Here is a 144,179-nt window from a genome sequence, read left to right on the forward strand (position 1 = left end):
GTCACGCAGCGGCACTTCAATCCCCACAATACCACGCTGTTCAGTCACGATGCGTTCATGGACCCTCGGAATGTTTCAGTCACCCAAAAAATGTTATTTAAGGTTATAAAATCTTATTGACCATATGTAATGGATCTTTTAAGTGTTTTTTTAAGATCAGCAGGAAAATGTATTTTTGAATAAACAACGTTCAAGGAAATTATCATTTGCATTGAACTTCGCATTTTAATTTGTTCTTCCTGACCAAAACTAACAAACAAAACACATGTACAATATTGAATTACAACAAAGATTCATTTTATATTACATGTAAAAATGTCAGAAGCAAGAAATAAACACAGTCTTGTTTCTGAGTAAACATGTAATGAAAAATGACTTTTTTAAACTGTAAACACACTCACAACACTGATAATATTTTATTTAAAAAAAAGCTAACACAAGATTTCTGTGAGTTAGGTGATGTTCAATTGTCAAAATTTGAATGCCATTATGACACATCTTATATATTGAGGCAAATGTATTTAAAGTATCAGACCTTGCTAGACCTGTTTTTGAATTTAATAAAACGTGTTCACTAATGAATGTTTAACTGCACACATTGCAATAAGGTTGTGACTGCACAGCAGTTAATGCGAGGTTGCTGGTTTTGTTTCCTTCTAATTCTCAGTGTGAAGTGTGTATGTTCTTCCTGTGCTTGCTTTACTCTGGTTTCCTCCCAAGAGTGTGAACTCAATCTGTGTCTGTGAATGGTTGTGTTTCTGTGTGCCCTGCTGGCCACCTGTTCAGGGTGTCCCCTGCCTCTTGCCCTATGCAGCTGGGATAGGCTGTTAAGTCAATCAGCTGTAGAACTTGAATGAATAACACTAGTTTTTTGTACAATACGTACAATACTGGAATGTGACTAACATAACATTTGTTTATGCAGTACTGTCTTGGGTAGGAGTGTCAATCTCCATCAAACAAAGTTTCTACATTTTAAATTTACTCCAAGTCTCGTCTATCAAAGCCTGTCTTAGGAGTAAAATAAGTTGCAAAAACTCTATCCTTAATGAGAATCATGTGTCTACATTTTCTAGATAAAAAATAGGTTTAGTGTCACTAGAACAACATCTTGTTCTCAGTGTATGTTAAACTAGGAATGAATTGATTTACTTGTGGGCATTAAAATTATATAATTATATAATGAAACTTGACTTTGTACATATTTTTTTGGAACCTACTTAGATCAATTATGGACATAAAAATCTCACAATTTCAACATGAAATAATTTAGTTTAATGTTGTGAGTAAATGTATTCGCCATTTTGTAAACGTTTATCAGTGTAATATTGACCTGAGCATGTCTGCTTCATGCATCCTCAATAACATGCATTACGATATAGACGCTTGTCTTTTTATTGTTATTTTGATGAAATGCCACATTTACTCTATCGTGTTAATTAAAATAAATCTATATATTTTATAAAGAACACAAGCAACTAAATAATAATCGTTGGATTTTTCTTCTACCAACACGACTACAGGCGATTGCTGCAGGGTGTTGCTTTTTCCTACAGTCCGTGAACGCGGCTCGTCCCCGCACCACTAGCAGCAGCAGCAGCGTCTTCTTCTCTGTGGAAGCTAAACAATGAGTCCCGCTACACACCGGAGCTCTGGACGCCACTAGAATGCGTTACGGCGTCAACAAGACCTGCTTTCCGCTTCTATTCCCACCTCTCGCCTAAATGAGCCGACGGTAAACATGTGGATACCCACGGAGCATGAGAAATACGGCGTCGGTAAGTTCATCAACCTGATTTATTTTTCCTCCTCCTCCGCCTGTAGCCGCGCGTAGAGGTGAACCGCATCTGTGGAGGTCCGATGTTGTCTTCTGGATCTCATCCCAGCTCGGTTTTGTGCTCCATCTTATTGTGCCGAGGGGTTCTGCCACATCGCTACAGCGCAGGGTCGTCTCTGTGACCCCCCATGGATCCCTAAATGAGCTGGCACGTTTACATCCCCTCGTCACGCTGTCACTGGAGGAGACACAACTCTCACCCCTTATTTATTCTTTCATGATCTTCCTTTGTTATTCCTAGTTTGGTAAATAACTACGTGAAAACCCTGTACAATCATGTATTTGTGGAGTATTTATGTTATTTTTGGAGATATGAACATCCTATTGTTCCCCTGCAGAAGACAAACAAAGCTACATGTTTAAAAAATAATACACACAGACTTGTCCTGTTGATGGAATTTCTTGGTTTGACCAACAAAAAAAACAGAAGGGGTTGTTCACTGAGATGCGGATTAAATGTCTCATAACAATATTCCTTGGAGGTCTGCTGTGGTCCCAGGGATGGACATGATCAGTGATCACATTTGAAGGATGTCGTTTATAAAAAATGATGGTTGTGAGATAGAAATGTGATTCGTGGAAGTTAGTTTCTACCTTTGGGGTGTTTCTGAAAGTTTATGGCGAATAACTCAGATTTATCTCTGACGTGAAGTTTTGCTGGTGTGAGTTTGTTTTTTAAATGATTCATTTATTGTCAAATTACCTGACAAACCACTGTCATTTAACAGGCTTGAGGATATAAACAAGCTTTCAGGGTATGAATTCGACATTCGATGCTATAAACTGTGAAGAAGGCTGGATTCTTATCCCAGCTCTTCGGGGCGTGATGCGTGAGACATGCCTGATAGATTTCCATTCCCTCACAGGAAGGATCACTTGTGTCTATGCTGTGACTTAGAGACATAAAGGACATTACTGGAATACATAAAGGCACCGTTTTTGTCAAAACAATGCCATAGATATTGATGTACAAACAAATATCAGCTCTTAAAGGAAACTTTAATGATATAATTTTCTTTCTTTGGTTATATTTGTCCATGATATTTTGTTCTGTTATTTTGTACCCAAAGCTTGTGACAGGTGAGAGGACCAATGTATTTTGACTTGTAAAGGTAAGGTAAGGTAAAACTAATAAATGGAGAGCTTTGTTTTTAGTTCACCCCTCAGATGGATTGATAACTAGTCCTGACACTGAAGACTTCACCGAAGACTTTTGAAACTCAGAAGTCCTGACACACTGAAGACACTTTCTCTCTACTCATGTTTGCTATTGTGGCTGTCAATAGAAAAGCTTACTTTGAACAAACAAGAAAGTCAGGTGAAAACATGATGTTCTTCTTTTGGAACTATATTGTTTGAACTTGACTTGAATTCACTTCTGAAGTGAACTGTTTCCAGATCAGAAATGGTTCAATTGAGGTGCACAGCTTCCACAAGTGTATGACCCATGACCTCCAGAGGACACATTTCTTCTAATTTTTTTTCAAAACTATGTTCTTAGTGTTGAAGCAAGTACTGGAAACCTAATGGAAACAATTTCTTATAGAACCCGAGTCTCCATGGGCCGTTTCTAAATATTAAACAATATGTGAAATAGTCGATGTTTCAACTAGCAAATATTTGGTCAAGGCTACAATATTACTGCCTTGTTTTACAACTCATCTTAAAATGTAATTGATTGCCTCTCACTTGCTATTCAGAATTCATTGGGTTGCTTCAGAAAACCCACGCGAGAGTAGGAAGTGGCCCCAAGCCTCTCCTTGTCCATATAATCTGGTCAGCCTTCCCTTGATATTGTTTCCTGTCGTCATTATTGTGGTGCGTCGAGGATCTGAGTTATCTTCCACCGCAGGACAGAAAACATCCTCAGACATTTCATTAGAATATTTCCTCCAGTCAGAGTTCACTTGTGGCGACACAAGGATATTTATTCTGTGGGTTTAATACTTGTTACAGTTCCCAACCCGCTTGAAGGGGTCCTGCTAATTGGATTAGGACTCTTGATCCAGCCCCTCCTCCCATAGCCATTCTCCAGCAGCATTAAGACTCATTTAATTGGCCGTGATTTAGTTTTTAAGATGTGTTTTGGCAGCCTTACGCTTCTTTTGTGGCATGTTCTCTCTGAGGAAGGAACTGCAGTGTTTGTTTCCTGTTGGGAAATTTGTGTTACATGACACACAGGCAGAGATGTGGAGGAACTGCTCGGGGTTTTTGTCGACCAGTTGGGCTGAGGGATCTTGTATTCCTCATCATGCTTTTGTACATTTCTTGCCGTGGGTGTTAAGGAAAGAAAAGGCAAGAAAGATGGAGAAATTAGTTCACCATCAGTTTCCTATTTTATCATCAACGGTACTTTCACCAACGAATCACATCATGCATGGAGCAAGTAGCTGTAATTGGTCTTCTTAAGTGGACATCTGATGTCTTTCTCATAGAATTATCCCTCACACTGAGAGTAGAATTCAGACTGGTTGTCATGGCTGCGGTGTTTTTTTAAGGATGACATCTGGTTCCAGAGCCTGTCATTGGTTATCTGTAAGATGTGTGTGTGTAATGTAGGATGAACGGATGTATTGCTCTAGGATTGTCTGTCGTGGTGAAGGAAGTGCCAAAAGACAAGGCAAGAAACTAGCTTACTCAACTTGAAGAGTCAATGTAGAACATCACTATACCTCCTAGCAAAGATTTCCATCCTCAGCTAAGTGAAAGAAGATGGATGATTAAGCAAGCTTGTAGTTAAAATCTTTGCCTGATTTTCGGTCCACTACCGGAAAGAACCCGTTTCCTCTCCTGTCATAACCTAACTGATCATCCTCAAATGTCTCCTCTCCTCAGAGAACAATGTGAATCTTCTCAATTATTCATTCACGAGAGAATTGTGTGTCATCCTGACGACAAGAAGAATTCGAATAAAATGTGATTCTCCTCTTACTTATTTGATCAAGCACAGTCACCACAGAGTGATATCTAAATATTCCTCCGCCATCCAGGTGTTTTTGGAAAACATTTCCACGCACAGGAGTACCATTTGATCTCCTGACTGGAGCGAGTGGGTCTCCAGGTTTAATTGGAAGTTTGGGATGTTTGATGTTGATTCATCTTACCCCATGAATCGCCTCTTGATGAAATATGAATGGACCAGTGGAGAGTCTGTCACTCTGCCCATTAGTCCACCAGTCGGCAGTTTTAACACAGAGCAAGACTTCGTAAGATTGATGAGATCATGTTAATGTCTGATTTCTTAATGGACTCACTAAGCCTTAGATTTGGAGACATGGAGAGTGTGTACAACTCCTGTTTCTGAACATTCCAAGTAAAGATTTATTCAATTATTTTATTTATGAGCCTAAATGACATTCATATAGCCACAGGGGGTCGAGGCGGCTGCACGGTTGGGGTATCATTTGAGTGCAGATTGATGCTTTTAAATATTACTGCCTTCTAAAAGTGTGTGACTTGCTGATTTCTAGTATGTTTTCAAATTTTACTGGTATGGGGAGCTGATGCACTGTTTATAAATGTAGCTACACAGTTGTTTGCGGAAATATAAGAGTATAATTTGGAATACGGACACACAGTTTTGGTCTTAATAAAGATGATTATAGTTAAGAGAACTGTTAACTATTGGCATCTCTCTCTGCTAAGTGGCACTGGTGTTGTTTAAAGTTAAATCATAGGGATTCAACAAATGCATGGTTTAAGCTGATATAAATTCCCTGTTTGTTTCTTAGACTCCAAAAGGCTGATACAGGACAGTTTTTGTTGATTTCTTCCCGGAATCTAAAATGCACCAAAAGTGAACCTGTTTTTAAATAAACACATCTTACTGTGACCAGTGGCTTTAAGAAAAAAAACGTCTTAGTTTTGTCATATGCATTAGCTGATGGCGACAATAACATAATCATTGTATGAGGGAAAAAATGAACAGAATTGATGAAAAAACATAAATAAAAAAAAAGCGTGATCATCCAAGTAAGACTTCTCCAAGTAAGATCCTGATAAACGAAAAAAAAGTTTGTTGTTTCTTTTGTTTGTTTTAGAATCGTTTTTTTCGTTTCTGCCTGGAACAGAATTGTGTGAGTTGTGGCAGTCTGAACATCCTTATTCTTCTTTTATCTGCTTTCTTTCCATTCCAGTTATTTACTCTGCACAATCATCCATGAGGAGTCCAGCTCATTAAAATACTTTAATTATTCGTCTTCTGTGATGAGCAATGTCACGCATGATTGGTTGATTCAATCGACGCTAATTAAAATGATGTGGCATCATGACACAGTGACACACAACCTCCAGTCACGCGTCTCCTGACATTTGAAGCCGATTCTTAGTTGGCTATCAGAGATCGTAATGACAAGCTTAGAAGTGTTGTATAATTTCTAAAGGTTCTTTTTATGTCCCCCTTTTCCCTGATGTTTGTTTGCCCGACGGTAGTAAATGTTTGATTTACGTCAAGGTGGGAAGGTTGTTAGCCAATTAGAGATGAACAGGTTTCCCTTGGGGTTCAGCTGAGTTGGTATCAAGTATTCCTGGATGCGTTTCAAGTAATTTAACATGTTCTGGAGGGACAACTCTCGTTTCTTCTTGCCTCATCTGAAAAACGAGTTGATGTTTTCACTGTAGCCACCAACACTGTAGTACCTGTTTAATCTTCATCATCCCATGTGTTGTGTTTTAGTCTCCTGTGATGGATCAGTTGAAAATGGCATCATGTTTAAACAAGAACTGATGCCTAAAGATCTTGCCCTGTTCCGATTGACTGCCCGGGCCCCTCCCTTGGGGGATGTTGCCTTGCTTCATTGAGGGGTGAGGGGTGGGTAATGCTGCTGGCGCGTGTCAGGGGATGGACTTATTGTCAGTATGTACACCATCTCCGTTACCCCCAAACTATCCCAGCACGCCCCTCTCCATGGGGGATTAGCAGGTTGTTTTTGAGAGCTCCCCTCCCATAAGGCTCATTCCACCATTATACCCATGATTCCCTAATGCTGATAGCCCTCGGCCATGCGATGCCTGCGGTGGGGGTTCTGTGGGTGAAGCCGGCTTGTAATTGCTTAGTCTGCAGCGATAGCGGTCCCCTTTTTTTTTTGTCGGCACACACATTTGCACAAACAAGTAGTCCAATGCCATCGCTCAACACGATGAGGCTCCCTGGCGTGTTCGGAAGATGCAGAAAAATAAATGGCAAATGGAGCACAAGCCAGCCTGAACAGAAGCTGTGGTGGTGTTGAATAGATCCAGACATCTGACATCAGATCAGCATGTCGACCATTGCAAGCTCTGGAGTAATGCTAGCAAACACTTGCTAAATAATCAGCAGTTTCAAGTCAAGATATTCAGACTAGTTTTCTTTATGAAGTTCCATCCACACTATTTTTCAAAACTCAATTTAATGTAGTGCTGATGTAAACTAATATTGTCTTTGATCTTCATTGTTGCTTTGGATTCTTAAAGATTGTAAGATGCTAGATAACCTGCTGGTGGAATCAAGACCCAACACGTACGCACACACGGGAAATATATTTGTGGTGTTCAATTAAAACGTGCTTGGGTTGTTGCTCAGCTCTAATAACAGACAACAGAAAATGATTAATTCTGTGTGTTCTTGTCTTGTTGTGGTTGGCCAACATGGACCTGCAAGTGTGCGCCAGGACCATGTGTAATGATGTGACGGGCAGCCGGGGGAATCTCGACTGTGTTTCCACTCCAGTGGCGTCCCAGTTTGCCCGCTGTGGGGCAATTTACTCGAGTGGTTTTCAGTTTGTCAGATTGCGTACGGCCTTTTAAACATTGACTTGATAGAAATCCTGGCTTCGTCAACACACGAGAATGAAAACACAATATTTCTTTCATCACGTAACCAAACCCTTAAAAGCTGAATTTACTGCCAATATTATTACAAGATAAAACATGGCCAACTAATATTACCTACCTAGGATAATCCATGTACAACTGTGTAACATAGATCTAACATATCATCCAGCCATGTCACTTTATTGATATACTAGGCACTGAGGCAGTCACTGACTTTTTCTGACGCTGGAGTCATAACGGGTTATGATGCTGGAGGTTGTGTTTGTGAACCAGTAGTTCCTGGTCCAGCATTGGATCAGGATCAGTCCTCACCTGTGTTTAACCCTTCTGGATCCAGACGGTGAGGGTTACTGGTGCATCAGAGCAGCCAGGAGTAAGTCCAGAATTGAGGTATACACATCATGAATTATTGGTTATAGGTTTATGCCACACATTTCTTGTGTTACAAAGAATATATCGTGTTGCACAACAATTCAAATGTAGTCCAAAATATTCTCACTTGATTACAAACCATCCACCGTCGAGATTTTCCTTCCTGGAAACCAGTCTGCCATCCCTGTTGAGAGGTTAATGGGATGTGTCCTGTTTGGAATTCAGCAGCTCAACTGATCAGTGCGTTTGTGGTCGTCATGTGTAGGAGGTGAAATGATTGACATGTCGTTTCGGTGACTGGCGTGTCTCCATGGGTGACGATCACTTTGATTGGCGTGTGTTTATGCTGCTAGCATCCCTCATGTCCTTTCCTGCTAGTTTATGGCTGAAAATCTCACCGCCCTTGTTGAATGGGTGTTTTTGTGTGTGTTGCTGTAATTCAGGCTCGCGAGTATTGACCATAAAGGATGTGCACATTGATTTGTGGGAAGGTTTGTGCGGCATGACCCAGAGTTGCCTAACAAGCCCACACTGTCCGTTGTCACACCACTTAAAGCGAGTGTAAAATTCATTATTAATGTGATAATAAAGAAGCTCTGTCGGGTCGTTAATGCATCGTCCATGGATCATAAAGTGTCGGACCAGGCAGATAGCTCGTACCTCTGCTTAAAAATGTAAAAGGCAGTAAATGTTGGAACAGAATTTTTCTCACGTAGACATCTGAGCTGAGGAAGGTCATCATCCCTGTTCACATGTAGCGCTGTCTTTCACAATGTTGATGAAATGTAAAGTTCATTTGGTGTGAAAATGAAACGCAATTTGAAAATGACAGAAAAAAGCTTGACATGACAGCAACATAATCTAGATTAAAAGTATCTGTCTGAAGTTAAAAAAAAAACCTCTTTAATGTGACCTAATGTGGATATTTCTGAGCAAACTAAAGACCTGTTTGAGGTGTTGCACTGTGGGACAGTTCAATTGTCAACGTTCATCAGATCTTGGTGGTTTTATTTTTGTATCTCTAGTGTCTAAATTGTTGATCTGAAATACATTTGTGTATCTGTAATATCATGACACTGCAACATGTGTACTTTCATCTAAACCATGTGATAATCGGTAAAGGTATTGCTCAAAAGAGGGTTCTGAGCTGTTGAGTCATTTTTTATCTTAGGATAAGATAACATATTTCTTAATTCTTTCTATATTGGGGAAATTTGAGATGTGGTTTTGCAATGTTTCACACTTGGTGTTTACCCATCTTTACTGATGATGTTGTGAACCCTTTAACTATTTTTTGTTGTTCCTGCAAAACTGTGGGAAAAATAATTAAGAATATCTTGCCATGATCTATTATGCTATGCCTGTTATGACTATAATCTTCCAAGGAAAAGTGCATTTTTTGGTGATTCATGAAGAGCCTGTCAGACGTGTGAGGTTGTGGTTCAGTTGCTGACACCATGACACTGACGTTGTGACCTAAATGGAGCTGTCACGCTGTGATTTGTGTCACTTGAATGTGTTTAAAAGTGACTTAACTTTGCGACTTATGTAAAATGAGATCAGTCTCTTCTGTAATGACGGATCTGTAACGTCTGTCGTGGTGAAGGAAGAGCTGAGCCAAAAGACGAAGTTCACTGTTTACCATTTATGTTCCAACTCTCATCTATGGTCCCCAGCTGTATGACTCAAAGAACTAGATGATGGACACAAGCGCCCCAAATTGCTTTTTCTGTCTGACCTTTCTATTAGCGATAAGGTGGGGAGCTCAGTCATACATATTGGTTTTGTTTCTGTGGGTGAGGTTTGGACTTGTTGGCCGTGACATTTTAATGCATCTGTTTTTTTTTGGTTCCGATTCCTCCATCGACAAAAATCCTTCCGTCTCAAATTTTGGTGATTCAGCGTCACAGCTGGGGTCAGTGAGGACACTGCTGAGACTTGATCACCGCTAAGGTCGTCTGGATGAATGTCAGCAAGAAAGTGAGACAGGAAGAGAAGTGCCTTTAGACAGAAATATAACGACCTTGACAGACCACTGACCCTCACGGTTCTCCTGCTCTAACAGAACCTTTCTCACCAAATCTCTTCCACCTCTATTCCTGACAGACGAGTGGATTTGCAGACAGCAGGTTGTGACCTTATCACTCTTTATTTCCCTCATCTGATGCTCCCACTATCATCAGTCAGCCTCATCTGTCTTCCTCACATCACTGTTTTCACATGAAGTGTTTGTGTTTATCCAACGACACACACTTCAGCTCATCACTGGCTCCTGCAGGGGAGTGGTGTTGTAATAAAATTGACGTTCTAGCATTATTGCTGCTGTAAAAATGGATTTTAATATCCAACTCTTGTTGCGTCATCCCACTTGGGCTGAGAAGAAAAGTGAAATATATGGATGTGAGTTTCATGCGTGTTCATCTGAGTGTAGATATAAACAGGAGGTAATTCACTCATCAGAAACGATGAGGTATGGTTAGCTGCAGGACTCTGTGGCCCCGCATGCATACGAGCGATCTGTTTCCTGTTTTGCATGCTCTCCCCTGCATGTTGACCCACAGCAGCGTGTGAGGTTGCTGGCATGACGCCCGTCCGGCTCACCTCGCTCTCCTCTGTCAGCTGCCCTCGCTTCCTCTCCAAAAGAAAAGCTCCTTTCATCCCTCGAACGCTGCTCGCTGCTCTCGTCCGCCTCCTGTCAGGCAAGATTTGGGGTGCCAAGGTGTTTGGCCACTAGTTATTTATTTACTTGTGATGTCACGGCCGTGCAAGAGGAGCAGCTTTGGAAAAGAGAATCATTTCAGTCTCACTGGACGACTTTTTGATTTAGTTTTGTTAGATTTTACCATGTTCAATTGAATAAGACGGTCCAAAAATGATGAGTCAGATCAAGTCATTAAGATTATGACTCATCCAATTACTGTGGATTTGTTGTTTTTGATGAACGCCACACAAACTGCATCTTTGTCTGGTAACAAAAAAAAGAACTTTGTGTGTTCACAATCAGAGTTCATTGTGTTTCAGGGCTAGTTTGTGTTGCTAAGGTTGGTGTGTGGGGAACATGCGTCATGGCTGGTTGACTTATCCACAGGTCAAAGAGGTGTGATGAGACATAATGCAGATCGATCGGCAAAAATACAAGCATTATGACATAGTCGTGATTTAACTACAAAACTATCTTTACTACTGCCTTTTTTTTAATGTCATTCCATGCTAAATCTTTTTCAAATTATGACAATTGCAAAGTTTCAAGTTTTCATTCGTTGTTTATTTTCACCTGTATCCTTTTGAAAGTCCCCCTTTTTCTGTAATGGCATTTATTTATTCATTTTTAAATCTAATGAATATAAAGTAGATAGAAATATATTGCATTCAATACATTATTTTCTTTTTAAATCCATAAAAAAAACATCCTGGAGTCATCCTAAAAAGCTCCCCATCTGAGCGAGACAGAGGAATGTCATTTGTGCTTCTTGTATCCATGATTTTGTTCTTTTGTTTATAAAAGTTGATGACCACTGATGGTTAATGGAGACTTTTGTCTTTTGTCTTAGCTCTTTTTTTTTACCACAACAGACGATACAGAGACCTCATGATTGATCCATATCGTGCTCCATTTTTCCTACGACTGAAATCAGCTGCATTATATTCCTTTTTATTAACAAGCAGAAACCAAGACATCCGTTTTTATATCAATCAAAACCCCTAAAGTCTTATCCTTGTGTTGAGTGTCAGTTTTAAAGCAATAATTCACAGCTTATAGTTTGATGAATGCATGAACCAGTAGCCCACCTTTTTTGCCTCCCTGCCCTCCAGGAGAATGGAATCAGGGCTTGACTTGAAGTGTGTTAGCCACAAGCCTAACCCTTCCACATGTCCACCTGGTGTGTGAACCCCTCGGGAAAGGGAGACCCAGGACCTGCAAGTGTGAAGTGTTGATGCTAAAAGCAGCTGAAATGAATCCCCATTGTGCGAACAAAGGCCGGTGAACCCCCTCTCAGCAGTCATCTCTGTACGGCTGGTAAGACCACTTGGTTGGGGTGATAATGGCGGACTCCTCGGGCAGTGGTAGAGCGCCGTGGGAAGCAAGAGTGTGTGATTTGAATTTGGTGTCGACTTTGTACACGACAGCAGTGCTAAGCCTGAATCTGTCTGACTCTCAGGGGATGAATTTCAATTCACAAGAGACTCCAGCTATTCTGACTAACAAGCGCTTTCTCTCTCTCCGGCTGGATTTAGGGACCACGCTGTGTTGTGTAAAATAATGGCTCCGGACAGTGAAGAAAAGGTGCCGTTGCTGCTCAGGTGCTCCGATTGTTTAGTTTTTCAAAAACAATACCACTTCACAGGCAGAGCTGTGAAGAAACGAGTTAATTAAAATGCTACCGTGTGTATAAATAATTAAGATGTGACTGATATTTCCAGGGCTAGGGTGATAATGATAATAATTTCTTAGGTGCTATTTTAATTATTTATTCAATGGAATCACAGCTAATGAAATTTTGCCAATTAGATTCATATTTTAAAACGTAGAAAAAAATTTTTTTTGAGACGTTATACTACTGATACTATTTCTAATGATGATCACTACAATATTATTTTGATATTTAAAGAGAGGAGAAGCCATAACTCTTTTTTTACGTTTGACTGCAAAATAAAATAGCATCTTATGTTTCTATAAATATAAACTGAAGTAAATGATGTAAATTTAAAATAGTAATACTTAAAAAGTGGCCAAAAGGATGTAAAGTAATTTTATTGTTTAAAAACAAATCTAAGAAAGTATGTGGTCTGCCGCCCACTAATCAAGAATATCTGCTGGTATTGGCTCTTGGTAACATAATTCCATCTGCAAAACAACTTTACATGGTATAAAATAACCATCCACCCACAGCTCAATTTCAACCATCTTTCATCCACGTATAACCTCCTTAAAGTTGTGGCAGGTGCAGCTGCTTCAATACGGAATAATTAAAACCCTCCTGCAGGCTGCAGCTGGATTCTGGTCCATGATGTCACACGTGAAGTGAATTCAGGTCGTCGTTGGGTTTTCAGCCACTAATGATCTCATCATTTCATGTTGGCTACTTGTACGCTGTGTCACCGAGAAAAGTACAACTCTGTGGTGCATAAATAAAGCTGAGGAGGATGAAGGTGCTGAAAGTATCTTCTTTGTCTGGGGAGGGAATAACGGGTTATGATGCTGGAGGTTGTGTTTGTGAACCAGTAGTTCCTGGTCCAGCATTGCATCAGGATCAGTCCTCACCTGTGTTTAACCCTTGTGGATCCAGACGGTGAGGGTTACTGGTGCATCAGAGCAGCCAAAGAGGATTAGAGCTTCAGTCCAGATGAGGGGTCGGGGGCGGAGTTATAGCTGCTGTGAACAACAACCAATGTTCTGCCTCTTGACCACCATATGGACCTTTTCACCTCAGAACCAGAGTCGAGTGATCTCAGTCGACTCCACCGCAGAGGAAACATCTGCAGACCTCGTCACACACCACTGGTTCTCCTGCGCTGCTCCAGGGCACTAAGGCAGCCATGATAAAACATATGTGGAGAATCTGCATCGCTGCACCAGACATTGTTCTTTTGCACGAACGTGATGTCAGGCAAAGATCCAGACTGATCCTGGGTCCTTCTGCGACATTACTGGTTATCCATCAATTTATTTTCTGACTTCCTCAGAGTAAAACTCTGTCATCCTTTCACTTTCCCCTCAGTCAATCCATCCATCTATTCTCGGTCAAATGAGTCCATCCATGCATTCTTCCTCCTCTATGTTCATCCACCCGTGCATCGTTTCTCCTGCCCTGGAGAACAGTGCTCCATCCTTCTATCACTTGTCTTCTGTCCGTCCTGGCTTTGTACCAAGTTGATCTAGAAGAGCAGCTGTGAGGCTGAGAGTGGAGCATCAAGGTCAGAGAGAGGAACCACTGACGGGTCACTGCAGTGATGATAGATGGCTGGGGGAGGGCTGATGATGCAATGTGAGATTTCCATTATTGATTGTTAACAGCAGAGATTAGACACCGGGCGGCTATTTTTAAATCACCCTCCTCTGAGAGGAAACAGTGGTATCGGTCCATACATCCGGTTTACTTGTTATCTCCATTAATTATGTCTGTATCGGCTTTCATAATAAAGCAGTCATTATTTGAAGGGTTTTTTGAAGATTACACAGCAGTCGTGCTTGTATCACAAAAGTTATCTGTTGAGCATTATTCATGACTATATTTCACCATCTTTCTTTTTTTCAATCTGTTGTTTTATTTTGCCTCCATCTTTCCTTATGAACTTATCTGCTTCTTTACATCTATCACGCATCCATCCATCCATCCATCCATCCATCCATCCATCCATCCATCCATCCATCCATCCATCCATCCATCCATCCATCCATCCATCCATCCATCCATCCATCCATCCATCCATCCATCCATCCATCCATCCATCCATCCATCCATCCATCCATCCATCCATCCATCCATCCATCCATCCATCCATCCATCCATCCATCCATCCATCCATCCATCCATCCATCCATCCATCCATCCATCCATCCATCCATACATCCATCCATACATCCAACCCTCCATACATCCGCTCATACAACCATCCATACATCCGCTCATACAACCATCCATCCGCTCATACAACCATCCATTCGCTCATACAACCATCCATTCGCTCATACAACCATCCATTCGCTCATACAACCATCCATTCGCTCATACATCCATCTAGCCATCCATCCATTCGCTCATACTACCATCCATTCGCTCATTCAACCATCTAGCCATCCATCCATTCGCTCATACTACCATCCATTCGCTCATACAACCATCTAGCCATCCATCCATTCGCTCATACAACCATCTATCATCCATCCATTCACTCATACAACCATCCATCCGCTCATACAACCATCCATTCGCTCATACAACCATCTAGCCATCCATCCATTCGCTCATACTACCATCCATTCGCTCATACAACCATCTAGCCATCCATCCATTCGCTCATACAACCATCTATCATCCATCCATTCGCTCATACAACCATCTAGCCATCCATCCATTCGCTTATACAACCATCTATCTATCATCCATCCATTCGCTTATACAACCATCTAGCCATCCATAAATCCGTTCATACAACCATCTAAACATCCAAACCTTCTTCTGTTCATAAAACCATCCATCCTTATGTTCATACAACCATATATCCTTTAAAAAAACATCCATACATTATCTTGTCAAATATATAGTTGTTGAAAAAAGTTGTAGCAACTGTCACATGTTTCCTGAAGAAACATCGATGAGGGACTGTGAGTAAAACCATGAGAGAGTTTCAGATGGTAGATTTGTAGTCACTGGAGCGTCCAGGCGAAGTTCCTCTTGTGCTCTGCGCTGTCATGTCTGACGAAACAGCGCCTTTATCTGGTCTGTTTGTCTTTCAGTAAAGTCTCTCTGCTGCTCATTAGAAGCTTCTTTACTTCCCCTCCAGCCCTGCGGGACGTTTGCATCGTGAACGGGCGAGTAAATGAGGTTACCTGTCTACTTTGTAATGCGGCGCTCACCGGCTTCGGTGGGAGGAGAAAAACAAAGATGAAATTAATCACACTCTCATCCCGTCATCTCCACTCCAGCACACTTTTTGGTTTTAATTACAGACGGAACGTTCCCGGGTACAGATGAGCGCTGATGACCTAAATCAGGAAACTGGGGCGTAGTTCTTTTTTACCAACCCCTCCAAGTTTTAACTTCTATTGATTTTGTCTGTGCGGACGCAGGCGTGTGAACGTCAGCCTTTAACTCTGGCTCTCGGTGTCAGGCCGTCTCTCTGGACCCGCCTCTGAATTAGCCCAGTTTAGTCGACTGTGTGAGCTCCCTCCCAGTTAGTCGGGAAGCATTTGTTAGCGACTTGTTAATCAAGTACGTGAGCAGATCCAGAAGAAACGGTTTCCCTTTTCTGTCGTCAATTCTTGATGGCTTTAGGCATTCTACTGGGAATTCTACTCTGTGTTCTGTATTCAGCTGAGTTGAATATAGAATACATCTGGTTCTACGGAGAGTTGTAACATTTGGATCATGTTATATTATATACTAGTCATGAAAAGCTTTACATTTTCCTGTGTATGACGGAGAGATCTAGTGCATGATACCTCCCTGTAGAATTCTACTTTTTTTTTTTTTTACAGAGTTCCAACGAACACTCTTTCCTGACTAAGGTGGAAACACCTAAATATATAAGGCATACTTCTCTATGCTTTTGTCTGTCTAGTAGCAAGTGTTCAGTTAAACCTTTGGTTAAAAATATGCTTTTTTTGGAATGGACTATTTTCCAATGGTGTTTGACAGCCATCCCATCAGTTGTCTGTGTAGCTACCTCCTCTGTCTTGTTCTGGACAACCGTGTGAACCTCAACAGAGCCATATATTTGGGAATGCCTTTTAAATTGGATGAGAGAGGCAACAAACTGAAGAGCTCCCGCTTGCTTCCGAGCACAGAAAAGCGTAGTGGGTAGCTTCCTCCAGCTCTGTTAGCTTCAAAGTCGGCACCAGGGATTTCCTCGCAGCGGTTAATTATGGTGATGGAACCTGGTTCCCTCTCTGTGCTGGCAGACTCCATCATACCGTTTCTCCAGAACCAAAACAATCCTGGCTGATCCTCCAGTGGCATGTTGCACCGGAAAATAGCCCAGACGACAGCTGAGCCCCTTTAGCCTCTGCAGGAATGTCCGATGACACGCACACACGGCCATACATACACTCGGAACAGAACTTTTCATTCTACATATTCCTCTGTCAGGAGCCTGCCGCTCTTGGAACCCAACATGAAAGCAGATTTGGAAACAAGGAATTTTTTTCTTCATCTGTCAGTTACGTAAATGATGGCAGGATGTCAGTCATTTTAATTTTCTGATAAAATAAATTCTGAATCAAACACTAAGCAGGATAAACTGGACCTGGAAGGGTTTGAGATGAGTTCTTCATCCTGGTACTGGTATGAAGTTTTTCTAGTAGATGGCTTAACCCAATATCTGATTCTATGAAATATCCAACATGGAGCAGAGATGTTATGTTGACGGTCAGGCCTGACTCATGGATGAGTTTGACTTCACAGCAGAAACTTAAATTGAAAGTAAAAAGTTTTCCTCAGATTCTTTTCTTTTTCATTTACGAAGCTGCAGCTGTCGTGCTGTGGCCAGGTGATAATAAGGTGTGTGTGTTTGTGTACCCTTGCTGTGCGGTGAGCCTCCTTCTGTCACTTAGTTTTAATTCAAGTGTGTGCTCCTGTCAGGAGTGTCTCGACCTTCCTGCAGAGAGTCACCTGAGCGAGCTCCCACTTTTCTTTCATTAAAAGTTTAGCAGTCAATTAAAAAACCAGCAGAGAGTGACCTATGTGCGCCCTCTGATTTCAAATGTTTTATTAAATAAAATGTTTATGGCTTAATTAAAAATGAATCAAACAAATTAATGTTATAACGTAATCTTATCTTTTATAAGGAATGTGTGTGTGTTATTTTTTTCAAGCATTTTATTTTCCTCAACTTTCAATTCATTTTTCGTGTTGTATTTGTATGTCTTGTGTATATGTCCATGTGTGGGATGTTTTTTCTCATAAAAAAAAGTATATTCCTTTTAACTGACCATTTCTTGTTGTTCATGACCTTTAACGCATTTTATTCACACTACTCCATCCTTCTGTCAAGGTTGCTTTATATTATTTATTCTACTCTGCGCCTCCATACATCGAGCAACGCTTATCATTCTCATCGACCGCCACTTCTCTGTCAAAAACACAACATAAGTAGTAATACATAAATAATATAGTATTTGTTTGCTGTGTTGCTGCTGGGCTTAAGATCAATATAACTATTTCTTTTTTATTCTGACCAGTGAAGGCTGTCTATTCCCTTTAATGGAAACATTGAAACTGCAGGAAAAAATGCTCAACAATTTTGTGTGTGTGTGTGTGTGTGTGTGTGTGTGTGTGTGTGCTTGTACGCGCATTGGTCCGTGCATTTGTTGCAACCCTGCAATTGTGGTGATCTGGTCAGGTTTCTGTGACGACGAGTCAGAGTTCTAAACAGTGCGGGTGAGTATAACGGATGTGTGTTGGAATCACACACACACACACACACACACACACACACACACACACACACACACACACACACACACACACACACACACACACACACACACACACACACACACACACACACACACACACAGGCTGGGGACTAACATTGCTGGAGTGACACAGACAAACGCAGTGTTTGACATGGATGTGCAGAAGACAGACAGAGATGCTTACACATGGAAACACACAAGGACACGAACAGAGACAGCCAGGGATGGACACACTTTGACACAGACGTATACAGACACATAGAAGAATGACACACTGAGACACACAATAACACACTCTGAATAAAGGGACAAAGCAGAAACAAATGTGGATAAAAAAAAGAAAAAAGAAGACACACTGGGATCAACACTGCAGAATCTTGCAAAGGTAGTAGCACAGTTACACAACCACAACATCAGGACGCACAGCAACAAAGACACAGATTTAAAATAGCGACAACATCAGGAGGTGAATGACATGTTAGGATGATAGTCATTCATCCCTTCATCTTCGACTTGTTGAGCTGCAGTTTTAGACGAGAACTGATGATATACAAGCTGAAGCTGTAGTTTCTGAACTGATTTTGACAGAGCAACATTTGGTGGTGTTAATTATTTTTTTGGTTGCGTGGAATATTTGAAATTGCGAAGACGAGTAGTGCTGACTTCCTGTTTCCTACGCCGCCGGTTTAAGATGCCGACGGTTCCTGCCGAGTCGAACACATTGAAGCTGACAGCCACTTATCTCTACTGCCTCTTCCTCTTTGACTCAGGCTTTGGTATTCTGCTCGCTTTTGTTCTTGGGCTCACTGTTCACTGCTCTATCTTTCTGTCAGTTGCCTCACTTCCTGTTTGTCTTTCCATCACCTCCCGACCTCTCATCGCAGCTCAACAATGACTGTCACAGAAAAGATGAACAGCAGCAATAGTCCATGAAGCTTTGCTGCCTGTATCATTCTATACCGAGTGAATTATTCTTCCATACATTTTTCATCTTGATTAAAACCATTTAGTTTTCAATTCAATTTTTTCAACACTTTAACCCTCTCCCTCTGGACTATGTTGGCACTGAGCTATGTGATTGTAATAACTGTTTGTGTGTCCGTCGAGTAGATGTTTGCTGATGACATGTTGGTGAGCTATGATGTAAGATGTTTGTTCAGCCTCAGGTAGAACTTTTCAAGTGACTCTTCTTGTTTTCCCATCGCAGCTATTGGCTCCTAAAATAAGAAAAACAAGCTGTCATCGTGCTCTTGATGAGATTTAGTAATTGAAGTCAGACTATAGATGAGGACCATGTTCTTGAAGCCTCTAGCAGTAGAATTGAAGTTCTACCAGCTAGAACATGCAGTCTCAACACCATATAAGCTTGTCTAGGTCAAAGTAAGGAGCTCTATTTTAATGAAAACAATATTCTACTGATTTATCTCAGCCCAGATGTTCTGTTGGACCACGTGTAGAGTCGAAGCGTTGGACTAGACTACAGCATCATACACTTGCACAGGAAGTGTGTGTGAGTCATAACGGGATTGAGAAAACAGGTTTGCTAACTTTTATCTCTGCTTACCACCATAACGGAAGGAAGTGAATCTTTTGTTTCTGCCTTCTATCTGTCAGGAGAAACAGAAGCCTCCATCAAACACGGGACTCGCCCTCCTCCTCGCTCGCTGCTCTGTGCAGGGTGGGAGGATGTGTAGGCGCTCATGTGGTTCTGGCTAAAAATGGACAATCGCTGCAGCTGCTTTTGTTTGCACAAGTTGTGTCATGAGACCGCTGAGAAAAATCAAAAGAAAGACAATCACATCCATAAACATGTTTCTTCCTACAGGAGCTTGAGGGTTCAAACTGTGCCGTTACACGCACGAGAAGCTGCTCGGAGACACTCGCCGGGTGGTAATATCCAGAGTTCTGGGTATATTAAGCCAAATCCAATTAAAGAGACCTTTTAGTTTGAAATTTCATTGTACCGTTTTTGTATAACTGATGATAGAAATCTTTGAGGACATTCTTAAATGTCCTGTAAAACTTGCAAAGCTTGTTTGTTTGCTAGACTGGAGTTGTGTCTTTCATTTTCCGCCTGGCCTAGCTTCCTATGCATCTTGCATAACTTGTAACAACTTGGACGATCCACTATCCCTCGCAGGACACACACACACACACACACCTACTCGCTCAAGTCATCAACCACTCTGAAAAGCAGCACAGAAAAACAACCAAATTACCTACAAAAAGGAATCATGTTCACTTCAAACAAGCAGTTGCCTGAAGCTACCGTTCTCACAGTGAGGCAGCAGCAGTAACTACTACTTTAAGATGCTGTGGTTGCAGGATAATTCCTCCTGCAGAACTGCAAGATGTCACTCTCATGTTGTCCTCAAGACCAACTATGAAACATGTTGAAAGACCAAACACGATAAATTTGATCACCACATCCACTTGAAAGTCAACGTATGTGTGTATGTTGTAAATATTAGGGGTGTAAGAAAATATCGATACAGCGATATATGGCAACATTATATACAATACTGTATTGATATTCAAGAGCCTATTTTAATTTGTGTTTTTGGCCTTCAAATCAAATGTATATTTATATTTTTAATCATAGTTCTATTAATCAATAAAGTGTGTGGAAAATAAAGCATTTTTTTAAAATTACAATTAACATGCAAATATTCACGGAATTTGTTCCTTATCTTATGTTTTTTTTTATAAAACTTCTGGCCACTAGATTCAAGCAATTACTGAGTATGAGAGGATGCAGTCAACTCCAGCACCTATTAAAGCGATGGTTGGAAATACTTTTGTTTTTTTTAAACAAATTAAAGAAGTTAAGAATTCATCAAAACTCTGGTCTCTAAATTGTGCAACACCAGAGTCAAGTACTCGTTCTTAAAGAATTGCAATATATCGTGACATATCTTGTATCTATATGGTGATAAGCATGGTATTACCAGATTCTTGCCAATATCCACCCCTATTTACTTGTTCCTGTTGAATTGAGCCCAAATATAGATGGTTCTGATATCACAGTATAAGATGACATTATATTGGAAAATAACATGATCTTTGTGGTCGTAATCTCTTACTCCAGGTGCGATAAAAATTCAAGCGGATTAAAATAATCATCTCAATTAAGGAATCAGTGGTAGGAATGCACTTAACCAATGTTTCAGCTCTAGCACGTACATACACACACATACACGCGCACACATACACACATGGTCAGATTACAGCCTGGCTGGATGTTTAGTTTACTGACCTATATTTTCCCCCTAATCCCAGTCGTTTATGTTATTGCTCTTATGTTCATCAGCACCACTGTTTTTCTTTACAGCACTAGAGAGTGATGAACTTTGAACCTAGTGTTGAGTGGAGGGAGGGAGGGTGGGGAACTGCGATCTTTTTTTGGTGTGTCTCCGACTGAAACCTTGTCCCCCTCTGGATTCGGTGTATCTTATGATCCTGACATCAGTGAAAATGTCTGCAGAAAGTCTCTGATGATACAGTCACGGTTAACTCTGTGTGTACAGATTCTCTAAAAGAGAGATCCAACACTCCTTTCAGAGAAAACATATTTATTTTATCCACAAACCTTCTGTGAAACCTTTAGTAAACCAGTTGAACTGTGGGATGGACGACCTCTTGGGTCACTTGTTTAGTTTGACCTTTAAAAAGGGTAGATGTAGTTCTGAAGGATCGGATATGAAGGTTAGAAATTGACCAGCTTTGTCATACAATTGTTTCCGTGAAGAATTATTTGTCAACTTGATCTGGTGGAATGGAATGTTACCGTCACCTGAGTTAATCAAATTTCACATTCTCTCCCACAGTCAACAACGCTGAAGACAATGTCTGGGACACCTTTTGTAGGTTTTTTCTCCTCAGATAAATGAGGAGAAATGGATGGTGTTTGTTTTAAAAGGCCATTAACACAGTCAGATGTCCTGCTGCTTTTCCTCTGCTCTACTCTGCCACTTTGACACATTCCGAAAGCAGACAGATTTTTTTCGAGCGCACTCAGCTGGCTTTAATCCGCCGTCACACTTGGGGCTTCTGAATATTTGTGCCTTCCTAAAAGCATAAACACGTCTTTGTGGTTTGGATTTTATACGGCAAGAGATTCCAGAGTAAGTCCTTAACCACGTTCACTGGCTGGAACCACGAAGATGGTCCTGGATGCGTGCTTGGCACCAGAGAGGAACACGAATACCAGAAAGCGACGCTCGGAGAAAACAAAGTTCGGGTACTTTTGGTTTTCAGCTGAAGTTCATTTTTGGTTTTGGCTCGTGTCTAAATATTTTGTGTTCACTGTTGTCTAACTGGGTGCTGAGATATTTATTTTTAAATCTAAACGACTCCAAACAAAAGAGCAAAAATAAAAGTTAAATTCTAGGTTGAGTGTTTTGAAGACAATTGTTTGACACTAAGCCAAAAAAAAATCTTGTCTAGGTCCGTGGAAAGATGGAAATAATTATAGGAGAAGAGGAAGATGACGAGTGAGGTTCATGGAGGTTGAACGAGGACGTGAAGAGAATAGGTGAGACTTTGGAGGTTGTTTTAGACATGTTAGGATGAAGGGGGTTTACTTGTTGTAGTGACCCCTGATGGGCTGTGCTTCAGTTGTGGCGACACCAGCTGAATTAAAGCCGTCAAGACTTTTCTCATCCAACAGACTTTCTCCATTGTCCGACCTGGGTCTGCCCAAGGGCTCCCCCCTCTGCAGGAAACATCCTGACAAGATGCCTGAACCAGCTTTGCTTGTAGAAACAAGGGATCTACTTTGAGTCTTTCGTGGGCGACCGAGTGTCTCCTCCACAGAGCCAAACCAAATGTATAAATATTGCGGAAGAAAGATTTATCATCATCTGACTGAATATAAAAATACTCGACTACATTAACTGTCGATAACGTAGCGAGCGAGGCGTTCAGGAAATTCCGTTGGTGGGAGTTTGAATAAGATTTATGTTAAATCTGGATCAGAATGCGTGCCTGTTGGTCAAAGTAAATGTTACGTTTTCACTTTTATTGGACATGAATGGAGTGTAAGTATTCAGTTTTCCTAGACAATGGGAGCAAACATTATTTCTCACACTGGTTGACCAGTTGGGCAGTGAAAGAGATGCTGTCCATGTTTCCGCCCTCAACACTGTTAAATATTCATGCTTCCGTAATGCCACCAGTTGCTGCCAGATTAGCATATTAATGAAATAAATGCTGCATAATTAACACGTGGGAGTGGATGATGCCTGCGAGACGCTGTTGAGGGAAGAAAGGGTCGAGCTAATGAGGTTAAAAGGCATGTTAACCGCCACTGCAGAGTGAAATTTAGCATGTAATTTAGTGTAAAACAAACAGATAGCAATTGGTGTCAGAACAGTCTCATTCTGCTATTCCTGCTGAGTGTATGGAACAACTCGCCGCTGTTGGCTTCTCCTGTAACACAAACCAAACGTGACTCAGTTTGACAACTCTTGACTTGACACTGAATAAACACGTGAGCCAAAGCCGAGCGGCTCTGCAGCAATCCACTTCTAACCAACAGCACAACTCCCATCGGATTAAAGCGAGCATCCCAAATTTAACGTGAGGCTGCATTAGTCTGGAAGCAGACGAGCCTCCACGCGAGCATGTTTGCTTAGACTGAGGATTCAGCTTTGACAGAGAAGGACTCAATGGACGGATAGGTCTGTAGGTTTTGGTGTTATTTCTTTCACTATCAGGGGAAAAACGAAGGGTATTCTGGAACAAAAGTTGTGTGGCTGTAATGCACATTTGAAGATGTACTGAAACAGCCTTACTTGTGGCTTTTTGAGGTTCAACCAAATGACACTTTCTGTAGGTTGTTTTCCCCTGAAATTCACAAGACATTTGTAAATAAATTAATATATTTCAGCCAAACATTTTGAAAGCAATATTTTTTTAAATACAAAAAACATATGACCAAAAACAATGCCCATATCCATAAATCATCAAACCACAAAATAAAAATCTACAAAGATGCACAGAACATACCCAACTCTGCGACCCACTAGTTGAGCTCAATGTGTTGGGTAACATTCTGTACCTCATTCTTCAGTGCAACCTTTCTTGGATGTTTACCTTTTTGGTTATACTTCAGCCTGAAGGCCTCCTGAGAAGAACATGAGCACATCGTCCAGAGACGTGGAGTAGATCTGCCGGCTCAAGAGTGGTTTCCGTTGAGAGTTGGATCAGGAGATTCTGTCTGAGAAAACTATTTCAATATTCATGCCCGAGTTGCGTTTGCTCCTTCGTCCGTCAGCCTGTTTATTCTTAGAGTTTTCGTCTACTTGACGCTTGGTTCTCTCTCTGCTGCTACTCGTCTGAATGATGCCGCACATCCGTCATACTGCAAGCGAGAGAATGCGACGAATCGATTCCTTCATGTCTCCAAGATGCCGAGTGATGGACAGATTTCGGTGGTGACGGCAATAATGTACCCGGCCGCAGCTGCGGAAGTCACTTTGTTAATTCATGTGTTGGGACTGTGTCGCCTCGTCTGTGTGTGTGTGTGTGTGTGTGTGTGTGGAGTAATTTATGTGTGTCACCTAATAAATTCACATAAATGGTTTCATGTTTCTTTGAATAAGCAGTCGGTCTTCTGACTTTATTACAAAGTCTGATGTGGACTTGACAAATCCCTCGTCTGGGTCAGGTTTCCTCCAGTGTACTGTGAGCAGAAGATGTAATGCATTCTCTGTTCAGGGCTCCAGGGGGCTGCTGGAGGGTGTACAGCCTGTAGTGTGTTTAACAAATGTGTGCAAAGATACTCAAACATTGTCTGAACATTTCAGCAGATAAACTGGCAACACATTCCTCACTTCCTGTTTTTTATAGACTTTTATAGGTCGGAATGATTTGTTCAGCAGACGTGAACAGAAGAAACTTCTTAAACGTGTTCTGGAAAAACACTTTGACGCAATAATTCAGTCCAGCACCAGCTTTCATCAAAACGGCTGTGATGGTTGTTGTGTGCAGGAGACGCCAGTAGGGTCTGCTCACACTGTAGGACAGCATGGCCAAGATAAAACTGCATAAGAGTTGGTTATTGAATAACGTTCTGCAGTATTTAAAGAGGAAGAACATAAGATGTAATGTATTTGTTTCTGGCTTTCCTCAGTGTTGGAACAGAGTAATTGCAATGTTGAGGAAATTCCACTCATGGCATAGTGCCTCTTGTGTCTTTAAGTTTTATCTTCTTGGGAATTTAAAAATGTCCTGTTAGTATTTATGGAAATGAATCCAATCACTGTCGGCCATAGAGGGGTTTAGTGGCCAGCACCTTTAAAATAATGGCTAGAGAGTGCTACAACAAGGCTCATGACTGTTAATACCATCGTCGGTAAAAAAAAATGGAAGAAAAGTAAGTGCTGCTATAACGCCAAGAGCCCATAAAAAGTCAGATGTTTGATGGTGACCAGGGTCAACTGACTGTTTTGAAACGATTGTTCTTTGAGCTCCTGCCTGAAGACTACTCGTCTTACCCTCCAGAGGAATAAGAGGACACAATGATGAGTCTGTCGTCCTCCTTCCTAACTTGCCCATGAACAAGGCAACATACTTCAACTCCTCATCAACGTAGGGATGGCACTTCACACTTCTCTAACTCACGGTGGATCACAATTGCAAAGTATTTTCTGTAAAGGCACTATTACCTCCAGCATACTGGACCCAAGTCTGCAACCCAAAGGCTCCCATTAGTGGTGGAAGTGAGCGTCTCCACAGCAAACCTCAAGGACCTAGGTCAATATTTTCAGACAACTACATTTTAAAATAAATGTAATTTCTCTGTTGTTACATGTGAGGTTTCGATGTATTGTGGTTTATTTAAATATTTTCCCGCTCCTGGACAATCACCTGAGCATTTCTGCCGTTTACCCTCCTCACAGTGTCTGGCAGCGTCTCCAGGCGTCTTTAAATTGGTCTGGATTAAACATAATCCCCTCGCGGCAGTGGGAATTCTCTGTAACTGGCAGGCGGTAGAAATAAAATTCAGCCCAGTTCCCTCCCGGGCCTTTTGCTGGTTATTGCTTTCCACTTTGACAAGCCCAGCATGTCCAAGTGTGAAGGTGCCAGCTGAAAAAAGGTTGTGGGTTGTTTAGCGGGTTTGTGTGGCAGCAGAGTAGTGTTGGTCTGCTGCTTATAGGACGAGCGTGGTTAAATAAAGAATAATGATTCCACATGTGTGCTGTTTTTTATAATATGCTCTGCTCTTACTTTTGAAAGAAAGCCTCCTGTTGTGTGAATGCCCTGATATCCTGATCGCTTACTTTTCCTCTTTACGTTATCACATTATCATGTATATTCTTAATATACTTGTCCATGACGTCACATATCAACTGCGATATTGTGTCTGAAAATGGTCATAACGCATTTATTTCATCTTAAAATTCGTACAAACTGTTTCACTTGGAAAATTTAACCGATCCAATGAGTCCTACTTCATGTCTGAACAATACAGTCTGCTGTGTATGGACGTGGTTAGCGACAAAAATAGAAGTACAGTGTAAAGCTAGCAAATTTCTACTTTGCTGTAGCGCGATGAGTCTTGACTGCGCCAGAGACGCTTCTATTCTCAGTGGAAACAAGGCGTTACAAGTCCTCTTCGACCCTCCCTCTTGTTCAACTAGGAGGAGGTCCTGGCTAGGGTGTGTATTAGCAGGAATCTGGTGATACGATACATGTCATGATAGAGGGACAGTGATAAGATATTTTAAGATACTGTAGCAACAAGGATATTTGAAGTATTGTCTGAGTACTTGAATCTAGTGTTGCAGAATTTAAATGTCCTCAGTCATCGCCAGGATCTCGCAAAATGTAATTGATCAGCTATGTAGGACACAAATATAGAATTATTTTATTTTAAACATACTTTATTGAACTTCAGCCATTATAAAATCATGGTAAAAGTATAATATGATTTGAAGCACAAAGTGTATTTAAATGTACTTTTTTGAAAAAAGTATCGCTACAGTGCTGTCAAATAGAAATACATTATTGTGGAAAAAGATATTGTGATATATGTCGATATTTTCTAAAAAAACAAGTTAAAAAAAAGTACTCTCAGATAAATCAAATTTTTGTTTTAGCCCTTGGAGCTGTTTTAACTTTGTACCACTTTCTTTCATTCTTCTCAATCACACAGTGGGCCAAAATATTTAAGCATTCTAGGTCGCAGGTTGACCTAGTACTTTGGTCAAACTATCCGGTGGACCACGTAAAATTACTTTGCGGGACCAAATTTCCCACATTTGCCGTAGATAGTTTATTAAGTCAGTAACATTATCCTTTTTAGTAGACGCTAAATTGCTCTCTTCAAACTCACACTGGTGGCAGTAGGCTGTCATGCACTGCGCCATCAGAAGAAATCATGGTGTTTTAACGTCTATCTAGATTTGGGATCAAAATAAAGTTTTCTCTCTTTCTTTTCAGTGCTCGCCAGTTTTCGAGGGACGGTCCAGCATGGACTTCCTTTGGAGATCGGAGACACGGTGCAGATCCTGGAGAAATGTGAAGGTAACGTACAGTCAATAAAGACACTTATTATAATGTAGCCAAATAGATAAAATTATGATCAGGTCTTTTTATGTGACCAAGAAGTTTCCCAGTTGTGTTAACAGTTGACATGAAGAGGTTAAGATAAAGAACGATGATGAAGGTCAAGACTGGGGTGGAAAGTGAAGAAGCTCTGGTGCTTGAGAGAGGTTCTAAATAAATAAAGTGTATTTTCTGGGCTCCTGGATAACTGTAAATATTTCAGTCCAGAAGGTAAAAAAAGATTTAAAAGGCTTTACATATGCTGGTTATTAATCTCAGAAAATATGCATAAAGGAGCCAATCAGATTCATAGGTTTCTCGCTACTTTAAAGCCCCTGCTGGCTCTGATTTCCATTTTAACCCTCACACTAAAAATATGTTCCCTTCTTCTTCCTCATCAACAATGTGAAATAATGATCTCAGTCTGGTACCTGAACACTGCTTCCTGAGTGCAAAAATACAAGGCTTTCGATATGGGATGGTGAAGGACCTGGGGCCGACCCAGGACATTGTCTTAGAGACTATTAGAATGAACTCCAATTGTGTCACTCCAACACCTTCAAAAGAACTAGAGGTTGTTTCTTCTGGGAGTCTGGACCTCTTCACTGCTCCCCCTGTGATCCGGCCTTGGATAAGTAGAAGAAAACTAATGAAGGTGTGTGAGATCAAAAGCTGGTTCCTAAGTAGCCAAAATGGTTTTACGAGAAGACTAAGTACAGTGAAACTCAGTGATTGTTAAAAAACGCTGAGGCAACAGCTTACTGCTTTTCAGTGTCTTCGCTTCAGTAAAGATTAGCTAATGTGCCACATTTGCATCTTATCTGGTAGCTAATGCTGTTATCTGGATCGCAGCACAATAGCAGGCAGATTAGGTCAAAGAGCTTCTTCGGTTTTCGCTTCAGTTTGGGGATTCAGCAGAACAAGCTCATGGGCTCAAAAGCAAAACCATATTAACATGTTTTTTCTTCAGGAGTTTATCGCATCTTCCTGTTTTCGCTGCGCATCGGTGGGGCTGCTTTGTGGAAAGTGGTTGAAATGATAATTTAGGAGCACGACAGCAGCAGCTGCCATAATAATAGTCATTACAATCATGATAGTAATTTCAGACACAGTGATGATGTCACTGAAGGAGAACACAGGTCTGCCACTCCGTCTGACATTGTATTAAGTCGTAACTTTCTTTAATTATCTGAGGCCCTAATGCATGTTGAAATGTGTAAGTACTATTTTTCAAAACAATAAATCACACACGGACAGTAGCCAATTACGTCACAGCACGACGGTTGCAGGTTTGCTTCCAGGTCAGTAGGGAAGCAACTGTGTGGAGTTTGTATGTTCTCCCCATGTTGCACCGGTTTACCCTGGGCACTCCAGTTTCCTCCCACAGTTCAAAAACATACAGAGGTTGATTGGGAATTTTGGGAAACTTTTTGTAGGTCTTTGTGTGTCCTGTCCTGCCAGACTGGTGTTCTGTTCAGGATGTGTCCCCTGCCTCCCGCGGGAAGATACTGGGATAGGCTCCAGCCCCCCTATTTTCCCCATAAGGGAATAAGCAGCAGAAAATTAATGAATGGAAAACGTTACTTTAAAAATGTAATAAATGTTTAAAGTAAAGTAAGTAAGTACAAATGTAAGTAAGTTAGTAATTTTTATTTGTATAGCGCTTTTCTAGACCAGGGTCACAAAGCGCTTAAACAATCAAAACAAAATGTGCTGCTAATGCGTGCTGTTGTAATGCATTGAATTTTAGAGACATAATTATAGGTGTACACGTTATTTAAAAATATCCACACACTCAATTATTAATAAATTAATATTATTTGTACATATTTTACACTCCTGTGTTGTTTGTTCGATGATCTATTACAATAATGAACAATGTAAAATACTAGACTAAAACATAATAATACATGTTTCCTGTTGAGTAAATAATATATATCACATTATAAAAAAGTGCAAGTGTATGCTACTCACACTTTTGTGTTGTGTTAAATCTGACACAACAGCTCACATATTTATACATTAAGTTAAGGTTATTTAAATAACTTATAGCTTCTTTTTGACCTGAACTACAACAAATGTATTTCTTAAAACCTCAAATTCCTTATACTGCTGCACTGGAACGTCTGTTCCTGGATGTAAACTGTAAATACGTGTTGGATTATATTTTGTAATTAAAGATAATTCCTCCTCAGTAATGTCACACAAATGATGTCAAAGTTATGTAAACATTTAATGTCAAATTCTAATTTATGTTCTACTGGCAGGCTGGTTCCGAGGATTCATCCTGAAGAATCCAAATGTCAAGGTGAGTGAGTTAATGTGTTTGTGACTTGTGTACTTTAGATAAAAGTTTTAGTGAGTCACTTCCACAACAGCTCAAATTATGTTGTTTGCACTCTAAGAATCTCTCAACGGAAATGTCCTAATATCTTACAAAAAAAATCTGTCTAGGTTCGGGGTCACCAACCTTTTTGCAGCTGCAAGCTTCTCTGAGGGCACCGCGTGACCCGAAGAGCTACCATCAGTTACCAGTTACCATCAACACTTTTAAAATGTCTTTATATATTATTATACATAATGAATTATATTACTGTTATACACTAATAACTTCAATAAATACTAATGGGGCAAAAATATAGGAAACACAAAATTAAATTTAATAAAATGTATGAAAATATTTTTTGAACAGGCACATGCGCTACTCCTTTGGTGCCTGCGTGCAAAATGTTGGTCACCCATAGTCTAGCAGGTTGAGTCATATGGTTCCATCAGTCTGACTCACTTTCTGTTAAAGTCATAGTTCACCCAAAACTAAAACTTCACTCATTTTCTACTCACCCTCATGTTGACGAAGGGTTGGGTTTATTTTCAGTAAAATGTTCCTTTTTAGAGTTATAGGTAAAACTGTACATCCATTTTAATAAGCAACTGGAGCTTACATCTGCCACAAAAGAGTGTAAAATATATATATATATATTTTTTTGGAACAATTCTTCTCTTCGAGGCTTCAATACAGGATGAACATTACAGATGAGCAGTATGGAGTTATATGGATGTTTTTAAGCATCTTTTTGGAAGAAATTCGTCCCTGAGCGCTTAGTTGCTTCTTTAAAATGGATGTACTTTTTTATGACTCTAAAAAGGAACTGATTATTCTTAAAATAATCCCAAAGTTTGAATATTGGGTGAACTATCGCTTTAGGTAAAATGTTCAACATTCCCCCCATCCCCCCAATGATATCACGTTTTTGATTCATCTTAGTTGTCCTAGAAGTTGTTGTGACTGTTGGCCTATTGACTTTTCGGATAAAAATGTTGTCATGTTAGTAGTTTCAAAGCCATTTTAGAGTAACTCTCTTCATCTGGAGCACAAAAAGTCAAACAATTATATTTTTTATCTTTGTCCAAAAGGGGATTTTTCCATCCAGCTACATCCACTTGAAGAATGCTGACGTCAAGAATAAAGGGTGAGTAAAGTTTTCACTTCCTTTTTTTTTTAAAATTCCTGATGTTTTGTCTCATTTTGGCTTCCTCACTTCCTCTCTCATGATCTGATGATTGATTGATTGATTTCAGGCAATTTGAAACGGTGCTCCCGGTGGAGGATTCAGTTATCACAGAGATGACGTCGACGCTACGAGACTGGGGCGCCATGTGGAAACAACTCTATGTGGTATGAACATTGCTCTCATGCTTTTAAATAGATTGATGCTCGTATACATTAATAATGGTATTAAAAAGTATTTGGTGAACAACAGAACAAAAATATTTCAATGTCTAATAAAGCGTTTGAAAACGTTTTGAAAAAATGATTTCAATGAACATTAAACAATTTGTACTTTGTCGACGTTCAAAAGCCCTTAGCTATAGCTTAAGCTAACACTAGCTAACTACTGTTGAAGTCATGATAAATTATTTATTTGTCATTCTGCGTTTCTTACAGTGATACACTATAAACCATATTTAATATTTAATCATTTCAGTTTCCCTACTAAAATGTCTTCACATCTAGCTTGAGCTAATGTTTAAAGATTAGAAAGGTTTTTTCTAAAGCGTTCCCACTAACCTCTTAAAATCTGTCTATTACTGAGTTGAGATTCAGATCAGTTTTCACTCACAGTAATTTATTCTCAGGTTATTTATTTATCATCTGCTGTTAGCCTTCAGCGACATTCCTCTGGAGTTAGCCTTGTTGTTCAAATGCTTTTCACTGAATGTGAGCTAACATGTGCACTTCGTCTCTACATTTAACAGTTTCATTTCTGTGTCATGAAAACGGATCATTTTAAATATTTGATAAGACTAAACAATCCCTCTCATTTAAAATCATGTTAATGTAAACAGACAGGACTTTCAGGATTATTCTGTGTATTGACCAAGTCATCGTTGCCTCTGATCTGCTCCACTAAAGAGCACAGATTGGTGTTAAATATCAGCAGGACGCTGGCTCAGATCCATTTAAGGCTCCTCTGATGTTCCTCTGATGTTTTCTCCTCGCTCCGGTTCTGAGGGTTCTGGTCCGTCATCCTCATTCTGTCGTCTCTCCTTTTTCTTTCTCTGACTGACGCCGGCAGAAGAATGAGGGCGACTTGTTCCACCGACTCTGGCACGTGATGAATGAGATCCTGGACCTGCGGCGTCAGGTTCTGGTGGGTCACCTGACACATGACCGCATGCGGGATGTCAAGCAGCACATCACAGCCCGGTTGGACTGGGGCAACGAGTGAGTGCAGCACATCCTGACTCTTGTGTTCATGGTGTTGTTCATCCATCCATACTCCCCTGCTGGTCTTCCATTGGTCCTCTTTCTGATGTCATCGAATTGTGTTTCTCAGACAACTGGGGTTGGACCTGGTTCCGAGACAAGATTTCAGCATGGTGGACCCAGATGAGATCAGCGTTACAGAACTGTACAGACTGGTGAGTTCATGGCTACAGCTCAGTGTTACACATACAGATGTTGTTTATTTGAAAATCTTCAAAAACAAAGCAACAAACAGAATTCCATATAAATAATATGTCTTTCCTCTGTTTCCTCCGTGGAATTCCTTCCAGTTTCCAGTTGCCATGGTTACCGTTTCCCTTCCCTGACACAGCGCACACACAGATGCACACGCAGACACACACGACCACTCACACACACACTTTGGGATAATTGAGGATCTTAATCGGTTTATTTTGTTGTGTCTAAAACAAGAAGGAGGGCAAAACGAGACTCACACCTGTATGACACAACACACACAAACATGCACACATAGTCACACACAATGTATTCGCATACATTAGCTGCTGTTAACATCGATGTTTCCAAGACTTTGTTTATGAGATTTTTACCTCCTGGTATTGCGTTTTTTCAGTAGTGTGTGTCTGTGTGTCTGCTCTAGGACTTGCATTTAAATGTATGACTGTCTGGTTTCCCATTTTGTATGGACTGCAGGTGTGTTTTTAGGACACAGACTCTTAAGGCAGGAACTGGAGTACATATGTAGTTTTTATATCTATAACTATAAAGGGCACTTGGGTCAGCTTGGCTACCTTCTCACGGGTCCAACAGAGCTCTTCGTGGGCTCAAAATGACCACTGTGAACTCCTCTGTGTCCGGACTAAGACAGATTTTTCGTTTTCAGCCTTATCCGCCCGCAAAGAACAAACTGGCAGAAAACAGTCGTGCTAACGACTTCCCTATTATTGGTAAATAATAGCTTGAATAGCCTCTTTTTCTTCATTTCATTCCATGGAAGGTTTCAGTAAATATTGCTAAGTCGATCACATATTCTTAATTCTTAAGACATTTTTATTTACGCAGGCTTTTCCCTGATTTCTGGGACTCCTGTGTTTGTCTTATGCGTCTTGGCCCTTTTGAAATATTTATTTTAACTGTGTATTGTTTTTGATTGTTAAAGCGCTTTACACATTTTAAAATTTACTTACTGACTTACTATATTAATCAAATTGCATCCAATGTTTTTGGCCTTCTTTGAGCCCTTAGCAGCTTTCCTCAGCTTTCTCCTCAATTTCCGAAATCAGTCGCAACCAATGTTACCTCTAAACTGCACACGTGCTTAACTGCGCACAGCTGACGGGTCTGAGCGCACCAAAAGATCTTGGTTGCGCTGAAAAAAGAAAGAACCAACTCAGATTTTGGTTTATCTTCATTTTAAGCAGATTACATTTGCATTTTATACATTTAGGGTGCGGGCATCTGGTTGGGCAGCTTTGCGGGGTCTTAGTCGGTTTGAAAACCAGCGCGGGCCAGAGTTGTCGGGATACGCTTTGAGCAAGCTACGTAAGTCGGGTCTTAGCATCTCCAACTATTCATAACACAACGGCGTGATCAAGTCATCGTAACTTAGGTAATTACATTTTATTTGTAACGGACTGTTCTGTTCTGTAAGAATAATGTTGCGGGGCTCGGTCTGAAGTGCTTTCGTTGTTGCTGGATTGTTGAGAGTGTCTGCATGCAAAAGTTGGGAAGAGAAAAAATGGAAACTAAATGGTGTTGACTGCTGCTCGCACCAACGGAATATTGTCTGCTGTTCACTTTTTCTGCCGCTCTATACGAAGGCCGCTCGGTTACATTGGTGGCAGCGGTGGGATATAAAACGCTTTTCACAGACCAGGGACACAAAGCATTTAACAACATTTGAATACAACAGTGTTGACTTCATACTGAGATCTATCTTATAACAGTTCACGTTTGGCCATCCATGCACACAGGAGCCTATGGGCTTATATTTGTGTAAGAATATTTGTAACTTGTGAAAGTGTGATCTGTAAATATTCAATGGTAGATATCCACAAATGCAAAAGTCATATTTGTGACTTGTATAAAAAACAAACATTTTTATTTGTAAATGTATTATTTTAATTTACGAAAAGAAAAAAAACAGATGTGTTAAACTTAAAATTTTGCGTGTGGAACAAAATTTTACATGTGGATCAGCAATTACAAGTATTCTTATTTTCAAGTCTTGCAACTACACAGATCCGCCACTTTCAAGTCTTGTTTATTTTCAGACAATCGTTGCACAAAATCTTCAAAAATCTTGCAACTTATATAACAGCCACTAGATGTTCACAGTCAAGTCATCAGACGCGTAATGACAGAACATTACGGTAGCCGTGAAGAAGAATGAAGAAATGTCCAAGAAAAAAACACTAGTAAAATGAAAGTAAACAAAAGTAAAATGATTGAGTCTTTTATTCAGGTTTCTGCAAACTGCTTTCTTTCTTGTTTACAAAGCCCCCGATATCTTAAAGTTCATCAAGTGTAATCTGCCATGTAATGATACCGGTCTGAAATCTGAAAGTGCCACCACAAGTAACAGTAAAACAAAAAATCTGATCAAAGATATTTGTAAGTTTTGGTGTGTCAACTTTATGTTGTTGGCTAAATAGCTAAATATATAAATAATGCCTCAACACTGCAAAAAAATAAACAAGTGAATGGGTGGCAAGTTTGCTGCTGTAGCTTCAACACAATTTTTTATATATATATATATATATATGTATAAAAAAAGATCAATACCAAAGGCAGTAATTGAACCAGATGCTTCTGGGTCTCAGCCACTGATATTTACCATGCGCCACAGAGACTGGTGTCAAACATTGCAGATTACAGTTCATGAACTTTAAGATATCGGGGGATTTGTAAACAAGAAAGAAAACGTTTAGATTTGTAGAGACCTGAATAAAACATTCATCATTTTACTTTCGTATACTTTCATTTTACTAGAGTGGTTTTCTCTTGGACATTTCTTCATTCTTCTTCGGGTCTGATGGCTTGACTGTGATCGTGCCATCTAGAGGCTGCAAGATTTGCACGTCAGATTTTTGCAGATTTTGTGCTACGATTGTCTGAAAATAAACGAGACTTTCTAAATTCCTCAAAAGTCATTTAGACTTAAGAAATAAACTTAGAGCCGCGCTCCACCTTCCTAATATACTCTGTTTTGTTTAAAATGCACATTTGTTATTCTTTATTTTATTCATTGTTTCTAATTAATTATTTTATTAACCAAAATATCATTTATAACACATTTTAAATAGTCAACCACTAATTAGGTTTAAGATAATTTAAATAGCAAATCTAAGATGTGATAAATCAATATTTTCCATGGGTAACAATCATGGACTGACACTGATCTCTTCTTGAAGATGTGAAATACCGGTTTATAAAATAAATCAATAATTAACCCAAGTTAATATTAAATAGATGTGATACTGACTGATGACCGTACGTCTGATGTTAAAATTAGAGGGAACTTTAGACACACTTTTTAGTCCAATACAACATGTTGAATGGACAATCAAATATTTTTGTATATGACCTTTGCATTTTTATTTCTAAAATGGTTTTTGAAGTAATCTAGAGAAACAAGCGAGTGAGACGGATTTGTCCAGAAATATTATTTATGGCGGAAGAATCTAGCGTGGGATCTTTTATAGACGTAACCTAGAAAGACATCATTAAAAATCTATAGAGACATATCCTGATGTAAATCTTATGCAAAGCGATTTAATTTAAGGGCAATATTCTAGAACATGGAAATCTGCTGAGACATAACTGCATGATTTCACATTGTAGACATAATCTGGACATGACATTTGAGGGATGTGTTATTTTAAGTGCCGATTCACTTCAAAGACATCACCTGACTCTGTTACTCCTCTCCTCTCCAGATGGAGCACCGACATCGGAAGAAGGAGACCTCCACGGCGGCGAGCACGCATCACCTCTTCGTCCATGTCAAGAGTCTGATGAGTGCCAACCTCGGAGAGGAGCTGGAGGTTTTCTTCCACATCTACGACGGGCGAGAAAATCGGCCCCTCAGGTACCGAGACACGTAGATCAGTATATCAATGTCATTTAGAAAGTAGCTCACTGCCTGGGGAACTGGGGATCTAAAGGGTCCTCCAGATCTGATCCCTGCTGAGAAGGTTACTCGCAGGTCTGCGGCGAGGACAGCAGGCACCAGAGTCAGTCCACCAGTCTTGAACTCAAAGTAACCGTGGGTCCAGAGGGACTCTGGTGTCGGCACCAACAACATGCCGGGCCCGGACCCCCATCTGCTCCTCCACACAAACACACACTGGCTCCTTTCCAAATGTGTGTGTGGCAGATGATAATGGAGAGCCGCCACTCACAAGTTTAACTCCAAGACTACAAATAACCGTCCTTCCTGCTTTTCCTGCTTTCTTTCATTTCTTTTTATTTCCTGCTCTTCCTTCATTTCTTACTTTTTTCATATCTTTTACATACTTCCATGTATTATTTATTTACAATCTGTATTTACAATCGCCATCCTTTCTTCTTTCCATTTTCTTCCTTCCTTGTATCGTCATAGATGAACCTCTTTCCTTGCTACCTTTCTTCATCCTCCCTTTTTACCTTAATTTATTTACCTTTCTTACCCTTTCTTTTAATTCCATTCACATTTATCGTTTTTGTCTTTTCCATCCCTAACTTATATTCTTAGTCTTCACTGCCTACTTTCTTTTCCACTCACCATCTCCTTCCCTTCGTTCCCATATTGTCTTTCATCTCATCTCACTATTCCTCTCTACACCCTATGTCTCACTTCCTTAAAGCTACTTTTTTTTCTTTCTTCAGATCCCTTCCTTTATTGTTCTTTCACCTTTCATGTTCTCTCACTTTTCCTTTTTATCCTTCTTCCTCTCCTTCATTTTTTCCTTTCTGCTTTTTTTCTGTTAATGCCTTGATTACTTCCTCATGCTACCTTCATCCCACCTTTCTTCCTCTTCTTTCTCCTCCTAGTTTGTCTCTTTGCCTCCACACATTCTTCACTCGACAACTCTCCCCATCCATTCATATGAGGCATCACTGCTGAGCCATAACATTACGACCACCAACTTTGATCCAGTCCTTTGTTGCCAGACCTGCAGTGGTCAGTAGCTCTCATGGATCACAGGACACCCTCTCGGGATGACACCCTTCTCTACACAAGATAATCTAGAGACTTGGCTCTGCTCTTAGGATCCATGATCCACAGGACCCTTGATCTTCCCCACACTGGGACTAATTATGCCCTGAGCTAGTGTCGGGAACCCTGATGAGGAACAAATGGATTTTGATCCCAACTGGGATGCAAAGAGGAGAAGATGAAGACAAGGACATCTTTTGTCCTCTTGACACTTTATCATGTTTTTTTCTTTCCTGACCCTCATCAATCCTAATTTCCTCTATATTTCACTTGTATCCTTCTGTACTTTTTGTTTCATCCTTCTTTTTTTTAAATTAATTTCCTTCCCCCTTCCTCCTTCCTCCATCCATCCTAATCTCTTTTTATTATGTCCTTTATGTTTCCTGCTTCCTCTGTAATCCCTTTTGTTTCAGCATTCTTTCATTCTTAATTCCATGCGTCACTCTCTTCCTTCCTTTCTTTTTTGCTTTCCTTTCTCTCACCTTGCATTTGTCCTTTCTCCCTCTCTTCCACCTCCAGCCACTTATGTTTCACCGCTTTCTCCCTTCCTCCCTCCTCTTTTCCCTCCCTAGCTTATCTACCATTCTGAGTTGTATGAGCAGAAGTGAAAACTGAGAACATGGACTTTCATCTATGTCTGTTGCTGGTCTCTGCACTTGGCTGGCATGTCAGGGTTCTACTCTCTGCTTATCTCACTGTGAAAGTCACCTAACTGGATTAGTGTGCTGCGGCTCGGCCAGTTGCAGCTGGAACCAGCACGAGCCCCTTCTTCCCCAAACCAACGCTACGACTGATCAGCGTCACCAGAAACAAAGACTCTCTGACCGTAAAGCACTGTTTCACTCCCCACACTTTTTCCTGTGTGAGAGAATGTGGGTGTTGAGGTTGTTCCTAGAAGACTGTGTTTATTTAAGTAGTTTTAATAAAGTAGTGATCAATCTAGATGATTGAAATCATTTGTCATTTTGCTTCTAATATGTTTTTTTCCAAATTCCCTCTAGAGCAGAAAATTGTTGTCCGTTCATCATCAATTTTATGTGACTCTAATTCCTTTCTCTTTAAAACAATCTGTTTAAAATGATTGTCCAATAACACAACACTCTTTAAACGCATGCCTCTTCAACAACCTTGTTACGCTCTAATGAGAAAACGGTTAATTTGATGATACATAATGAAATGTGAAAATATCATTTTGCCTTATTGTGGACTACAAAGGAAGTTAAAAAAAAGGAAACAAAACATGACAAAAAGCAACGATACCAGGAAAAGAAATTGTTTCAATCATCAAAAGTTAGTCTGTACTGGTTTTAAAAAGGGGTAATGATTATAGATGAAGGTGGAAATAAGATCTAGTTCCTCACAATAAAATGTTGATGCAACAGACAGCCAATAACCAATTAAAATCAAGTCAGTACCTAAGGTGATCCATGAGAAATGGATCCTAACAAAACATTACAAAAAGTTAAAGGGTACTTCAAAAGTATTTAACAAAATTATAATCTTATGGTGGAGCTCAAAGGAAGGAAATACTCTAAAAGGTCTCAAGATTGTGGATAAAAAACAATTATATTAATACAAATAGTGAAAAAAATGGAGGACCTAAAATACAGCACAAAAGTATGTTGTTAAAAAAACAACTTGGGTGGGTAAGACAAAAAAAGAAAAAGTCCACTGAATAATGAATGTACTACACTAGTTTCACTCACTTTTAAAACTTCTTCTTTCTTTCGTCCAGTGAAAGGTTCTTTGTGCGGCTGAATAAGAGCGGACTGCCCAAGTCGCCGGAGAAGACGGAGAGACAGTGCACGTTGTTTGTGGTGAGTCGATTCAGACGTGTCACATTTCTCTTTGGTCAGACAGAAACTGTGTCGTGCCTCTTTGCTGCAAAACAACTCAGCTGCTGTTCATCGATTCTCTTTATCGACTCACACTTGTCAGAGCTCCACATACCAACACTCACACTTTGTGTCATCTGACAATGAACACACTGTTGAGAAGTTGTTGGCCAACACACAACAAAGGGGATTCTGACGAAGGTGCCTTCAAATAAAATGTATTATTATTATTATTATTATTATTATTTAGGACCTCATGAAAGCAAACCTTTCTGGCTAACTGTCAGCTAACTAAGCCTAACTAAGCGTATCTACCAATCAGAAGTCAGAAAGACAATGTGTTCAAATGCTGCTGGAATCATCTGCAGCTACAATTATGCACCAAACCATGGGTTTGTAACATTGTGTATCTTGTCGCATGTTTGATGGTACATTAGTCGACAACAGTTTATTCCTAACAAAAAATTTGATCCAAGAATTGAGGTAATAATACTAGAAGACCCAATGGCCTGGAAGGTGTTGTCCTTTGCTTCCTTTATGTCAACAGAGGGACTATAATTTGTTGGAATCAGTGTGTTAATAAGATGACAACTTGTTATCTTTGATTTAAATAGTTATGGCATGGTTACATGTTCCAAATATATGTTACGCTGCTTGTGTTTCCTCTGAGGAAATCACTAGATACCTGTGTGTTGAACTTAATTTTTTTGACTGATCATCATGAGTTTGTCATGACTTCAGTTAAGGGTCATTGGGCGAGTTTGGGGTCTGCACGTGGCTAACAAAGCATTTATATCACCAGGATCTAGGGAGCAGCGATCTCCGAAAAGACGTCTACATCGTTGTGCACCTGGCCAGAATAGGTAGGTTGGTGGTGCTACACAAGTCGGTCAGGACTCTTCGTTAACTAGCATGCATTCTTGCAGGGAGAATGGGCGCCGGAGAGAAGAAGAACCTTTCCAGCGTTCAGTATCGACGCCCGTTTGGCTGTGCCATAGTTAGCATCGCAGATCTTCTCACTGCAGACTCCAAAGATGACCATGTGCTCAAAGTCTATGCGTGAGTAGTTGAATTGTCTTTGCTTCGGAAAGTTTGTTTTTAGACAGAATGAATTACGCTTAAACTAAAAGCTAAAGGTTAACAATTAAGAAAAACATAAAGAGCCAAGATTGATGTGATGCTCATCTTCTGTACTTTAATAACAGTGACACAAATGTTGAGAATCCTGAACGACTTTGACCTAAGAATTTCTGGTTTAAACCGACTTGCCAAATCTGTTTAGGGGATAAACACATCATCCCTGGATTATAAACCACATACTTGGATTTGTTTCCAACTTGTTTGAGGATGAATGACAAGAAATACTGCGTTTAATTCTTGAATACATCTTTATTTGTTACAATTGTAATGCTGCTGTCAAATGTTGTTGGCTTCATACGATGAGTAGAATTTCATGTATTAAGCTGCTTCTTAACACTTCCACTTACACAACAGTTTTTTATTTATTTCAACCTTCATGAAAATGTGATTAATATTTTGGTGGAAGTGGATACGCCAACATCCTCTTCCTTTTCAAATGTTTGGCTTACTTAAGTGTTTCTTAAATGATTCTTCAAGGTGCAACACAGAGAGCGACTGGAACCAAATCCACGAGAACATCATCAAGAAGGCCAATTCGAGATATAATCTTTCTGGATCCAACGCAGGTCAGTGTAGAAGCAACATGTTGGTCTATGCTACTGCGAAATCACTTCCATCTGTAGCCAAGCTGAGCGATGATGTTCTTGCTGCTCGAAGTCAGCAGCCAAGTGCTTCTCGAGCACCTTCTTATTAATAGCCGCTTCACACCAGAACTGATGACGGCATTTGCAGATTCCCATGGCGACGACAGTAGACATCGTGCTGCAAATACCAAAGATGTCACTATAAGAGTCTTCATAGGCAGATTCTTTATTAATCAACAAGCATGTTAATACAAAAATACTGCTACAGTTTTCTTCACTAGAATTGTTTTTAATCTATTTCTGTATTTTTCTGTTATTTACTTAAGAGCTTTATTTATTGGCGATTACTTAAAATGTATTTATCAAGTTGTGGTTGTTTTCCATCATACACACATTTGCATTTGAAATGGTAGCTTCAGATACAGCTGCGTTCGTTGCGATCAAAGATCTAGCTTCATCAACATTTTCGGAGACGTGCACTTCGGCGCCAATCTAGAGAAATGTATTTGTGCCTTCATTTGCATAATGACTGTCATCTGTAGTTTCTGAGTTATATCAAAGCTGTTGAAGTTACAATCATCACCAACAGTCAATTGAACATGATTTGTATATTCTCCTGTTTCATTCTGTGATATTTCTGTTCAAGTCTGGTCCCAATATTTGAGTATGGATCCTCTACAGGTAGAATATCTAAAGTAGTGTGGCAGACAAAGATGAAAGTAATGCACCTGCTTTGCATTGAAAGTTGTCCCCACCAGAAGTGGAAATGCTGTGGTTTGCCTTTTCTCACTTGATCACACAGTTAAAGGTGGACAATAAACCAGGACATGCCCATTTCACTTGTCCGTCCCATTTCTTCAGTGGTTGTCTTGCTCTGTCTTGTAATCTTTTTCTTGTATTTGGGGAAATATGTTGATGATCTTACCTACAAAGCGGGGTCATATCATGTCAAATATGACATATAGCTTAAAATATGAACCAAAGTTTTGAAAATTGCTTTGGTTTGAAAATCTACCAGATCCAATTTGTCTCACTTCTTAATGAACGATCCACTCTGCTGTGGATAGGCATGGTCACCAAGTGGTCAACAACAAAAGTAGAAGTCATAGTTCGTCCTGTATAAACACTCCGATAGGTTAGCATTAAAGTAGTGCTTCAGTATCACGCTGTTAGTGTGAAGGTGGGGTTAGATGTGTAGATGAAATAATAGTTAAATAAACGTCCATTGTTTGGTGAAAATGTCTCTTTGTGGAAAGTAAAAAAGTCTTTATTTCACAACAAAGCTAACCTTCCATCTCAATTGAGCTACCTCAACAGAACAAGATGATCTAATTAAGAGTCGCCAGGTTTTCCTCACCGTCGCCCGACCACCATCTATCGAGGAGCTGTCAGACCCAAACATTGATCGAGCCGAGAGCTCGACGCGCTTCAGCGCCTTCTCTTTCAAAGTGCATCAAAGTCTCTTTTGTCTAATTCAACCTGCTTGCTCCAAAGTGGCAGCACTTGAGTACATCTGGAGCTAATCTTATGGATTATAAAATAGGTGATAAAATATTTTAATCACTCAATATGACATTTTCTTTTGACCCGGTGACTGCCTTCTAAATAAGAAACGACACATAAAAACTATCTTGCAGCTCTTTTTTTTGTGTTGTCTGCGGTCTTTGTGTCTCCTTCGGTCTCGCTGTGTGGTTCCTCCTTCACAAACGGGCCTGGCGTCGGTCCAGGAGTCTCTTATTAGCAGCCAATTAGCCGAGCCCAGGGTGAATACCCCGCTCTAGCAACACAAAGATGCGGCTGAAGCTGCTCCCACATTGCCCACCTCGACTCTCTTTACCTGTGTGGGTTTTATTTTACTTGGAAAAACAAGCTTTGTGTTTCTGGATGAGTCACATCAGGTGAATAATTTCGGCAGCCTCCTCCACGCCAGCGTAGGCAGCGACACAAGAAGTCGCGACAACCCAACAGTCTGCGCAGTTGAACAGAATCTTTGGAGGGCAGCATGTTCCTTGTCAGTGGCTGGAATAGTAATGAAGCTGGTAGGCTTGGTTGTCCAGAAGCTTTTACTTCCTGTGAGTGTTTGTTTTCCTGCCAAACGCTGTTTCCAAATCGGGGATCGAGCAGATTCAAGTGATCTGCACTGCCGCGCAGGAACTCTCAGGACTGGCTTTTTGACACCTGCTGGCTTTTTGTGTAGTCCTTTAGCTGTATTAATCATTATGATAGAAACATTATAACATATTAAACAATCCATTTAATTTACACATATGCATTGGGCTTTGTTTTCTCTGTTTTTTTAGTCAAATTTTCTTACATTTAAAAATTACCTTTTTTTTTTTCTCATCCATTGTTATTTTGTTTACCCACAATAGTTATTAAATTAATCTAAAAAAATAAAAACAAACACAATTGAATCTTTAATTAAACAATCTTTATGCTCAAAATGCAAGTGACATTACATTATATCTACTTGAGACTTTTTATTTGTTCACAAAATAAATATAGAAATAGTAAAAATATGAACATTTTGACTCTTATCTTGGGTGCTCGGTATTTGGCACCAGTAAAGTTTACATAAGATGATGTTGACATACTAAATGAAGTCTAGTTTTACTTTTAATCCCTGTTTTCCTGCGACAAATGTGCATTCATTCTTAGGGACTTCTAAGGTTTATTCAGCGAGGCGTTAATGAATTAGAAACAATAAGAACAGTTGCAGCTTCCTAAACACTTAGCCTAAGCTAATGCTTTGTGTTTGACTTCCACATCAGGCCTGGCGGTGGCGATGCAGCTCCTTCATGGCGACATTGAGCAGCTGCGGCGCGAGTACATGGTCCTCTTCACCCGTGGCGTGTCCATCACCCGGAAACTGGGCTTCTCTGATGTCATCATGCCAGGTAAGAGCGGCACACTCACTTGCCACACTCAGCCTCTCTTCAAGTCTTTGAGATATTCCGGGAACATTGGATACACGCTCCTGTGAATGGCCTCTGGGTTAATGGTAGCTGTGGTTACCAGGGATATGAGGCCTTGATGATGAAACAAAAATGTCTACTCTACCCGCCCCCCCCCCAAGGACACACAAAAAAACGTGGTGGGCTCATCAGTGTATGCTCACCTTGCCACTTGACTCCTTTCACCGCCGTCTATTGTGCGTCGAAAACAACATCCTACAGGTTCGCTACCTTCCTGTACAGTGTATAGATCGACTCACGTTGCCACGACTACTGTTGTCAAGAGCAAAATCAATGTTGACCCAGGAGACGGATATGATGGGCTCACACACACACATGCACACACACACACTACTGAGGAAACAGGCCTTTCCTGTCTGCTATCGACTTCCCTCTGACAAGGAAAGGTGTTCAACCTGACAACAATCCTTTGTCATCTCTCTACAGAATGTTATTAGAAAATGAAACAAAAAGGGCAGTCACATGACCCATTCGGCCGAATGAGTCAACTCTGTCAAAGATTCTTCGTTGTTAAAAACTGAGTCTTACCCCGCTGTGGAGTGACATCCTATCCATTATGACTAATCATGCCGCCTCGCTTAGCAGGCCTGTTCACTCAGTTTTGGACCTGGGTGACATTTTAAATGTTGCTAAGTAGACAGATGTATATTTATCCTCAGGTAACTTGAAGTGCTTCGTAATTAGATGGTTCTTTCTAATGAAGCAGACTCTCTCTTCAGCACTGAAAGTGCTCGGCACACCAAGTCATCCATTTACCAATTCATACAGACAATCACACGGTGATTGGACTAGGCTGTGACGCAGCATGCTAGCATCGTCAGGACCATTCAGGGTGAAGTCTCTTGCTCAGGGACATAACGACAAAAGTTCTCAGGCCACGAGCCCAAAGATTATCGTGTAATTATTGCAAAAAAATAAATCAATATATATATATTTTTTTTCAATGAATAAATATAGTTATTATAATATTTAAAAAATATTTTTAACAAGGGGAATATATTTAAATTTGAATTTAAGATTAGGAAATTGGTAAAAGACCATGTTAATCATAATAATAGATGTTGATTAATCATATTCATTATGTTATTCAGTCCTTGTGTTATCTCATGGTCAAAACAAATTTTTGGTATCCCTTATGTTGCTTCTGGGTCAAAGGGAACGGCCTCCCTAGCTGACAGAAATACATAGAGTGCAGTGGTGGAGGTTGTTCACCTTAACCCAGAAGCAACACAAGGGATACCACAAACACATTTGTTTTCAGGCATCCGGGACCCAGAGATAACATAAGGGGTAAAACGTTTAAATTTTCGTCTGTATGTAAAGTGATTGTTGAGCCTTGCTGTCGAACATTCTCTTCTCACAGGAGAGATGAGGAACGATCTCTATGTCACCTTGGAAAAAGGAGAGTTCGACAAGGGCGGGAAGAGCGTTGCCCGAAACGTGGAGATCACAGTCTACGTGCTGGACATCGACGGACAAGTGCTGAAGGTAATGGTGGACATGTTATGACATCATTCAAGCTCATGGCTTAAATCAATGCCCCTGAAGTTCATCTCATCTGAGGTCACTGCTGACCCTCGTTCCTCCCTCCAGCCTGTCGCTGCTGCAGCCTCTGTGGTTTCATGCTTGGCCTGAGCCTCGCTCCGAAAATAGACTGAGGGAAAAAACAAAAACTCACTGTAACCCAGAGCAGACTTGCCTCTTTATGTTAGTTTATATTTTGTACATAGACGATTGTCTTCTGCATTAAGCTTTTAACTCCTAAAAATGTTAGTTTTTTCCCCCAAACCCTAAATGACCTGTTCCTTCTTCTCCTGAAGTGTTGCATTGTGGACTCTCTCTGTCATCAGGGTCATGTTGCTGCTGGCTCAGGTGAACCAGGAAGTGATGAGTACCATTCACTGGTGCTCTATCACAACAACAGTCCCCGCTGGGCCGAGCAGATCAAGCTGCCGATACCCGTGGATATGTTTCGAGGATCTCACGTCCGCTTCGAGTTCCGGCATTGTTCCAGTAAGTACATTTTGATGATGTCAGGAGATTATGACTGCACTGCACTGGCATGGGATCAACTAGTTTTCAACTACAGTAGAAGAGCTGGGGATGGTTTACTGGGGAGAGGGAAGTGTGGACCTCTTACTTGAGATGCTGCACCCACGACTGAACTTGGATCAGGAAGACGGTAGATAATAGATCAAAATAGATAAAATTGAATTTCTTCCGGGGTCACAGCATACACTAAGAACTGGGAGGAGACAAAGGGTGCAGAACCAGGACTCTTTGGTTCCACTTGACCTGACACCTCTGTGTTCTCCTAGAAGATCTGGATGTGGTCTCTGGGCAGAGGAGAGCCTGGACCTCTTTGCTCCGGCTGCTGTCCCCCGACCTGACCTCGGATAAGAATTAAAACATTTATTGATGGATGAATTTTATTGACAAGAAATCAGAAAGTAATGGATCCATATTGTTAAACCACTTATAATAAAATAGAAATACTGTTATAGAATGAACAATACAACATTGAAAAGAAGAGTCTGTGATAGAATACCAAAATTCCTCTCAGATCTCTGATGAGACGAAGAACAGATTTAAGGAGGATTTGGATTAAAGACAAACTGTGGACTTGAAGAATTGGGCAAACGTTGTGTAAACAACTGCTGCGTGGATTTAGTGTCGCCCAAGCACAGCTGACATCAATCCTCTACCTTGTCTGCTCAAAACTCTTTGATTTCACACACGTGCTCTTAATCTGCTTTAATCTGCTGCAGCCTGCAGCGTCTATAGATGTGAGCGCAGCGGCGTATGACCCTGACGTGAAACAGCTGTAACCTGGACAATCGTCTCAATCAGTCAGAAATCAAATGGCAATTCTGTTGTTTTGGCTTCTTCTGGCTCCTGGCAGAACACACACATCTAAAATGGAACGCTCCGCTGTTCTCTGGGTGCCCTGCTGGGTTTGCTTTATTAGCAACGCCCGGGATAAATCAGATTACATGTTTTCTTGGTGTAAATCACGCCTGAAGATTTCCCAAAGCTTCTTAAAACACAACAGCTCATGTTTATCAGAACCTTCGAGGAATGATTTGAGTCTTTTCGACCTTGATCCGCATGCAAAAGGAATAGAACAATGAAAAGGTTAATGACTTTTACAGAGATTTATTGGCATCATTTCCTGTAACTGTCAAAGTAAGCGTATGTTCAAGCTGTATTTAAAAGGTAAAACCTGGTCAACCTTTCCTCTTTGACGTAGATCAGACAGACTCACTAAGATGATTCCATTAAAAAATTCTCAGTGTAATGACTTTTTCATGCACCCTATGCTTCATAAATGCAACTTCCTGTTTCTCTATTTTATGGTGTCTAATTATCGCATTTATAGCATCTTATATTGTTAAGCAATATGAGTATCAAACTAGAGCCTACCACAAGACAAATGTTGGTGGTCCCTGGTCTAAATAGTATTTTTCGATCTTTCAGAGAATCTAAAGAGACTATTGTGAAGTTTGGGCGTTGCTGGTTCAGGTGGAGCTTTAGTAAAACTGATAATAGAACAAAAGAGCCAGTAGCCATGCAGACCTGTTAATGACGACATCTGCACAGATTTATTTTTCATCCATCCATCTGTTTTTCTCGAAGGTGCTGGAAGCAACCTGTTGTTCGGTTCTTTTTGCTCTGGTCTGAATTACCGTGATGATTTAATTTTCTATTTTAAAAGTCGCTTTGGATAATAGCTTCTTCTAAAATATGTGATGTAAACAATGCTAGTCAAACTGCCAGGATCTATGGATCCAAATGTGTCCTCAAAGTTACAAAAAACAAAACATAGTGTTACTTTTTTTCTTGTCAAATGTCGAGAGTTTCAACACCTGCATTAGTACCGTCTGCGCTGGAAGTGAAGACAATTTTGAGTCAATGTATCTAACAAAACTGCTTTTAAGGAGTGAGGTCATCTTTAATGAAGCTCTAAAATTTATCAAAGTGAGCAAACAATAAAGGCATGTGTTTCCAACTATCATGGATATGGACGGTGTTTGACAATAATCAAGGAGGGGGACAAAATCTTTTAGCATCTTAAAGAGGCTGATTAAAATGTCCTATCTTTCATAGGAGGTATGATTGTGAAGCTGTCTTCTTATTCTTGTAGACTTGATTGTTGACCTTGATAATCGCTGTTGCTTATCTTATATCAAATACATGCACTCTATTTTGATATTAAGACGAATATCTCCAGGCCACAAGAAAGCCAGATTTGGCCCCCGGGCCTTGAATTTAAAATGTGAGAATTAAGGATTTAGTTGGGCTATATATGCAATACATGCAATTTTTTTTTCTCAAAATAAAGTTTTTTTTACTAACATTTACTGGAAACACAACACATAAAAATACAGAACTAGAAACTAGAATGCTTGATTCGTCTAATAAGTGTAGTTGTTCAGTGGTGCATTACTCATGAAATCCAAAAGGATGTGTAATTAAAGTTTGAAAAGAGTCATAGGTCAAACATTCAGAGTTGTTTTCACTGCAGCTGAGATCAATGCCATCTTGTTGTTGTCATCTACAGCCAAAGACAAGGGTGAGAAGAAACTGTTCGGCTACTCCTTTGTTCCGCTGATGCAGGAAGACGGCAGGACGCTGCCAGATGGCACCCACGAGCTCATTATTCACAAGGTGAGGCCCGTCAACACCAGTTCTGGATCGAGCTGTGAGCACCGACCTTCTGATGACAAGGTCCGGCATTCACGATGGACCATGAAAGAGTCACAACCGGTGACAAGCTGAAGCCGCTGACATGCTGTGTAAAACTGACGTGGCCTAGTTTTTTTCCTCCGACCCAAAATAGACCCAAGAATCAGAGCAAAGTGTGAGGAAGCTCGGCAGCTCAAACACAGGCAGCTGTGAGTTTCGGGAACAAACAAATCTGGGCTGGATTGAAAGAATCTATAATCCCAACAAAGGAGATTTGGAGAAGCTTGTTTCAGCAAACAATCCCGTTGCAATGTTCTGTTTCAATGCAGCAGGCTAGCTTCAGCAACAGCACACACACTGAGAAGAAACGGTTTAAATTAAGTCTATACTTCATTTCCTATACTCTCCACTTGTCGACTTGCTGAGTCAGATCAGTGGTTAGCAGAATTGTCTCAACTGCAAAATGGACACCTTTGTTCTGTCAACTGTTGTCTGGAGACATCGAGGCTCCCATAAAAGAGATGAGCTGAACTGAGTTTGACCTTTTGCCCAAGTTTTCTTACTGAGAGATGACATGAGTCAGGTGGGAAATGATTCTAGCAGCTGTTTTCATCAATTTCTAGTTGATTTTAAAGGTAAATATAATGATAAGCAGAAAAGTAGGTGTAAAATAACAGTGGTTTAGGGATTCCATGTTTTCTTTTCTGTCTGTTAGTCACATGATAAACACTGTTGGAAGAAGACAAAGCTGCCCTTAACGTTGTCTGTTTGTGTTCTTGCTCCTAGTGTGAGGAAAACACCAACTTGGTGGACTGTTCACGATACCTGAAGCTCCCCTTCTCCAAGGCCAACGTTCCGTCCAACAACCAAACGCTCAAAGGCACCAAGGAGTCCTTCTGGATCACCAGCTTCCTCTGCTCCACCAAACTCACGCAGAACGGTATTGACCCACGTTGAATTAAAAAAACTAATATTTATAAAAGATTCATTTAAATTAGCTGCTTCATGTTTTTGGTTGCCCTTGTTAAAAATATTTTCAGAAAAAATATAAATAAAAGAACTTTACAGGTAAAGGTGGAATTTACATTTTAATATTTTAATAGTTAATAGTTTAATTAAATGTTTAAATAACATATAGTTTCAAAAATATACTAAGATAGTCATATTTGACATGTTTTATGTAGGCAAGTGTTGTAAAGTCTGGGTCTGTCACTGCAGGCGACATGTTGGACCTGCTGAAGTGGCGAGCACATCCTGAAAGGATCAACGACAGTCTCTCCAAGTTGAAGGAGATTGACGGTTCTGAGATCGTAAAAGTGAGTCTTCAGCCTTTCCTGTTGCTTCTATCATCACACTTTTCATTAAACTTCACCTTTACTCGGTTTACCAGTTCTTGCAAGACACTCTGGACACTCTGTTCGGAATTCTGGACGAAAGCTCTCAGCGCTACGGACTCAAAGTTTTTGACTCTCTGGTAAGCTGTTCATTTTGTTCTTCACGGATGAAGCCACATGGATTTTGTACGAGTCCTTGTCAGAACAGAACGGCGGGAGAAGGGATGAAACGCTCGGGCGGTCAGTGAACTCATCACTGTGGTTACGCTCAAGCGGCTGCATAGATCGATCTCACCTTAACTTCAACACATCAGTGATGAAAGTGACCAACTACAGTCTTGTGTCATTCCTGTTTCAGAAGTTTGAGGAAAGTTCTGTGTTCTCTTTTGATCCCATTTCTGCAAAGATAAATCTTCATCTGCAGACATGTCAAGTATAAATGAGTATATAAAAGTGTTTGGAAAATTTAAGATGCTGATTATGTATTTGCTGAGAATATTTGTAGTAGCATAATGCCTTGAGTAGACAAAGACACAGAAATATAAGTAATGTTAAAAATGGTAAATTAATCCATATAAATGTTGATTAACCTCCATTAGAATAGTTTGGTTTATACAACAGAATATGAAATATTGTGGTTGAAGAAAAATCTCACCAACCAATTGTATTGCCCTTAACTAGTATTGTTACGAAAACAATTACAGCAGAAAATCCTGTTCTTTAAAACTCTGAATCAAAATAATCCATCACTTTCCCTTGTGGGATATGGTGATGCAGTAAGGATGTAATCTTTGCAAAAAATTAAATTCTGTTGCTTGTGTTATATGAACATTACAGCACAGGTCTGCTTCTTGTTTATTACATCCATTGTAGCATATTTTTGCAAATGGTTTATGTCGTTTATTAAAGTTGTTAAAAACAAAGTTTTACTTTATTATATTTATTTTATGATATACAAAAATTGATACAAATTTGGCAAAGATTTACTTCTTACTGGTTCACTTGTCCTTCAGTTGGTTGGATCAATCAATGACATTTGAAAAAAGTTTGTGTTGTTTTGTGATAAACTGTTAACAATATTTTGTGTTTGTTTGTGTCACAGGTTCACATCATTAATCTCCTGCAAGACAGCAAGTTCCATCACTTCAAGCCAGTAATGGACACTTACATTGAGAGCCACTTTGCCGGAGCATTGTCTTACAGGTGTGTTTTCAGTGCATTATTCATTCATGATGACAAACGCACAATGAATGAAATGATAGCGTGCAGACATGACTAGTCTCTGGCTCCCCCTGCTGGACACGCAACAACACTTCATTTTTGCATCGCCTTACCCTTCCCTTCATTTACAAGAAAACAAACATTTCATGCTGCCATTCACAGACGAAAAAACATATTTTAGTTGAATGTGTCTCCCCTATGGCATCACAGAGTTACAGGGTTTTCATTCTTGATTTAATAATTACTGTCATTGTATCCGGAGTAATCTTTGAGGTACCCTTGCTCAAGGTTACCTTGTAGAGACAGTCGGGATAGCTGCTGCAGGTTGTTATAATTATAAGTGTGTGTGTCTCCAGGGACCTAATCAAAGTTCTCAAGTGGTACGTGGATCGTATTGTTGATGCTGAGCACCAGGACCACATCCAGCAGGTTCTCAAGGTAAGAATGCACACACAGACAGACACACATTTGAGCACATTCATACAACCTTGTGTCTGACGGTTACATGCTCGTTAGTTTGCAAGTTCATGTGAGCAATTGTGTAGCTGTTTGTGTACATCGGATTGTGTCTTCTGAAAAGTGCATATTCAAACCATCGTGACCCAAAATGAACTGATACTAACACAGACACAATCGTACCAACACACAACTCTCTGATCAAAATGACTGGTGGATTGACAAGTGTTTGGGGTTCTGCAGGCGAGCGAGTACATCTTCAAGTACATCATCCAGTCGCGCCGCCTCTTCTCTCTGGCCACTGGAGGTCAGAGCGAGGACGAGTTCCGGGTCTGCATCCATGAACTCTTCATGTCCATCCGCTTCTTCTTGTCGCAGGAGAACAAGGGAATCACCGCCGTCGCACAAACACAGGTGTGTGTCAGTGTTTTCAGTCAGGAGTGGGATGTCTTGTTCTTCCTCTGCACACCAGCGTGATGCCCTCAGGGAACAAAACCTCTAAATATGCCGACAATAATTGCAATTACACACGTTGGAGTGTGTCTCTTTGCTGTCTCCCATAATCCGCCTACGGTCCTGATGAGGATTTCAACTCTGTGCAAATGAACCAGCTAATTAAAATTAACTTCTGATCCCACGTTTCATTGATTGTTACAACAAGAAACACATTTAATTTGATTCCCATTCTGAATATATAAATAAATGAATATTTAGACAAGAAATCTAAAAGAATTTAAATCACTTAGTTTGTATCTACAAACCTCTCCAAAATATACTTATACTACTTGCGCTTATGCTAATAATGTTATGAATAAAGTTTTTTTTTACAAATTTTACTTTTATTTATATTATCTCTTTATTTTACTTTGTCTTCTTTTATGTAATGTTATTCTCTCAAATAGTAAGAATAACACGTACATTTATGATGAATGTATTACTAATACTACCAATAATAACAATAATTATAATAATTGTAATGTTATTCTAAAAGTGATGTGTTTTTTTGAGCACAATATGGACTTCCTGTGTTTCTGGTGTCCAGGCCGTGTTCTTGCAGACGTTCCCAGCCGTGTACAGCGAGCTGCTGAAGATCTTCACAGTGCGTGAGGTGGCAGGCTTCGTCAGAGAGACGCTGGGCAGTCTCCCTGCCACCATCCACGCGGAATGCCCCCTGGAGGCCGTCAAGCTGCAGTGCATTGCCAAGACAGTGGAGAGTCAGCTGTACATCAACCCAGGTGAGGAGTGTTTGTGTTGTCAATGATGAAACATTGAAGTCCTCGTTCTGTTGGATGCTTGTGTGTCAGAGTCTCGCTGCATCCTGCTGCCGGTGGTCCTGAGGGTCCTACATGCCCACATGCAGGAGCAGAGGGACCAGGTCATGTGCGCCCAGATCCTCACCAGCATGTTGTCGCTTATCAAGAAGGAGGAGAATGGAACTGCGGTGAGTCACAAGCTGCTCAAACTGTCTGGTCTTGGAACACTTAAACATCTGGTCGTACTTCAGCTCCTAATACTTCACTACTACTTCTACTGCCGAAGGACAAGTTTTGAAAAGATGCATTGAACGTTGTGTGTTTTCATTATGACTCATGTAGATGAAGCATATCAAGAAATTATTCTTTGCTTATTTCCTCGTTCAAGAGGTCGATTACTGTGTTTGAAAAAATGAGTAATTAGTCTCAGCGCGAGACTCTAGCAGCCCTGCAGCTGAGTAATGATACTCAGGTGTGAGCCTCTGTTTGTGTGTGTTCATGCGTGTCTGTCTGGTCCGTGTTTATGTGCGTTGCTGAGAGCAGCTAGACTTGAAATTGTGGAAATACACATTCACACACATATACACACACACAAAACAGACACACACACAAAAAAAAACACAAAAGAAAAAGCATAGGCACACACAGTAGACGAGACACACAAAAGAAACACACATAGCCAAACATGGACATACGGTCTGGTTGCCTTTTTTTTTTTTATTTGCCTTTACCTGTGAAAAGACTGACTTAAGATCTCCCCAAAAACTCAATATTCTTGAAGTACTGGAAAAACACAATTGGGAAGAAAACTGACCGCCTCCTCAAGCTGGACGACGAGCAATGATTTGATCTCAAACACCACAACACACTTCACTTACAGCACTAAAGTTTAATAAAACGGATCAAAGTTTGTTACAAAACAAAATGACAAATGACTGCAGCAGGACAAATGGAGGTTACAAAGGTTGACGATAATAAAGTCGATGAAAACATATCTTCAGGCTCCTATTTATGTGATTTGGGTCAGGGGTTAAGATGTTTAAATATGATTGTGTCAAAGTTACAGTAGACGACAGTCCAAACACAAGGTTAGGTTAATCTGTTTGCATTTGTTTGACGTGTTTGTTGTTGTGTTCCAGGAGCCGCTGGTGTCTGAGGAAGTGGAGTTGATCGTGGAGAGTTTGCTGGGAGCTTTGTTAGGAACCATTTTGGAAATCAGCAACCGGCCGCAGCCATCGGGACCAAACATGAGACTGCAGTTTCAGGATGTCACGGTACGACTGCGTGTTCAGTTGCGTGTGTCGGTCTATGTTGTTGAACACAAAGAGTTTGTAAGTGGCTTCATGTCATGTCAGGGGGAGTTTGTGTCGTGCCTGCTGGCTCTGCTGCGTCAGATGAGCGACCGTCATTACCAGCAGCTGCTGCAAGCGTTCTCCAACAAAGACGACCTCCGGGTGAGCAGAACCAGAACCTGGTCAATACCTTATGTGTCAGGATGGATTTCAAAGAGAATTTGAGGATACTTAACCAGAAGTTACTATTGACGCCCTGAACATTAGCTAGAATTGCTACTTGGTGCTACCGTAGATTTGTTTGCTGCATGTACATGAGCACCTCAGCTATGTGAGCACGCGCTGTTTTCTGTTGTCCCAGGATTTCCTGCTCCAGATCTTCACCGTCTTCAGGATCCTGATCCGACCAGAGATGTTCCCCAAAGACTGGACGGTCATGAGACTCGTCACCAACAAGTACTTTCATTTTCTGTTTTACTTGAAGCTTTTACTTTTGCAACTTTTGGGGTATTATGAGGGCATTATGGGACTTGTAGTTTCATTGGCGAGCGTGTGTTTTACCAGCCAGGGCATCATTAATTAGAGGAAAAAATGTCATAATATCATGGACTTAGATTTTTGGAGGGGATTGTTCTTTCACAGAAGAAGTAAACAAGTGTCATTGTCCTTCAGTGTCATCATCACCACCGTCCTCTACCTCTCTGAAGCGCTGAGGAAGAACTTCCTTAATGACAAGTTCGACTACAAGGTGAAGTGTGCGTTCCCTAGATTATGACTAGATTATTGAATTGTTTTTCCTAATATATCATGAAAAACTTAAAGTTAATTGTGCCTAACTCGAGTATATGTACGTGTTATTGATTTATAAAGTAAAACCTAAATGATGTATTTACCAACATTTTACGCAACTATTTTAGCCATGTTTGTTCAATTAACAAAGGTCTAGTATTTAAAAATGTTGCAAAATGCATCAGTAAGTTCTAATTTGAGCCTTTTGAATCCTCTCAGGTGTGGGACTCGTACTTCTACCTGTCCGTCATCTTCATCAACCAGCCGTGTCTGCAGCTGGAGTTCTTTTCTCCGTCCAAGAGGAAGAAGATCCTGGAGAAGTAGGTCCAGATTCACACTCCAGTCAAGGTTCGATTTTTCCAAATGTGTTTGTTCCTGCAGGTATGGAGACATGAGGGTCATGATGGGATGTGAGATCTTCAGTATGTGGCAGAATCTTGGTGAGAAAAATGAGATGAATATTGATCTTTTTATAAGAAAAGTAACATAATTAAAGATGAGTTGAAGAGATATTTCTGAACTCAACATCAAAACTTGAATCAGAAGAAAATGATCAACATGTTTATCTTGTCTGATAGGAGAACACAAGCTGAACTTCATCCCGGCCATGATCGGTCCATTCCTGGAGGTGACGCTGGTTCCTCAACCTGACTTGCGGAACGTGATGATCCCGATCTTCCACGACATGATGGACTGGGAGCAGCGCCGCAGCGGGAACTTCAAGCAGGTGAGCTGAACTCTCTGATGCAAGATGGTCTCACGCCGCTGACGCCCCGTCGCTCCCCCTGCAGGTCGAGGCCAAACTGATCGACAAGCTGGACAGTCTGATGTCGGAGGGCAAAGGAGACGAGACGTACAGAGAGCTCTTTAATAGCATGTGAGTGACAGTTTGGCAGCGTACCTCACTCAATACTTCAGTCTTGTTGTGTTTGTGATAACACAATAAGTATGATTGTTTCACTTTTCTATCATAAACAAAATGTATTCAAGACTTTTAGTTAAAAAACAGTTTTCGTTATTCTTTGATGACTTTTTTTATTTTTTGATTACTTGTTAACAAGCAAAAAGACTATTATCTCTAAAACAAGAAATATTCAAGATAAACTAAATATTGAATCTTTAAAAAACATCTTAACTAGTAAAATAATTTTGAAACCTGTCATTTGAAGGTAAGTTATCGCCCGCCTTCATCTCCACCGCCGCCTCCACAGCGACTCTCTGACCCTGCATGATCTCTTCACTCTAGTGTGTGTGTGTGCGTGTGTTGTTGTTGTTGTTGTTGTTGTCTTACTTTACAGTGTTTGTAAAGTACAACATGCGTCGACTCGACTGCCACATGAGCTCAAGCAAGTTTGAGTCAAGAGGAAACAGTCAGTTGTGAACACGTGATGTGTGTAAATGTAGATGTTGGTGATCATTTTGATTTCATTTGTAAGTTCATTCATTTACATCTTTAAAAGAACATTGTTTGACCTAAAAAGTTTTTTTTTAATCGTAAACTTTAATTTAATCATTTTATTTTTCACACTATAACTTTTATTATTATAATTTATTTTAAATTAAATAGTTTTGAGGAATTTATTTATACATTTACAAACAAGTTTTATTTTTCTGTATTCCCTTTTATTTTTAAAATCGTTTTGTTTTGTTTAATGTTTATTTATCTAGCCTGTGTGTGAGAGGGTGTGTGTGTCTGTTGCTATTAACAGTCTGACTTTATTCCGCCTCTGCTTCCCGTCTGGATAGAATTCCTCTGTTTGGTCCGTACCCTAGGTAAGACCCCGCTCGCCCTCCTTCTTCTTCCGCAGACACGCAGCCGCTGGTCTGATGTCACCGCCGCCACCTTTGCGGCGGTATATCGCGTGATCCTGCAGTGACATAAACGTTTATCCTTGAATAACATTGATGACATCATGAAGGATGTGGAAGTTAGCATATGGTATGATAGGAAAAGGTTTTTCTTGTGATGGCAACCAAACGATTATATATTTTATTTTTACACTTTTCTTGGCAGAAGCTTTTGCTTGGTTAATTCCTTCAGCAACCTTTCTTTCATTCTCCAGTCTCCTAAAGAAGATCGAGAGAGAGACATGGAGGGAAAGTGGAATCTCGCTCATTGCCACCGTCACCCGGCTGATGGAGCGACTGCTGGACTACAGGTGAGGAAGAGGCGAGCCTGGTGAGGCGAGTCGCTAACCCGGCCCGGTGTTGTCTCAGGGACTGTATGAAGATCGGAGAGGTGGACGGGAAGAAGATCGGCTGCACTGTCAGTTTACTGGTCAGTGGTGTTTGAACACTCTTGGTTTAAAGATGAAAACTGTATTAACTTCTAACTTAACTGAATTAACTTAATATTTTCTGGTTCTCTGATCAGAACTTCTACAAGACGGAGCTGAACAAAGAAGAAATGTACATCCGCTACATCCACAAACTCTACGACCTTCACCTGAAAGCACAAAACTACACAGGTAAGTTCGCAGACCACGTCGTGAATCAGGTGTTTGTTCCTTCTCACGTTTATCGTGTTGCTGTGCAGAGGCGTCGTACACGCTGCTGCTTTACGACGAGCTGCTGGAGTGGTCGGACCGGCCGCTGCGAGAGTTCCTGAACTACCCGATGCAGAGCGAGTGGCAGCGCAAAGAGTTCCTTCACCTGACCATTGTCCAGAACTTTGACCGCGGCAAGGTGGGCCTGCTAGTCATGTGACGCTCATATCTGTTACGTGGATACACTAGTACTTCAGTTATGCTAGCAGATTAGCTGTTGTGTTTGTTTGCGCTACGACTTCTGCTGTGTTGCACTTGTTGAGTTGTCTTGTGAGTTTTTGATGAAGATACTTGCTGTAAGTTTTGTACTTGTCTTTTCAGTTGAGCTGGTGTTTTTCTTAAGCATATAGCCTGCTGGACGTCATGTAGCATGAGAGGCTAGTCACTTTGTTTGTCATGGTATAGAGCTGGGTTTACCAACTGCAAGCTACTACAATGGCACTGTTTGACCCAAAGGGTAACCATCAGTCTGGTAAACAAAAAACTTAATATATATTATTATGGATGATATATTATATTTATTTATTACATTTATTGATTCTTTATTAAATGACAATGGGGTACCAAGAAAGAGGATGTATATACGTTGGTTATCCCTGGTATAGAACATTCCTGCCGTAATCCAGGAACGCAGTGTTGGAGTTGCCTCCGATTGCTGTTGTCATAGCAACCTTACAGTGCTTCCCTAGTGGCAAGACTCAGTACTGTGGCGCCACTAAAATAAAATGTGTATTTTGTATTGAGTATTGTTTTGATTGTTTAAGCGCTTTGTGATCCTGGTCTGGAGAAGCGCTCTATAAATATTACTTACTTACTTACTTATATAGCACTTGGAAAAACGTTGGCTCAAAGTGCTGTGCAAGAACAGCCAGAGCGTTTGTTTATTTCTCACTCAGATTTTCACCTTATTAGGATGAAAGAAAGCTTATACAATGTTTTTTTGTCATTTGGTCTCCACGCTGTTTAAGATATTTGATAAAATGAAATCAATCACAGCTACTATGTCGCCCCAATAATTACATTTATTTTACAATTTATTTCTTATTTTTAACTACATAACATACTTAACATATTTACATAACTATAGTTGGTTACTATTTTTAATTAAAAAAATGTTTATTGTTGAACCTTTTTTCTTCAGCTGTACTTTTATTTAAAATCAAACTACTACCATAAGTATTGTTTAATATTTTTACTATTTACTATTGACTACTACTTTTAATGTTTTTGCTTTCTGTTCTGGAGAGTTTATCTTGTTTCTTAGCACGTCCTCTCTCTTTTATTATTTACTACCAGTATTGACCTTGTGTTTTTCAGTGTTGGGAGAACGGCATCATCCTCTGCAGGGAACTGGCTGACCAGTACGAGTCGTACTACGACTACAGGAACCTCAGCAAGATGAGAGTCAGTCTGTCTCCTTGTTAATTTTTCCTTCAAGTTACATTAATTGAGATTATGTGCATTTTAAAATGAGTCTAGTCTCTCGTTTATTGATTTAATGTAATATTTATTTTTAACTATTTGAACCTTCATTTTGTTAAATAATTAAAAACAACTGTATATTTTGGAATTCTTCCTGGCTGAGATAATTAAAAAGTATAATATTTTATAATGTTATTTTAATCATGAAAGTTGAAAAAACATTTTTTTAAGGAAATTGTCAGAGAGGTTTATTGATGTACCAGATAATTGAAAACCTTTAAATATCCTTAAAGGTTTTATTATTTTTAATGTTCTATTTAACAGGACAGACATATAAATGATAATATATATAATATAACATAGTTGAAATGTAGAATTATTTATGTTTTGGTGTAAAACAATAAAAACGTATTCGATAGATAACACTTAATCTTTATTATCAATTGTTTTCCCTTCAGATGATGGAGGCGTCGCTCTACGACAAGATCATGGACCAGCAGCGGTTGGAGCCAGAATTCTTCCGAGTCGGGTTCTACGGGAAGAAGTTTCCCTTTTTCTTGCGGGTAAGAGTGTGGCGCAGGTGCACGAATTGGCCAGTGGGGGTCAGTATTACCCCTCGTTAACTGTTCTTGTTCTGCAGAATAAAGAATTTGTGTGTCGGGGGCACGACTACGAACGATTGGAGGCTTTCCAGCAGAGGATGCTCAGCGAGTTTCCTCACGCCATCGCCATGCAGCACGTTAACCAGCCTGACCAGACCATCTACCAGGCTGAGGCCCAGTGTATCCTCACACACACCGTCACACACACTCTCACAAGAGGCACATATTTAAACTCACACATAGTCCCAACACACATGCGCATCCTCACAAAAACTGAACAATACAAATGTACACACACAGAAATATGCATATAGATAAGATCAATCAAATGAATTTGTCTCACATTCACACACACATGCTCATGTTAATGCACATATACACAATTAGACAGACAAGCAGTGGTGTAACTTGTCAGTTATACAGGAAGGTGACACACACACATTGGTCCAGTTGCTCTCCCTGACTCACGCACACACAGATCTGCAGATCTACGCAGTGACACCGATCCCAGAGAGCCAGGACGTTCTTCAGAGAGATGGAGTCCCCGACAACATCAAGAGCTTCTACAAGTTCAACCACATCTGGAGGTTCAGATATGACCGGCCGTTCCACAAGGGCAGCAAAGACAAGGAGAACGAGTTCAAGGTGGAAACACACAGCTCTTGCTATCAGTTAACCTTTGTTTTTAGGTTCATCACACAGTTCGTATAAATATTCATGATTTTATTAGTTGTGATTGTCATCTCCGTTACTGTTTTTTGAACTTCAGTTCGTCGTGCGTTGCATCACTAAAGTTAATCGGAAGATGATTAATGACTTTTTGTCCTGGAACAATTATCTTCTGCTCGTGATGTTATTAAAATGAGCAAAGGAAGCTGCTGCAGTGTTTGTGTGAAGATAATAATGAAGCACTTTTATTTAAAATGTTGCTCACCAGTTAGTTGTGTGTGTGTGTTCTGTCTGCGCACACACAAGCTACATCCATTATTCATCAGGAATTTAAATCAATAATTACACACTTACTAAGTTGTTCTGCAAACTCGCATTTGCCTTTCACAAAACACACATGGATCTTAAACACTAGCACAGGGACACACACAATACACACAATGTTTCACACTCATACACACACACATTAACGCAAAGATTTTTAAGCACTTTAGCACAGGGACCCACACAAAACAGTTTGTTTAACACTTATACACATTAGGCCCATAGCACACACAAATACACACAGATTTTCCCATGCACACTAGCTCAGGGATGCACACAAAACACACACCATTTTTACACTCACACACTAACACAGTAACACTCGAAATACACACAAAGCACCACAGTTCATAAAAACACGGCATCAATACTAGTCAGGATTGTGTTACTGACGGAAAATTGCATATTGAAAGAAAACAAAAATTGACTGAGCTGTGTGTGTGTTTGTGTAACCACAGAGTCTGTGGGTGGAGAGGACAACTCTGACTCTGGTTCAGAGTCTCCCGGGAATCTCACGGTGGTTTGAAGTGGATAAACGTGAGCTGGTGAGTTTGTGTCTTGATAAAGACAAACGCACATTAACTTTAGTTAAGTTTTGTTAATCTACAACCCTGTATTGTATATTTTACAAGCTATTATTTATGACTTGTTCTGGAGTGAGTGTGTACAAAATGTTTGTGTGTGCGTGTGTGCAGGTGGAGGTGAGTCCTCTAGAAAACGCCACAGAGGTGATGGAGAACAAGAACCTGCAGCTGAGGACTCTGATCACTCAGTGTCAGAACCGACAAATGCAGAACATCAACCCTCTCACCATGTGTCTCAACGGAGTCATCGACGCCGCCGTCAACGGAGGACTCGCCCGATACCAGGAGGTGAGGGAGGAAGGGAGAGTGAGATTATTACTTGTCAGGATGGAGGCAAAGATTCACTTATGTGTTATGGATGGATGGATGAATATAACAAGTGTTGGGGTCAGAAGAGAATAGATGGATGGATGGATAAAGTGTTGTGGGTTGAGTAATAAAAGATGATTGATGTGTGATAAAAATGTCTTTTTATAAGGTTTCACAAACAAGCTTTGATTCAGGGAATATAAAGTCGCTTCCAGGATTTTATTTCTATAATAAACTTTAAGGCCACGTTCCCTGTTGGACTTCCTGCTGGATAAAAGTGGCACGGCGAACAAGAGTGGGATGCGACCATAATCGCTCTGGATCAGTCGGCTGCTCTGACAGACGAAAAATGAACTCCAGAAAAACCCGTTTTCTTTTCCTTACGCTCCACGATTCAATCTGGTCGCTTAGCAACCAGCCTCATCGCTGCTGTGCGTATGTGTGTGTTCCATCAAACACGTAGACTTCAAGATGCGGTTATTTGACGGCAGCTCACATTCTCTAATATACATAACTGAAATATTAGACACTCATTTACACATTTATCAATTTCATTTCCTCCAGAATTATGAGACAAAATGAAAATCCATATAGTTTTTTATTGTTTACCTTTTCTACATGAGTTTTCTCACTTGTACTATATCATTTCCATTCAATTGTATTAATTAATTTTTCCATATAAGTCATATTCAGTTTATTTAATTATTGTTGATGTAGTTCAGCTCATCAACCCAATAGTACAAAAATGTAGTTTTGTGTTAATATTAAAAGATGTGTGTTTTCTCTTCTCTCAGGCTTTTTTCGTGAAGGATTACATCATGAATCATCCGGAGGACGGAGAGAAAATTGGACGACTGAGGGAGCTTATGTTCGAGCAGGTGAGTCAACAACACGATGTGTTCAAGATCTTCTGATGATTCGCTTTTGAATGTTTACCTTAATACTCGAGTAATTTAAATGTTTTCAATAAATTTTTGTCTTTATCCGGTCTCAAGTATTGGACTGATTTTAGTTTATTATTGTTTATTGGTAACATCAAAGTCATCATAAATATTGTCCATGTTATCTAATAATGTGTTTCAGGCACACATCCTGGAGTATGGTCTGGCTGTGCATGAGAAGTTTGTCCCTCAAGACATGAGGCCCCTGCACAAGAAGCTGGTGGACCAGTTTCACCTGATGAAGTCCAGTCTGGGTATCCAGGTGGGTCACAATGTGAGTCATTCTTAGCCCTGCAGAACAAGCTAGACCTCACACGTGTTTTCTCCGGTCACATGCAGGAGTTCCCAGCATATGTGCGAGCGAGCCCCGTGCACTTCACCAACGGGAGCCCGAGAACGTGTCGGAACTCTGTGCCGAACATCATCAGTCCTGACGCTGGTCGTGGGATCGCCCGACGAAGGTGAGTGTAGTTTAGCCACAATTAAGGAGGTGATTGTAGTTTAGCCACTAGTATCAAGGTGATTGTAGTGTAGCCACAAGTTTCGAGGTGATTGTAGTGTAGCCACTAGTATCAAGGTAATTGTAGTTTAGCCACTAGTATCAAGGTGATTGTAGTGTAGCCACAAGTAACGAGGTGATTATAGTTTAGCCACTAGTATCAAGGTGATTGTAGTTTAGCCACAAGTTTCGAGGTGATTGTAGTTTAGCCACTAGTATCAAGGTGATTGTAGTATAGCCACAAGTTTCGAGGTGATTGTAGTGTAGCCACTAGTATCAAGGTAATTGTAGTTTAGCCACTAGTATCAAGGTGATTGTAGTGTAGCTACAAGTTTCGAGGTGATTGTAGTGTAGCCACTAGTATCAAGGTAATTGTAGTTTAGCCACTAGTATCAAGGTAACTGTAGTTTAGCCACTAGTATCGAGGTGATTGTAGTGTAGCCACTAGTATCAAGGTAATTGTAGTTTAGCCACTAGTATCGAGGTGATTGTAGTCTAGCCACAAGTTTCGAGGTGAATGTAATTTAGCCACTAGTATCAAGGTGATTGTAGTGTAGCCACTAGTATCGAGGTGATTGTAGTTTAGCCACTAGTATCGAGGTGATTGTAGTTTAGCCACAAGTTTCGAGGTGAATGTAGTTTAGCCACTGGTATCAAGGTGATTGTAGTTTAGCCACTAGTATCGAGGTGATTGTAGTTTAGCCACAAGTTTCGAGGTGAATGTAGTTTAGCCACTGGTATCAAGGTGAATGTAGTTTAGCCACTAGTATCGAGGTGATTGTAGTTTAGCCACTAGTATCGAGGTGATTGTAGTGTAGCCACTAGTATCGAGGTGATTGTAGTGTAGCCACTAGTATCGAGGTGATTGTAGTTTAGCCACAACTTTCGGATGAATGTAGTTTAGCCACTAGTATCGAGGTGATTGTAGTGTAGCCACTAGTATCGAGGTGATTGTAGTTTAGCCACAAGTTTCGGATGAATGTAGTTTAGCCACTAGTATCGAGGTGATTGTAGTTTAGCCACTAGTATCGAGGTGATTTTAGTGTAGCCACTAGTATCGAGGTGATTGTAGTTTAGCCACAAGTTTCGGATGAATGTAGTTTAGCCACTAGTATCGAGGTGATTGTAGTTTAGCCACAACTTTCGGATGAATGTAGTTTAGCCACTAGTATCGAGGTGATTGTAGTTTAGCCACTAGTATCGAGGTGATTGTAGTTAAGCCACTGGTATCGAGGTGATTGTAGTTTAGCCACTAGTTTTGAGGTGAATGTAGTTTAGCCACTGGTATCAAGGTGATTGTAGTGTAGCCACTAGTATCGAGGTGAGTGTAGCGTAGCCACTAGTTTTGAGAATGTGTGGTGTAGCCACTAGTACCCAGGTGAGTGTAGTTTACCCATTAGTAACAAGTTGAAAGAACTGTAGCCACTAGTATCGAGGTGAGTGTAGTGTAGACACTAGTATCGAGGTGAGTGTAGCGTAGCCACTAGTATTGAGGTGAGTGTAGCGTAGCCACTAGTATCCAGGTGAGTGTAGCGTAGAAACTAGTATCGAAGTGAGTGTAGTGTAGCCACTAGTATCAAGTTGAAAGTAGTGTAGCCACTAGTATCGAAGTGAGTGTAGTGTAGCCACTAGTATCGAGGTGAGGGTAGCGTAGAAACTAGTATTGAAGTGAGTGTAGTGTAGCCACTAGTATCAAGTTGAAAGTAGTGTAGCCACTAGTATCGAAGTGAGTGTAGCGTAGACATTAGTATCGAGGTGAGGGTAGCGTAGCCACTAGTTTCCAGGTGAGTGTAGTGTAGCCACTAGTATCGAAGTGAGTGTAGTGTAGCCACTAGTATTGAGGTTAGTTTAGCGTAGCCACTAGTTTCGAGGTTTGTGTAGCGTAGCCACTAGTTTTGAGGTTTATGTAGCGTAGCCACTAGTGTCCAGGTTAGTGTAGTCTGGCCACTAGTATTGAAGTGAGTGTAGTGTAGCCACTAGTATTGAGGTTAGTGTAGCGTAGCCACTAGTTTCGAGGTTTGTGTAGCGTAGCCACTAGTATCCAGGTTAGTGTAGTCTGGCCACTAGTATCGAAGTGAGTGTAGTGTAGCCACTAGTATTGAAGTGAGTGTAGTGTAGCCACTAGTATTGAGGTTTGTGTAGTGTAGCCACTAGTATTGAGGTTAGTGTAGCGTAGCCAGTAGTATCCAGGTTAGTAGTCTGGGCACTAGTGTCGAAGTGCTGACTACTCTGTTTGCTGCTGAACTTTGTCGCACTATTGTGAATGAACACAACTGCAAACATTTCTTCACTCAAATACACTTCACTACACACAGCTTGCCAAGTTTGTCAGCACAAAGAACTAAAGCTCAGGTTTTAGCTGGACAACAAAGCGCAACTCTGCTAGTTATTAGCCAATATTGACAGGGAGGATTTTCATCTTTCATCAAAGTTGTGTTTACTTGAGCACATTAGAACACCAGTTTATTGTTAACATACTTTTCTTAGTTTAACTCTCAGATTCTTTACAATTGTGTTATGGATGGACAGCAACAAGAAACATTCTTATATTATAACTAACAAATTCAGATTCAGTTAAAACACAAAAATATTTCCAAAATCCTGCAATCATTTCGCACTCTTGTCCTCACTTTACCGCCACTTCACTGTTCTTTTCTTCTCTCCGCTTCGTTACCGCCATGACTCTGTCTCATATGGCGTGGGTGAGGAGGGTGAGGCTGGGTCACTTCAGCTCTTCAGCTGAAGTCCTCTGGGACTTTTTACGCATGCGTCACAGTGTGTCTGTGTTTTGATGTGTCCACTGACCCTGCGACAGTCCGTCTACCTGCGACATTCTGCCTTCGACGTTCATTCCCCAGAGACAGACACACGCACACACACGCACACACACATGCACACGCACACGCACACTGATGGTAGTTTGAGAGGTTCTTGTAGGTCTATGGTAGAAAGTGGAGAGAATCTGGTGATGCTTCAAGAGTAAAAGCACTCATGGTCCATTAGATGTTTGTTCTGACGATGCATCAAAACCATCTTTGTTGACTGAGATCTAATGTGATTTATTTTTTCTCCTCCTCTCGTCTCACTGATGTCATGTGCTCACGGTGAGTTCAACTCTGAGATCTATTAGACTTTCTGGTCCGTAAATATCTAATGTCCTCCTTTGTTCCGTGCGTCAGTCTCCTCAGCTATCCAGCAGTGAACCGCTACTCGTCGTCCTCGCTGTCGTCCCAGGCGTCCAACGAGGTCAGCAACATCACGGGACAGTCCGAGAGTTCAGACGAAGTCTTCAACATGCAGGTTCGCTCTGTGCGGTGTGACATCATCAGCGACGTGCTGAGAGACATGTAAACCTTCTCTCTTTGCTGTTTCTAGCCCAGTCCGTCTACCTCGAGCCTCAGCTCCAACCACTCTGCCTCGCCCAACGTCACCAGCTCCGCCCCGTCCAGCGCCAGAGGTGAGCCCTTCAAGAAACCGCCTTTCATATTCCCAGTATTATTCCCGATGGACTATTTTTGTGCAACAGTATGTTTATGATCTCTTTCTATTGCAGCTGCACTATATAACCACTAGAGGTTTCTGTCTCCATTTAAAGACCTTCTAATCACATTACATCAAAGCCCTTCCAGTAGTTACCAGATAAAATGATAATGATAATGTTATTATCTGAAGCTATCGGGAAACATCATCGATACAGTGTTTCAAACTATGTATGGTTCAATACTTACTTTTAATCACACTAAAGTATGAATAAAATGGTTTTAGTTACTAGAAGCCAACATAACTATTTTGACACTATTGCAATAATTACGACACACTCAGCTCATTGGTCAACGGCAGGTCCGCTACTCTACTGACACTTACTGTATACATTGGTGAGAAATGGTTATAATATGTTATCAGTGTACCCTTACTTTTAACCTTGGTTTCCACTAATATAAAAGTATTAACACGCAAATAAAGATGCCAATTTTCAACTATGTTTCAATGGACAAAAGTATTTACTACTCCGCCATCTTGGATACATCTTGACACTGACTCAAAGCTGATTGGTCGAGTCCTGCCTGAGCATGTGTCAAATTTGTCATTAGATTCTAGTACGATCACTGTTACTACTACATGGTAACAATGCACATTGTTGTGTTCCTAAGCATCAGAGGGAGTCACTTGTGTGTTTGTCGGGGTTTTGTGTCAAGTGTTGGTTGGGGGGGGGGGGGGGGGCGGCATTAGCGAAGAGGGTCGAGCCATTCATCATGTGCCAGCGAGTGAGGCTGAGAAAATGGAGGCTCGGAGCTACAAGCGCAAGATTGGCCTTTTCCTGATTGCTAGTGTTTGCAGGTAATAGTCGCACAACTCACGCTACACTCTGCCTGGATTGTGTGTGTGTTGCAGGCTCACCTCAGATGGCAGAGAAACACAAACATTCGAGAGAGAACGCCTGTCTGTCGCCCAGAGAGAGACCGGTTAGCGCCATCTTCTCCAACCCTCTGGACCCCACACAGGTCGACACACACACTCACACTCACACACACACACACACACACACACTCTTAATTGTTTGGTGAGACTCTAATAATAGCAGAGCCTGGCGTCACGCCGTCGTTTGACATCTGCTCTCAGCGGGGGAGCGGATGAAAAGCATGGCGGGAGATGAGAGTCGCTTTGATGAGGAGTTTGTGTTTATTTTTGTCGCTTTGTTAAGTTGTGTTGTCTCACTTGAGCAACTCCCACTGGGAAGAACTCCGGCGACCTCCCCCTCTTAAACATGTACCATGTCAACCGTGAGACACTCAAGGTCGATGCTCGAGAAGAGAGCACATGTTTGTCTTCTTTTTTTTCTCCCTCTCCTCCTATCTTCTGTTTGTTACCGACAGTCGAACCATGTTCACATCCTTTCCTCGCATCCTTTGTCTGCTCTGTACATCCTTCTTATAGTTCCTCAGTCTGTTCATCATTTCAGCCCTTTTTCCATCCTTTTCCTCCTGTTTACCATATCATTTTATTCTTCCCTTTATTATGCTGCACGGCTGTCCCCCTCTATCCATTTTCACATCCATCCCTTCATCTGTCGTCTATCTGAACATTATTCTGCTTCCTTCCATTTGCTGCTCATGTTCCCTTCATCTTTCTTACCATCTCACCCCTTCATGAACTCTTTCTTCCCAATCCCTCCTCCCTTACATCTGTCTAACCACTAATACTTCAGTCTCTCCTTCCTTCCTTCCTTCCTTCCTTCCTTCCTTCCTTCCTTCCTTCCTTCCTTCCTTCCTTCCTTCCTTCCTTCCTTCCTTCCTTCCTTCCTTCCTTCCTTCCTTCCTTCCTTCCTTCCTTCCTTCCTTCCTTCCTTCCTTCCTTCCTACCTACCTACCTACCTACCTACCTACATTCTCTGTTCCTCCCTCCCTTCGTCCTTCTACAGTCCATATGATCCTAACATCTGTCTTTCCACTCTCACTTCATTCTCTCTTTCGTACCTGCCCTGCTCCTTCCTTCCATTTTCCTCCATCCCCTTACGTCTTTCGTCTGCCACTTTTTAATATCTACTATTGCTTGTCACAACCTTCCTTTACCTTGTTAACCTTCCTTTCTCAGCCTACCCATTATCTCTTTCCCCGTCTCCCTTGGTCTCTCCCTCTCTTTCCCATACTCCTTCCTTCTACCCTTGCTCTGCCCTCGCATCCTCCCTTCCCTTCATCCCTGCTTTTTGGTGAAAAACTCCGCTAATCTGTCCTGTAACTCTCAGAAGAGAGAGAGCTTCTGTGTTGTGAGCGAGTGCAGAGGAAGTAGCTATTAGCCGCTAATGTATTATCGATTATCGGGGCCATTAATTAACTTTATTGTCGTAACTGTAATTATAGCTAACCAGTTTGAGGGGGGCTCAGTGTGTATTTATGTTGTAGTGTTGCACTTAGTGAAGAAACATGGTGTGTAAGCATGTTAGCCAGGCTAGCTCACATAGCGTTTTGACCTCTTCGGAAGACAAACATTTAACGTGCCGTTGTTTTCCACAGAGAGCTGCTTCTCATCAGGTCGGAGACACAAGTCTACCCAGGAGTGACCCGAACCTCTCAGCACCGGACAAAGGTAACTGTCAAGTGGACATCAGCAAGAGAAGGACCGTCTAAAGACGAGCAGCTCACAGACGGCTGTCAGAGTGTCAATGAGCTTTTATGACGGCTACACTGATGGTTCTGTGTCTCCGCTGGAGGTTTTAGCTGGAAGTCCAGTGAGTCTGTTAATGTTTCGAACAAGTGTCATCTCTTTATTTTTATACACAACACTTTAATAATGGAGGAACACACACAACGGAGCAGTCTGTCATCCCTTCTTCTTTCTGTCCATCCATTAATCCATCTCTATTTTATTATCATATTCTTTCCTTCCTTTTTTGTGCCTTCTTGCCTTACATCATATTCTCCTTAACTGATCGTTCTTTAATCTTTCATTACTTCCATTCTTGCATCCATCCATCCTTCCTGCCTATCTTACTTTTTTCCTCTTTTCCTACATAGCTTAATTTTCCTTTCTTCCTTCCTTTTTCCCCTGTATTTTCCTTTTTTTGCCATACATTTTTTCTTCATTCCTTATTTTCCTCCAACCATCCCTTTGCCCTCTTTTCCTCCATTCCTAAATGATCTGTTTTTCCTTCCTTTTTCCATCTTTTTGTCTTTTGTTTTTCTTTATTCCTTGCTTTAATGCTACCATACTTTTGTACCATACCACACCTAACCTCAGTTCTTCTGTCAGTAGAAACTCTCACTGGGGAAAATAAGCATTAAAAGAAGTTGTGTTAATGAACGTCAGTCGCTCAGACTTCATTGCCGCCAACTGAACATTTCAGTTGCGCCGCACGTTACCTCAACACCTTTATGAAATGACAATGATAAAATCTCTGAGATCTAATGCTGTTTCCGAGCAGGTGATGTCACTTGATCATAAATTACTTCCAAATATAGACACTCACCGGAGAACAATGAAGAACGACCTTTGACAGTCGGCGGCGTTCTCTGGTATTTGTTCTTCGCCGCAGCAGACGGTAATTTCAATAATGGTGGCGCTGGATTGTTCGTCTGTCCCGCGCAGATTGGAGCTGCGCAGTGATTGAGTGCGACCTAAAAAACAAAACAAGGACAGTTGGATGGTAGCTACCACAGATGTGAACAATTTAGTACCAAGTGAATTACGACAAGAAAGGACAGCATCTGTTTATCTGTTTTTGGAACAAAACCTTCTTTCGTCTGGTTATTATAATAATTTGACTTTTTATTTGACTTTATTTAAACTTAAAACTGATTCAAAATGAGTATTTCTGTTTATCCAAAAATGCTGTGCGCACCAAGGATATTTATCAATAAAAGTAGGACTGTATAAAATAAGGACTGTAAAGATTAAAGGATGATTGTCATGGTGTGAAGGGTTCTGCTCTGAGATGACACCCAGGTACCTCTCAAGCCAAACTCATTAATCATTGAACACTCTGGCTCGTTCATGTGAAGTTGTTGTCGTGGTTTCCATCTCACCGTCCTCCATCTTGTTCATGTTGTGAAGTGACTTGTGTGTCTCCCTGTGTAAGTGCGTCTCGCCCCGAGTAGCTGGAGTCTTGACAGCGTCAAACCATCAGACTCTGTCGGGAAGTTGCTCGGCCCTCCCGTCCCACCTCGACCGCCACACTCAGGTAAAGCGGACCAATCGACCCGGAACCTGCTCGCTCACTAACACTTGGACTCTTAACCACCTCGACGGTTCTTCTACTTCCTCTTTTTCTCGGTTCCTGTAACTACTTTCTTGGTCTCATTTTGAAGATTCTTCCTACCGGGAACTAAATTTGATCATTTACTTAAGCCACACTTTTCCATCTAAATACTATTTCTTTGTTTTATTTGCTTATATTTTGCTTCCTATTATTTCATTGATCCTTGCAAAAAAAATTTAAAAAATAGACAAGAAAAATAATTGTCATATATTTCATATTTAATACTCTTTTTCATTCTTATTATTTAAATAATCTTTAGTTTGGTGAATGGAAAACCAGGACGTTAAGTTTCCTAACCCTGTAACATGCATTCTCTAAATATAACATGACCGCCTCACAGCAACAAGGTTGCGGGTTGGCTTCCACTTAAAGCAACATGCAGTCTTTCAGGGTGTAGTTTGGATGTTCTTACCGTGCTGTTGTGGGTTTAACACTATTATTAAAAAAATACCCTTATATTTACTTGTTTATTATATTTAAATTATATGTTTAATGTTCTTATTTTATCATAGAAATATACAAAGGTTATCCGAGCTGTACACCCGCTCAACGCTGGGGGTCGCTGTTTTCCACCCCCTCAGATTTTGAGAGCAGCCTCCATGTTCATGTCCCCCTCTGTCCCCTGTAGTCGCTCGTGTCTCCACATTTAATCGTCAGACTGGTGAACAGGAAACGTATTTACAGTCGCCACTGACGAAGCTCCCGCTTCCTACCGCCCCCTCCTCCTGCCAGCTGCTGGTGCATCATATTTCCTGCCGGCGTTGAAAAACAGATGGGACAAACTCTCCCTCCTCTTTTTCCCACCATTTCTGCAGCAGCTGTCCAGAGTGAAAACAGTTTTCTGGACGCCTGAAGGAGCCGAGCGACATCGGTCTCTAGTTGATCCGTTAAAGCCTGTGGTTGTGTGTGTGCGTGCGTGTCTGTGACTCACACCCTCATCCTGAAAATGTTTAAATTCGCCCTCTCATCCCCTTCTTTTTTGTGATTGGTCAGCAGGATCCTTGGCTCGAAACATGAGGTCACAGTCACCTGTCCCCTTGTCCAGGTCCCCGCAGAAGGTGAGTCCTGATTGGTTGAGCTCGGAGGATCATTTAATGTCACGTCTCAATGTCTTCAATCTTTCAATTTTTACCTTAGTTTTTCAAAGTTTGTATGAAATGTAATCTTTTTTTAATTTAGAATTGAACATTGACATTCTTGCTTGTTGCAATTAAACGTCCTCGGCAGCTAAATAACATTGAAATCCTGTAAGAGTTCGGCGATGACTAAGAACGAGAGGATACAGTTGACTGTTTTGACAAATTCTTAACTGATGAAAGCAGCAATTTGATACCAAAATATATCCAGAGTCATGCAGTCTGTGAGAGAAAAGTACTTGCACACATATAATACCTATACATATAATGTTGTTCCTAAGGTATCACAATATATTGTATTTTCGCCAGATTCTTGCAAATACAAACCCCTAGTGTAGACAACATTCGTATCTTCAATCTCGTTTCTTTTGGACTAGTGGAAAAGGATCAACGGTTAAAAGGAGAAATGTGTCTTTTGGCTCAGCTCTTTCTTCACTACCATGACTAGTAGTCTGTTTTTCCAACGAATACTAAGCGCCATGATCCTATATCTTATGCAAAATGTTAATACAATAGTATAAAGGCGTACTTCTTGACACCCTGAAAACTTCCCTGACAACGCTTTAGTGTTTTCATGAGTGTTATCTCGACTTGTCTGTTGTGGTTTACCGCTAATGAGCCTTGTAGTCGTTAATACTCGCCCGCCTGATCATGGGGCGTCTGTTGACTCTGAGCTCTTAATGAGGCTCAGGAAGTTGCTTTGAACAGAAGCGGCGCCGTTATCGCCAGCGACGGGCACCGAGCTTCCAGCCTCGGTGTAAGCGTGATGTCTTCTGAATGACAGCGCCGTGCTGGGCAGGATCTGTCAATCATAGTGGTGTGTGTGTGTGTTTGTGTGTGTGGTGAGAGAAGGAAGAGCCTGGAGAAGGAAGTAGCTGCCAAGATGTCACAGCCAGCAAGGGTCCTCCACGGATCACCCGCTGAGTCTGTTAATGTGCCCGCGGTGGCTCGGGGCCGCTGTAGGCCTCTGACACCAGCTCCATTAAAACTTATTTCCAGCTAACTCTGGCTCTTCCTGATGCAAACAATCATAGATACTTAATATGTTCTCCCTCGTCCAGGCCATGGTGCCGCCCTTCACGCCGTCGCCCACCGAGTGCCAGTCCACCAGTCTGGTCAGCAGCTCTCCAGTTCTGTCCGGCAGCTACAGCAGCGGCATCTCCTCCCTGAGTCGCTGCAGTGTCTCCGAGGCGTCCGGCACCGAGTTCCCGACCGGCGACCACCCGCTGCTGCCGCCCACCACCCTGCCCATCTCCGTCTCCAGCGGCTCCGACGAACCCATCCGCAGGGAGAACAAGACGCCACCGCCGTACAGCGTGTACGAGCGGAACAACCCTCGCCGGCCGGTGCTGCTGCCCCACAGCCTCTCCATCCCGCCCTCCGACCCGCCCGCCCTCCCGCCCAAACCCCACCAGCTCCGCACCGGCAGTATGAAGCTGGACGGAACCTCTGACCCCCGGCTGCCCAGACAGCGGCCTCTGCCCAGGAAGGTTTCCCAGCTATAGGTTCTAGTCCACACTGTGGCTTCCTTTGCACTTTTCTACTTCTGTTGATTTTAGCCGAACCAGAACATCAGCTGGTGTCTTCTAGAGACTTCTCCGCACTTTTAGCGCTCGCAGCTGCACACGGCAGGTCACCAGGTCAGTCCCGACTTCTGTTTACACTCTTGACAACAAAACCTTTTGATAGATGTAATAATCTCTAATATATGTACATTAATTTATATACCAGAATTGTTTTGCCTTAAGTATTGGAAACAGAGTCTTTTATTGGTGATTCTTGCACGTCTTTTCTATGATTTTAAAGAGATTTGTACACTGTATTACTGAGGTGCTAGAAGGAGCTTCTTGCCGAGGCCTGTTCTCGTCCTCATATCGTCACATGCAACGGTACAGTCACACGCCACCCTCACATGTTTGGTTGACAAAAACAGTCACTTGAGAACATGTTGCTAACCATCCTCCTGACACTTGCTCTTCTACATGAGCCGGCAGAACAACCTGTTTGCTAACGCCGTTTCCAAAATGAAGCTTTCACTTAAACTTTATTTCTTGTTTGAATGCTATCGTTAAAAATGGCACCAACAGGAAGTGTATGTCAGCTATTAGCCACATTCCTGCTAATAGCTAATAGCACATGCACCGACTGTGATTTCAGGTTTTCATCGGCTATACATTTTTCTAATTGCGTTCCAAACTTCCTGATTTACGAGCATCTTGCCGCGAGCTAGCTGTTCAAATTCACACACACTGAAGATAAACAAGTGAAACAATGCTAACAAACATGTTTTTACTGTGTTTATTCAACTTTGATTCAACGCTTTCTGGATTTCTATCATGGTAAATGAAACAAACGCACGACCAGGACCAAACACTTTGTACCGTTGTTTTGTTAAGTAAACGAGAACACAACTCCTGCATGACTCGACTTTTTTAGAGGACTTTCCGGTTTATTGTGCCAAAGGAAATATTTAATCAAGTGGGACCACAAAAAGGTTATTTTTTGGAATGTGTAACTTTAACGCTTGAGGAAAACAATTATTACATTTACATCATATTTATTTTATATTTTAGTTTTACATCAATTAGCATTACACAGACTTTGCAATCTTCCTAAAAAGTTACAGTATTTATTGTGAGAATTATGAAATATTTATATTTATAACACATACATATTTCACCAAGTGTTATATTGATGCAGTACTTGCTAATCTGACAGTTTGTAAATCTTTACTGAATTTTGCATTTTTATGCAAAGATTATGAAATATTATTTTATATTATCATTTGAATGTTACGGTACAGTCATTAAGTTCCTTCAAATTTATGAATCAAGAAGTTAGAATTGAGCAAAAAAGGACTTATTAAATAAATTATGTACCCAAAAAATGCTAACTATCGAAATGCCATTTAGTGACATTTTTCTCTCCCCACCCAAAGAAAAACAAATGGTGCATATCAGAAAAGCACTGTGGGATATAATGCGTTAGAGACAATATGGACCTGAAATGCAAACTCAGTACCCCAGTAAGACCACAATACACCTCTGTTTTTTATTTCCTTGTAAGTGACTGTTTTGTTTTTGTCTCACTTTGAATCAAAGTCTTCAGTCAAACAAGCTTTTGTTTTCCTCAAGCGGTCTCGTTGCACTTCCTTCTGTAAGATTAAAACTTTAGAAAAGCACAAAGTCGATTGATATGAGCTTCATAAACACATCAAACTTTTCTTTGAAGACATCTCGAGCGACACTGGAAAAGACTGTCGGAGTTATTTCAGCGTTTTGTAATATACAAGTGAGAAATCTGTTTTGTTTTATAAAGATGGCAGGGGGTGGGGCTTAGCTTTAGAATCCTTCGTACATTTCATATTGTTGGTTTTCCTCCTGACTTGTGGTGAGATTAAGAAGAATCATATGTAAATGAGATTAAATGTAATTATGCCAAATATTGAAGGTTTGTGTATCCGACTGATGTAAATATGTTTTTATGGGGAAGAAGAATAATATGTAGCTATAACGATTTACAGCTTTGAATGTAATGTTGAAGCCGCAAATTATTACGTTCATGTTTTTTGTGTGTAGAGAAAAAACAGGAGGGTCAGGAGTCATGCGTGAAGACAGCTAACACAGTGACCAACATAATAAACTGCCCGAAGAATCACCACCTGAGTGACGAGTCTTTTTTCTACCTTTCATGTTGTGGCTGGAAAAAGAAAAATGTCAATGAAAACTTTTGGTTCAGTCTTTATTTATCTCCTTTCTGTTGCCAAATGCCGGTCTGGGATTTGGCCGCCAACCCCTGACAGGAGCCAGACCTCTACTGTAGAGGAAGAACTTGGAGAGAGGAAGGTCTGGACCTCTTTGTTCCTGCTGCTGCCCCAATGACCTGGCCTCAGATAAGCAGTAGGAGATGGATAAATGGACAGGTTTTTTAATTTTGGAAATTCTCAATATCCGTTTGATTTGTTCATTTGTATGTAGCAGATTTTTAAGTCGTTGAACCGGTAAACAAAACATGTTGTTTACCGGTTCAACGAAAAAAAGTCACATTTAGATCAACATAGGAAATAAGAGTTCAGTAATTTTATGCTGTGGGTAAATCTACAAAAGCCTGCAAGATCCCTTATACAAAAAATGGTTTTCTATGGTTGAAATACTTGTTCATCCAGGTGAGACTCAAAGTAAAACCCCCAAAAAACAAGCCCGTTGAGTTCACTGCAGCATCTTGTCAGGTTGTCTCTTATTGGGGCAGACACTCTTGAGCAAAGGGGTAAAACTCGATCATGCATGTAGACAAGGTTGAGTTCGATAACCAAGTTGTGGAAAAGATAGTATAAAAAGGTCGTACATTTTTCCTCGTACTTATTTTTTTCTCCTTCAGGAACAAATGCCCATTCACTTTCAATAAATTACTTTATATTTCAAACTTTACCTGTGTTGTGGTTGATAATGGGAATTAGGTCTGTTCATTTGGTAAAACAAAAATATCTTTATTTTTTAAATACTCAGGATGAAATCAGTTTGTTTTTTTACTTTATATACAGAAATCATTTTGAATCTGTTCTAATTGAAGAAAAACCATTTAAAAAAAAGTGATGTAAAACGTCATGCAATGTAGAAATATATTCTACTTTAAATAAATAAATGAGAATGTATTGTATATGTGATGGTAAAAGTAGGTTAAGATTTTTGAAATTTGTCCAACATTGTGGAGACTTTGGATTGTTCATTATTGGTGTGTTGATGTTTAACGTCACAGTCTTCTCTGTAAACTGATCCTCGTTGCCCTCCGACCCTGAACTGATGCGTTCTCTCAGGAGCATCGCTTTAGTTCTGCCCTGGTTGTTCATCTGCAACGACTTATTTTTCTTTAACAAGCATGAACAAAGGCAAGGTCGGGTAAGGCCAGTTGTGGTGCACGCTCGAGTGCCTCATCAACAATTTAACTAAATTGACTACAAGAATAAAAAAGGACGAATGCAAACTCTTTTTCCTTTTTTTTTTGCCTGTTAACCTATTTTAAACCCCTGATGAATTTGTATTTTCTTTGGCTTGCTAGTTTTATTAGCTTAACATATAGAATTTGGTCTGCAGTATAAGACAAATTTAGCATTTTTCCACATTAGATAAAGGAAAGTTACAACTTTAGCATCTTTAGAATCATTTGCTCAGCATTATAAGATTATTAGCATTTAGCTTCCGGTGAATACGATCAAAATTCATACTTAACATCAGTGCTGTAAGCACTGGTGCTGGTCTTTACAGTTAGCATTACTGTTAGCATCATGCTAGCACAATGACTTCTACTGTGTTAGCCTTATTGCTTCACAAGATTATTTTCCTATTTACATAAGTGCCGTCGGTTGGATTAGCATTCCGCTGCAGTAAACCAACATCATTAAAATGATGTAAATGGTTATAGTAGTAGCAGCACGCTAATACAACAAAATGTCTTCCTCTCTCCATCTCCGTTCATATTTCTTGGTTCAAAAGTTCAAACCAGTCAGGGGTCCTGGGACCGACCGGACGATTTTTCCTCCACTGACAGTTTCGGGGTCTTGGCTGCAGTATCTGAGCCACGGCCTGATCCATCTGTCTCTGTCCGTGAACCGTGGCAGCGGCGGACCTGGGCCAACGGGACCCCGCTAAGCACCAGCTGCTGGCTGCCTCTCACTCTGAATCCCACCAAGTGAGAGTTTACAGGCCAGAAGCAGCTCTTATGATGGGTTTCTGTTTCAGTTTAATGCTGACATGGAGGGAAGATAAATCCAATATTAGCATTTTAGCTTCACAACATTATCATTAAGAGCGTTTGTCTTACTGTGTGTGTGTGCGGCAAGTTCCTTCTATGTCTTCGCACTTTCTATGTTAGCATCACATCAAAGTAAGCTAATTATTTTCTCTTTATGCTAACCTTTGTTAACTTAAGAGGCAGACCGTCACATTTATAAGCTAATATGTATCATACACGAGTGTTCTGATTTCAACAACACAACCTTCAAATTATTTAGTTTTTCCTTTTAATCTGTTTTTTTTTCATTTTAAAATTTTTATTCATTTAGCGTGCCTTTGTATTTAACTTACATTTGTCAATGTTGGTAATTTTCTTTATTTACATCTTGAGAAAGGCATCATGGCGAGATGCACAATCTCAGTGGTCTTCTTCTTAGCCGCTATGAACCTACTGTTGAAGACAAGAGGGATGAAGGCCAGAAATAAGAGGATGGTACAAAACACCGTCTTGTTGAGGTTTCATGGACTGCGAAGACTTCCTCAATTCAGGGAACACAGTGGATTCTAAGGGCACAAAAGCCCAGTGAAACGCCCTTCAAGAACAGTCAACTTCTTGGAAGGTTCAATGTATTGTGCTTTCAGTGAGGCATCAGGCTGCGACTGCAACGGCCCTTCCTGCTATACAACTTTCCCATGCCTTAAGGGCCTAAGTGGATGGTATTCTAGTGAACATATGGTTACATTTTATTAGAACAACCAGCGCTCTGGTTATAACAAATATTACAATGTAATATTTTAAGAATATACCTCAATAAAATGGAGCACCACCTTTGAGTTTTAGTCCAAAGAAAACTATTCAATTTACGTGGATAATAATTAATTAATTGGCCTTATTAATGAATTATGAAACACTAGTTTGAATCAATCTCATTAACTGAAGTCCCTACTTGTTGTCGTGATTAATGAGCTTTATCGGTAAGAGGCTCTTAAATTGATTATACAAAAATCTGAAAAATGGTAAAGGAAACTGACATACTTTTTATAGGATTTATTGAAAGGAACAAAGTAAAAAGGGCAAAAAAGTTAAGAAAAATGGAATGGAATGATGCCGATTGCTTTGATATCATGGAAGGAACAATATTAATTACTCAGGAAGTAACAGACTTGAAGGCTTTGATAAGTGTCAACTCTGAGAAAGCTTTACAACTTATTTTAAGCTAAAGTTGCTACCTCTGATCAACTTGAAAAATCCCAACACATCAATCAATGCAAGAGTGACAATGTTACAGTTTCTTACGTAGTCGAGAGGAAGGCGTGATGGCGATGAGGCGGTCTGCATTCCGAAGTCGTAAAATGAGGACTTTGGTGTTTCAGTGGAAGCAGCACAAACAAACATGAAAAACTTCACTATAGTATAGAAAGAGTTCCTGGAAAAATGGCTGAGAGTACCCCTATCTCAGTGCAGTTAACCAAGACCCCCAGGCTTCCCTTCAAATGTGGCAGGAAGTGGAAGCCCTAGCAAGATCTGATCCCTACAAAATTCCACTCTTAACACGAAAGAGCGTTGTACGCTAGCGATGTCTGGGCCTTGGACACTAGAGCAGAACAGGTGGAGCAGAACCAATACCAGAGCCGAAATAGCGCAAATGCTGAAGAGTTTAAAACAGAAGAGAAGGGCTGCCAGGTGTAGGCTTAAATACCTGTTAAATATGATGCTGGGAGGCATTTGCCTCAAAATTGGTACGCTTCATCTTCCAGAAGAAGACCACAAAATATATAGCCACAGTAGCCTACTTCTAGATAGCTGTGGCTAAAGAGAGCCAAAGGTTAAAAACCCTTCTGCAGGTGAAGCCGAGGCAGTGTTTGCTCATTCAGGCGAGGTGTACAGGTTAAGGGGCGAAACACTTTTGACCCTGAGATGCCTGCTGATGATACAGAAAGGTTTGCTCCAAAGATACTTGGAGGCGCCCTGACCTGATTCTAAGTATAGACCCTGCAGTTATTCCTCATGGCAAAGCATATCTAATGTTTACTTCCACTTTGATTAACTTTTATAAATATATATTTTTTAAATATTTAACTTATTCACACCCTCCTGTTTTTCTTTTGCTCTACGGCCTACTCTGTATGTGACTCACACAGTGGTGTGTGACTCATGCACATGTGTGGGACTCGGCCATAATTGACAGTCGTAATACAATATTATATCAGATTAAAGGCCAATATAAAAATGTTCAACCAATTGTGTTTATGTAAATGTGTGCATATGTGCATCGACCTGAGATAAAACCATCTTAACTAAATCAAACTCGACTTTGCACTTCCACTCCGAGATTGGTGCAAATTTGATTTAGCTGTGATTCATTTCGCCTCTTTATTATTCCTCACCGCTGTCTGACTCACGGATGCAGACTTGGGTGCGAATCAAAGAAGAGGCGCTCCGGGATTTCCTGCTTCCACAAACCGGCATCTGCAGCACACGCACGAGGTAGAGGTGTCGTCCGACGGGATCCGTCGGCGTTCTGCCTGCAGAAGAACAAAAGCCGGATCCTGCCACGGGTCTCGGGCTGCGAGATATCGGTTTCTCTCCTGCCCGGCGTTTATTTCTCCCGGGCCGACGCTGCCCCGGCTAATTGTGCAGAATGGAGGCAGCAGTGAATCTTCATGATCGCAGCTTGACGTGCCTCCTGACAGGTCTGTCTCATTATTCGCTGTTTTGAGAGCAGTTGCCCGAAACCTCCGAGGCCATTTTGTCATCGTTGGAGCTGCTGCTGTCAGCCGGTGCTTCCTCCTCGCTCCTAACCTGAGCAAATATTCAAACAGGAGCCAGAGTTTAAACCCCCAGGAACCTGAAAATACACAAATGACTCACACTGCCAAAAGCGAAGCAACACGACGCTTGCATGTTAACGGCTCCCCGGAGTTGCCTGAACTTGAAATTGTTTCAGGGGCCGTTGTTGAACCTCTTTCTCCGACATTACATTTCTTAAAAACCTGGATCTGTACATTAACCCATGAGTCACGAAGTGAACCAGAATCAAGATAGTTACAAAGCTTATTAATTTAGTGATGTTGGTGCCTACTAGAGGGCTCCTTAGAGCATCTGTCTACACACTGAAATGCTGCTACGTGGAGTCATTGATCCAAATATTCAAATGGTATTTTCAGTTCAGTTATTATTTACTTTGGGTGGCAATTCAGAAATTAATCATCTCTCGTCTCAATTTACGGGTAAAAAAAAACACTTTACAAGAGCAGAGTTTGACGACTGGGACCTGAGTGGTTCCTGGTTGTCTAACAATAGACTACTTCCTGATGTTCCTGAAGACTTCTTGATCTTCCCAAGTCCCAAATCAAAATGTAGGTCAATTTGCTGGTAGTTTATCTTATGTTAGAGGAGAATAATGTTTATACAACAAGTCCCCTGGAGAGACCTTTGGGATTTCTGATGATGTGCGGTGACAAACCTTGATGTTTGACCAATCACAGCAGAGTGGGTGTGGTAATTTAAACTCCAGAATGAGACTTAATCTCCAGAAAACAAAGTGTTTTAAATGGGAGGGGCTTAAGTATGTGTTCTTATGTAAATATTTCAATAAAAAGAGTGTTTAGTACAAACAGACACATAGTGATGAGTACAATAGAGATCCAGGATTCATTTAAGACACGCTTAACTCAACAAATTAGTTGACCTTTAAGGATACAAAGAGGACGACCATTTTTACTTTTATGAAAATTAAAAAAGCATTTTTAATGAAACCAAATAAATACTAGCTTAAAATGTTGTGTATCTAAAGGTCAGATATCACGATGAAGAGAGAAAAATAAACTTCCAGGAAGCTTAACTTACATATATACAACTCAATATGTTGACAAATAATTCAACTTTAACATCGTCGTCGAGGGTGAGTACAGCCTTCCAGAGACTTGAAGAAATGAATCAACCATTTCTCAGGTCAACAAGGCGCTAATTCAAGCATTACTGCTGAGCCACGAGGGCCTCTGGTGGACACCCATGAATAAAACATCATCACAAACATCTGCTCCTGCTGGAGTCACAGGATTGTAGATACAGATCATGTGTTTCATCGTCACGTGGCTGGTTCTGCGGAACAATAACCTTTCAAATGTTCATTGTTGTGCTCAGTTGTGAGCGTGAGACTAAATAATGTCACGCTCTTCACTGAGTGACTTATTCTGCATGCAGGCGGAATTAAAGACGGATCCCTCTGAGACCAGGGCCTGGACTCACTTGTCGATGCTTTTACCTCTTTCAAGTCAAGTTGCTGCTTCCTGAGGAGCAACCAAATCACAGCATGTAGAATCACAGATGTTGAAATGTCATGTGCTATTGTCGTTATTGCACATATTTATTGTTTTTTTTTTGTATCACTGTTGTGCGTGGTTGTTTTCTTTGTGCACAGCTGTGTGTTTGTAGAACTCAAGCAAAATGAACATTTGTGTTGCTGTTGTTGGGTAGTAGCTGCGATCTATTGTCTTTTTTTCTATAGTTTTCTGTTTAACGTGTGGCTTCGTTTTCATTGTGTTGTTTTAAAAAACGAATTTGCCTTTGACAACATTGTCCTTGTGTTGTTGAGCAATGTTGTTGTCATCACACAACTTGTCTGTAGTTACACACAATTGTTGTTGTGTGCAGCTGTATTCATCATGACGTGTCTCTGCTTTCATTTGATTTGTGCACATTTGCTGTGGCATGTTGTGTGCGTGATTTAGTGTTCCTTTTTTTTCAATGTGTCGTTGTGTTGCTGATCACCTAACTAACTTATAATAAGTAGAATCGACACAAAAAGATGTCAACAAGTGCCTACCAGACTCGGTTTAAGGCTAAACAATCCTGTAGTTTGTGTAGGTTCTCTGGTTTGTTCACAGATGTGTACTGATTTTTGCGCTCATTTTCCATGTTTTTCGTTTTGTGTGTTTGACCGCCTGCTGGTTCTATAATCCACATGGATTTGGGGAACTTTCTGCACCAACCCACGCTGCATTCAAGTGCTGGTGTAAAAAGTGGGAGATCTGTGTTTTCTATGAGCACATTTACAGTCTGTAATTATTTTGTCAAGGAATTCATTTCTGAGAGTGACGTCAGATAAAGTATGGATGAAACCCTTCGCCTGTTCTCAGTCAAACATATCATAGTTGTGGTGTTTCCAAACATCCAGAAAAGTTTCCGCTGCTGACACTTATTGAGCTAATGGCTACTCCTGTGAGTTTTTCCTATTAATCCAGTTAGTGTGCTCTACTATTCAGCTCCAAGCAAAGAGGTCGTTAAAAAAATTAGAATTTCGTCAACAGTTGCAAATTGTTGACGTTTGCATCGGTAGCTTATCTGTTTGGTTAGTTAGCTCTAAAGCTAACAACAGCTGTGTGTGCAGTTCAAGTGTGATTTGTGCCAGTAAATTACCAAACACGGCGCTAGAAGACACTCAGGCGACATCACCGCCATGTTTGAACCCAAAACAACCGTTTCAGGCTGAAATGGAGAAGAACAAAAGAGGTTTAATTTGTGGACGATTTTATCTCTCCTGCCTCCGATAATGCTGCGAGGGGACGGACCATTAAATCTTTACATGGAGATGCAGCCGCTGGTGTCCTGAAGATGATTTCTATCAAGAGAAAAGAGGAAACATGAAGTAATTTATTACACATCAGCGGCAGGAAACCATTCACTTCTGCCAAATTACTGGAAATGAAATGTGGCTGACTGTGAAATCAACACCAGCGACAATAAACGCTCACAGCACGAACCCCAATTCCATCTGATAGCAGCAGTGGAGTTCAACAGTTCTCACAGAGCAAGGCGGGAAATATTCTTCCGTCATGGTCTCAGCCCTGAAATCAAATTTGGGAATTTGAAGAGGAACGCTGATGTGCTCAGACTCAAGCAGACGATACATTTCATCTTTGTTTCTAGTTCCATCTCTCCAACACATTTACAAACCAGGTGTTTTGTTTATGTTTTGTGAGTCAAAATATGTGTTTCCAAGTGTTTTTTTGTGTTCATATGTGAGCCAACATATGTGTGCGTGTAAGTATTATATTGTGTTTGTATGTGAGCCCACATATGTGTGTTGCAAGTGTTTGTGTGTTCCTATGTGAGCCAACATATGTGTGAACAAGTGTTTTGTGTGTTTTTATGTGAGCCAAAATATGTGTGTTCAAGTGTTTGTGTGGTCATATGTGAGCCAACATATGTGTGAAGTGTTTTGTGTGTTTCTCTATGAGCCAATATATGTATATGTGTGCTAGTGTTAGTGTGTGTTTGTATGTAAGTAAGTGAGTGAGGTTATATGTGAGCCAACATATGTGTGTACAAGTGTTTTTGTGTGTTTATATGTGAGCCATCATATGTGTGAACAAGTGTTTTGTGTGTTTCTCTATGAGCCAACATATGTATATGTGTGCTAGTGTTAGTGTGTGTTCGTATGTAAGTAAGTGAGTGAGTTTATATGTGAGCCAACATATGTGTGTACAAGTTTTTTAGTGTGTTTATATGTGAGCCATCATATGTGTGAACAAGTGTTTTGTGTGTTTCTCTATGAGCCAATATATATATATGTGTGCTAGTGTTAGTGTGTGTTCGTATGTAAGTAGGTGAGCGAGGTTATATGTGAGCCAACATATGTGTGTACAAGTTTTTTAGTGTGTTTATATGTGAGCCATCATATGTGTGTGTACAGATGTTTTTGCATGTTCATATGTGGGCCAACACCTGTGTTTTTGGGTGTTCCAAAAACAACAATACTTCTCTATAACTGCCTGAGACATAATGATGACATCATGGCGAAGAGGACACAGTGTCACAGTTACTCGCCCTGACAACGCCACGACTGCTGCAGGAACAACATAATGAAGTGATTTGCCTCCTCCTCGTTACAAAGACTTGTTTTTGCCTTTTGTGCGAGAGAGCACTAATTACAGAAGTCCAGGTCCAAAGTGTTTACATCCGTCTGAGCTTCCCAGATTATAGGAATTCCTAATTCGGACATGAAAACAAACCCTGCGAGGGCGGATGCTATTCATACGAGGAGCGAAAGGCTTGCAGAGGTTCAATTAGTTGCTGGTGATGGGTGACCAATTAATGCTCGCCGCTGGCAAGAACGCCGCCGCCGCGTCTACACACGGACGCAAGAAGCGACGACCTCTCGGGAGTTATTATGAAGTTTGGAGGCCGAATCAATGGAGCAGAAACTTAGTGCAAGTTTTTACTGCACAACAAACTTTGACGACGTAATCCGAGGAAGTCGTAAAACGTTGTGACTGGTTTGAATGTTAAATTAAACGTAAGGCACAGGGGCCACCTGTGGAACGGCCCTGTGAGCTCAAAAAGACATTTGACGTCCAATTCCGCATGATGAAAAAAGTTCTTTATTTGACTTAGTTTTTTATTATACAGTGACTAAATTAATCTGACTCACTTCCTGCAATTAACCTAGAGTCAAGAACTCATAATAAATAAATTAATAAATTAGGAAGAACAATTGAATGACTATAAGTTAAATCATTTAAGTCATCTTGAGTCATAGACATAGTTTGGCCAATTAAGTCACAAGTTATTTGAATTCATTGAATCGTAACTCTTACTAACTTCCTGTCTCTGGTATTGGGGTCACAAGAACGCGTTTCCTCTTCAAGTTCAAGTTCCCTTATTGTCAAATATACGTATGCAAGACTAACAGCATAGATGAAATTCTAGTCATCTCAGACCCACGATGCAAAACATGAAGTAGACAGTTGAAAGGAAATTAAACAAAACATTAAAAAAAAAAAAAAAAAAAAAAATCAACAAAATGAAATAAATAATACCTAAATAATCAACTAATAAACAGAGTATCAACAAAAAACAAAGTTAATGCACAGGTAGTGCAGGCGGAGGTGAGAGTGATGTTAGGGCAGGGAGGGAGTTGAGTCTCCTGACAGCCTGGTGGAAGAAGCTGTCCTTTAACCTGCTGGTTCTGACAGCAGGCTGAAGAGGCTGTGGGACGGCGCCATACCACACGGTGATGCAGCTTGACCATTGACAGGATGCTCTCGATGGTGCCTCTGTAGAAGTTGAGCATCATGGGTGGAGGGGCTCTTGCTCTCCTCAGCCTGTGGAGGAAGTACAGGCGCTGGTGGGCTTTTTTGGCCGGTGATGCTGTATTGTGGCTCCAGGTCAGATCTTCAGAAATGTGCACATCCAGGAATTTGGTCAGTACTCACCCTCTCCACTGCAGCTCCATCGATGGTTAGTGGTGGATGCTGGGTGTGCACTCTCCTGAAGTCCACAATGACCTCTTTAGACTTCTCCACGTTCAGGTGCAGATGGTTGTCTTTGCTGAGCTGAAGTCAATGAACAGCATTCTGACGTATGAGTCTTTGGTCACCAGGTGGGTCTGAGTGGAGGGCAGCGGAGATGGCATCATCAGTCGAGTGGTTAGACTGATATGCAACCTGGAAGGGGTCCAGGGCTGGGGGGGAGCTCAGACTTGATGTATTGCAGGACTAGCCGCTCAAAGCACTTCATGAGGATTGGATGATGGTGGTGGCTTTGAGGCATGTGGGGACAACATCTTGTCTCAGTGAGGAGTTGAAGATGTTGGTCACAGTATCTGTGAGCTCCTCGGCACAGTCTCTCAGAACAGGACCAGGAATGTTATCAGGACCCTGTGCTTTCCGTTGGTTTGTGCGTCTGAGGCATCGCCTCACACTGTCTGGGGATAGCGTGAGCACCTGGTCCTCAGGAGGTGGCGAAGTCGTCTGTGCCTGGGTGCTGTTGCTTGCCTCAAAGCAGGCAAAGACGTTTTTCAGCTGGTAGAGAGGTAAAGCTGTTGCAGGTCAGTGTAGTGGGTTTATCATCTGTTATAGTCTGCATCCCAAGCCACAGGTTCCTGGTGTCTCTGCTGTCGTTGAAGCGGTCAGCAATCCTCCTGGCGTACTCTTTGCCATCCTGATGCCTCGTGACAGGTTAGCCCTGGTTGTCCTCAGACTCATCTTGTCTCCAGCTTTGAAGGCTGCGTTCCGAGCTCTCAAGAGCCTGTAGACTTCACACTTGGCTTCTGGTTGGCCAGAATGAAGATGGTTCTGGTGACCTTGACATCGTCCATGCACTTCCAAATGTATGAAGAAACAGAATCTGTTGGAGGTCTGTCATGCCGTTGTAGATGGCTGCTTCTCAGAAAATTGTCCAGAATATTGTTTCCTCGTGTTGGGAAGTTGATGTGTTTGTGGAGTTGTGGAAACATTTTCTTTTGATTGACGTTGTTTAAATCCCCAGCCAGGATGAGGAAGGAATCAGGGTGGGCTGTCTGCTGATCACTGAGGTGCTGATGGAGTTCTTGTAGTGCCTCACTCCTGTTGTTATTGGAGCCAGGGGAGATGTATATTGCCACCAGTAATATGTCACTAAATCCTCTCGGCAGGTAGAAAGGCCGGCATTTAATAATCATAAACTCCACCAGAGATGAGCAGTGTTTGTAGACCATAGCAGCGTTTCAGCACCAGGCGTCACTGAGGTAAGTCCAACGTGTCTTCCCCCCCCTCGACGAGCTCTCTGTCGCCCGATAACACATGTGCCCGGTGGTTTGAATGGCACAGTCCGGGGCGCTGTTGTTTAAGCCATGTTTCCACACAGAAACACAACACTTGCTCACAGTCGTTGAAGTTGTCTGTAGTAGACGGATGTAGTCCAGTTTATTTTCCAACAAGCGGATGTTTGCCAGTATGATGGTGAGGAGAGCCGGCCGATGAGGGCTAAACGTTAGCCTAGCCCGAATACCTTCGCGCTTTCCCCTCTTCTGCGTCCTTATACACCGCTTGTGGCGCTTCCACTGTGTGTTCGACTCAAGACCCAAGAGAATCACTGCAGGTTTATGAGTCAGACACTTTTTACGACTTATTGAGGAATTAAATGATTCAACCAAGTTCAATGACTCACTTAGTCGATAGTCGAGCCAGAGTCCAAGTATGTTCCTGACTCATGGGTAAGTTAAAGTTCCATTAATGGATTGAATTGAACCACCAGCTTGATAAAAGCTTGCCATTCTTCAAAGTTTTTTTTGGGGAGGTTGACATCTTTAGCTTCTCTCGCAGGTTGATCATTGTTGTGGAGTCGCACTCCCCCCACTCTCCCCCCCGCACAGGTGTTGTTTCTCACTCGGAGCTGTTAATTAACTGCCTGCTGACGACTGGCTTGTTGTTCCGTCCACACTTCCTCCACAAATATATTCTAAACAGTTTGGGAATTGACACGTTCACACTCGACGAGGCTTCTGCGAGTGCAACAACACGTTCAGCGCGGCAGGATCAGACTGTTTCTACACTCGTCTTGTAAATGCTCACGAAAATAAAATAACTTTTGACCTCAGGAACAGCAGACAAAAGTCATTTGTTGTTTCTAAACGGATTTACAAGTTGATTTATCATGTAAATTGTGTTTTAAAATGTATTTAGTGTTTTATAACCATTCAAATATATGTTAAAATATGTGCAGGCCAGTCTGTCCAGAACAACATGATCTATGGAAGTAAATGAGTGCCATCGGACTTTGAATTTTTACATAGAATTTATTTTCATTCAATTTTTTTATATATTGAATTGATTTTCATTGAATTGATTTTCGTTGAATTTACCCATTAAATTTGACACTGTATCAATTTATGCATTGAAAATTGTGCTTGATGTTTTTTCAAATTAAATTTGATTTTGATGCTGTAAAAATTTGGTGTAAAAATTTCATTTCAATGCCCGATGGCAGACATTTACTTCCATAATTATCTATTATCATTTAACTCCTCACTTTCATTTGCATGAGGTTTTTGTGTCTTTATATGTGAGCCAACATATGTGTTCAAGTGATTTGTGTGTTTCTTAATGAGCTAACATATGTGTGTGTACAAGTGTTTTTGTGTGTTCATATATGAGCCAACATATGTGTGTGTATATAATTATTCTTGTATGTTTCTCTATGAGCTAACATGTTTGTTTTCAAGTGTTTTTGTGCGTTTCTATATGAGCCAACATATGTGTGTGCACAAGTGTTTTTGTGTGTTTCTATATGAGCCCTCATATGTGTGTGTAGTGTGTTTTATCCACTGACAGAAGAAAAGTTGCAGCAACACAGTGTGATGACTTTGAAATCACTTCTGGTAGCTGGAGAAGTTGCGAGTGTGTTTCTGGCGAACCTCACTGGAGCAGCTGTGTCTTGATTGTCTCCTGTGTTCAGCTGCACAATAGAAAGTGGGTCTGGAGTGGGCGGGGTCTGCAGGAGAGAGCTCCACTGAAGTTTGTTCTTCGAGATTCGGCGGGTGTGAGGAGACAGCTGGCGGGGGAAATGGGGAGTCTCTGCAGGGGTCACCAGCACGGTGCCAGATAGGACACACAAACAACTTTTACAGGCCCAGCACACCGAGAAGAAGGAACTTGAGGGATCAAAGTGTGGAAAATATTTTAAATTAGTTAAAAAAGTCATGGTCGTACATAAACGTCCGTGAAAGTGTTGATGTTTGAACATGGCTCCGCCCTTGTCTCTCACAGGACGACATCTTTAATCATCGATTGAATCCGTCGACTCCTCTGACACGAATCTCTCTCATCGGCGTCCAGACGAGCGGCAGCCAGGCGTTTCTTTCTTCCTGCTTCAAATATCGGATGAGTTTGATCTTTCCCCGCAGAGACAGGCGCCGACTCTCCCCCTTCCAGGCAGAAAATACCCCTCCGAGCTCGGTATTCCCAAATTTGTCTGCGCTGTAAATGAGGACAGGGTGATTGGCAGCCAGGTTGACCTTGAAGAAAAATATTGACGTGAACAAAAGACTCCTTCAAACTCGGAAGTCAATCCATCTTCGTTGGAGAAACTTTTCTTTCCTCGAATGCCTGGATCGATGATCTACCTGAGGACATATCCCATCATTAATCCTCATCCCTAAATCATCCAGATTTCTTCTTCTGCCTTCTCCATGATATTCAGATATTTGTTTATTTCCGAGATCTGCTGCTTAAGAGCTGAACCCTGATGTCCAGGGAGGATGTGTTGATGAACAGATCATTAGCAAACTTTTTATTGGTTTCTCGCGCTCCTTCAGTTACCGATCTCTGTCTGAACACAATGCAGATCTTCTCAGGAATAAGAGTGAAGTTAGAAACCAGGGAACATTATCCCTCAGACACCTTGACACCCGAGTCTATCCTGGATGACTGAGCTTCTCATCTCTAAACAGGCTAGGAAGTTCATTATCACACTGAGCACCAGGGCCTCAAACTTAGCGCTTATTGAGGGGCTTCTCCATGTAACACCCACTAGCAGCTGATCTTAAATCAAATGGATCGGTGTCCAACAACGCCACCTTAGGACTTGCAGCTAAAGATTTACTATAGCAAACATCTGTGTAGGAACATCTGGCAAAAGAATATAGGAATACATGCACCAGGTAAATATATATTTATCTTTATTGAGTTATCAAACAGAGAGATTAAAACAAGCAGTGAATGAATTTAGGATTGCACACAAATGAATTAAAGTCAAAGCACACGCTTAGTAATTAAAATGCAAAAAAAAAGGATAACAATAACATTATTAATCAGAACAAAACCACACATTTACGTGACAGAATTAACAATTTCAGGCACTACATCAACCGAAAACAAACTCGTGTTAAACTCGACCAACAGAACCTCAGGAAATACTAACAAATGACAAAATAGGATTTAATTCACACAACTGAGTGGAATAAAGGAAACAAAGCTTAACATCTTAGAGGGAAGCTGAATAACTAAGAGATAAATTAAACTGAGGCAAACCAAACAAAACAAAAAAAAAAGGAAAGGTAAATAAAGACAAGGTAAACACAGAGGCAAAACAGTGCATCTTTTACGCCAATCCCTGGAAAAAGAGAACCAAATCGTTATTGAAGAAAAATTAACAACTCATTTATACTGATTTAATGACTGTCACAATTTTAAGGACAGGCTGAATTATGCGGCTCTTTAAAATGCTTCCGCTCCCTCGGCAGGTGACGCCACAGGTAACAAGAAGGGGCGTGTCTACTCAGGAGAAGGCAAACTCAAAGCGGAAAAAACAAAACTACATTTTTTCAATATTAATTAGAATTTACTTATTTTCAGTTAAGTAAGTTTATTTTCGTTAGTATCGAGTAAACTTAATAGATGGAATCATCTTGATGTGTCGGTCACAGGCTAATGTTTTGATGAAGACATTGTTTTTTTCAAAAGAAAACCTCTTGCATACAGTAGTAATCAATACAATAGAAAGTATTTGTTTCCCTCTATGTGGCCGAGTAACAAACACAGACTGTACAATACCCGGACCAGGCGGTCTGGTGCACTTCCTTAGACAGTGAATACATTTATTTGCCATTTGTTTTGGACTTTATACATGGCTAAAATGAAGGAAAACTGTTGAGTGTCCAGCGGTGTCTAAACATGACAGTACTCTACTTTAGCAAGTCAAAAGAGCAGCAGGGGTCACAGGCCATTCAACTGTATGATTCATCTTTAAAATATTCCTAAATGATAAGATGAATCCAGATGAAAACCATATTTCTCCCTAACCATGTCAAAGAAAATAATAATAAACACTTTATTTTCTGAGTTAAGCGTGTTATAAACAAAAATATTTAGGTAAAAAACAAACAACACAACCTCCCCTTCAGCATTTAAAAAAAGGAAAAAAAATAATGGAATTAAGAATTAGAAAGCCTATTACTTTCCTGTGCCATTCTGTGCATTTCACACATAGGCATTCAGTGGCGCCAGTTGAATGAATCCACATCTCAATAAATAAGACATTTATCATCAAATGAACATCAGTGCATTACATGAAAATATGACTCCCATTACAGTCTGTTTGGTTTCGGAGGAACAACAACAGCTAGAATTTAATTAGCAGCTACGTCACGTTGAGAGTCACGAATATATCAATGATCGACACAACAGCACAGACCAAAGCTTCAGCAGCGTCTCTGATGCCCGGGAATGAGAACCAGTGGAATCAACCAGAATAAATGTCTTTAGTTAGGAAAAAAAATCAGAGTCTCATTAAACTGCAGCGACACACACACACACACACACACACACACACACACACACACACACACACACACACACACACACACACACACACACACACACCCAGAGACACACACACACTGAAGCGACACACACACACAAGCATCACTATTGATCTCATAAATCGCAACATTTTTTAGAAAAAAAAAGCATTTTCTCGCGTATTTCATGTTTCGGATAAATCCTTTGAACCTTGTGAAAGACTTGTCTCGGAGTTAGTATAACTTTCTTAACAACGTCCAGCTTTTCTTGAAATATCCTTCTTGAAAATGGCTTTGCAAGTATATCCATTTCATCTCCATGTGACTTGTCTCAGTGCTATCCAATCAGAGAACATGAACGTGTCACTAGTTCAACAAGCTCAGCGCGTAGCTTTCAAAACGCTGATGTTGCTTCGCCAACTCGAATCTGATTGGTTAATACAATCCTTCGGCTGCCGTTGATGTCAATGGACAAAAGCCACTTCTGAAACGACTGAAGGCCTTGGGTAGATTTCTTCTGGCAACACGTGACAGCTCAAATATGATTGGATGAAAGCTCTCACATGAACATACAATCCCGGAAGCAGTGCGCAACTTATAAGAGAAAATAAATGAGATGAAGAGAAAAGACTATGAGGAATATTTTTATACATATTTTCAAAACATAAATAATAGAAAAACATAACTAAAAAAAATTGAATCAAATTAAGATTTTATTTATTTTCTTATTATGTTTAGGCCGGCAGAGAGAGCCTTGCTGGCCCTGACGGCCCGCCACTGGTGTTTTAAAGGCTGAAACGAGGCAGCAGTCCATTATCAATATTTTTGATCCGCCTGTACAACTGTGTCTCTCCAGAGGGGGCGCTGTGTGTCTGCTGAGGGAAGCTAATCCCGGGTTAGAGTGAAACACGCATCCTGGTTACATCATCTCTCCTGCTGATGAAGTGAGTCGGGAGCTGCAGCAGAATACCAAGAGCTTCTTCTGTGCAGTCATGTGACCCGGACCTGAGTGTTAGTGACCAACTACAAGAGTAGATTATTCGGAATCATCTCCAGTCCACCTTTTGTCTCACCACTGACCAGGTCCACAACACACTCGGAACCTGATGGGTTTCCTCCTTCTCCGGGCCACTTTCTAAATGTTTGATTCAAACCAGTTCCTTCAGCAGGTCAAAGGTCACAGATCAAGGCAAGGTGTGTCACAGGGCAGACACATAAAAGTACATTTGAATTAAGAAACATAAACAGTCAAGGAAAGACATAAACCGATGCGAGTACACAGAACTAGTAGATATAAGTTAGAAACCCAGAGGAAAACATTGAGTAAAAGTGAAATACATTAAATTAAAAAAAAAGCAACAAAAAAAACTATGGGATGGAAAAATGCAAAAACTAAGGATCCAATGCAAAATGTAAGAAAAACAGAACCAAATAAAAGAAACAATATATTAAATTTAAATAAACACAAAAAAATAACATAAGAAATAGAAATAAAAAAACACAAAATAAAAGAAAACAACCGACACACAACACAAGGAGAAAACTAGGCTAAATAATAGAAAACGATATTCATGTTTTATTTGTTTCCAAATCAAACTCAGAACCCAATGGAAAAACACAAATAAAAGCAAGTATATAACTCTAAAAGAAAGAAAACACTAGAATAAAAGTGATAAAAGAATAGTAACAAAGGTTCAAGTGTTCGCCGTCAGTTTACGAACCAGTCTCTTCCACAAGTTTCCATCTCAAAGGTGTTTTTGTGCGTCGCCTGATTCACACACATCATTGAGAAGCACTGATGAAAAAACAAAAAGCTGATTGGGCCGTCTCTTCGCCCAAATGACTAAATATCTAACATTATCAACTGAGGGTCAAAACCCGCCTGCGTTTCCTCTTTGTTGGCGCCGGCCATTACAGACCTGATTTATTTGGCGAGGCGGCCATCGGTAAGACGTCTGTAAAAGTCATTCCGCCGAAGGATCAATTTCCATCTGGATGTCCTATTTGTGGGTCGTCCTGCTCGCCGGGAACAAACGTGGAATGAGTTTTCATTTCCCGCTCGGATCTATCACTTCGTACTGGATAGGACGTGATGTGGCATCATTACTGCGTATTAGCAACTTCGCCGTCGCCACGTAAACACATTTGTTTGGAAACATCAGAGAACGTCTCTCGCTTATATCCAATCTCCTCACAGACGAGCTCCTCAGAACATCACACTCACGGTCCACTTCTGAGGAACCACTTTCACATTTTAACTGCTTTCATTTGAATGAAACAGTGAGCTGTTAAAATGAATAAATACATAAAATTAAAACAATAATGAGGTAGGTGTGAGTGTTTTTTTTGTGCCACTTTAAGGGGCATCATGAAAGAAATTGGGTTTGCCCCTAATAAAAACACACATTTTACCATCTCACAACCAGAAAAGAAGTTACAAAAACAAAACATTACTGGAATAATTCATGATAATTTTATTCTCTTCTGGTCTCTAGAGAAGTCTTTTGATGGTTTAGTGTGTGGTCAGAGTTAAGCTTACTGTATACATTCAATCGTTGTTTAAGGCTTTTGATAAAATTGGGTTATTCCATTTATCAGGGGTATATACATGTACGTACAATATATAATATATAATATATAATATATAATATATAATATATAATATATAATATATAATATATAATATATAATATATAATATATAATGTATAATCTATAATATGTTATATACTGTGACTTTTATAATGGGCCATCAAGCCAATAGAGACTAAAATATATCAAATTAAAAAGAATGCCATGAGCAAGTTTTATATGTAGAGTTATTTTCTCAGACCAGGTTCACAAAGCGCTTAAACAATCAAAACAATGCACAGTTAAAATATATACTTTAAAAGGCCAAGACACATAAGACAAACACAGGAGTCCCAGATAATCAGGGATAAACCTGCACAGATAAGAATGTCTTAAGATGTTTCTTGAAGGAGTCAGTAGATCCATGAAACAGAGAGGGACATGAAGATCGTTCCAAAGTTTAGGAGCAACAGCCTGAAAAGATTTCTCTCCTCTGGTCCTGAGCCGTGTGCGAGGAACCATCAGTAGATTCTGATCCACAGACCTCAGAGCCCGAGCTGGGGTGTAAGTCTGGATCAGATCACTGATGTAAGGAGGAGTTTTAAGGATTGAGGAAATGTGAATGTCTACTAGAGCGGGTCAGAATTCTCGCTGCACAGTTTTGTATTAACTGCAGGCGAGACAGCGCCTTACAATAGTCTAAACGAGAAGACACAAATGCATGGATTATTAGCTCCAGATCGTGTTGTGTCATAATTTTAGAGATTTTCCTCAGTTGAAAGAAATAAATTACAAATTTACCCCCCATAAAATCCACTATCAAAACGACAGTATTTGACCGTTAAGAGAACTCAAGAAAAACTATTGAAAAGAAAAAAATGGTTTAAGTTAGATCTCAAGTACACTTTTTTGGGTCCCAACTCACCTGTTGACAAACACTGCTCTGGAAGAAGTCCAGAGCGATGTTTCCGCAACCAAATATATGTCTTTATATTATATAGTTAAAAGCCTTATGTTATGTTTTTTTTTTTTTAATTGAGACTAATATGTTTGCTTTAAAAAGCGTTTGTCAGATGGTATGTGGGTCGTACATATGGCGTTTGAGTCGGACAAGAACAAGGAGCCGTGCACGTGAGCGCCACCTAACACTACTATCCAGATCTGCGAGTGATTTACGATCCATAAGTTGAAGCAACAGTACGAAGGAGGCTGACTTCCTCTCACGTGGCGACCCAGCTCACTGTTGTGAGGTGCTGATTTATTGAGGGGTTCTGAGGTTTAGCGGCGGCCGGCTACGCTGCTCCTTTAAATAATTGCAGCTTCTGTGATACAATTCCACTTCGTCCTTATATTTAATTCACAAGTGCAGCGAGGAGCAAGAGTGCCTTCTTGACGTCTCTGATGCTAATGACCTCCGAGGCGCTCTCCGGAGGACACTGAATGAGAAAACGTGTCGTACTTCTTCCGTGGACATGTGACCACTAGAGGGAGGCGATGTGTCCTTCCCCTCTCGCCCCAGGTAGCTGGGACGACTGCAGCATGAGATAGAGAGTGGCGCCCCCTCCTGACGCTCAACCCTGGCATGTTGTTGCAGTGCCTCGCGACTGGACGCAGTACTTCCTCTCCTCTGACTTCACATCAATCACGGCTGCTGTTTATCGTCCATGAAATATTTAGCAGCGCGGGGCCTCGCTGCTCCGATTTCATCTCCGCCCGAAACAACAGATGCAGCCGAGCGTTCCGGTGATTGAAGTCAGATATCACAGCTCAGTGTGACCTCGGCTTCACTCCTCGTCTTCATGATCGTTTGAGCTACAGATGGTGCCACCTCCATTCCCCTGACCTTTGACCTCGCTGTTAACATGCTAGCCCTCTATTCTTTCACTATCATCTCTTCCTCATCTTTCTTTTCTTCATCACAACACTTCATACCGTCCAGTTTGTTGGAACCATCCTGGGTTTAAGAGAGTTTTTACACAGGTGGACGAGTTCAAGTATCTTTGAGTCGTGTTCACGAGTGAGGGGAAGATGGAGCATGAGATGGACAGATGGATCAGTGCAGCATCTTCGGTCTTTGTGGAGACAGAGCTGAGCTAAAAGGCAGGGCTTTCCTTTTACTATCCATGTTCCTACTCTTATAGTCACGACTTCTATGACTTCTTCGCAATAGATTTTAAATGTATTTTCGACATTTTAGTTGGATTAACTTTTGTGAACAAATATATTTTATTTTTATTTTTTGGATTATAAATATCTTGATTCTGGATATTTTAACCTGTCCTGGTCTGCAGTTTTCAATCTGAGAGAACAGGTCCTAACACTTGGTTTCCCTGAGAGAGAAACAACCTTCTCTCCCTCTAAGCTTGATGGATCTACTGACTCAGAAACATTGAGAAACATTTCAAGACATTTTTATTCGTGCAGGCTTTTCCTTAAATCTCTGAGACTCCTGTGTTGTTCTCGGTGTTATCTTGACCTTTTAAGTATATGTTTTATTGAGGATCGTTTTGATTGTTTAAGGGCTTTGTGACCCTGGTCTGGAAAAGCGCTCTATAAATATAAATTACTTACTTACTTACTAAGCAATAAACAGAATCTACGGAGTGGAATAAAAACATTTTAATGGACACACCTGTATGAATAAACAAAACCCTCAAATTTCACAAAAAGGGTTACACCTTAACAAGGTAAAGAGATGTATTATTGATATAATATAAAAATAAATAAAATCTGCCTAGTCCATCCCCGAGATGGATGTGCACCACTGCAGTGCATTGTGGGCAATGTAAAACTCTGAAGTGAACATGGACGTTCACTAAATCCCTCAAAGTTTGAGAGCAAGTGAGCGAGGGCACATAAAGCCGGTGTTGAAACGCTGCCAATGTCTTTAATGGAAACATGTTCCTTGTCGGAAGTATCACTATCAAGCTTCTGTTTCATGTCTCAGTTAGTTAGACTGTAACTTCCTGTGAGTATTGCAAGAATTCTCTCCGTCCGTCTCCCCAGGAACTAGGCAGACTTCCACAGTGCAGCCATCGTGACATGGTGGATGCTGTTGCCGGCTGCAGCAGCAGACTTCTCTTAATGAAGGAACCGAGGGCCACGGACAAATGGAGACCAACAGGAAACATGGCAGAGAGCGGGAAAGCTGCGACAGGTACAGCGGAGAGCATTCAAGCGCCTCACCTGACATTAATCACTCTGACAAAAGGCAGCGAGCCTGGTGCGAGCGAGAAACAAGAGGAGAACAACAGACCAAAACAAACGCATGACTGATGAGACTTTTTCAGCAGCCGGTTCCTCTGAGACCAGTTTGATTGTTGACGCGACACCGTTCGACAATCCTTCCATGCACAGGGTTTTTCCAGATGCCAACTTATGTTTGGACGTGTTATCTATTATGTTGGAGACTTTCACGGAGGTGTGCCGTCAGTTTTGGCCATGTTCAATTTATCAATGACATTTTCTTGTATTATTATTCTAGTAGTAGCAGTATTATTAGTATTATTAGTATTATTAGTATCATTTATACCCTTTTACCTTTCCCCCAAATAGTTTCATTTTCCTAATAAAAAAACAACACAAACCAAACAACTATTTAATATAAAATTGACATTACATACTTTCCCAAAAGTTACTTGGTAGTTTCATGTTATGATCTACAAAACCTTGCAACACATATGGCTTGGTTTATTAATTCTAATCAAGGTAATGGGGGGCTGGTGTCTATCCCAGCTGTTTAACCTTTACCTGTTACCCCAGGGTCAAGCTGACCCCAAGGATCGAAAACAAATGTGTTTTTGGTATCCCTTGTGTTGCTACTGGTTCAAGTTGAACGACCTCCACCACTGCATATATTTCTGGAATCACCTTGACACAGAGACAACACAAGGGATACCACAAACACCAAGGTGCGAAAACAAATAAGACAACAAAAGGGTGAAAGTGAGGAGCACGGAGTCACCAAAGACCTGTTCATTGTCGTCATCTCCTCATGGTGTTTCCAGTGATGAGATGGATGTGAAGTTCTCCTGGAAACGGAACAGTCCTTGATGAGCCGAGCGTCCTTGACGTCGTACCAGCTTGTAAACGAAGAACCGGCATCAGCGAATGCGTGTAAAACGGTGAGTTTTATAAAACTGTGGAACTCAATCTGCAGTTAAACGTCTGACTCGCTATACGCTCTTAAACTCTCACAGCCGCATTTCTTTTATTAGAAGTTCAATTTTCCAAATGAAAAACCTGCTATGACAAATATTGTTAAACGCTTCTGACCGAGCGAAAGAGAAGTTATGTACAAGTGGAGCAGAACGAGGCGACTCGGGGATGCGGATGAAAAAAAAAGAAAACACAGAAATCAACAGAACGGAGTCCCACTGTGCCGGGATGGAGAATAAACTGCGAGGGACACGCTGCTGTGGCGGGAAGTGGAGTAGGAGGGGAAAGGATCATTCTCTGGAGCAGATGGTGGAGGGGAGGCTTTTTTAAACAGGTCGGACAAAATTGCCCCTGCGGCCGTCGACTCACCGCGGAGCTTGATATGTTGCTCTGTTGGCACCCCAACCCACCTGCCGACACCCACACAGCTCGCAGGAATCATCTCCATCCTTCTCACACAACTGTACGTCTCCATAGGAGCTCCACCGAATAAAGAAGAAATGTTTGTTCGGTGAAAAACATTCAGTTTATCAGAGCCACCGACCAGCTACTGTCCTCCGTCGACTCATCGTCATGACTCCTTCGACTAGATTGACTTAAAGGTTACATAACAGATTCATGGAACTTAACAAAAGATCACAGAGAAAAAAAAACAGATGATTTCTGTGGTCATTTTTTTGGTAAAATAAAAACAACTTATTTTTATAAAACTACAAATTCAACTGTTACAGGGTGGAGAAAAGATGCCTTTGACATTATTAAGCATCACCTGTGACCTTGAGTCATATGTTAGAATCAAACTACATTGTATATTTTCAAAAAGGTTGTGTTAATTTGATTCATGACTTGTCATTTTAAGGGGGTTTTAATGGCTACAAAAGTGCAGAAGAATCGCTTAACAACACTTTACAAAATATATCAATTAAATAAAACAATGGAAAGAAACACAATAAACATTAATAAATAGTAAAACTAAAAAAAGACAAAAAAAAAGTAAAATGACAAAACAATTTAAAAAAAAGAACTTATAAAAATATCTACCAACATACAAATTACCAATTATATCATCGTGGTACAACAACGCATCACTAAAGATTAAACAATACTCAAAGGGCTCATGTAAGTACTCATTGATGGTGATACAAATGTATAGTAGCTGCAGTTAAGATGCAATTTTGGTGGTGAATTCTGGTTAAAGACGATAAAAATAAACACCATGTTACGAAACAAACAACATCAAATACATGTCCAGTCAAGTAAAGATTGATTCTAGCAGCTTTTTTTCCTTCTTTGTGTTGTTGATGGTACATTTGTTTGTACACATATAATGATGAGAAGAAAAATATCTCACAAGAGTTTAATTTAACAACTCTTATCTAGATGTTTTCCATGTTTGGTTGATGATAACCACTTAAACTTTTACATCAATAGCTATGATATTGTACTGAGGAAATAGTGCTTTTAGTCATTCCATGTCTTCTTTCATGTCTGTTAGTTACATTATACACAACAAGTTACTGGATCGATGAACACAAGGCTGCTCATATCATTGTTCCCTGAAACCTTCACAGATGTTGCTCCTGGATCGCCGTCGTGCTTCTGTTCTTGAGGGTCAAATGTTTTCGTTTTGTTCAGCAGCTAGATGGTGAGTCATGGTACAAATGAATGTCCCGTGCCCTTCGGAAAAACGCTCCCTCTTGTATCTGTGTGGTCTTTAAACGGCTTTAATTTCAGTTTCAAACAAAGGCAATTAGTCAGAAGTCATTCTATGAAACTTTATTTCAAGAGGAAGGCAAGCGGGGACACCAAGCGCTGCTGAATTTTAATCAAAGTAAAGCAGGAGCAAAACACATGCAAGACAAAAAAAAAACGTAGAAGGTCATCTCTTCGTAAAATTAGAAGCCTTCCGCCTCCCGTGCCACATCAAACTTTCATCTTTTCATTTACTCTAGTGCTGCCATTTTCTAGATGACTGCTGAGTTATTAAGGTCAGAGAATGTATCTTGGCAATTCGGAGATCCGTCCGGCCGCGGCAGTCGGGACGTGCCGCCGTGACAGGGCGGTTTGAAATCAAATGGAAATTGATTTGGAAGTGTTTATTTGGGCTCATCTGTCTCCGTCCTCGGACCTGCACGTGACCTACATCGCTCAGGATTGTGACGGGAACAACCGGGCCGGCGCTCTGACATATTGAGAGCCGGAGTAGATTAAAAATAGTAATTACAGTCTATTTTGAATTCATTTATACAGCAGGATTAATGAGCTTTTACCCGGCCGCTGATATATGACTCTGGAGATGATAACAGACAGGAAGTCTAACCACGTGGGCTGACGTGACTGCAGTTACACAAACTAACACACTAAACAACAACATTTGCTCAATCACCGTTATTTAACTAATCGTTCTTCGGCACGTGCACCTCCCTCATAGCACCAGATCAGAATATACTAGAGGACCCAAGAGCAGAACTACAAAGTGTAACAATCCAGGTCATTATTGAGACCAATAAAGACACTGGACAATGTGGGTCAGAACCTGCCTCGTCTAAGGAAATACATTTTTTCTGAGAGTGACTCAGGTGAGGAAAATTAGCCATGATGGACACAGAAGCAAAGAAAAATAATTTAAATGTCTAAGAGTAAAAGATAATTTAAGTTTACTTTTTTTACTGTAGTCAAAACCTTATTTTATTTTGGTTCTATTTTGTAGACACACTTCCTGTTTCCTTCTCTGCTCTTCTCCTGTAGTGAATACTGACTTTCCAGAGTCTTAAACAAGACAACAAAAGCTGAATAAATAAAGAAAAATAAATACATACATGTCTCAAAACATACTTTTCTTAAAAAAATATAAAATAATAAAAGGTGAATAAAAAAGTGGAACAGATCAACATAATGGTTATGGTTTATTATTTATTGATTTCCAAGCATTATTATTACAAGCATCTAATGCATTATTGTTTTGTTATTGTTCATAATATTCTTACTCTATGTTATATTATAAATAGTATGTTTGTTCAATCTTGTCCGTGAACTGCTGTTTGAACTAAAATGTAGGAAGTATATCCTCTTATCTTAACAAACAGTATACAGTTTATCAACATGATTGTTGTTCCTAAAAATAAACCGAAAGAAACACATTTTTATAATAATGAATTTAAATAAATCACTTATGAGTTTTAATTCATTAGATGCTCAAAATACACCAAAATAGTAACATATAGTAACATATTTTAGATATACGCATTAGCAAGACAAAGCTATTAGCCAACATTGTGCTAATGCTAACCTGCAGTTCCCAACATGGATGGATCGGTGAAAATCACCCGAGTGTCAAACTATGTCTTTGCTCCGTCATTGTGCGAGGTCCGATCACGCCGACGCTGCAGGTTTGACTCGAGGAAGGTAACGTTAGCACATTAATCGCGGCACAGGTTAAAAATAAAAAAGGCTCTGTGCCTCCAGTGGCCTCATGGGAAAATGATTATATATGTTGATTAGAAAGGTTGAAGCTGTCGCGCACTTAATCATTCGCCTCTAATCTGCGGTTCTGACCCGAATCTGTGTTTTAAAAAAGAACCTGCTTTGAAGATTAAGTGCCGCCACATGAGTCAGAGGACAAATTTGTCATTTGTTTGTACTCCGTGGCAGTTATGAAGATTGATACACGACTCGACTCAGCCAAAAGGGTTTCTAAGAGCTCGGGAAGTAACCCGGTCCCTCAGGGTTGCAGCACCAGTGACGCTTGTATGTTTTTATTGTGTGTTTGTCTGTCCACCGCCGCGGTCGCCGCTCTGCAAGCAGCAGGCCTACGTGTCGGGTATTTATAAACCCTGACGTGGAAGACGGATCACCAGGCCTGGAGCTGCCACACATCCATCCTTCCAAGGGCTTCCAAAGACAGACTTCCGCCCACATTAGTCATTCGGCTTTTCTTCTATGAGCATCAGCAGGAGGGGGATCCGCAGCGTCCGATGATTCCACCGCAGTTCTGTTTGAGTCGTGGTGCCACTTTGAATTCGGATCACGAGCGTATATCCCGTCGAGCCGCCGCGTCAAATGTATTCTTCCTCTCACCGTGACGCCGCGGAGTTCCTGATCGGAGAAGAAGCGGCACGACTCATCATCTCACTGTTTTGACGAGACGTCGGAATAAAAGTTCTTCTGCGGAAACTTGAGCAGAAATCAAACAACACCATCAACAGCAGAAAGCTTGACAGACTAAACCCCTAATCTGGTTCTTACATTCTCAACGGCGCACGAGCGGATGCTGGTCGGATTATTGTCACAGTTCCTAAAGTGCTTCAGAGAAACAACTCTCACCGACCACACGACTGTCAAATTATCTCCTTTAAATGATCAGCAAGAGTCACAAAACTGGCGGTAAAATTTAAATTCAGCCTAAAATTCCGTAGCAGTTGCTGTACAGAAGATCAAGAACGAAATATCTGAGGATTCCGGGTCAATGGAAAGACATGACCTCTGAGGTGTTTACTGGGACTGTCCCAGTTCGTTCTCCCAGAATACAGCCTCCAGGGGAACAGTTTCTCAGAGAAGCAAATACTCATCTCTGAGTCTCTGAATATTTATTTGTGTATAAGTAGGCCACACATTCCTCACCCACTTTCAAATTTAAATATTTCCTTAACATAAAACACTATTTAAATATAACTTTAATTTAAAATATTATACGTTATTTTTCATGCACACTGCATGACAAATTACTAAACATATATAAACAAATGTTAATAATTAACTACATATGACTACACAAACATTTTTACATTCAAATGTTTAACTTTATTTTTATTCTTCTGTGCAGATATTTGTATTTAAAATAGCTATTGTTGTTTTTGAATTAATTGGATTTGAACATCTTTCAGGATTTAGGGATTTAAAGTTTTAAAAGTCTTGTATGGAAAACTGGACACACGACAAATCTGTGATCCAGAATTAACCTCTTCCTGAAGTCTCTCAAAATCCCCGACCCATTGGAAGAAAGGGGTCAGAACTGAAATGACTGAAGTGCTTCTGGTGCCGGTGTTTAATCCTGGACTGGAGCTGCAAAGCTGCTTAGTTTCAGGAGCTACTAAGCAGCTGGTAGGTGAGATTTATGGACGAGGCGACAGAACCGTCGCAATCTGGAGCGTAATTAGAACATAACGACATCATTACGTTTCATTCTGTCAGGGAGAATGTGTGACTTCAACGGCAAAAGAAGACTCTGGGATTCAGGCTTAGTGAAATATTTGTCTTTTTAAGGGTCACAACGCTCTCACGAGTCAGAGACTTATTGAGGCCACGATCTGCAGAATACACAAGAATACACAAATTAATGAAACATTACAACTTTTAAATACTTACCTGTGCTATGTCTCAAATCACTTCTCTAAGTGCTATGCTTGACAGCACAAATTTGGACAGATAGTACTGTCTCAAATCAAACACTGCCGCTACACACAAATTACTCTACAGCTTCTTCTTTTACTACTTTTCAATGCTTAATGGTGGCCGTTGGATCACCGACACTTGACAGTGCTAATTATTAAGTTTTGTTTCATTGTGTTTTTATTGTTGTTTTGTGGTAAAATCTATGTTTTCTCAAGACATTTACGCTGTTTAGAGAAGTAGCTCTAGTCACAGCGTCATCTACATCACTAAGATGGCGGCCATTGAGAGTGGAATGTGTCCATCAATCCACACTCAATTTTATGGCCTATCGAGTGTGCATAGTGTACTTCCTTTTTTGCACACTGCTCAGAGTGAACACACTCAAAATATTTTGTGTTAGACAGTTGTGCTAGCTAGTTATTGCTAGAAACCAAAAGAAACTTTCAGTTGGATTTCCGTTTTTTGTAAATAAATAATATAAATTAATATACTAATTTGAAGCACTTAAAAACTGTTCTGTATTTTTTATTTCTTTAAAAAATACAAAGCAGAACAAAAGACATAACGTTGTAACTTTCACTGAATTTACAGGTATTACGTTAATTTTAATTGTTTCAAGAATATCAACGGCATGATTCTTATCATTAACTTACCTCGCTCATGAACAAGACCCGAAGATCTAGCAGTTTGGGGTTAGGGTAAGGGGTCCTAAACGATGTTTCACACTTCTGTAATACAGTAACATTCTAGTTTTGTAGTTCCAGTATCTATACTCAATGCAAAACAATAAATGAGTTAAATAAATCATGGAAAAAAATAGTCTGTTGCTTGTTCCACTATCAAAATTCCTCGGAGGACATTTGCTTTGGACAGTTTGTGTTTGATAACTTCTAGTTTCTTCACATAAATGCACATAAAAGTGTGTCGGCCACCTGAGAACACCTGAAGATGCTTCTAATTGTGTCTACGCTCAGTCCTCGCAGGAGCGTCTTCAATCCCATTGTGGGGTTGGGGGGTGCACTCACATATTTAGGTGGTGCGCTCACAGATGGTGTTTCTAACTGACCACAAGTGGGGGTGCAGACCAGTATGATAGTATGATGGATTGTTTCCTTCCTCCTCAGATGCTTCTGGACCTTTATTTTTGGGTCTTCACTGCAAAAAGGGAAAGTGCCACCAGGGAGCCCGCCGCCTCCTCTAATCCAGCGAGCTCTAAATCTCCCGTATGATTCCAGTCTTGAAGAACAATACACCCTGGAGCGGAGGGGAAGCGGAGAGAGGAGGAGGCCGGGGATGGGAGAAGTGGGAATAGAGAGTGGCGAAGAGAAAGCGAGAAAAGTCCTTTGTGAATACAGAAGAGGATGTCGAGAGATGGCATATTAGGGTTTGGTGGTTGAGCTTTGCGCCTCAGAACTGGTGTCTTCCTACTGTACAAAAGGACTTTTTGAAAATTCCACTGTTGATGCTGAATTGCATCATTTTTTTCCCTGACATGTCGCAGCAACTTCAAGACGGGGAGAGGCTCAGAAATATTGTATGAGTGCTATGCTGCAGTTCAGAAATTCGAGACAAACAAACGACACGCAGACCAAAAACATGATTCAATAGATGAACTAGACAGAAGACATGAGGAGGGAAGAGATTTTAGTCCTTCAGCTCCGCAGTAAAACCTGTAGGATGTGTCTTTGTTTGAAGCTCATGGCTGCGGTCCTCCTGGCAGGTTTAACCTGATGCTTATAGAGTCATGTGTGTGTGTGTATGTTGTGTTTAACGGTTTTTTCCTGCAGGTTCTGAGTGTAAGGCTGGATCAGATCAGTGACGTAAGGTGGAGCCTGATCAAATGTATTGATTTGTGTTTCTGTGTTCTGCGTTCAGTCATTTGAGCAGTCAAAGCAGATCATTTTTTTTACTTTTTCCTCTGTGAAACCGACAGCCTAACTATCATATATAACCCATGTTCTATAAATTGTAAAAAAAAAAAAAAAAGCCCTCTAACCAATCTTTGCTACTAGTTAATCTTCAAGGGTCACATATGGTTCTCCAGAGTATGAAGGACTTACAGGTCCAGGGTCAGGCTCAGCTCATCCTGCGGCCGAACAAGTACTGGAGGTGCCGACAGGACCTGGAGTTTTGACTGGGGCAGCTAATATAACAGGAGGTTGTAAACTGCCTTTAACTTCTGCAGATTGATGTGTTCGAACATAGAACTTATGCAGACATTGAGGACAGGGTTACAAACAATTACAAAAGCTACTCAAGAGAAGGCTGGTCCTGCTGAAACTTCTATCATTAGACTTACATCAGCACCTGCAATAGGCCGTGTGAGCATATATTGCGTGGAAGTCAATTATTGAATCATGCAAATAATGGATCCTTAACATAACCACTCACTGTCCCTGTTATTCCTACATATCCCAGATCAAAATAACCTTTAAGATCTGATGCCATCCCTTGCATGGATAGCTCAACTGATAGAGTGCACGATGCAAGTGTTTAGGATGCACGTTTGAAACTACTTTCAGCGTTTTTAATTTGCAGATAATTATTTTAGTAGCAGACCTGTGCTCTTTGAGCTTCTTGCTTTATTAAGTAAAGGCATTTACTATGACGACAACTCATGTACCTCCAATTCATGACTTTTTAATAGCTACAGATAAGTTATTGAGGGATGGTTGATGAGGATGGAGCACTAATGAAGGTCCATGTGTTCAGTGCAGAGCCTACCTCTGTTGTAAATTAATGCAAAACTTCACAGGAGACTTAAGACTTCACTTAATCTTAGTTCGAGCAAGACCACTGCTCCTCTCTTGACTAGCATTTGTGGTTGTTGGAGAGGTCCAGAGGAGGAAGTTTCAAGCAGCTATGGCCTGATTTGCTGAGTTTGTGACAACTTTGTAACAGTATGTGAGTTGAGTTAGTGCAACTTGTGATGTGAGAAGTGATTTTACAGTGTGAAAAGATGGTTTTAATTAAAAAAAATGTACAATAACCAAGACACATTCGTACAAGGCAGTGGCAGAAACACAAGTCCCTAAACAGCTAACAGTTTTAAAAGATGAAATAAAAAGTCAGATGACCATACCATTTTATAGACAGAATTTCTAGGCACAGCCAGCTAAGGGGGTGTCCATTTTGGACGCCTTGGGATTGGGTCACTGCTTTTTGATTTGGCTTCATTAGACCATGACCATTAGCTATAACTGGAAAAGTTTGCAACAAAGTGCACCGATCCGTGGTAGTAAAGATAGAGCTGAGCCATAAAACGAAGCTCTCTGTATCCCGATTGATCTACGTACCGACCATCACTTACAAATAGTGGGTAGTGACTGAAAGAACAAGATGACAGGGACAAGCGGGATCTTTCTTAGAGATAGGTTGAGAAGCAAGGTCTCCTGGAGAGGCTCAGATTAGAATCGCTGCTCCTCAGGAGTCAGTTGAGGTGGCTTGGGCATCTGACTAGGATGCCTTCAGGACAACTCGCTGGTGAGGTGTTCAGGGCATTTCCCTTCGGTAGAAGAAGATGGAGTAGACCCAGGACGCGCTGGAGAGACGATCTTTCCCAGCTGGTCTGGGAACTCCTTGGGTTCCCCCGAGAAGAGCTAGATGATGTAGCTGGGCGAGGAAGGTCAGTGTGTTGAGGCTGCTGCCCCAGCGACCCAAACCCGGATAAGGGGAAAAAAATCAAAACATGAGCATAGATCTATGATGGGCTGAACTAGTTTCTCTGTTTTGGGGTTTATTCAGTTGACTAGTGCCGACTATTGTTTGTAATCTTGTGTTCTTTGTGTCGACGTGTTGCTGCTGTGTGAAGAATTAATTCATTGAACGTTTGTTGACTCAGACGAACGCTTTGAGATAAAGAACTCTCCCAGGACTGAAAACAATGAAACATTTACAAAAGAACAACAAACGACACGAGAACAAACCAAATACAAGCTTCAACTTATTGTTTTCTTAAGATGAGTTATTGGTGTTTTCTTGAGATTCACTTTCATCTTTAGGCACCATTTAAATAATTGATCCATTTACTGAAATTGCGACGCTGATCGCTCCATCAGACTCCATTAACCACAGTGAACCACCAACGTAATAGATTTCTCCTTTAGCTTGTAAGTGACAGAAATATCCTTAATTCATGAGTCAAAACTTCTGGGGAACAGAATAAAACTATGTTTGCATGTACTGTGTAATTAAGTAAGTAACTAGTCCTACATTAGCATTCAACCAGAAAATGTTCAATATAATTTCTTTTTACACTTTTATAAAGATGATGGATGATAGTGAAATTATGAAGGAGATAATGCTTGTCTAAGTCAGTGAATAAAACAAAGATTTGGCCAGTCCACAAAGTTAATTGAAATAATATGTTATAATATTGTTCAATTGATGATAATAACATTAATCTTTTTAATTACTAATTACTAAAACTGTTCAGCTCAAACATTTTGGTGAATGCTTTTAAAGTTTGTAAGTGTATATAAGAATTGGCTGCCATTTTTTTTGTGGTGACTGCTTCTTGTCACATAATTCTAGGGCTAAATGTCCTTTTCCCTTGCTAGGAAGAGGTTGACAGAATGACAAACTATAACATCACTGTGAAGAGATTGTTGACATCTACTGGGCATAAAGCGTCACTACTTGCAAAATGGTCTTTAGAGACGTTTTTCTTTAGTACACATTTCACGGGTAGCCTAATTAGTAGTGATGTGCTGATGGAGCTTCATGAAACAGTGTCATGTTGTTTAGAGGTCAGTAGGAGGCGTCATCAGTTTAAAAATGATGTGACGTTTCATTAAATCAGTTCTACAGACAGATGACAACTATGGTCCATTACTGCCACTCCATTGGATGTTGTTCAGGAAAGAAGCAATGGGACACCGATGTTCACGGCATCCCTCCGCCGTCAAGGGGGAATTTTACGGGCTGGGGGAGGGGCTGAGGGCAAGTGAGCGAGGGCACATAAACCGAGTATTGAAATGCTGCCCAGGTGTTTATTTGTTTGCGTGCATCCTTTTGTTTTCGCTGACGCTGTTGTGCTGATAAATATTTCAAAGTGAACTAAACACGACCCTCCTGATTCAGGTGAATAATTCATGTGTCGGAAATTTTCACGTTTGTGGGTTTTTGTGTTTCCATTAATTATTTCGATTTATTCACTGCAGGCCTCTCTGACTTCCCATATTCACACACGGAGGACTGAAGATCCTTGAATTATCATTTCAGCTCATCATCAGTCGCCTGCATGTACATTTCTTCACCTCCGAGTGCTGCTCCCTCCAAGCCCCTCCCACCCACGCGGGATTCTAGCTAGCTTGTCACGTTTGAATTTTTTACATTTATTTTCATTATAAATCTGTGAGACTAGCTAATCATTTGTATATTTTTGGGGGGGCAACAGAGGTTCAGATGCAAGATTGCGTTGCCAAATATTTATATTGATTAGCATTTTGAATCCCATACTGTCATAGTGTCCTTGGGCAAGACATCCTGGATGTGGTAAAGTGTATGGAGGATTCACATTTCCTTATTATACTCCAGAGAGTGAAAATGTACACTTTTTAAAGTGTTCAATTCACTGTTTTGAAAAGTATATTGGGGTCTTGTTCACTAAAAGTAGTTGGGTTTTTTTTGCAACATTTCCTGACTGTATTTTTTAAAAATATATATGTTTATTTTTTGTATTTTCAACTTTTTTCCAAGTTAAGTTTACATGTGTTTTTATTTTTGTGTAAAAAATAATGTTTAAGGTTATTATTTTTCACCTATTGTTTGGTATTTGACGAGGTGGTGACGTTTAATGCTGATGTGTGAATCAATGTCATGAAATGAATTAATCTAAAACAATGAGGGCGATGGCTGTATGTTTTTAACATTCGACATTGAGAAGAGTGCATTTGTAAATGGTTTGTGATTGACCCAGATGCGGCGCCGACTCATGTCCCTGTCCTGGATTTTTTCGTATTTAATCACATTCTACTTACATGCAAACGGACCGGTGAAGAGTCGCTGCAAATAAGCTGTGTGTTTGCAGCCGCCGTCGGCCGGTAATGAAGCCGGCCGACTGTAGCGTCCCTACGAGCGCCTCATTACCCCCCGTAGATCACAACTTCATTACGGCCCATCATGTCAGAGTAAATGCAAAGATGTATACTCGACACAGCCGACTGTGAAACGGCATTAATTTAGCTCATTTTCCGTCCACCGGTGAACGGAGTGCTGGAGTTTAAAAAACAGCGTTCCCGTATGAATTATTTAGTCCTAGGCCCAGGATAGCTCCGCAGGCCGGTTATGAGGTGAGAGCTGGTATTTGAAATGACCATGTGGGTCGAACAAATTGTGTCTCAAGTCGATTCATTACGTGACAGTTGTTTTAGTCGCTGTGTCAAATACTTGGGGGGCCCAAACATGGCCTGTCAAGTCATTCTATGTGGTCTGTTTGATGGTTGACACAAATCGAAAGTAGATAAGAAGCATAGTAGGCGCACCAAACATCTTTCCTCACGTGTTCGCTCTCATCTGCGACACACACGGCTGCTGCCTTATCCTGTTATGTTGATATGTCAGTTCAAGATGACGATGCAAATGGTTGCCTCCGTGCCTGGTTCAGCTCTTCTCTATATCGTCAACACTACAAAAAATGACTTTGTTGTGTTTACAACACCCACAATAAACGTGTTTAAACATTGTATTCTTTCTAATATGGTGACCTATAAAGATGTCAGTGTTTAAATGGCAACTAATGAAAAAAAAAGACTTTACCGACTCACTCGCATGTTTTAAATGTGTTGCTCACCAAGATGCAGTAAGTCCATCATTATGACCATGTTTTGAAGTTATTACTTTATAAAGTTCTCCTCCGTCTGAAATCTCGGCGAACAAGAGGTTGCGAGAGCAGATAATAATGGGCTCGACTCCTCCTCCAGCCAGCTTTAATCACATCCGCTGTGTTTATGACACACACTGATGAGTATAATTGAGGTCCAAGATCAATTTAAGAGACATTTAAATCAAAACATTAGTTGCCCACAATTATAAAGAGTTTTTCTTTTGGTTTTATTATTTATTAACTGTGGAAACTTAAATTAGCATGTTTTAGCTGATCGGTGTTGTGCTCATGAATCTGATATTGAAGAGAGATGAGATTGACTGAGAAAAAGGCAAGTGCTTCTGTGCTAAGATTCTCTCCTGTTTTATTCATGTGCGACGCTCTCAGTCGTCACATGAAAATTGACACCGCAACCCGAACAGATCCAGTCCATCTTCTATATTCTGGTCCGGTTTGTGACTGCTAGATCAAAAGGTGGAGCATTTAATATCCGGGGTCACATCAGAAAATGGTGCTAAAATGAAAAACCCTCTGGACAAAGATAACTAGACAGTCGAGAAAACTTCATCAACACAACTACTTACAGATGTCAAAGAGTGTGCATGTGTGTTTGGTTGGTATGTAGGAAGTTGTGTGCAGTTTATCTGCATGATGCTTGTTTTAGTGGGTCAGTGAGTGAGAGATGTGTGTGTTTAGTGGTGTGTTTGTGTTGATTTATTTATCTTCATAATCGATCTATTCGAAATCTCATGAATATTTCAGATGAGATGATTTCTACAGCCCAGATCAACCTTTAACATCTGAATTTAATTTGTCAAAATTATTCAAATATCATGTTTTTCTTGAGATGGAAAGCAGACTAGAATCTTCAATATTCATTTCTGTGATTGTTAGTCTCGGCATGTTTGGATGTTCTCGTCAAATGTTCGGGTGGAAAGTCTCGTTCTGTAGTGCATCAAACAGTCGGCGCTACAATTCCACTGTGGCACTCGTGCAGGCTCACCACTGCGACGAATAATCAAATTCAGTGATGCAACAATGGCTCCGTCTTAAACTGCTGCTGAATAGTAATGAAAGAGTGTGTGTGTGTGTGTGTGTAGTTAGTCGTTAGACTCTCGTTCATGAAGGTGAGTAGTGGAGCGTCTTTACTTAAGCACACCCCCTCCAGAAGCTTGAAATGTGCGAGACGGTTTCCTGGTAATGGCTCCGTGGTGCTGCGAGCTCTCAGGGGAGTCGCTGACCACGCTACCGATCCCCCCCACTTGCATGTAACAGAGGATGAGGAGGGACACGGGCGACGATGAGTGAACCTTGATGAGGGAGAGTTATTATGCAGAAGCTTATTATTCTTTCTCTGAAGCAGCGAGGGGTGAGGGAGGGAGGAGGGGGAGGATCTGTCAGCAGCAGCTATTCATTAGAGACATGAAAAATGTGCTTTGCCAACAGGCCCTCATTTCCTCCACGTATTCTTTGGACACTCGTAGTAATGCAGGAATCAGCCTTAACATTATGAACGCCTGGGTGTTATTGTTGTCGTAGACGCGAAGGGGAATCAATGGTACTAGTGTAGAGGGGGTCAAAGGTGAGTTTTGAATATTTGCTTATACCTGCAACAACTAAAATTATCAGCCTAGAGTGAAATGTCAGAAACACAATGTGATGCAGTTTTTGTGAAACTGTTTTTGCTTATTTTTAAACTTTATTTCAGTCACAAAACAGGAAAGTGTGTTCACACACAAGCCCTGACAATGACAAACACACATCTACACTTCAACTCAAGTGTATCATTCACTCATTGACACACTAAAACACTTACAAACACACACCAATATTCTCTAGCTTCCTACATACCAACCAACACAGCAACTGTCCAGGTATCTTTGCTCAGACTCTTTTTTCGGGACCCCCATCCAGGATTCAGGATCTGATAACCCCGGATATTAAATGCTCCACCTTTTCATCTGGCGGTCACAAGCCGGACCAGAATGTGGAGCGAGGAGCGGATCTGTTCTGGCCCCGGTGGCATGGATGACTTTTTCCTGTGAAGGCTGAGAGCGTCCCACATGAATAAAACAGAACAAAAGATGAAAATAGAAGCACTTGCCTTTATCTCCAGCCCCCCCCCCCCACCCGCCCCCCCCCTCGGCAGGCTGGAGGTTCTAAGATGGGGTCTCAGAGATGGCCCGTGCTCCCCTTCTCCCGCCAGCATTAATCACTGCAAAGATCAGTTCTGATAGGAGACGGCTGGTGCAAGCTGGGGAGTGGGGGGCTGAAGGTGAGGGCTTTAAGGCCAAGATGATGGAAAGCGCTGGGATCGTGCTAAGAGGGATAAAGGAGGGGGGCTCTTGTCACTGGAGGACCAGAAGAGGATGATATGGTAGGTAATGAGGACTCGGGGAGGAGACTTTAGCACGAGTGGTTCATCCTGCCTGAGGGTTTTTGACCTGCTTCAAATCAGAGCTGCTGTTTAGCTTTAGGTTCTTCACGTTCAGAGATCCTTCCTGGTATTTCTTCGTCATCTTAAGCCCAATCTTTTAATCATCGCACTCCCCTTCATGTTTTCTTCCCCGGCCCTGAGACCTTTCCCATCAGACTTCCTCAGCTTCTTGGGGGGTCGAGGCGATTGTTCAACATGTTTGTGAGAGGCATGTGAAAGACTCACAACAACCCTCAGATGGCCAGCGCTGGAGTTGACCCCGACAACCTTCTTGCTCAATCCAAATTCAGAAACAAAACAGTTTGAGGAAGAATGATGAGGTTAAAAGGGAAATGGTCAAAAAGATCATGCCATTTTAAAAGGGCCAACAAAAAAATTCAAAATAAAAATCCAGGGTTTGAATGTGTCTATTTCTCATGCGGTTGCTACGGTAACTTGTTGCCTTTCGCTTTCCCCGGCAGGCGTAAGGATTTGAAAACGAATTAGAATAATAGTGACGCCGTCAACAGTCCTGGCAGTGGTTCTGTAGTGCCCAGCTTTAATTGGCCTGCCAGTCATTGTGGTTGCCAGAGCTGTGATAATCTTTATTATTTATTTACGCACACCTGAGGAAGCAGCCCTGATGAGAGCCAGGTCTACATCCCTATACATGCTCTCTCTCTGCTGAGCGAGCTATAGCGGCCATCACCATTGCATTTTGGAATGGAGTGCTGGACTGTTTAAGGAAATCTTGAGAGACTTTCTACCTTCCAACAGGGAGATTTTGGCACCCGCACAGATCAAATGGTTGAATAAAGTGTAAAACTCATATATCCAAAACTAACATTTATATTTTACAAGTCATCCCGGGCTTTCAGGGAGACTTCTGACAACCCTGTATATTTATGGAATATTAAAGTCATAACTCTGTAGCTAATGAAAATAAAACACAAATAAATGTGTAAGTATTTAAATTAAATCTATTTATCGCAAATACTTTCAGGATTTATTTATTTATTTTAAAAGTTTAGATGTTCTAGTTTTCCAATAATGAAGTCTTTCTGAATTCACTTTCTGACCTACATGTCATGCCGTAACATTAATCCCTCAGATTTCTTCCAGTCGATCGTCTCATTATGATCATGTGATACAGTAGTAATGACTATAGTCCAAATAATTTACATTCTGTATCTTTATTCGACAGCCTGAAAGATGAACAGGTGGCTAATATTTTCTTAACTGTTTAATTCCACCTAAAATTGTTTTCTTTGTGTCTTAAAATGCTGAGACACTCTTTGTTTGTGAGTTAACTGTTAGTGTTTTATTCTTTTCATTCAAATCTGTGTTAAAATATTCCGACAATTAGTCTTCATAACCTTGGATTCTCCTGCCTGCCAACAGAAGGTCATGAGTTCTCCTTAATTACTCGTCTTCTGATCCCCGAGAGGAATATTTTAATAATTCTCTTTAAACCGTTTCCTCTGTTACACATTACCTGTGAATGATAATTTATTTTGATCTCAAAACGATTCTTAAATGAACAACAGTGCTTCGGGCAAAACTTCTCTCGTTGATCATTAGGAAAGCACCTAGATGCAGAAGTTCAGATGACTATTAGCATGGATTAGCATTCACTGATTTCTTTAAGAAGATTGCAGGAGTTTCCACAACTGGTGAAAAATGGAGTTTGTGTTTTCGAGGCTCATTTTGTCTGGGAAACTTCAGGTATACCAGCTCAGGTCGGGGACCTCTACAGATTTGAATTTATTGTATGTTTTTCATCACGTCTTCTTCCCTTAATCGCTTCGATGCGGCGTCAGATTTGTATTGTTTGACAAGATCCCTGAGATGGAGTTGGTGCCAGCTTCATTGAAGAGAAGATGCTTGATCACAACCAGTCTTGTCTTATGAGCGCGTTTGATGACAAAGACTCTAAATGGATTAGTTTAGGTGATTGTTTTCAAGGCTGACACTCCGTGGCTTCCTGGCATGAGATGTGTGGTTCGGTTTAGGGCTCAGATGGTGAAATAAAGTCTCCATCCTTGTCTGAGCCAACAGCTGGGTGCTTGTGACGGCTCCTGTAGGGGCAGCAGAGAACAGCTCAAGTGAAATATGGTTTTATTTTCTGTTCTCCACATTATTAACATAAGGAGCAGCTGAGAAACTGATCAACAACCAATTATTTTATTAATTTATTTTTATTTTATCATAAACATTTAAAAAGCATATTAATGTTTTAGATTTTAGAGTCAAAAAGCGAAGACTGGTGAGTGACAGAAAAACTGAAATTAAATTGACTACTTCAAGAAAAGAACAAAAGTAAACATCAGGCTTTTGAAAACAACTACTAAACTAAAATAAAAATGTTAGAGATTAACTTTGATGCAAAAATGGGCTTCATGAAGCAGTGTCATGTGTTTTTAAGGTCAGTCGGTGGCGCCATCAGTTTAAAAATGATGTGAGGTTTCATCAGAATAGTTGTTCAAAATAGTACAGAGACTGCCATCTAGTGGACTCTCAAAACAATGACACAGCTTCATGAAGTTAAATCTGAATTTAATTTAATTTAATCAGCAGTCAATTTCTTAAAGTTAAGAAAAACTTTTAGTTTATGTCAAATAAGTAAAAAAAAACATAAAGCCATCAGGAAAACAGGTAAATAATAAAATAATGTAAACAAAATAAGAGTTAAAGAACAAATTTTAGAGACATCATAACAACAATCTTCAGCCTAAGTTAAATACTGAGCTGCTGTCCTGAAGCGTTGGTGCCATGTGGGTGGGAAATATAGAGACTGGAGGTGAGGTGATGCTGGGATGAAGGTGAAGACACACGGGCTGGAGGAGTCTTGGTCATGGATCAGGGGACAGCGAGCTCAGCAGAGTGGAAATCGCAGGTAGCAGAGCGACAGATGGAGGCAGCAGGATATGGAGATGTCAGGAGCCAGAAATTATGCAGATGGAGGGCGAGGAGGAGAGGACAGCGAGGGCAGAGCGGTGGAAGGGTGAGAGACGGGTGAGAGAAAGGTGACAGTATCCACTATAAATAGTAAAAAATAACGGGGGTGATTTCCAAGGCTGGACTAAAGTAAGTTTGTTTGCGACACGACATGGTTTGAGATGGATCATGTGACATGAACTTAAACATACAATTTAAATCTTCAGATTTCCCTGTGAGCTGTAAATACAATCATACTCAAATCAAAGTTCATTGTGAACCATGATAAAAGAAAACAGGAAAAAAAACAAACAAAAGCAATTCAGCAGTGGAAAATAAATAAATAAATGAATGCGGATGGGAAAACAACTATGCTGCAAAAACAAACACATTTTAGAATGTTGTTGCTGTGGGCGATGATGTTTCTGTTGCCATGGCGATGCAGCACCTGGAAGACGAGACACTATGTGGAGATGAAGCAAAAGAAACAGAGGTGGATTCAAATGAAACGGTGATTAAGATGTTTGTGTAATTGCAGCTATTTGTCGTCGTTATGAGGGAGTCAGTCCTGAGCGAGGCGTTCATCGCCAGGCTGAGGACGTGACTGGAGTCGTCAACAATGTTACGCGTTTAGCCTTCTAAACAAGTTAATGTTAGCTAATTAGCAATGTTAGCCATGTTGTTCAGCAGGTGGTGAGTCGCCAACCACATCATCTGAGCTGCAAAGAGTCTTTGAGCAGCAGCAAACATCTGGATTACCATCAAAAATGAGTCATGATGAAATATTTTTTAAAATAAAAAACCCCAAAAGATCAAGAATTTTTAGATTATTTGAGAAAATAAAATGATCTGTAAACACACAACAAAAAAGAAAAACATTATGACCTCCACAAAAAGTCAAAAATTTAAATAAAATATAATTTATTAAAAAAATTAAATGAAAACGTAATTTAAGGGTCTAGTGTTATCTCAGGGTAAAGGTGACCCGGTGCCCGAAAACACATTTTTGTGGTATCCCTTGTGTTTTACTCGGTCAAGATGAAAGACCTCCCTGGCTTCCATCAATACAAATACAATTTGGGATTCTAAAAAAAAAAAAAAAAAAAAATAGCTCGTGGCCTTTTATTGTTTTTTTTAAAATCTGTATTTAAGTTTTTATGAGTACAGGCGGAGCAAGGGACTACATTTTTCTTTTACTAAGGAATAAAGATCATGACATCAAATGTTAATATTTATATAGCTTAGATAATATACTTTTGGTTAAACTGATTGCTAAAATAAATTAACCAAAACTCACAGTGAAATCACACAAAAATCCCTTAAACAATTAACAAAATATTAATCCAATTCTTCTTTCAGAAAATACTGACGAACGATCTTCTAGTTTGCTTTATCGTCTGGAAAACAATTGTCAAACAGTCAGAATCAGGGCGTCCGGGGTCACAGAGTTGTCGAGACAATAAGTGAGTTTGTCGGTGGATGCTTGTTGAATATTTAGGGGAGCTGAAGATGGAGGGAAGTCTCACTGTGATGATCTGGCTCAGTGAAATATGCACACGTGAGCCGACACGAGCAGAGCGCAGATTAAAATCCCATCTCCCCGGGGAGGCGCTGGGTGGCGAGGTTCAGGAATCCATGTGCAATTTAGCATGGAGACGATTTTCAAACTTCCAGCTCGGCTGTTTCTCTCCCAGCCAGCCGGGAGCATTTGGCACTCTAATGTATTCACAAGCACAACTTGTTAGCGGGAGAGGATCCTGGCGGAGTCGTCTGTCAGATTGTTTGTCAGACGCCTCTTTTTTGTTCCTGCATTCATCCAGCTTGTTGTTCGCTTCCTCTCCCTAAAACTTCACCCTGAGAAGAGAACAATAAGTTGAGTTTGTGTATACATTCCACATTTTTCCTTAATTCACAGAAGGCCTGAAACAGAATAAAGTTTAGTTCCGAGACTCTGTGTGGAACTATAATAATTTTCTTTTTGCTTTTGTGATCAGCGTCTGAGCCAGTCAATGATCCTGATCTTCTACTCATCTGCCATCTGGTCAGACTTGTTCTCCACACACAACTCACTGATCAGTGGACATATCCAACACAAAACTTTTTTTTTTGTCAACTTCTATTCCCGGATCTAGGAGCACCCTTTAATTTCAAATCTGAGGCGACAGGTGTTGGCGACTGTCAGACGGCTAACAAATGTCAGTGAAGTCACAATTTGATATTAAACGTAAAGGTGTGTTTTTGTCATCAGGAGAGAATCAACATTGATCCTATCAACACTTTTATATGCAGACGACCTACTATTGTTGCCATGATGAAATTAACTTTGAGCTCCCCAGGGTTTAAGAAATTCAAGCCTGATACTTAAACATTATAATTTAAAAAAAAAATAGTGTCTAGACCTCTTTACTGAGGCTGATGCCCCTGCGACCTGACCCAGAGTACAAATGTTTGATAATCTCAAAATTGTAAAAACTAATTTAATTAATTAATTAATTAATTAATTATTAAAATGGTAATTTATGTGAGGTTTAATTTCCCTGTGAGATTTCTCTATGAAGATCAATAAAGTATATTGAATGTGTGTTAATATGTTAAACATTACCACAAATGTCTTTGAACAAATAATATAAGAATACATTGAAATCCTGACTTTAAAAGGCACTTTTTAATTAAACAGATTTGCAATTGTGTTGTTGTTGCCATTCATTGTCTGATATCAGTCTCTCAATATATTAAATATATAAAACATATATTTGTTCTTTCTTTTTCTTTTTAATTATGTAATGACTTAATTATATAAAGGTAATTATAATTTCAAATATTTTTAGACAGAAAGGATGAATCAGATATGCTTTTGCTATTCTATAAAATATAAAGCAATAACAAATGTAGATTTCATTTGTATTCACCTATTTATCACACACACACACACTCACATCAACACACACACATTCACTCGCTTTCTGAGAATTCTCAGGGCAAGTAAAGTGGATTGTGCTCATGACGGATGGACTGCGGCGGTGGCGGCGGTGTGAGGAACAACAGTGAGCAGAACAACAAGAACGAGTGTTCCATGTAATTAAAAACAAACCTGTATGCTTGTTCGCTGAGCGCCTGCAGCGTCACATCTATGCTAGCGCTTGATTAATAGCCGTCGTGCTGTCAGTGAAAGCGCAAAAACATCAAAAATTAAACAAATGTTTGATGAAAGAGGAACCACAGATGAGCTTCGACCTCGAGACCTTTACATGAAAACATTGAATTACAATTTAGCAGATTTACCTTCAGCCAAAACATGTTTTACTTGAATATTCCAGAAGCTGAGCAGCTGTCAGCACCAGGGCCGTAAGGTCAGACTTCATGTTTACAAATAAAGAATTGGAAAGTTATGATGATTTAAAATCATAAATAATGAAAAAGAGGTCATGAAAAACTTTTAAAGCTCAATAGTCTGTTGACGTGAGTGGCAGTAGAGAGGTCTGGGAATCCTCCTTCAGCTCTGTAGGGGAGCACAGAGGTTTTCACACGTCAACGGAGAGACATAATCTCTTCAGGAGCAGTCGCTCTACTTTGTATTGAAGAGAGGCTTGTCAGGAGAGACTCAGAGTCCAAACATCCTGCAGAGAAAACTCATTTCTTCGCCACAATCTTGTTCTTTCAGTCACGGCTCAATGCCTGTGACCACAGGTGAGCATGATGGACCAACAGCGAGACATGACGCCTGTCCATCTCCCTCCAGGCTGCCCTCACTCGTGAACCAGAAAAATAGATACCTTTACTCATCCACCTAAGGAAGGTTCTCATCTACAACCATTCAAAAGGAGTGGATTCCTTGAATTAACTGTCACTGTCTGACAGCATCAACGGAACCACGAAATGTGCAATGAGTAGTCAGGAACAAAACTTTGTTATTAGCAGCATTGAGTTTTGAACAAGCTAAAGTCATTTCAACAACAAATAATGAAAATTAACAAGTAAAAAATACAATAGTGACTAATCTTAACACACAACTACATGCTACTATGCACTACCAAAATCAAGTTATTTGACCACGATTTATATAACGCAATAGCTATGAACACAACACAACAGCAATCAATACAACCCCTAATATTATCAAATAAAAAAAAATAAAAAAAACATATATTAAAAACAAAAACGAAACACGTCAAGTAACTCAACAACGCAGGTAGGAAAAATAAATCACATGCAAAAAACAATAAATCATCACTAGCTAAAATTTGAATTTGTAAAACACAATGACTGCACACACAATATTAATACTAAGAACGAATAATGACATAGTTAAGTACACACAACACATGAACTTTGAAACAAACACAAAACATAAAAACAAATACAAGAAACTATAAATAAATAATAATAAAAACACGGTAAACACACACAAATGTTAATGTCAACACAGCGCACAAAATCATTTAGCACACATTTCTATACAGATACAAAACAGTGATCATCAGATGAAAGTCTCTCAGATTTTTGGCCAGGTTTAACTTCCTCCTCATGCTGCTTCTGATTCTCGATTTGTATAAAACATCCTAAGAACGTTCTTTCACAGAATACAGAAAAGGAATTGACACAAACTTATCTTTACAAGTAACTTGCAGTTAGCTGGTAACTTTGTTGAACCAGTTGTGACAGTTACTGACCACTGCAGAGCCTGAACCCTCACTAGATCTAACAAATCTCAGCGTCCGTGCACATTTGTGAACGTGCATTCATTGAAGACGGCTGGAGTCTGGGTTATAATCCCTGGACGAATTATGCTCTTGCCACTAATCATTTTGAACACCAGTTTCCAACTGTGCCAACACACACACACACACGCACACACGTATACACAGACACATACACGCACACACACGCACACACACACACACACACACACACACACACACACACACACACACACACACACACACACACACACACACACACACACACACACACACACACACACACACTTCCAGCAGCCAGACTAATAAGCAGCGTGGGCCAACGAACCCTCGCATAGTTCAGCTCCTGTTATTATTTCACACGACACACAACATTTGGACTGATTAGTTCGGGGAATAAATGAGCTCAAATTAGGCTAAGTGCTTCACAGGGAATATTTAAGAGGAAGAGTCGCCCTCCATGTCGGCTCGGAAGATGAAATGAAACTGCTGCGCAGCCTTGTGTGGAGGGTGCTCGCTCCGGCTGGATGGTTGGGTCGGGGTGGAGGCGAGAGGCGGTTTGCTGTTTCATAAATAAACGATCAGATGCACTTAAACAAATTGGAAAGATGGAAGGAGCTGGTGAACTGTTGGATCCTAATGTGTTGTCGACACGATGGAGCACTTGTTGAGCAGTAGGACTTTTTATCAATGTCTTTGGTTGCGTTGTCTCTGGTCATAATCTTTCTCATCACACTGTGGGATCTCTGTGAGGTGGATCAGCTTCTCTAAGAGTGAGACCGTGGTTCTCGGTGGATGGAACATCTTGTCGAGCTTAGAGTTTCAAGACCACATGGAAGAGTTCAGGTGACTTTAGGTCTAGTTCTGCAGTCATGGTCTTCTGGTCTCACAGACTCAAAGTAAAGAAACCAGTTACGATTTTCCAGGCATCGTGTACGGATGTCTTCCTGGTGAGGTGTTGAATTGGGAGGAGGCCCTAGGTCAGACCCTTAAGGTGCTTTAGAAGTATGAGTCAGAGCGAAAACATAAATGATGAAATGATAACATCTTATCTTGCAACTTAAAACAGAGGGACTAGATTGTGTAACACATCCCTTCTAGGATCCACTTTACCTTTGATTTGTAAGTTACATCCGAACTTACTATTGTGCTTCAGTACACATTTGTCTAAACAGTTTGCAAAGCAGTACCTGATGTGTCCTCTTTAGAAATAGCCAAAAAAATGTACTTGGGACTTTACATTCTTTAGGATAGCTTAAGTGACAAAGGGCCAAACCCCTTTATCTCATTAAAACCCTTCCTCAAGCGTAATCCTCAAAGCTGGCCATCAAAACTTAGAAATGGGGTCATTTGGTGACTTAGAAATTGGACGCACCTTCAAAGCCAATACGCCATCATCATAGTTCGTCTATCACAATCAACGGAATATAAGGTGATATTTAACAAGAGCGTCAACAACTATTAGAATCAAAACCGCAACCCAATGTGAGGTCGGTGAGTAAATGATGAAAACCCTGACAAGCCAACTGGACAGAAATTGAACTTGAATAATATTAATAATTAATATAAAAAAGGTGTTTGACTCGTCTCCTGATGTTGGACTCAAGAGTTATAAACCTTGATGTATTGGCAGAAATGAAGCCTGGCTATGAGGATCTTAATGAGTCTGTTGATATTCATTCTTTCGAATTTTGTTTGATAAAAAAAAAAAGTATTGAAATTCAAATTTGAAATATCAAATGTTTATGTATGGACTGTGATACGTATGTACAGGCACCAGAGAGATCATTGTATTTGTGAGTGTGCATGTACCCAGACCTCTATCCTTTTCGTTGAACCGAAAACCCTGTCTTTATTTGATAAGGGCTTGTTGTGGAATTCAAAGCTGCTGACTGCTTTCATCTTCTTTTTACCTGAGTGACGCTGGTCCTCCACCCGCCCTTCATGCTTTTCATTTTCCATGAACATAATTTCCAGTTGATGACTAACTCTGTCGGAAAACACTCCATACCATACATAATGACTTTCGAAGGCCAAAAATCTGTCCGACCACCTGACATGATTCTATTGTGAATGCTTTTTATTGTTATGTTGGAATCAGGAGGTGCTTAACACACACATTACACACAGTCACTCTGTCTGGAGGCAAAAACCTGCATGCAAATGAATTTCACATTACAGTAGGTCACTGAATTCATTTGTGAAAAGGCAATCGGTTTATTTCTCTCTCGGGACGTGTTGTGAGTGCTGCGCCACATTTACCCAGTAACCCTCGCACCGCTGTTTGGATTAAGAGATACGTTTAACCGCATTCTAAACATCAACGACAAGTAAATTGTTCCACTTTTCATGTATTCACTTGTGTTCAGACATCTCTCTGCTCTTATCCAGCACTTGTCACAGTCCACCTTAAAGGTCAACTGATGTGAAACTCCAACTCTCCTGCCTCACTCTCATGTTTCAAATGTTGAAGTCTTCCTCTCAAAAGTGCATTTAGTCCTACATTATGTTTTGAAGTTATCTCAAATCTCGGCGAACAAGAGAAAAAAACCTTTGTAGTTTTTTCATTTTAACAGCCGATCTTGATGATGTCATAATCATATCAGCACCTTTTGTTTGAATATATGGCTTCATTTGTTATGTTGCATTACAACTAAAAACAGAAAAATAATGGGTTAAAAGTGTTACTTCACCCATAATTCTAATTTTACCAATTTGCCCATGCACACTGACGACAAGATTTCTTCAAGACATTTGGAGCCACCGCTAAAGAGATCCTTAAAATATATACAGGTAACTATTTTTTTGGAAGAGGAATGTCTTATGTCTGGTCTTCAATACAAGACTGACATTACAGATGAGCAAATTGGGGTATTTGGATGTTTTTAACCCTTGTGTTATCTGAGGGTCAAGGAGACCCAAAGGCCCGAAATAAAATGTATTTTTGAATATTGGGGGAAATACCACTTTAAGTAAGATGAGAACTTTCTTGTTCTCTTTAAAATAAGCTACTTAAATTACATACATTTCAAGACAAATAAATAAAAACACTGAGACCACAGACGCCTGATATCTAGTCCATCAGTTTGACCTTATTTGCTTCACAAAAATAGAATCAGACACTTGATGAATCATATTCAACTGTTACTTTTATTGCTGCAGGTAAGACTTTATATTTACTGAGAATCTGAGACATCGCTCTGCAAGAATCCTCCCACAGTGCAAGTCAGCGCAGACTGTTGACCAGCATCAACATTCCATAATAAACATGCCTTCTCATTCTGAAAATATGTTTTTATTCATAAAGTCTATGACATCATTGACTCAAAGGGCTTAAAATTATGTCAAAAACATTTGTATCTCTCAACCACAGTTTTGAAGCCGATCCATCCTGAAAATTCAGTTCCAGTTTAGCCAGACTCCGGTTAGGGAAGTTTCTAGATGGTTAAATTACTTTTAGGGACAAAACATTTTCCCAGGCCACACACAAATGATAAACAGGGATATAAAGAAGGGAAGTTCAACCCCTATACAGTGTGTGCTGTTTTTTTGAACGATGCAACTTTTTCTTCCAGATTATTTTCCCTTGTTTAAACTGGTTGTCACCCTTTGGTCGCACATATCTACATGTCTGTCCAATTAAAAACATCCTGTCCACTCAATCGCCATTTCCTTCCTTCCAAATTTTTCCCTCGAGGACATACGTTTGCCAAAACGCATCTTCATTTAGAACATCCAACTGTTTTTGTTTACTCTCCTAATTGCTAAGGAAATATTCCTCAAACTGTTTATCCCAGCAACCGTCACCAGTGGTAAATAATGAGCACCAGCACCCGTCCACACACGGCACCTCTGCGCTAAATAAACTCCCGCTGTCTCGCCGCCAGCGACCTTGCAGAGGGAACTCTTTAACCCAGAGCGTGTCGCTTGCTCAGCGCTGTCTCTCCACACACCTTGTCCCCCATTGTTGCTGATCTTATCGTCCGGCCTATCAGAGGACTAATGACCCCGGCGATCGTTGCTGACCTGTCGGGGAAGTGCAGCTGCCAAAGAGGAGGGAGGAGAGTCCATTAAAAGATTAATGTAAGGAAGTGGACACTGTCCTCCTGGACCGGCCGAGTGCGACAGCGGGAAGAGGGGGTTTGATTTATTGTGTTCCACGATGCTCACATGCTGAAAAGGCAAAGAAAGATGAGCGAGGTGAAATGTCGGGCTTCGTCAGGAAACGCTGACTGTTCGTTTGCTTCTCTGCAGTAAGTGAAACCAAATAAAAGCATCTATGAAATCTGTTTTTCACTTTATCAAGCTTGCATTTAAACGAATGAACCAGTTTATCCACGTTGAATCTGATTTTAGTTACAAACAGAAGACAGCTCCACATCCTCTGCTGTCAAGTTGTTTTACGATCTTATGATTGCACATGCAAGTCAACAGTCTTTTTGAATTTCATCTCGACTTCCTGCCTCTGCACGGATTCAGTGACGCAGACTTCCTTTTATATCCTTCCAAACCAGAGGAAGGATGGAATGCTTTACTATATTGCCTTAGTTCCCCTCACACCATTATTGCTGACCTTCACAAAAATAAAACTTTGTAGTCACCGGTCGCACGTACAGTACTGTGAAAAAACTGTCCATCAGCAGCTTGAACTTGAATTCTGACCAGTACTTGCACTTTTGAATTTGATGCTGTGTCATAATGATGGGCTGTTCAAGCTTCATGAAGCAGTGTCATGTGTAGAGGTCAGTTGAAAAATGATGTGATGTTTAAGACAAAGAAAAATATTGCAGAGACCGCCATCTAGTGGACTCTGAAAATATTGACACTGCCTCAAGAAGCTTCATCAGACCATCACTACTGTATCATGATGCAGTTTTGAACTGCAGTTTGGAACTCTCAGTTTGATAATGACGCCAGGTTTTATTTTTTAGCGCCTAATGTTATAACCAGTGAAGTGAGTGCCGTTTTTGGTGGCAACTTTGGAATTATTTATTTTTGTAATTTTATATGTTTTGCATGTATTTATTGTATTTATTTGATTGTATTTATGTATTTATTTACTACCCACCCAAAATAAAAAGTATCCATCCACCCACCCACAGGAGAAAGCATCCATCCACCCACCTACAAACAAATACAATGGATCTGATTTCAACACCAGACATCACTATTAACTAAATAAAGGAAAATTATTGATTTACTCCCAGACGAAAAGTCTCTAAGCCAAGAACGCAAACATCAATTCGAACCACGACTCGAATGACTGCCGGACCAAACAGGAAACATCAGAAGCAAAGATACATTAATGATGGTCTTAAAAAAAAAAGAACTCAGACAGGATTTCCAAAACCCAAAACAAATAGTTCTCAGTGCTGGGATTTCAAAACCTTTCATGCTTTAAAGACAGAACACTGTCTACTCTCAACCTTGTGTCTTTACAAACCTTTCACAATCCTATCTCAGTCCTGCCTATATTCCAGTTTCTAGTGCCTCATCCCGTCTGAAAGCAACAGAACAACAGGAACTTTAAGTTTAGAAATGTACGCCTGGACATCCAGCAGCTCTCCATCAATTTGACCAATGCTACATTCTCAAATGTTTGCTACTTTGTCCCCTCCTGAGGCACTTGTCCATCCTATCGGCCCCTTTACCCCCCAAGAGACCACCCATAACACGTAGAAGCACCAAACTGTCATCCCCTACTCACTTATCAGAGGTCTTTGAGTTTCATGACCACTGCATGAAAATAGCCAGGGGCATCACTAGAAATGGAATTAGTGCTAATAGCTTTCCCTCTAACCAAGACATACTATGATGTGATGTTAGGACCTTGGCCATAGTGTTTTGGGTCAGGTTTTCCTATTCTCTTGCAAGATTGTTCGAGTAGTGCCCCCTGGGGGTCCTTAAGCCACAATGTTTTTATGAGTTCTCGATTTGTCCCTGACTCTGGGGTAAGGATGAATTGTTGATTTTTGAAGAAATACATTATTGCCAGGTGTAATATATTGCTTGTGTTTTGACGGTTGCTTTAATTTAGTCATTCTCTGAATGCATGTGTGTAGTTGTCTCGCTTCAACAGAATTTTTTTGTGACTCCAGAACAGCCTATTTTAATTTTCTGGACAAGACATTCAGTTTGTGACTGCACCACATACTTTTAAGACACCGTTGTAGGTACCTAAATCGTCTATCACTCACACACATCGTGATACCCAAAAGCTTTTAAACCCAGTATTAGTAGGAATTACAATATTGTAGCTTTAAAAGAAAAGAAAAGCTGTTTGAACACTTTAACTAAATATTTATTCAAGAAGATTTCGACAATAATTACATGAAGTGTCATTACTCAGCAAAAAACTAATTTGCCGAAGTCAATATTAAGGTCCTGAAAAGGTCAATTAACGTCACTTTATTGAATGATCCTGATGATATTATTCACCGTCGCACCATTAAAGCCCTCAGCGGTGCAGGTATGAGCTGGCATGAGCTGCCGTTACTCATTCGCGTAATGTTGGCATTGGACTGGGGAACGGCGTCCTATAATATGCTTTTAGTAAAGATTTGCTGTCAAACTGGAGCAGCCTTGTTTCTCCTGCTCCTCTAATGAAGCCCTGAACCTTTATAATAAGCTCAAACAATGTCTCCTCCTGTGCTGCTCGGGTGCCAAAGCAGCATTTGTGCGACTGTAGGAGCAACATAGGGCGAGACATCATTTTTTACCTTTTGATTTGTCTTCTGTGGGAGCCCACGCACTTTTATTCCCTTGTTCGTTAACTGATTGTTAAAATGTGAAAGTTGTACCTGCACAGATCCACACAGGTGCGCACGCTGAGCTTGCGTAGATGACAGTGTTATTTATATGCTAAAAAGCTTAAAAGGTTGACACGCAGATGGATTCTTTGTGTGAAAACTGCATTTCTCGGACGTCCACGTTCACCTGCGCTTGATTAATTGGCTAAATATTAATCGTGTGAGTTGCATAATTTGAGTCGTCCTGCTGGGTTCGCTGTGAACTTAATCAGTGAAATATAAACATTCCCCCCGGAACATGTCTTCACTAAATTACAGTGAGGGAACACTAAAAGTTATGAGAAATTCTAAATCCAGTTTATATTTCGTTTTTCTGATCTCACAGTTAAGTGTTACAGGTTTTAGTACATTTTTATATGATTTACAGATTCAAATAGAGCAATTGTGCTAAATTCCACGTAGATCAAAGGAAACATGCTTGGATTTTGGCGCACACACAGATTCATCATCAGATTATTTTTGTGCTCGCGGCGATGATTCAATTGTACAACCATTGAGTAGGAAATACCAAACATTCTTAGTATATAAAGCCCAAGGCCTCTCCCAACCAAAAGCCACATTGGAAGTCATTGTGGTTAGTGAAAGACGCCAATGAGTCCATAACCCTTGTTTTGCCTCCGGGTCAAAGTGACTCAGTGGCCGAAAACAAATCTCTTGGTCAAAGTATACCTCAAACACATTCGTTTTCAGCAAGTGCAAGTTGTCTTTTAGGATCTACATAAGAAAGGAATAAAATCCCCTAAATCCAGTCAGTTGTTCAATACGTCTTATGACCAGTGTTGCGGATCGACCATATATGTTGTGTTCCTTGAAGTTGAACCAAGAGGTTGTCGACTTGAAATAAGTGAAGCCCAGACAGGTCAACGGGATTTGAATTTTATTAACTATGGGACGAATCCCAGCAGTTAATATCACAGTGCAATCCACCAAGTACATCAAATTCATAACGTTCTTCAGAGTTGTTTCATACAAGACACAGTGAGATCCGCCCTCCGGACCACCTCGGTATGACTAGTTTATGGACACTTAGCCAATACTTCCCACCGGATGTATCTCTCAGTGTGTGCATATGCTTCTCCAGCGGGTCCCGACTCTCCAGCTGGAACAGAATCTAGGATGTCAGTGATCCTGGATCAATAACCCTTTAGGCCACCACAGTTGCACTCATTGAAATTGCTGACACAATGTACTGAGACCTCATAGCACGATTCCTGGTTCAAGAAATGCAGCTTTACATCAAATGGCCCCGAATCTGGTGGTATGTTGGGCTGTCCTTGGTGATCATGGTAGAACCAACATAGATCTTTAGACACATCAGTTCCTGTTCACTAAAATGGCTCACAAGGCTTCTGTTTAGAGGCATTCTCACAGACAAGATTGGTGTCAAACAGCCACCTTGTAATGAACATAAATTCACAATTCGTTATTGGATGCGCTTAAACTCAAATGTCAGTGCACATGGAGAAATGATTTATGGATTTGTTGTAGATTCTATAAAAGCTTGTGGCGAGAGAGAAGATTGGGAGACGAGAAGATGGCGAGCAGAGCGAGAGAGAGAGAGGGGGATGAAAGGGTCAAGGATCCAGACTTTCTGGATTGTGGTCAAAAGCACTAAAAGCTTTCTGCTTTAACAGGATTGTCGGGCAGGATGCCTCACGCTGCCGCGGACACAGTCATTGCTAGCCGTGGTGTTTTATATGCAGCACGGGTAATTAAGCTCCGAGATACTGTTCTGAATCAATATGAGCCTGGTGACATGAAGTATTACCAATGAGGCGGCGGGTGTGTGTCGATGCTGCATATGTGATGTGATATGAGGACACAGCTGAGTGGTCATGGAAGGGGGAAGATCAATAAAGCCATGATGTGTGGAAGCTGATGTACAGCTGACGCTGCTGTTTGTCATCCTTCATACAAAGTTTACCACAATTCTTGATCCTCAGATGGAAGCAGGGAGGCAGAAATATTAGCTTTTACCGCCAAAACAATTCATCATTTTGTCACAGGCTTCTAGATAAACAATACTGAACTGTGTGACCTGCTTACATAACCCTCAACGAGCCAATCCAAAACCCATGAGTCCTACGGATGCAAAAGTTTTAATAAAATAGGAAGGAGTGACCACTGAGCAATTAATATGCAACTTAGAATCAGTGAAACACAGATCTACCCTCGGAGCTGACAGATTGAAAATGAGGAGAACCATTAGGGGAATGAAGGGGGTGGACGGGTTCATTTTGAAAGATCAGATTTTTTATCAAACCCTCTCAGACACCAACACAGGGCTGTTACAAATCCGGGTCACCTCTGGACTTAACCTCACGCCGGGCGTCTGCGGGTGCCTCATTGTCGTGTAATTATGCCAAGAATAAATCGGCCACTTGGCTTGTGGCACTGCGCCGTGTCGTTGTAATGGACAGTGTGGAATTCATTTGTTCTCTCTGATCGCGTATAATCCGCCTCCTCAACCTCTATTAACTCTCGCCGTTTTTTTCTTTCCTGTCATTCAGAGACCTCCTCACCTTTTCATCTTCTTTCCTGTCGCTTTTTTCATCACCACTGTTCCACTCGCTTGATTCTGTTTTGTCTTGGAAACACGTGTTACACTAAAGCTTGACCAGACGTATGGCTTTTTACAATCACTTGCTGTCTCTTAAGTCAATTAAGTAGATGCCTGATGTCCATAATCTAATCAAAACCTTTGATTAGGCCTCAAATTACCAAGAATATGACTCAGCAGAAATTATTTGTCCAACAATGGTTGCCATGGTTTGGCCTCGGCTTTAATTCACCAGTAGCTGGGATAGACTCTCGCAGGGGGGCAACCCTGGAAGTAAATATCGTTACTTTCTTCTGCTTAACTATCCAGACTCTGGTGTAACAACGACCTCACCCAGCAGATCATCGGTCATTTCTTGAACCAGCATTGTTTAAAGAATATTTTGGGTGGTCATTAGGACATTTTTAGGAATGGGATTGGAATATGTTTTTTTAAAAGCTGATAGACTTTAAGCTAATGGCCCTCTAGCCACAGACAGTCTGTGTGTGTGTGAGTGAGTGTGAGTGTGTGTGTGTGTTTCTCACTAATTAGTCCTGGAGGCTTTTTTTTTACTCAGCCACAGAGAAAACGAATTTATTAATAATAATCCACCTTCCAGAGCTAATTAGCAAAACTTTCATGAGGCAATTTAGTTCCAGCAAAAGAGAAGAGACAAAGGCTTTGGTGGTCTTTCGTTTCCAGTCTCATCACAAAGGAACACATGTTTCTTATTGTTTCTCGTCATTATAACGAGTTAGGTTCAAATGTGTTTCATTAAAACAAACCTAGTCTCTGTCCTCCGCTCACTTGCACTTGTTTCTTATCTCAAATTAATATGAAGACTCCGGATGAAAACAGTTTTTTCAATCAAAAAACATTTTGAACAACTTTCTTCTATTTTAAAGTTTTGGAAATCTGTGATGTAGCCCTCAAAGAAGAAAAACGTAATGGAGGTGGATTGAGATTTGAAATTATTGAAAATGTGGAAAAGTCCAAAAAGGTTTATATTAATCCTAATAATGTTTTTTGTTGTATTTCTTTATTACTAATTAAACGTCAAAGTAATGTTTTAAATGACAATTTAAGAATATTTACCATAAAAATACACATAAAATAAAACATAAATATGAAAATATCTTTTTTTTTACACTTTCAATCAAATAGAATTAAACACTACAAAACATTACAAAAAACAAAAATGTATTAAAGATAGATAGATAGATGAATAGGTAAAACAACATAAATCAACTACTTAGGTAGAAAGGTAGAAATACCAAAGAAAACAAGTGAAATTATGAAATTAAAATATATGCATGCTGTATTGAATGAGGAAATTTGAAGAATAAAAACGATAATTAAACAATAAAATAATAATTTATTATTCAATTCCATTACATTTCAACAAAGATACATTTGAAGGTGGAAAATCCACAGTCTAAAAAATAATGATTTCCTTAATTCAATCTTTTTATAACTACAAATCTAATCAATAAGCATATATTTATTTAACGGAACAATGAAACATATTTAAATTAAAATCCTAGTAGTGCTAAATAATGGCTCCCTAAGGTTGTTGTTTGCTCCATTCCAGTCTTGACATTTGTTATTTTGAGGAAGAATCTCAGCGTTCTTTCACAATCACCCTGTATCTTACATTTTTGACGAGCACTTGGAATTTATGATTTTAAGGATGGCTGCATTCCATTTACCTGAGATGGTTCCATCACAGCCATCGCTCATGTTGTTAACAGCACTTCCTCTCCTCTCTGCCTGGCTCAGTACCGCAGCTGATTGAGGTGGAACCAGAAATCTTGGACCACATCTTAGGTGGTGGTTGGTTGGAGTTTCAGCTCTGGATTGGGTCACTATTCTAGTAATACTTCTTCGTTGGTAAAAAATATTTCTGGTGAGATACTTTATGAAAGGTTAATTAAAAAACCCTTCCTTAAGGCTTTTAGAAACAGTTGTGGTTTCAGAACCATTTTAATTAGGTCAGGAACACTGATTATTAAGACTTCTAGACCTAAGATATACAGACCTAAACAGTAGTGATGAAGCTTCATGAAACAGTGTTAAGAGGTCAGTAGGTGGCGCCATCAGTTAAATAATGATGTGATGTTTCCTTAGAACACTTGTTCAAAACAAAGGAAAATAGTACAGAGAAAGAGAAAATAATGACTCTGCTTCATGAAGCTTCATCAGACCATCACTACAGAAGTCTGACGTTGTTCTGATGTACAAATGTTCAAATAAAGGTGAGACCAAGAATTAAGGATGTTATAAATAAGTAGTGGAGGAACCAAGACTTTGGGTCGGACAGTGACAACACCTGGTCTTTCGGGGTTCTTAACCAGCGATTTGAGATCCATATTTTAGAAAGTCCTGAAAGAAATAGGTAAAAAAACAAACAATAGGTCCACGTTTCAAAAGCATGTTAAACGTACCAGTAATTGTGGGTTGTCTTACGTCCATACTCTTTGGGTTTCTTGCAGACATGGGACCTCACCAAAAGACTATGTTTTAGCTCAACAGGCAACACACAGAGGAGACAGCAACATGTTGCTTTAAGGACAACCCGGACAAATCGAGTGCTGTAATAGTTTAATAAGAGGCACCTCATTTACACGTCGGATACGAGACCATTCACCATTTGATGGGACCGATGCGGGAACGATTTTGATTACAATGTTGACAATGTTGTGTGAGCAGGAAATGCGAGAGAAATCCATTCTTTTATCCGGAGAGAGCCATAGGAAGATGTTTACGGTGACAGTCTGCCAATACTAGCCTTTTTGTGAGAGAAAAGCTCCAGATCTTTACGGCGTGAGAACACTGCAGAACAGTTGCCAAGGAGACGCTATCTCCTATTATCCGTCACTGAAAGCAACAAAGCCCGCTTCTGTTATTTGTTTTGTCGCTTTTCTCAGAAAAGGGACTGACAGATCGTCCGACGTCCTGGAGAGCCAAGTTATTGATCAACATGAGAAAAGACTTGTCCTGGGTTTGTTATCTGAGGCGAATCCCGAAGGCCTCGTGCTGAGCGGTGCAGGGGCAATCTGGTTTGACGGTGGTTTATGGCACCTGTCACAGCTGGTGGAAGACCAGAACAATAAGGCGAGATGAGGGGTGGTGGTGTTTGTCCGAGCGACCGGGTTAGAGATCACAAGCAAGAGAGACAATCACATCTGAGAGCATCTTCTAGACGTGAGGGGCATCAGTGAAGAGTTAAATTAACCTGTTGTAGTCTGTTGTGTGTGTGTAGCAATACTCTGTTGTTGTTTAATAAAGTACCCGTTGTACTTGTTCATTTTTTTGTTGTTTGCTTAAAAAAAAAAGGTTTTCCTGGTTACTGTTTGCTCTTAAGTGTTTTCAATATTGTTCTCTTTCATGGGTTTTGACTGACTCGCTCAACTGCAAACTTGGCTACTGGGTTAAGAGCTAGTTAACTGTCTTTTAAATAACTTAAGTAATAAGTTCAAAACATCATCATGATGAGGGACTTACTGCATCTTGGAGAGGAAGACTTCAACATTTGAAACGTGAGTGAGTCAAGAGAGTTGGATGCTCATGTTAAAGGACACTTACAGGAGGAGGTTGAAGGAGCAGCTGAGTGGGGAAGAAATAAGAGAGGTCTGGGATGGTGTTAAAACCATCACTGGACACAAGACCAAGGCCTCTCTGACTGCAGTGGACACGGTGGAGGAGGCAAAGGGACTAAACAACTTTTCTAACAGGTTTGAGCAGGTCAACTCACCCTCACTGCTGCCCGCTTCAGGACCTGCCCCACCTTCTTGTGCCCCCCCCAGCTCCACACAACCACTTCCCAGCTTCACCTCACTCCAGGTACAGGATGTACTTTGGAGGATTCGTCCAGGGAAGGCTGCTGGTCCTGATAAGGTTTCTGCTCGACTGCTAAAGACCTGCGCTGCTGAACTAGCTGATCCGCTCCAACATGTCTTCAACCTCAGTCTACGGCTGGAGAAAGTACCAACCCTGTGGAAGACTTCCTGTATCGTTCCAGTCCCGAAAAAGATCCGACCGAGCGAGCTGAACGATTACAGACCGGTGGCACTGACTTCGCAGCTGATGGAGACACTGGAGCGGCTGGTCCTCAGACATCTCAGGCCACAAGTCCAGCACGCGCAAGACCCCCTGCAGTTTGCCTACCGTCCTGCAGTTGGTGTAGAAGATGCCATCCTTCACCTCCTGCATCGGACCTATTACCACCTGGATAAAGGAAGCGGTTCAGTGAGGATCCTGTTCCTGGACCTTTCTAGTGCCTTTAACACCATCCAGCCCACTCTGCTGCAGGACAAATTGACACAGATGCATGTGGACCCTGGTCTGGTCTCCTGGATTACGGATTATTTTACTGATTGACCACAGTATGTCAGGCTGAAGGACATCACGTCTGACACTGTGGTGTGCAGTACAGGAGCACCTCAGGGGACAGTACTGGCCCCTCTCCTCTTCACCATCTACACTTCAGACTTCTGCTACAACTCAGAGCTGAGTCTCGTCCAGAAGTATGCTGACGACACTGCCATTGTTGGATGCATAAGGGACAACAGCGAAGACGAGTATAGGAGTCTAATACGTGGCTTTGTGGACTGGAGTGAGAGGAACCACTTGCAGCTGAACACCTCAAAGACCAAGTAGCTGGTCTTGGACTTCGGGAGGTCCAGGACTAAGCCACGTCCAGTGTTCATCAGAGGTGACGAGGTGGAGATAGTTGATAACTATAATTACCTCGGTGTGTGGCTGGACAGTAAACTGCACTGGTTCTGCAACACAGACCATGTGTATCAGAAAGTTCAGACTAGACTGTACTTTCTGAGGAGGCTCCGATCATTTAACATCTGCAGGAAACTCCTCTGCATGTTCTACCATTCTGTAGTGGCCAGTGTCCTGTTTTATGCTGTGGTGTGTTGGGGTGGGAATGTGTCCAAGAGGAGTGTCAACAGGTTGGACAGATTGATCAGAAAGGCTGGCTCTGTGGTTTGCATGAAGCAGGACTCACTGGTGACAGTTGCTGAGAGGAGATCACTGGACAAACTACTGTCCATCATGGATGATGACAGTCAACTTACTAACTAAGGTAAGGTAAGGTAAGGTAAGGTAAGGTAAGGTAAGGTAAGGTTTAACTTTATTGAAATTGTTTTTTTCCAATAGCCAATACATACAGCAATTTTAACTAAATGCTAACCTGGCTAACATCAGTCTTAATTTAGATATTTATTTACGCCAGGTATAGATATAGGTAAAATACTAGTATAAAGTCATTATCACATTAATTTCTATTTTTTATTATCTGTAAGTGTTTAACAATCAGAACAACTATGCAGAACTACATGGTTTGCATAAGTTGCCCCTTTGTGACCTAAGTGGTGATGAAACTGTACAGATAGCACCTAATAATGAGGGAGCGCTAACTTATTCAACGTCCTGCTCCATTCTGCTCTCACTCCTCCGTCAGTGTCTCTGAACGTAACACTTATCAACGAGCATTTCTTCTCTGGACGCAGCGTGATAGCAGCGTGTAGGCGTGATCGACTTCTGCGCAGCGACAATCCAAAACCTCCTCAAACTAAATTACAGTTATTTCTCAGCTGTTTGAAGAGCGGCCCCCACATTCTGTTTTTGGGGATGGGTAACACACTGCTGGTGAGTGAATCACACTGAGGGCTAAATGTGATAAGAGGATGCATGAACACATCAGTCACGCTGGTGTTGCGGAGCTCGCTGATACACTCCTGTAGGTGGGATTGTCAGGCCCGGGGATGCTGGTGCGACTCCTCTCCAGGAGAGCATGAAACAGGATTACAGCACACCAGCGAACATGCAGCCTTTTTTAGGCCAATACGGAATACACATGGAAGCTGACATGAGTGCTGCTATATTTGGTATCATTAAAAGAAAAGAAAAAAAAGAAAAAGAAAAGATATGCTTGTGTTTTTCTCAAAAGTTTCAGCTTATATTTTGATGTGACAGTGACATAAAAAACACTGACATACGCTTCATGTTCTATTAAAAGAGCAGCAGAAATGTGCTTTGAGAGAACATGTTTACTGCCTTGAACCTTCTAAAGATGCATTAACCCTGTTGATGATGTCACCGGCTGGTTAAGGTTGCAGGAAAAAGTATCTGTGGGGGGAAGATAGGAGGTTAAAATTGAGAACATGAGAGAATAATGGACAACATAAATCATTTGAAATTGTTTCACAAGTCAAGTAAATTAATTAAAATAAATCATAAAAAATGCAACAAATTATCAGAAAGTATTTATACGCCCCATACATCTGCCAAGGAGCTGTATATTTAGTTAAGATTTAAATATCCTTTCCTGAACTGAGCAGTTTCTAGCCATACAATGTGTTATTTGTTCCATTATCAATTATCCTAAAAATGCGATGAAAAGGAGTGGAATGTTGAGCTGAAAGTCTAAACAATGGTTACCAGAGTAATACATAGTAATTATAGATGACACATCTCAAGTTCTAGAGTTTGATGTTAGTGCTACTGTGATAATTGCGTTACGTTTGAAAACAAAGGAATGTAAATGTGTTTCCTAAGCCTGGTAACAGATAACTGGCTGTGTTTACTATATTTATTTTGATAAATAGAAGGAGTTTGTGGTCAAAGGTGGTGTGGGGTATGATTTGTGTGAGCTTACATGCTAATAAGAACTCGTAAAACAAGGTTATTGATTCATCGCACGGGTAAAGTTGCAGAATTTAATGATTAAAATCTTTAATTAATCACGTGTTATTTAACCGTTGATGCTGTTAAACATCTGACCCGGTCTTGTTGACAACATCTGAGCAGCCTTTTACAAGGAGGCACGCATGAGCAATGCTAACAACTCTGTGTTAATAATGAGTCGGCGGTTTTAATGAGTTAATTTTAATAGGAAGCACAAATGAATGGGCGTCAGCGAGTCAAATAGAATGATGTTGAGCCAGCGGAGCGACATATTGGATGAGGGGAAGTGGAATCAAGTTGCAGCGGCGAGTTCGGAGGGGAAGAATTTGTTTTCTCTCATTAGACTGTGTTCAAGGCTTTTTAATGTTCAGCGGGCTTTGTTTCCACAATAATCTGCAAAAGTCAGTGACCCGGGATTTGATTAAAAAAATGAAGCTTTTGAAGTGCCACGAGAATGTTCAGAGCTCCTGTTGTGCTGTTCCGATCGAAGTCTCTGGATCCAAGGGCTGTGGCGGTCTACACAACCCTGTCTCCTCCATCACCGTCACACAAAAACACACAAAAAGATGAATCACACAAGATAAAGCTAGGCGTGTGATATAAACAACAAACAACTTACAACTCCTAAAAGCACAACTCGACATGGTTTAAATAATAGAAAATGTATAATAAAACATTTTTTTTATATAATAATAATGAAATATACTAATAATAATAAATTTTCTCGAAGAAAGGCAGCTTGTACAGCATAATTATAAACATTATAGGTAACAATACAACAAAAAAGAATCACATCACAATCTTGCCTCAAATATTATTATAATTCTGTATACAACAATAAGTACGATAGGATAAACCACAAGGGGTTTAATAGAACTCTGTTTACTGCAGTCTTGAAAGTGTTTTGAAAAACCAGGAAAACCGCTTTCCGTAGTGTTAGATCTTGGGATGTTGACGAGGTATGAGTGGCCGCTTGTGGTTGACCGGGTCACACGCAGACCAGTTGCTATTGTCGGGCATGATTCTACAATGTATTCTGAAATTTAACTTTTTCTTTTCTTTTTCTTTTTTTTAATGAATTGATCTTGGAACCACTCACAAATGAAAAGAAAGAACAAATTAAAATAAAATAAGATACATTTCTATGAACCGTTGGTTCTTTAAAGGTTCCAAATTATACATGCAATTTTTTAATCTCGTTTTTTCCTAAAACTATACTAAAACAACAACTACAATATAACTCAGGATTGTTTAATGACCTCTAATACATTGTTAAGTATATTTCATTTAATTTAAATGTAATGTTATTGTTTTCATCTTTTTTTTAGAAAATGTATGCAGTATTTAGTTTTAAGTCCAAAAGGATTATTTATTTATTTTTAAATCACCTTTTATCAACAATCTTGAAAACATTTTTATGACATTTTATAATTTCATGTAATTATATGAACACTACTACAACTACTACTGTATTGTATAACTGACAATGTTTTGATCAAATTTTGTATATTTATTGATTACATGTTCTGCTTTAAAAATGACAACTGGGTTTTTTAACCATGCGATATTTGAAATAAAAACACTAACATGTTGGAATGTGTTTTTCAAAAGCTTATTTAAATTCCTACTTTTAATATTCAACAGTATTCTCAGCATGACGGCGACACAAGAGTTGCGGACTCGTCTAAACCTGATGGTTCCAGTCAGCATTAGAATGGCGGGTCAGGTCTGCTCCATTAGTGCTGCACTGATTTGCGCTGAGTTCGTGATCTGACAGGCGTGAACGTGTCTGGATGTGAGTGTTGCTGGATTATTTTGACAGCTTGTACCAAAATAAAGGTTCCGTGTTCGCCTGATGTTGCCGCTAATCTGCTTTACCGCTCGTCAGCCTTGCGACTTAACATGTTCGCTGACCATGAGTGGTTCTGGTACAAGGCGCCATATAAGGCCTGACATGTGCTCTGATGACAGCTCTTCCTGGCGAGCTGGCTTTGATGTTCTTGGTGGTTCAAGGGAGAGATCTAAAAGACTGAGTTCAATTTTCTGAACGTACAGAAAAGATAGGGTCAGTCAAGACTAAACCGGCTAAAAAACTATCCTTGCGTTAAAGGGACATGATTTTTGACACTGCAGTCATAAATCAGGTTGTCCCTGGACTCAACTAGGACCAGGACACGGGACAGACCCGGGACACACTGGAGGGAATAAGCCTATTAGGTGACCTGCTAACTCCTTGGGGTAACTCCAGATGTTTGAACAGACCATGTGAGGTATAGACGTGGTAGTTGTGACTTTACAGTTTGTTACGGAACCACAGTTTTGGAGCCAATCGATTTGTTTGGGCTTAAGGGTCGACTTGACCCGTCAAAAGGGTTAATGACCATATTTTTGTCTGGCTGTGTTTGTAACTTCCAATCTTTCTGCAGCTGGCCTCCAGTGGACACTCGATGAACTGCAGTTGCTCATTGTTAATTTGTGTGTTCACTATTTTATTTTGTTAAGTCAACCAAGTAAAACACATTTTTTAAATACGATTTTCTTTGCTTGTTTAACGTTTCATTTGTATTTGATTGATCAATCGTCGTCATCAATAAATAATCCAGCATATTTTCATCATTTTCATATTTTTGTCGTGTCGTTGACTTGTTACTTTTTTGGTAAGTTTGTGAAATTTGCTACACAAGTTTGTGATATCGCCACGATCCCTGCTCACAACTGGTTCACAGATAAAAGAGCAGCGGTGATTAAGGAACACCTCGTTTGTAGCGTTTTCGTCCTCCATCGATGCAGAATGAAAAGATCAATGAACACGGGGCGGCGACGCCGAGGTCGCTCCGACATCCGACGTTTCAGTGGCGTGGCGTCTCCAACATCCGTCAATATTAGTGAGTACAGTGTCATGGTGGTAATGAGCCTGGATTGATTAGCGTAGCTTCTCAAATGAGCCCTTCACTGAGAAATCGAAATGAAAAGACACAGTGGAAGAGTTTGGGTGACTAATGGTGCGATCTGGCTCTCCTGGTATTTAAATAATCAGCGGGGGGGCGGGGCGCTGTGACTGGAACAATAATCAGTCTGATTGTTTTTTCCCGATGCTCTCGATGCCTTGAAGCCGCTGATGAGGTAACGCAGAGAAAAGTGTTTGTTGACGAGTTGGGCTGTCGAGGGACTCCTAATGGAGCGGAACAACCGTCCTGCTGTAACTGGTTTGTACGACTTCATCTTGTTTGACGCAAGTCCATGATCGATTGGATCCATTAAAATTGAATTCATTCAAAAGAAACAACTGTTGGATTCAGTACTTCATTAATTGGAATAACTTACTGAAGTCAAAGAGGCTCTGTCAGGACTTTCTGATTCCATCTGCCCCATGTAGACACTGAAAGGGTCTGAGCTTCAGGACAGTTCATGTCATGTAAGGTCACGATGATGTCCAAAGCTTTTTCCATGAGTGAACACGAATTCAAACAGGTTGTATCAAGTTCACTGATTCAAATTTTCATTCATGCATTCATTTTCTTTACCCCTTATCCCTTATGTGGGTTGCGGGGGGGTGGAGCCGATCTCAGGTTCACAGAACACACAAAAACACACAACCATTCACACTCACACTCATACCTACGGACAGGGATATGTGGTCAGGGTAGGCGTGTGAGGCAGTGCCTCACCTCTTAATGCACAATCCATCACAAACTGCGATGATACATGCAGTTGACGTAATTCTAGCCAATCAAAGAAGGAACTTGGTAATATTAACCAATCAAAAGCAACATAAGGCGGGTCTCTCGTGTTATCGAGTCATCGTAACTTAACATTTTAATATAAATACGGCGCTGACATCATAATGCTGTCGAGCTAACCGTCACTCAGGATTCTTCACTCTAGAGCCAAATTTAAATCTGGAGAGTTCTCGCTAAACTTTACATCAACTTCCCTTCAGTAGGAGAAAATAAATGTTTTTTCTATCTTTCAAATTAAGAGCATTGAATCAGTTGCGTCTTTCTTGTAATCCCTCATCATCACGGTCACACTCTATACTGTTAAAATCCACGTTTGCTAATCCATTAATTTCTAGTTCACTAATTTTTTCTCTATCTATTGATTGTTTAAAACAAAGTTAGAATTTCAGCCAATTGAAAGGTCTCAGATCATTAAATACGGGAGGTTAAAGAATATGGAATTTTAAATAAATAATTAAAACATAGTATTTCAGCTATGACCCTTATGTCAATGTCAAAGATGACATGTTTATGAAGCTATAAATCAATATTTATCCACAATCAATAACTGATGTATGATATTGTCAAAGATGACAGATTTATGCTATAACTGGAATTGAGGACATCAGTCTAATAAGATCATAGAAATCATCTTTTAAAAATTTCACCCAAGACCATGCGTGTGCCTGTGAACAATTTGTTGGATTCTACGAGTCATAACCACTTTATTTTAGATTGACATAAAGTGACTTAATCAGATGAATTAATCTCTGCACGAGCCAGGTTCTATTCCTTTTCGGACCGAGATCAACTTCTTGAATCCTCACAGTTTATTGAAAACCATTATTAGCTTCATGTCCTCTGGCGGTCACTAGTTTTATCGACTTCATTGCATTAATAATGCTTGTTGGGCAGCTGTACTCAAATCTATACAAGACTCATAACAGGTTAACAATTAGACTGAAAAGAAGCTCAACTTGTTTCCTGTCCTGTGATTTGGGGATGAGTCTCGACTGGTTCTGGTTCAGGGACGTATCTTGATCATGGCAGCTCACATAGGGAGGGCGGACGGGTTTTGACTCCCTCATGATACGAGACAGCAGAAGACGACGTAACTGCTGTTGACGGGTAATCAAAGTAAGGCAGCGAGTGCGCTCTCGCCGATTAATAATTCAACCTCTGCAGCGCATTAAAGGCCTCGTCGTGTCTCTAAAAGGAAACGACACGTTGGTGGGTTTTACCAAACCAGCGAAAACTAAAGTGCACTTTAGCTGCATAAATAAAACATGGGGAGGACTTTGTTCGTCTTAACCCGAGAGGTATTGAAAGCTATTTTGTTCGACATCTTTGAGCCGCGTCCCCGACAACAACAGATGTTTGCATAGTGCGTGTAATGTCGCGCGACACAAACTACTTCTATAGAGTTCATTAAAATGTCTCTGGAGCCGAGGAGGACGAGGCGACTCTAAGGGATAACGTATTCACGCCAGAGGTGAACGGGCTTGTTTAGCACGACAGCTGCATGGATACATGACTGCATTAAATCAAACTCCATTACTGCCGTCTTGTTGCCCTCCAGCCCCCGAGGTTTCTGACGCCCAGGCATGAAAGCCCCTTGTGTGGTCGTGAACGAGACGTCTCTGAGTACAAGATGTTTGTCTAGTGTCGGGAAAGAAAATGCACATCCAGGAATGACTGGGGAAAAGGGGGGAGGACCTGGAGAACTATTGGCTACTGTTTACAGTAGACTTTACAGTTAGAACTTTTTAGACTGTTATATTTTATTAGATTATAGACTTTTGAATAGTATTATAAATTGTATTTATTTATCTATTCTTGTTTGTGATCTTTGCAATCAATCTGCCTTTGACATGATTTATTGCTACACTTTTAAATTATTGTTGATTTTTTATATTACATGAACAATTGAAGAAAAACAAACAATGTAAAGATGAATACAATCCAAAAAATGACTTTAAACTGAAAACAAATTTCTGAAATTCAGTTCTAATGTGTTAATGGTATTGACCTTTGTTTCTAAAGTTTATTTTTTTCTTGATATGTCTTCCTTTTTCCCTGTATAGTCCACAGTGGTCTATGAATTACTTTCTGCACTAGTTTTTTAGAAACATTTTTTAAATGCGGGAACAAAAATTTGATTTTCTTTTTTCATCTTGTTCCATTTCTGTGTGGCCCTTAACCTTATAAAATATCCTTCATATTATAAAGTATCATGTGATCAACTCATTTCATTCACAAACACTGACTGGTTGATGAACGTTTTGGTTGTTAATCAACCTTATTACTACAGCTCCAGTTTTGACAATGACTTTTTTCCTCAAGAGAAAAGGTTCACTTGGGTAAACTTATCACCTTTTGTCTTAAGGAAAAGTTATCTGTTTGTATTTTTGTATTTTGATTTGTTGACAATTTTTATGCATCACTGAGGTTCAGGACTCGTGAGATTTGTTAAAGTAAAAGCCTCGGACAAAAACTTGTTCCCTTGCCTGTGTTGTTTATCAACTAAAGATTAACAGGATTCCACTGATGTTGAGGCGACACAATTCCAGACTTTGTTGTCAGCGTCGAAGGTCAAAAGGAACCAACTCAAAAAATTGTTTTCCTGAATTTAAATTCAAGCCCCTTCAGGTGAATTATTTAAGTAATAACTAGAACTCTATTTTGAAGTGACCCTCAAGTGGCATTGATGGAGTTTCGAGTTTCCATCAGGAGTTTATCTGTCACCAAAAGGTTCTTCCCACACTTTGAATTTCAATTCAATTGGTATTTAATTTTAAATGAATAAGACTTTTTTCGATCTCGATTTTAGTTGTCATGGTTGTTTTTTTAATCTATGTTTCTAATATCTGTTCTATTAGTACAATTATGTTATGTTCTAACGGAGAAAAGAGAACAACAACATTTTATCTCTAAACTCTAGAGTTACCTGTTCATCACTGTCTATCTGAAGGAATCAGGTAAACATTTGTTTGGAATGTAAACTAGTCTATAGAAGGGTTGCAGCCTCCCGCAGCGAAACCAACAGATCCAACTACAGCTTTCATTTCTGCTCCGGAACAGAATCGATCTGTCTGCTGAAGATAAAAACTGGCTCTCCGGGAACATCCAGTTATTGACAAGAATTCCGGGATTCTTTCACTTCTGTGTGATCGTTATCAACCCCACCGATGAGTAAATGCAGGGGAATGCTGTGTGGAGGGACTTAGGCTGTTGCTGATCGGACGACTGTGACCTGACAGTGATTCAATTCAGAAAAAAGGTATAATGAAGGAAATGTTGAATGAATGTGAAATATGGTGTGTCTAACCATATATGAATAAGAAATAGTTTCTCTCTTCTCCCTCTCAGTCGGTCACAGTAGAAAACCATTCACACTTAGTCTGGTTCTGCTTGAGGTTTTTGCCTGTTAAAAGTAAGCTTCTCTTACATAGTGTTATTTAAGCTATGAGAATGAGATAACTACTGTAGGACTTCCAGAGAAACAATACCAATAGCTTTTAAATGTAGACATTTTTCTGTTTTATATGTATATAAAATGTTAAGAAGGTAGTGGTGAGTACTTTATATTAATTATATATATACAAATTTCTATAAA

At 40.5% G+C, this 144,179-nt stretch overlaps 1 protein-coding gene across 2 annotated transcripts; it reads left to right on the forward strand.

Annotated features, from left to right (window-relative positions):
- Positions 1-1,551: 1,551 nt before the first annotated feature.
- Positions 1,552-75,664, forward strand: dock4b (dedicator of cytokinesis 4b). Of its 2 annotated transcripts, none has more exons than XM_087787770.1 (53): positions 1,552-1,778; positions 27,606-27,689; positions 29,978-30,018; positions 31,125-31,180; positions 31,290-31,386; positions 32,288-32,436; positions 32,549-32,633; positions 36,396-36,547; positions 39,393-39,474; positions 40,295-40,355; positions 40,419-40,551; positions 41,110-41,198; positions 43,988-44,113; positions 45,555-45,679; positions 46,042-46,204; positions 48,753-48,859; positions 49,664-49,817; positions 50,096-50,193; positions 50,268-50,351; positions 51,314-51,414; positions 51,789-51,870; positions 52,132-52,302; positions 52,931-53,123; positions 53,193-53,329; positions 54,281-54,415; positions 54,497-54,595; positions 54,795-54,889; positions 55,106-55,181; positions 55,442-55,542; positions 55,604-55,662; positions 55,801-55,949; positions 56,014-56,099; positions 56,969-56,995; positions 57,286-57,381; positions 57,440-57,500; positions 57,597-57,690; positions 57,759-57,907; positions 59,086-59,172; positions 59,649-59,753; positions 59,831-59,972; positions 60,271-60,437; positions 61,244-61,330; positions 61,481-61,657; positions 62,473-62,556; positions 62,762-62,881; positions 62,959-63,080; positions 66,298-66,418; positions 66,494-66,575; positions 67,511-67,620; positions 69,130-69,202; positions 70,692-70,793; positions 71,868-71,929; positions 73,069-75,664. In XM_087787770.1, the coding sequence occupies exons 1-53, from the start codon at positions 1,742-1,744 to the stop codon at positions 73,510-73,512; spliced, it is 5,919 nt and encodes a 1,972-aa protein (XP_087643896.1). In that variant the 5' UTR covers positions 1,552-1,741; the 3' UTR covers positions 73,513-75,664. The 2 variants fall into 2 exon arrangements, with proteins under 2 accessions (XP_087643896.1, XP_087643897.1); XM_087787771.1 differs by having other exon boundaries at positions 1,553-1,778; positions 66,307-66,418; positions 71,865-71,929.
- Positions 75,665-144,179: the final 68,515 nt, after the last annotated feature.

Source organism: Callionymus lyra, chromosome 3 (assembly GCF_982586985.1).
Source record: "Callionymus lyra chromosome 3, fCalLyr1.hap1.1, whole genome shotgun sequence".
Taxonomy (NCBI): domain Eukaryota; kingdom Metazoa; phylum Chordata; class Actinopteri; order Syngnathiformes; family Callionymidae; genus Callionymus; species Callionymus lyra.

What these genes read in the sequence shown, in the direction of transcription:
- dock4b (XM_087787770.1), top strand. Translation starts at nt 1,742, where the DNA reads ATGTGGATACCCACGGAGCATGAGAAATACGGCGTCG. An exon ending in TCGACGGACAAGTGCTGAAG is followed by an intron (nt 45,680 to 46,041) that starts GTAATGGTGGAC and finishes CTCTGTCATCAG; the next exon opens with GGTCATGTTGCTGCTGGCTC. An exon ending in GCTGCACTGTCAGTTTACTG is followed by an intron (nt 57,501 to 57,596) that starts GTCAGTGGTGTT and finishes TTCTCTGATCAG; the next exon opens with AACTTCTACAAGACGGAGCT.